A 110,002-nucleotide genomic window follows, 5' to 3' on the forward strand; every position below is an offset into this window, starting at 1 on the left:
GTAAAGTGGTGTCCTAATAATCACACTAAACTTAAGTAAAGTAATGAAAGTCTACTGGGGTAATCTAAGACCTCTTAGGTATTTAATGCCAAGGGTAGACCTAATGCTCGCAAAGAAGTAAAGCTAGTGTGATTAATAGGATACAGTTAAAGTTAAAATGCTATGACTAAGAAAAAGAGGTCCCTTAAGGGAACATTTCCAAAGTTTATACATGATGATGTGAAATATCCATAACATAGATGAGAAAGTAAAGGTTTTTTTAGCATGCTCTTCCTAAGGAAACAATTCAAAGAAAGTTATGTGGTTTATAACAGTTATGTAAAGGTTAAAGAAAGAGCTTAGTTTTGTACAAATGAAGTTTAGTATAGCAATAATGATAATGAAAGACAGAAATAGAAAAAGAAATTTTCTCATAATGCACTTAAGGTTTTAAACTCTTTCTGTTGAGTCTGAGTCTTAGGGAGGAAAGAACCTCCCTTAAACTTTAAGAAAAATTCTAAAGCAGTTATGTGAGTCCTAAAAAGGTCAAAGTTTATAGTTTTAGGCTTACTATGGGTTCCAATAGCCTTAAACTAACCTGTTCCTTAGCGCTGGTAATGACTCTCTAGTCGGGGCATTACAACTCTTCTTAGTCAGATAAGCCAAATATTTTCCTAGATTGGATTTTTTAGATGTTTAAGAGGGGTATAACCCTAGTTATGTTTGGAGGAGTCTATTTCATTCTCAAGATGTGTTAAGAAAAGGGATGAGGTGGAGAGTAGGAGATGGTTCAAATATTAACGTATGGTTGGATCCTTGGATCAATAAAGATAATGATTTTTATATTTCTTCTACCATGGTTTTTGGTTATGAAGATCTAATGGTTAATGACTTGATGGATGTTAATGGTAGATGGTGGAATGTGGATAAGTTATCAAGTTTGTTTAATGTTACAGAAGTGGACGTTATTATTCATATGTTTTTGGTTATGAAGATCTAATGGTTAATGACTTGATGGATGTTAATGGTAGATGGTGGAATGTGGATAAGTTATCAAGTTTGTTTAATGTTACAGAAGCGGACGTTATTATTCATATTCCTATTAGTGTTTTTCATTTGGAGAATGTGAGGCATTTTAAAAAGAATGTTATGTATTCAGTTAAATCCAGCTATAATTTATTGAATAGGGATCATGTATAGGGAAATAATGTAGGTCAAAGGGTTACAGGAAGTGTTTATGGAACCTTAATATAACTCCAAAGGTTAAAAACTTTGTGTGGTGGGCTATTCAAAATATTCTTCCAACAAAGAGTAATCTTATCATTAAAATGGTTAATGTTGATGATAGATGTCTGTTATGTAGTGCTTATGAGGATCTGGATCATATTTTTTTGAAGTGCCCTTGCATTGTGGACTACTGGTTTTCAGAAGGAGTAGTGGCAAGTGCTCATATGGTTTATTTCTCTGATTTTGTGCAATATGCCAATCTAATGATTCTTTAGCTATCAGGTGTCTTATGATTACTTAGCCCATGCAGATTAAACATTGGCAGAATAAGTCCTTTTCTTTTTTAGATGTGCTGGATTTTGCTTATAATTTTCAGAGGGATTGGAACAATGCTTAACAGTGTTGTGTTAATAGGGTAGTGCCTATGAGTCCTACGACTAGTGCTCAAATTAAGTGGAGTTTGCCTCCTATGAACTTCCTTAAGTGTAATGTTGATACGGGAATATTTGTTAGTGCGAATAGAACAAGTATTGGCGTAGCTTTTTGGGACTTTAATGGGATCTTTAAGTTTGGGTTCTTGGGTTTTCAATTGGGTTGTCTTCCTTCCCATTTGGCTGAGGTAGTTGCTCTTAGAGAGACCCTGGGCTGGTTGCTTAAAGAGTTCCCTCATCATATTTTAATTGAGATTGATTATAAGCAGGTCTATGATGCTATGCTGTCTACCAAGGGTAACTAGTCTTAGTTTGGTCAGGTCATTTCTGATTACAAATTTTTTTTTATCTCAGGGAATTCAGATGTCCATTCTTTGGGTCAAGTGACAAGCAAACGACGTTGCTTATTTCTTAGCAAAGGTGGCTTTGTTTCATGCTAGTCTTACGATGTGGTTTGAGCCTTTGAACTCTTTATCTGATTTATGGTATTATGAGGTTTGCCAGGTTTTTTCATTTAATATTAAAGGTCATAAGTTGGGTGTATTATGGGGTCTATTGACGAGATAGTGTGAACCATCTTTGTTAAGTTTTTCTAAATTATTAATAAAAATTATATTTTAAAAAAATTGATTGTTTTATAAATTAAAAAAGGAAAGCAAAAGTAAATGTTCATTGATACATGAATTTCATGTAGTCATTTAGATTAGATTTCATAGTCATTTTATCCATTTGTTAGTTAGTTTTAGTTAATTTCATTAGTTATTTAGTTAATTTTTCATAATTATTAATTTTGGTCTAATTTATAATTTTGTTTTTATGTTGTAAATAAAATAGTATTTTTGAGGAACTAAAAAGTAATTGCGCAAGTAAAGAGTAAATTTCAAATCCAAAAGTGCCAAAAATGAAGTCTAAAAATTGAAAACTTTAAAGGCTACTAAAATCTGCACAACATACTACACAACATGTGCAACTTGTGTACAAAAATTAGAAGAAATTTTGTAAGTTGCTGAAAGTTACATAGGATGCTGAAGAGCCAGTGCAATCCGCATCTAGAAAAACAGAAAAATTGCAGAGTTGTCGAGAGTTGTACAGGTTATCGCATAGCCAATGCACCTTTATGGAAGACAAACTTGAACCTGCCAAAAGATGCACAACTTCATGCCCAGGCTATGCACTCGCCTATGCAGTTGATCGGAAAATTGCAAACACTTATCGAAACTTGTACAACCTCCTGCATAGCCTATGCACCTACCCGTGTAGTATCACAGAAAATCTCTAGAGCTTGCCAAAATGTGTACAGGAACCTGCATGGCTATGCAAACCTATTTTCATTGATCCTCTCCAGACTTGACTCTGCACAAGATGCTGCATAGGCACTGTTCAAGCTATGCACTTTCCTCATTAATTGGTTGAAGTGGCAAATCTTTCCACATATGTAATGACATCCCCTCACACCATTTTTAGACCATTCTAGAATTTTTATCAGGGGATATTTAAGCATCTTTACATCACTTTTTGCTACAAGAAGAATAATAAGAAAGAAAGAATTGAAGAAAATGAAAGAAATAAAAAGAGGAAGAATGATATTTTTCACGCACCGACTAGGATTTGGGCTCTTCTTCATCAGATGCTTCACGCCAAACATCAGGCTTTTCCGTTTTAAGTTTACTTTTCATGTTTTATTTTTTCTTCTACACAACATTTCTTTTAATGAATATGGATTGTGAGTAGTGTTCTTTGATTCTCGAGTTAGGAATATAATATTTGAGTTATTTTATGGATTTGAACTTGGTTAGTCCTAATTTAATGAAATTTGTAAGGTTTTATTCATTTCTTGTGAGCTTATTGACATATTTAAGATAGGGTCCCATTAAGTTATGTTCTTAATTTTTTGTTGAAGGAACGAAAGAAGAAAATCGAGAGATAGATAATCAAGAAATTTGACTTAATTAACTTAGATTTAGAAATAGACTAAAGATTAAGAGGGTTTTATAGATTGATTAAAGATTTTAATAGGTCTTGGTTAATTTTAAATTCCACGAAAGTTAGATCTAATTAACAAAAGTACTATTTGATTCACTCAAAAGAGATTTCAAAAGATTTTAGAATTTGTCTCCTTTAAACCCATAAATTTCATAGATTGGACTAGCTAGGGAAAAATCTCAAATTGACTTGAATATGAATCCTTAACTCTGAAATCGTCTTTTTACAATTGTTACTTGTTATTTTACTTTTGAGTGTTTAATTTAATCTTATTTTTGTAAATTTACATTATTAATATTCTCAATTTCTTTATTTAGTCAATTATTAAACTAGTCATTGTTTGAATTGAGTTTTGCACTTTTATACCTTAAACTTCAAATTCCTTAATTTTTTTTATTTATTCAATTAAAATACAATCTTAACATAGTCATTTTTCATTAAAAATTCAATTAAAAATATAACTTTTCGTGGGAACGATATCTTTTTTTATACTACTTAAACGATCTGTACACTTATTATTTGACTACATCATTCATTGTCGGTTTAAAAAAATGTTCTTATAGTCAGTTTTATAACTTACATATAACAGTAAAAAAAAATAACTGAAATAAAATTTCAGCATCGACATTATTAGGTTTTTTTTTTAATTTCTTTTAATTTCTACATCTCAAAAAAAAATATTAAATGTAAATAAACAATCTTTTTCCTACTTAAAATATCATGCATTTATTAAAATTTTGAATATTTTTATTTAATTATTATAATAGAATCTTAATAATTCTTTTTTTTTCTCTCTCTTATAATATTATATTCAATCACAATCGAAAAAAAAAAAAAGTTAAATTATTCATAGAGTACGTCTATTCATAGAGTACGTCTAAGTAGGCTAAAGTTAAAAAAAAAAAAAAAAAACAACACAAAAGTCATCTCGCATTGCATTACTTCAGAAAAAGACTACCCCAACTCACAATACAATTATTTCTTTATTAAAAAAAATAAGTAAATTATTAGTAACCATATGCAAATTCAACTTCATTGATGAAACCTTCTTGCCAAATCTGATGTGACCCAAATTTTAATCAATAATCCTTCATTTTCAATAGAATTTCGCTTTGATCAGGTTAATTAGTAATAAATAAACTGAAAATTATTTACCCCATTATATCATCGTTAATTGTATTTAAGAAATCATTCTTATCTCAAGATAGATCAAGATATTATTTTAATCAGCTAAACTGTTGACACTTACAGATAAATGTCTCCCTAAATATATAGATCATTCATCTGTACATTTTAGTATAGAAGTGGATGAACACTGTGTTAATGGAAACAAAAACATATAAAATGATACAGAAGACGGGCACAACAAATACCCCCCAGCAAGCCAAGCTCAAGGCTTTTTACAGGAATGAGCAGAGACCAGGTTAATATAGTCAGAACATGAACAATCTTGTTTAATTTTTATGTTATGAGGTGACTTTCGCATTTGGATTTTGTTTTAAATTATAATTTGATTTGAAAAAAAAAAAAGTTCACACTACAGTTTAAATTCGATATTTTATAAAATCTGTAGTGATAGTGAATATATTGAAATTCGCCATTAATTTCATTGATGGAACAATATTAATATTGTAAATAAAGACTAGGATTTGAATGGCGTGAGAGATTGTAATTTGTTCCTCATTGAAACATTAGACATTAAATTATTTAGATTATACCCCTTCAGAAAAACTCCCCTGCTCGATGATTTGAGGATCTCGACATTATTTCCAACATTTGGCAATAAACAATAACAAAATTGTAGTAGGTGTTATGTCAATTGGTTCTCCGAAGATCTATCCCTTAGATAGGAATTAAGTCAATTGATTTTGTTGGAGTCCCACTCCGCCAATCACAAAAAATTGAAAGATTATATGAATAAAGAGAGCTAAACCCAATTGATTTAAGCCATTTTAATTAAAGTAATCTCAAACTTAATAATCGGAGTTTACCAATAGTTTTCAGCGCTCTTCAAATCAAAGAATTTCAGATATATCAGAGTAAGTCGTAATTCGAGACTCAAAAATTATGGTGGGTAGTGCCATAATGAGTCATATCTAGGTGGATTCATATTTTAGTAAAAAAAACTAGACTTGCATAGAGCCAAGCCACAAAAGAAGAGGTAAAACTCTAGATGGGGGGCACCGCATACAGTAGAACTTACAATTAGACCTAAAATATTAAGTACATATTATTTACATTTGAGGAGGAAGTGTTGGAGTGACACATCAACTAATTACAAAAAATTAAAAGAAAATATAAGTAAGAGGAAGTCATACCCAATTAATTGAAGCCATTTTAATAGAAATAATTTATTGTCAGGAAGATCTGACCCGATGACCTTGGTCCAGATGATACAGGTAGGGAAGAACTGAATCCCAATGGGATGTTTGGTGATGAGGCTAGTCTTGAAAACATTCCCATCTGCTACCTTGAAGTATTTTTCATGGGGAACCCAGTATTTTGAAGGTAAGATGGCTGGATTTATCATGCTTTAATCAACTTTATCAACAGTCATCGACACTCTTCAAGTTAAATAATTTCACAGATTTATTGTTTATGATTCAAGTGGGCTAGGAATGGAAAATCAATGTAGTGTAAGATTTAAATATGTGCTATGTGAAAAAAAAAAAAATGTGCACACAACTTATGCCTTTATATATAAAACAATTTCGGCTAGTAATGAAATGATAAAAAATTAAAATTGATTGTTCAAACAACTATGTACATGCATACGTAAGAGAGAGACAGAAATATTATAATGAAAATTATAAAATAAAGCCACGCCAATAAGGAAAAAACAAATACACTCTAGTGAACATAAGATGAAAAACTCTCAAGCTAAAAAAAATGGTAATATATATATAAACTAAATATAACTACATAAGCGCCACATCACACATGATGTTACGTCAATATTATTTAATGTTGATAATAATTTTCCTTATGATAAAAATAGAGTGAAAATTTTTATCCTTAATTGAAATAAAATAAAATTAAAATGTAAAATACTAATTTATATTTTGCTCTTTAAGAACAAAACTTTTTAGAACGCTAACAAAAGTAATATTTCCTAACTTTTAAAAGCAATTTGTTACTTTTTTTTTTCTCTGTATTTTTTTTTATAAGTAACTTTCTCTTCGTCAAGAATTTATGTAAAAAGGGTACATGTCACCTTCAAAAGCTATACATTGCTTATGAGCTCTAACATCAAAATTTGTGAGTTGTGCAAAATGATAAAATAACAACTAACAATTCATCTATTAGTTTTTAAGCCCTCTTTATAATTAAGTCATTATTTTCATTGAATATTTCTAAACAGAATTATGAAAAATATACGCATATAAATATAATTAAAAAGTACACAAAATTTGGAGGAGCTAATGAAAATAAAATAAAGAAACAAACATTCTCTTTCTTATTTATTTATTTATTTATATAAATATTGTTCTATGTGATAAGGAAATTGGCTTTACTTGCCTTGTGTATTTGCGTTTTCATGATTCCTTTTAGGGCTATGCACAATAAATACCAGGTATTGAACTAAATAGAAGAATCGTGTTGAATTGAACCAGAGTCGACGAATCATATCGAAATAAATTTATGTTATTATTTTGATTGGATTATGGTTCTTTATTAAGAATTGAATAAAAAAAGTACCAAAACCGAATCGAACTAAAGAATCAAAATTATACATATATATTTTTTAATTTTTTAAATATATTATATAGTTTCAACAAAATTATATATTTTTATATGCAATAAAGATTTTATATATCTATATATAACCTAATTTGTTCTTAATTATAAATGTATATATGTAACAGAATATTAATTTTATTACTTTTAATCATAATACATTAAATCACTTTATAGTTATTAATTACATGATAAATTTATTTTTAGTCATGTAGTATGCTTTCAAGTTAAAAATTATATAATTAAAATATATATATAAAATGGTAGAATGTAGTTATGAAGTGACATGTTAAGAAATAAATTAAAATTACATTAGGTATTTTATTTTTAATTTTAAAAATGTTAATCATAATATGTTAAATTTTTTATGAAATGATTTGTTGTTATTTTATAATTAGGAATATGAAAATATAATGTGACTTATTATAAATATTTAGTGTTATCTTATATTTTTATGTGAGAATTATTAATTTAATTTTATGCTACTTTATTAGTATTTTATTTTGATATTAATATTATTATTTTAATATTAGTATTTTTTATTTTTATTTTTATTGATATTTTGATGTTAGAAATATATAATAGTTTCTACTTTTTGAAAAAAAGAATATAATGATGTTGTAATTTTGAATGTAGAAACTGAGAATCAAAACTAGAACCAAACTAAAACCAAAATCAAAAATATTTTAAATTAAACAAAAATCAAACCAAAAAAATAGAGAAACCGAAGTACCGTAACCGCATACCCCTAGTTTCTTTTCACGCATTAATAAAGCCACCTATATACTCTTTTCCACCAAATTGTAGTTTTTGGTTCATCTCTATAATTTAGAATATATCCTTCCATGGTGAAAAAAAAAATAGAGATTCAAATATTAAACTACGTTTACTTGTGGGAAATAATTTTAATTTTAATTTTTAACTTTTTTAAAAATTTTAATTTTCATTTTTTTGAAAAATATGAACAAAAATGAAAAATTCATTTACTTGTCAATAATAAGAAATGTTTTTTTTTAATAAAGAATTATTTATATCATTTATAATTAAAAAATAAATCATTATAAATTTGATTCCCTATTCATATCATGTCAATGATAGATTTGATATGGAGTTAGGGATGACAACGAGTAGGGTATCCATGAAAATTATTTTAGTAGACTCGAACTCATCTTAAACTCAATTAAAATTTGTTATTAACTATCTGAATCTGTTTTCAAACCCAATTATTATTACCCGAATAATACTTAAACTCATTTAATTTTATATATTTTAATTAATAATTTATATAAAAGATTTTTTTTATTAATAATTTATATTTAAAAAAAATAATTTCATAAAATATTTACACTCTATTTTATTTAAAATAAACTATAAAATTTATAAATATTTTATAAAAACATATATTATATATTTAATTAAGTATTTAAATAAACGAATTCGGGTAACAGATTCCCAATATGTAAAACTCAAATTCGATCCGAATCCGTTATGGGTATTATTTTTCAAATCTAAATCCGTCCAAAATTCGATTATATACTACTCAAATCCACCATATTAGGGTTTAATCAGGTTGAATACCTGTAAAAACCTGACTCGGTGCCATCCCTAGATTGGGCTTATCAAACTTAAATTTAATCATTAGAGAGATACCTAGAACATGCTAAGCTTTTCCTTATCAAAACTTTCTGACCTTCAAATTCACCATATCAAGGATCATAGATGATTTGTCGACACCTCTTAGTGCACAATATCATTCCCCCACCCTCCCCCCCCACCCCCCCCCCCCCCCCCCCCCTCCTTCTCTTTTCTTCATTTTAAAATACAAGTTACATTTAATGAGCATGTAAGTTCAAATTCATTATCCCAGTGGAAGATGGCTCAATGGTTGAGAATTCAATTCTCGATACAACTCATCTCGAGTTTGAATCTCGTTAATTGCTGTTAGAGTTTCTTGTAGGTGAACATAAGTAAGCTCTATTATAAATCTCAGTGATCAAGCTAGAGATACTCTATTTTAGGCTGTTATAAGCCCTAAGATAGAGTAACTTCCTACCCCTAATTTTTTTTTTTATAGAAAAGATCAAATTCATTATAAAACCTTCTCACTAAAATAATCCTTGATGATGTTGTTTGACGAATCTCTATGGGTATAGATCTGCAAAATAAGAAGAACACTGGATCCTCCTACTTGGATTAGGAGTTTGTATTGAAATAGGACTAGTCTCTGAACATCTCGAGTATTAATTGTTAGAGTCCTTATTAGACTAGAAAGTCTCCTTGAACTAAGATTCCAACTCTTGTCAAGCAAGTATCTCGAAATCCTATCAAAATGAATGAGAAAAGTGGTCATGCTTGCTTGAATCACCAGAACATCCAACCCATGCTACCTGGGTTACCCAAGCGAGCGACGCATGCTTGGTAGTTTTGGGCGAGTAGCATCACTTTATTTTTAATAGAAATTTTGCTTTCATTACTAAGGGTGTAAAGTTCTGGATTTGGTTCAGGTTTTGCATAGAAACCGGAACCGAACTAAAATTTTGGTGCGGTTTTGTTTTGATTTCGGTTTGGTTTGATATAGTTATGGTTTGATTCTTAGTTCTTTAAACAATTTTATACCATTATTTTTATGAAAAGTCATGTTTGAATTAGTATTTAAGTACTAAAGAATGTTATTAATACATAATATATTATATAATATATTTTTTAGCTCTTTTTAAATTATATAACCTATAATTATAAGGTACATATATAATTTAGGATTATGCATATTATATAATATAATAGTAAAAATATATTATATAATATATCTTTTAGCTATTTATCCATTATGGAACATTTAATTATAAGATGAAAATATAATTATGAATTAAGTATATGTATAGTATAATAGTACACTTATAATTAAGAATTATAAAATAATTTAATATATTTATAACTAAAATTATTAAGAAAAAGTAGAGAAATAAAATGTAATATTAGGTTGTATTTAGTCTATAATTACACACACACACACATATAAATATTATTGAAAGTGCATAATACATTTAAAAAAATTATAGAAAAACACATGTATAACTTTAGTTCTCAATTCGGTTTTAGTTCGGTTCTTGATGAAGAATCAGAACTGAACTAAAACATCAGAATAAGTTTGGTTCAATAATGTTCTTATCGGTTCGGTATGGTTCTTCAGTTCAGTTCGGGACTCTCGAGAATCATACATAACCCTATTCATTATTTGATCAAGTTCAAAAATAAATAACTTGAAGTTATTTGCAATAATTAATTAACCCATGATATCATCGCCAGTTATGTTTTTAAAAAATCATTCTTATCTCCTGAAAGGTCAAGTAATTAACTTAATCAGCTAAACTGTTGATATAGATAGGTAAATATTTTCTTATTGTGTATTCCTTTTCAACTCGTTTAAAAACTAAAATTTTATAAAATTTTAATTTAATTGATTTATTTTTTTTTTAATTTTCATGTTTAATTAAAATAAAAAATTTAATTATTTTTAATTTAAAAAAATTATTTAAAAAAATAAAAATAAAAAATAATTATATGAGAATTCAATTGAATTCGTTCTTCATAAGCTTTTTCTTTTTTTTTCAAATAAAATCGTTACAATTTTAGCTCTAGTGAAAGGAATTGATAACAAATGAAAATTATCTTCACATATAATTTGATTTCGGTTCTTGTCCACTTACTCAAATGATTTCGCTTGATCAATCAGAGTAAGACATTTTGCTTCCTATTTATTCACTCTTGTTCTCAAAATTATTACGTTCTCATAGATATTGATCGTTTTATGTTAATCTATTCACCATAAAGTAAATCCATTAGATTATATCATTTGTATATGTTATTTCATCTTATTATCAGAATCCCAGAAGGTTTTGAGACACGCTTCATTTATTCCTAAAAAAAAACCAAAAAAAAAACAACCAAAACTTTTCCTAAATTCCAACTATCTTGTTTTTAGGTGACAATAGACACCAGTTTGAAGAAATTGGGAAATGCTTTAGAGAATCTGCAGCTCGTCAAGGCAGTCTTGCATTTAAATTTTCAAAAAATAGCACTGGAATGGAACCTGAAGTAATTTGGGCCAGAAGCCCACAACTCTTTTAAGCCCTTGGAGCGTGGACTGTGCTGATCAATGATTTAAGATGTTCTGGTATGCTTACTCTAGCTCTATATAAATTGTAGTTTACCTTGTATTTTCACGGTTTCTTTTACAATTAATCTTCTTGGTGACCACATAGGGACAAAATAAGGGTTCAATAGTTTCCAACATTTTAAGCAATTGACTTGGCCTTTGTTTGGAGGAAACAAGAATAGGTAGATAAAAAATTGCTGCATTTTCTTGCAAGCATTTGAGTCCCTATTTTCTTCTTCTAATTGTTGTCTAATAATATGTACATAGGCATATTTTAGGATCATGGGTTTGAGATATTGAAGCATAGATTTGCCCAAATTCACCAAAATAAAACACATGGAAACATCAAATCTTCCCACCAGCCACAACCAAGAAAATGGAGGAATCTCTCATCATATTATCAGAATCCCAGAAGAAGATCAAGAATGGTTAGCTTCAGTGGAAAAGAAGATACAAGAAATGCCAAAGCTGTTGAGCAAATCAGCAGGTGGGAGTTCCTGTTGCATTTTTAGAGTGCCTCAAAGTCTCGTTGAAATTAACAAGAAGGCTTATCAACCCCATATAGTCTCCATCGGACCCTACCACCATGGAAAAGAACACCTCAAGATGATTCAAGAACACAAGTGGCGATTTCTTGGTGCTGTTCTTGCTCGAACACAAAAGCATGGTGTTGGCCTCACTGACATGTTTAAAGCCATAGCATCAATGGAGAAGAGGATAAGAGAATGTTATTCTGAAACTATTGAATATAGCAGCCATGATTTCATTGAAATGATGGTGCTGGATGGATGTTTTGTGATCGAACTTTTCTGCATAGTTGGAAGGTTAGTTCAGACTGATCTTGATGACCCCATATTCAATATGTCTTGGCTGTTGTATTTTCTTATGAGGGATTTTCTCAGGCTGGAGAACCAAATTCCTTTCTTTGTTCTTCAAACATTGTTTGAGCTATCAATTTTAGCTTCCAGAAGGGAAAACATTCCCTCCTTGACAGAACTCACCCTGGGATTCTTTGATTATGTGGTTCAGAGACCAACTGAAGTCCTAGATAGGTATAATAACGTTAATGGGAAACATTTACTAGATTTGTTTCGCTTAACTTTCATCCCTCCATCACAAGAAGTGCCTAGAAAGATTAGTCCATTTCTTCAATTGATTCAATCTGCCAAAAAGCTTCATCTTGCTGGAATCCAGTTCAAGCCAAGGGAGACTGGAACCTTCTTGGACATTAAATTTAGTCATGGAATCCTCGAAATCCCTCCTTTAACAATTGACGATTTCACTAGCTCTTTCTTGCTCAATTGTGTAGCATTTGAGCAATGCTATAGTCATTGCTCAAAGCACATTACTACTTATATTACCTTCATGAGCTGCCTGATCAACGCACCGATTGATGCAGGGTTCTTAAGTGATAATGGAATCATTGAGAATTACTTTGGAACTGATACGGAAGTTGCAAAATTCTTTAACAACATTGGCAAGGACATTGCTTTTGATATCCAGAGAAGTTATCTAGCGAAATTGTTCGAGGATGTGAATGAATATTACAGGAACAATTGGCATGTGAGATGGGCAGGATTCAAGTACACTTATTTCAACACACCATGGTCATTCATGTCAGCCTTAGCTGCACTTATCCTCCTCATCCTCACCATTATTCAGGCGTTCTTTGCTGTCTACGGATATGCCCATCCTCCTAACAATGGGCATTGATCATGTCATCTGATTACAGGATCATCAACTTGCAGATTTCAAGTGTTAGTTCTTTCTTCTGCAAGATATTGCTGTAATATGCTAATATGTGAACTAGTTTGTACAATTATATGTGACAATTACTCTGCTGGAGCGTTTAGCTGGATCCATTAAGGAAAAGAGTTGATAACTTGATATAGATGTTCAATTTTGTAATTAGTATTGTTAATCACTTACTCAAACTCCTAATCATCTGCTGGTAGTCCTGTAATCCTTACTGAAATTTTCCTGTGCAAGGTTCGTGATAAGGAAAGACATTGTAGGATATTACGATGCTTCATCTATTAGTTTTGTAATTGTCTTAGGCTTGAGGCTTGGATGACAACGTTACGGGTAGGCAATATCTGTACTGTTGCTATAATATGACTATATGTCCGTACTTTTCAATGATTTTTATATACTCCTTGGACGATGATATCAAAGGAAATGTGTGCGTAAAATCCAATTTGGCCATGAAACATGAGCTCCCCTGGAATTGCAAGCTATCAGAAGTCAAGATAGTATTTTGTGAAGTGAGGACATCCCAGTTCTTCCTGTAAACAGCACAGTATGGATAGTTCATTGGCTCGTACTAATAACCAGGAAGATATAACAAAAATAGAGAGGCAGATAGAGATGTCAAAGCAACAGATGATGAGCGAAAAGAAATAGAGTTGCCAGAACCCAAACGCCAACGCAAAGAAGATATGCAATGCCCACCATCATCACTGTTGGATTTGGAGGAAGAAAAAACTAAGAAATTTAAGAGAGATTTATGCTAGAACAAGTAGGAGAAAGAAAACCATACATTCATCACTAAAATGGAGGATTAACATATATAAATTCAAAGATTTTTTTTTTCTTCCTTTTCTTCCTCATTTTGCTAGCTCTCTCAAAACACTCTTTCCAGCCCTCTCAAGTTTTCTCTACACACTTTTTCCAGTAGCAACATTTTGCTTTTTATAAGGAAATATTACTTTCTTTTCTCAACTAATGTGATAAATGCATAATTTATTAATTTTACTCCCATCACATTTAGTGTTTCTAGTATGTTTTTATGTTTAATTCAGCTGGTTAAAATATATTTATCATTTAGGCATATTTTTGGATAGTTATGGAATAATTGTGTTAAATGGAGAAATTTTCAGCATTTGACATTTGTTGTATTTTTCAGGTGTTTCTAAAGTTGTGGGTCTTCAAATTGATTGCTATTTAATCCATTGAAAAGCTAAGATAGAGCACTTCAAGTGATAAACAGAGACCAAAACCCAAATTAGTCTACAAGGTTGACAAAATGAGCTATGGATCTATTGCAAAAACCCAGACTCGATGGGTCACGACTAGTTTCAGTATTTATTTTGTATCTGGAGTTTTAAACGTCCAAATGAAGCAAGGCCAAGCCCAATTGAACCTTAAGAGCCACCTCTACAACTTCTATAAAGGGCTGGACGCGAGATGAGGCCATTTTAATTGTCAAAAATGGCAATGAAGTCGTTACAATGGGCTAGACCATCTGACTGAACCAGTCCCGATTTTTGGGCTATAACTTGGGCTGTAGACCTCAGATTTGGGTTCATGAGTACACGTTGGAAAGCTAAGAAATAGGGCTATAACTTTCCTAAAGAAGGCAGAGGCAGATTCGGAAAGCAAGTTGCTGAAAATCTGCCTTGATTCCATAAACGTGAATGCAGGCTGAAAATCTACATCTTGAATTTCAAAACCTTTCCTAGTTTGGTTTGGTTCCTATCTTTGGGATTAGGTTTTTTTAGTATAAATACGTCTTTGGGCAGCAGCTAAGAGCATCCCAATTCAGACCTTCGTTCTCCATTGAAGGCTTTCGTTCTCCATTCTCTTTTTAGATTTCTTTATTTTTCTGTAAGCCATGAACATGAGTGGTTAAGTTCTTAATTCAATTCAAGGGATTCAAGTTCTTTTGTTTGATTTGTAAGACCAGGTTCTTAATTTAATTTATGTCTTTTTGAATATCTATTATTTTCTGATTTAATTATTTTTGATCTGTTGAATGATTTGCTAAAATGGCCTATTAGTTAATTGTTTGATTTGATCAATTGCTAGTTCATCTTCATAATCCGTAATTGTTGTGTAAGATTGAACATGAGTAGCAATTAGGTTTTATTGATTATGATCCAAGTTTTCAATAATAACCTAAGGAAATAATAGAGTGGATTAAATGATTTATGCTTCATAAATTGTTATTCAGCTTAACTACTTCTTTTTCTTAAAGCAGTTATTAATTTGATGAGGATTGCTTAATACTAACTCAGTTAATAATTAGAGTCAATAAGAGTACTGGGCTCGAATTAATGAGTATAGGGAAGTCAGGGGTTTATTTCGCTGTTTGGTAAATCTACGTTAAATATTCAATAAGATATAATTGTATTTCTTTTGTCCATGATCAAATCAATGCATTGGAATGAGAATTACTTTGGACTGAAGTTTGTTTAATTCGAGAGTTTCATATTTAATTTTAGTTCTTAATTTCTGATTTTTTTTTCTTCTTCGGATTGTGAATTAACCCCCCCCCAACCTTTGTTTCTTTTTCATTACACAAGCGCACGAAATTTAATAATTCAGTATCTAGGGTTCAACCTGGATTCACCACTTACTGCAGAAAATATTTTATACTTGGTGATTTTAATTAATTTAATTTCTGGTGGATTCGACACCCATCAAGAATTTTGGCGCCGTTGCCGGGGACTGAAGTTTATTTGATTTCGTGTTTTTGGTGTTAGATATTATGTTATTAATTTTGTTTGAGTTGTTGCTATTTTCAGGTTTTTGGAAAAGAAAAAAGAAAAAAAATATAATAATTACGGTGTTACTGTTCATTGTTACTGTTCATTAAGGATTTTTGTTGAATTTGGAGGGCAGCCCATACCTATTTTGAAGGAAACGACGCTCTAATCAAGATCAATTAATCCGTAGGATTCCATGGCTCCACCCTCTTGAGGCCAAATTCGATTGTTTTCTAGTGTTTTAAGGCATTTTTCTATTTTTACTTTGATTTTTTTTTTATAACAAGAATTTCTCAATCTGGTGAGTTGATCTTTGATCCAGAAGTAGAAAAAATAGCTAAACGTTTGAGAAAATTGGCTAAGCAAGCTAGGCAGATTCTGAGTACATCTGAAGGAGTCCAATCCCCAAAGGAGTTAAGTTTGGATTCGGATTCAGAGTCAAGTTCCGAAAATGAGACCATGGCTGCTAGGACTTTGAAAGAGTTGGCTACTCCTGATCTAAACCAACAACCTTTGTGTATCCAATGCCCTGCTTTAAATGTTGCTTTTGAATTGAAATCTGGACTAATCCATTTGTTGCCTAAGTTTCATAGTCTTGCAGGTGAGGATCCACATAAGCATCTAAAGGAATTTCATGTTGTGTGTTCCAGCATGAAACCTCAAGGAGTTTCAGAGGATTAGATTAAGCTTCGAGCTTTTCCCTTCTCACTGGAGGGCACAGCTAAGGATTGGTTGTATTACCTTCCTTCTGGATCTGTTAACTCATGGAATGGGATGAAGCAGATATTTCTGGAGAAGTATTTTCCTGCTTCCCGTGCTGCCAACATAAGAAAAGAAATTTGTGGCATCCGGCAGTACAATGGAGAGAGCATATATGAGTATTGGGAGAGATTTAAGAAGCTGTGTGCAAGCTGTCCCCATCATCAAATAAGTGAGCAGCTTTTGGTTCAGTATTTCTATGAGGGACTTCTACCAATGGACCGCAGTATGATAGATGTTGCCAGTGGAGGAGCTTTAGTTGATAAGACACCAGATGAAGCAAGGAGGTTGATTGCTAACATGGCAGCAAACTCTCAGTAGTTTAGAATGAGAATGGATCACGCGCCTAAGAAGGTTAATGAGGTAAGTACATATAACCTTGAGAAACAAATTTCTAATTTAACTTCTTTGGTGAGGCAATTGGCTGTAGGGAAAATGCAAACTGTTAAGGTATGTGAGATTTGTTCGGGTTCGGGCCATGCTACTGACATGTGTCCTGCATTACAAGAGGATGAATCAATGCAACATGTTAATGTAGTAGGAAATTATGGACAGCCACAACACAGGTATGATCCCTTTTCCAATACTTATAATCCAGGATGGCGAGATCATCCTAATTTGAGTTATGGGAATCAACCGGTGCAAAACTGATATCAGCAGCAGAGACAAGCAACCACCTCCGCCTCCCTCAAATCAAGGTATGTCACTTGATGAAATTATTAAAGCTTTGGCTAACAATACCCAACAGTTTCAACAGGAGACCAGAAATAGCATTCAAAACATAGAGAGGCAGATTGGTCAGTTAGCTTCATCTGTAAGCAAGCTTGAAGCTCAAGGTTCTGGAAAGCTTCCATTACAAACAGTCATAAATCCCAAAGAAAATGCAAGTGCAATACTGTTGCGAAGTGGGAAAAAAGTTGATAATCAGACTCCACATGAGACAATAAAAAAAAAAAAGAAGCAAGGAGCAAAAGAGTCCGAAGTTCCTGAAGTTGAGATAAATACTGAACTTAAACTGAATAAGGTTAATAATTCTGTTCTTCCTCTATTCCCATGCAGGTTGGCTAAAAATAAGAAAGAAGAACAAGAGAAAGAAATTTTGGAGACTTTCAGAAAGGTGGATGTAAATATACCTTTACTGGATGCGATCAAACAAGTTCCCAAGTATGCTAAATTCCTTAAGGAACTATGCACTACAAAGCACAAGTTGAGGAATAATGAGAAGATCAGTGTGGGGAAAAATGTGTCAGCACTAATTCAGCGAAAATTACCCCCTAAGTGTAAGGATCCAGGTTCGTTTTTTATTCCCTACAGAATAGGTGATTCTAAATTTGAACATGCAATGGCAGATTTTGGAGCATCTATTAATGTTATGTCAAATTCAGTTTTCCAAACTTTGAATTTGGGTCCTTTGAAAGAAACCAGTATCATTATTCAGTTAGCTGATCGTTCTAATGCTTACCCATTGAGAGTAGTTGAGGATGTGTTGGTGCAGGTTGGAGGATTGATTTTTCCTGCAGATTTTTACATTCTGGATATGGAGGATGATAGTGCTCTCCCATCAAATTCAGCTTTGATTTTGTTTGGAAGACCTTTCCTAAAAACTGTCAAGACAAAAATTAATGTAGATGAAGGTACCTTAACTATGGAGTTTGATGGAGAGACTGTCAAATTTAATATCTTTGATGCTATGAAATATCCTGCTGATAATCATTCTGTCTTTTCTATTGATGTTGTTGATACATTTGTGCAGGATAATTTTGAGTTAAGCATGGAGGATGAGTTAGAAAGAAAATCACATTTGCATGAATTAGAGGAAATTCGCCTTAAGGCTTATGAGAATTCTAGGATCTATAAAAAAAAAAAAACAAAAGCATTCCATGATAAAATAAGGAAGCAGTTTGTGATTGGACAAAAAGTTTTATTGTATAATTCCAGATTGAAGCTGATGCCTGGTAAGTTGTGTTCTCATTGGATTGGACCCTTTGTTGTTACTAATGTGTTTCCTTATGGTGCAGTTGAAATTTAAAGTTTAGGAACTAACAAAGTGTTCAAGGTCAAGGGTCATGAACTCAAGCCATTTTATGAGGGGTTTCAGAAGCATTCAGTGGATTAAGGAGTTTTGCCATGTCGAGCTAACGACGTTAAACAAAGATGCTTTTTGAGAGGCAACCCATGGGTGGCTTGTTAGCCACAATCAGATTTGTTTTCTTTCCCTTATTTTATTTTATTTTCTAGCATTTTTTTTTCTTTTCTTTTGCATTTGGGCTTTATATTGGGGATAATGTAAGTTTTAAGTGTGGGGGAGGAGAAATTTGTTGCTGCAATCTTTTTAATTGTTAAGGAAAAAAATAATAATAAAAAAATAAAATAAAATAAAATAAAATTTGTTCTCATAAGCTTGATTCATGATTCTATATTAACTTTTGGAGAGAAGTGCTTTGTCCTTGAAATGACTTTTCTATTTTAGATTGAATTTTTGAGATTTTAGGCAAGGTAATAGTAACTTTAATGATGAATTTTCCTTCTTCTCCATACCATAGAGCAATTTTTTCTGCATAAATCATTTAGGCTTGATTTAATGGTGAAATGATTAGTTATGTGTGCTTTAAACTAGTGTCATGCATATTTCAAAACTTTGTTTAATCTATCAGGGCACTTTATAATATGTAGATGCATAAATTGAGGGAAATAAAAGGTTGAACTTGAAAATTACTCTACCATTTTAGTTAAGCAAACTAACTAGGGGTCTTCATGAACCCCATGTCGATTCTTAGGCCAAAAGCTAGTTAGGATATGAGCAAGGTACTTTTCTGAAGGTGAGGGTTGAAATGAAAAAAAAAAAAAAGTGATAACTGTGACAAGAGAGAAGTACCAATTTCAAATAAGAAAAAATAAAAAAATGGCATTTCTATCTCCCTTAAGATTTATAAAGAGCTATAATTATTGTGCCTTGATAAAATAGCCTTGTGTTTTGGTGTGTATTGACTTAAAATTTTATGAAACTTCAATTGTGTGAGCTTAATTGATTTCAAGCCTTTTGTTTTGTGTTGAAAAATTGTTGATATATTGGTATGGTGTTGATGGAATTTATTATGATGATTATTACCTTACTTGCTTCTTCTTTCAAACTTTTAATTTTTTGTTAGAAAATATTGTGATAGGGTGAAGTTAAGGAACTTCTAAGTGAAGTTGATTGAGAGTTTAAGTCATGCTTTAGGACAAGCATGGAATAAGTGTGGGGGAATTTGATAAGTGCATAATTTATTAATTTTACTTTCATCACATTTAGTGTTTTTAGTATGTTTTTATGTTTAATTCAGCTGGTTAAAATATATTTATCATTTAGGCATATTTTTAGATAGCTATGGAATAATTGTATTAAATGGAGAAATTTTCAGCATTTGACCTTTACTGTATTTTTTAGGTGTTTCTAAAGTTGTGGGTCTCCAAATTGATTGTTGTTTAATCCATTGAGAAGCTAAGATAGATCACTTCAAATGATAAAGGGGGACCAAAGCCCAAATCAATCTCCAAGGTTAACAAAATGAGCTATGGATCTATTGCAAAAACCCAAACTCGATGGGTCACAACCAGTTTTAGTATTTATTTTGTATCTGGAGTTTTAGACGTCCAAATGAAGCAAGGCCAAGCCCAATTGAACCTTAAGAGCCACCTCTACAACTTCTATGAGGGGTTGGACATGAGATGAAGCCATTTTAATTGTAAAAAATGGCAATGAAGTCGTTACAATGGGCTGGACTGTCTGACTGAACCAGTCCCAGTTTTTGAACTATAACTTGGGCTGTAGACCTCGGATTTGGGTCCACAAGTACCCGTTGGAAAGCTAAAAAATAGGGCTACAACTTTCCTGTAGAGGGCAGAGGCAAATTCAGAAAGAAAGTTGCTGAAAATCTGCCTTGATTCCAAAAAAGTGAATGCAGGCTAAAAATCTACATCTTGAATTTCAAAACCTTTCCTACTTTGATTTGGTTCCTATCTTTGGGATTAGGTTTTTTTTAATATAAATACGTCTTTGGGCAGCAGCTAAGAGCATCCCAATTCAGACCTTCGTTCTCCATTGAAGGCTTTCGTTCTCCATTCTCTTTTTAGATTTCTTCTTTATTTTTCTTTATTTTTCTGTAAGCCATGAACATAAGTAGCTAAGTTCTTAATTCAGTTCAAGGGATTCAAGTTCTTTTTTTGATTTGTGAGACCATGTTCTTAATTTAATTTATGTCTTTTTGAATATCTATTATTTTCTGATTTAATTATTTTTGATCTGTTGAATGATTTGCTAAAAAGGCCTATTAGTTAATTGTTTGATTTGATCAATTGCTAGTTCATCTTCATAATCCATAATTGTTGTGTAAGATTGAATATTAGTAGCAATTAAGTTTTATTGATTATGATCCAAGTTTTCGATAATAACATAAGGAAACAATAGGGTGGATTAAATGATTTATGCTTCATAAATTGTTGCTCAGCTTAACTACTTCTTTTTCTTAAAGCAGTTATTAATTTGATGAGGATTGCTTAATACCAACTCAGTTAATAATTAGAGTCAATAAGAGTGCTAGGCTCGAATTGATGAGTATAAGGAAGTCAAGGGTTTACCTTGCTGTTTGGTAAATCTACGTTAAGTATTCAATAAGATATAATTGTATTTCTTTTGTCCATGATCAAATCAATATATTGGAATGAGAATTACCTTGGACTGAAGTTTGTTTAATTCGAGAGTTTCATATTTAATTTTAGTTCTTAATTTCTGATTTTTTATTTCTTCTTTGGATTGTGAATTAACCCCCCCCCCAACCTTTGTTTCTTTTCCATTACACAAGCGCACGAAATTTAATAATTCAGTCTCTAGGGTTCGAACTGGATTCACCACTTACTACAGAAAATATTTCATACTTGGTGATTTCAGTTAATTTAATTTCTGGTGGATTCGACACCCATCATAATGCCATGCTTGCACTATGCTTAGGTATGACTCATTTCTTTACTTGTGCACATAGAGTTTTATCTACTAAATCTCATCAACTCCAACATTCCTCCTTGATGAGATTTTTGTTGGAGTCATGAATTTAGTCAAGTCTTTAAGCATCTTCAAATTTTTTATTTGTTTGGTTGTCTTGGAGCACATCCCTCCAAGTTTGATGATTTTCTTTTACTTTGATGGAGCACTTCTCTCCATGTTTGTTGTTGGTGGAGCACTTCTCTCCAACTCTTTCATGGAGCCCTTCTCTCCAATGCTTTGATTTCTAGTGCACTTTCTCACCATAATACTCATCTTCTTTCTGATGCACTTTCTCACCATTTTTTCTTTTTTTTTTTAGTGCAGTTGCTCACCATTGTTCTTCTTTTTCTGGTGCACTATCTCACCAGCAAAGTTTCTTTCTTCAAAACAAAATTTCTTCTTCTTGGAACAACCTTCCTTCTAAAGGCTATCATGGGATTGCTTAATTGTGTAGTTGCCGCCATCTCATTCTTGACAAGAACAAACTCTAATAGGTCCTCAACAATAAAAAGCTTTGATACCATTTGTTGGATTTGGAAGAAGAAAAAACTAAGAAATTTAAGGGAGATTTATGCTAGAATAAGTAGGAGAAAGAAAACCATAAATTCATCACTAAAATGGAGGATTAACATATACAAATTCAAAGATTTTTTTTTCCCTTCCTTTTCTTCCTCATTTTGCTAGCTCTCTTAAAACACTCTTTCCAGCCCTCTCAAGTTTTCTCTACGCACTTTTTCCAGTAGCAACATTTCCTTTTTATAAGGAAATATTACTTTCTTTTCTCAACTAATGCCATGCTTGCACTATGCTTAGGTATGGCTCATTTCTTTACTTGTGCATATAGAGTTTTACCTACTAAATCTCATCAACTCCAATAATTACTTGCTGAGAAGATGATTCCTGTGATATCATTGTAGGATTTAAGTATCTGCCTCTAAATTCCCAGGACGGGAAAATTGAAGTAGTCTCTGGCTAGGTTCAGGGAACTACATTTAAAAGGAGTTGGAACACAGAGGAGGCAATTACTGAGGGTTTTACATAATAAAATTTCTGTACAAGTCGTCTTACCTGATTGAAATCAGGGTAATCTTTGTTTCTGAGGGGAAATTTACGTACTAGGGTAGTGAAGGTATAAATTTTATCAAGACAGGGTATAAATTACAGAATTTACTGAAACGGGATGAGAAGTGCTGACGTGGATGGCTGGACAGACGGGACGCCATTCAAAATAGCGTCTGGAGATGGGATGCCATTCAAACTAACGTCCTTGGGTGGGACGCTATTCATACAAGCGTTCGAAGTGCAGCAGCTCTGAATCTCTGCAGGTAGTCACGTCAGGCGAAGCGGACGCCATTATAAATGGCGTGCAGAGCTCAAGTCACTCCAGACAGTGAATCTTGCAGAGAGGGACGGGACAGTCCATGGGACGCTGTTGGGACGCCATTATAAATAGCGTGCAGGTGTTGGGATGTCATTATCAATGGCGTGCAGAGCTCAAGTCACTCCACATAGTGAATCCTTGCAGAGAGGGACGGGACGTGGGACACTAATATTATTGGCGTCCAAAGTTCTATATACACACCCTCAGTTTATCCCACACACGAAGCTCTCTTCTTCTTCAGTGTTGATCATCACTCTCTGCTTCTCATTTTCTCTTTTGTTGGTGTAAAATTAGTGGAGCTGAGGGACAGTTTCTACTTGGTAGACCAGCAACAACAAGAGGAGCTGCAGTTGTGGAAGGAAAAAAGATTTAGGTGGTTCTTAGTTTGAACAGCACAAGTGAAGTTTGGAAAAATTGTTTGTGCCAATTTTTTGTTCTTAAAAATTTAAGGTATGTATTTTGTTAGTTGGATCACCTATTTACTTGTAACATATTGAAATATTTGAGTGTTAAATGTTTTTATTATTAGAGAAAGCTAATAAAATTATTTTTGTAAGTATGCATGCATGTGTTATGATATGAAGTAGGTTTTTGTGATATTATTAATGTTTAGGGATATAGTTTTATATGAATTTTTAGTATTATATGTTATTTAATTATTTGAATACTTGAGAAGGTTATAGCTAACCTGAAAATAATATATGGATTATTTTTAGAAATTTAATTTGACATTGTAATTGTAAAGAGTGTAAGAGATAAATAAAGTTAACAGGTACATAACAAAATTAGAAAATAATATTATTAACATAACATGTATTATTAACAAAATATTTTAAAATGTGTATTATTAACATCAAATGTTTAAAAATTAAAAAATTAGAAAAATCATAGATTTTGTCCGAAGATTAAGTGCATAGTTTATTAAATTTTATTTTTTCATATTAAAATATAATATTTTGATATGTTTAATAAAAAGTTTGCATAAAGCTAAAATTTACAAAAAACCTAAATTATTATTTTAAGATCATAAAAAATTTCATAGAAAAATGAGTTAATAATATATTACATTATTTAAATGTAGGAAAATGTAATATAACTTATACAATTAAGAAAATATATAAGAATAAAATAAAAATTTTGAAATATAAGTAATGCACAAAAATAAAAGTATAGTAATTATAGGTAATTTTTATTTTTAAAAACACCAATTGAATATCGTGATTTAAAAAATTTACATAAATTATAAGAAAATATAATATAAATTATACAATTAGGAAAATATTCAATAGACAATAAAAAAATTGAAATATAAAAAATATATAGTAATTATACATAATTTTAATTTTATTAAATAAATTAGTTACATATCGTGATTAAAAAAATTTATATAAACCAAAAATAATAATTTAACTTTCTCAAAAAATTCATAGAAAATTCAAATCAACGTCCTGCCTAAAAATTAAAAATATAGTAATTATATGTCTGATGATTTTTAATTTAAAAAAAAATACAATAGTTTAATATAATGATTAAAAAAATACAATGTTTATTTTTTTTGAATATTTAATTAGAATTGCTCAACCCAACCATCTCTCTATGGAAGCAGTTGTAGCAATTTTTACTGGTTGTAAAAATTCCGGTAAAAATCCTTTGTCATCCTTATAGATGGCAACGGGCTAGGCTTTGGCAGGTTGTGTATAAGACCAAATCGTAATAGGATGGGATTTGGGACGAGTTCGACTTAGTTAAATTAATATTATTAATGGGTTGCATTAGTGTTTGCATTTTACCGGGTTGGTATCTGACACCTGAACCCATTCATATAAATATTTAATTTAATTTAATTCAATTTAATTTAATATAAATAAATGTTTTTTATAATAATGTATGTAAATTTTAATTTATAGCTTTTGTCATGCTTTATTAAAATAATACCTTTTTTTTTAATCAGAAAATGTCAATTCCATCTTTTGCTACTTTATATTGGGATGGAGAAATTATTATGGATAATGAAGGCTATGACTATTGTGGGGTTCATCAACTGTCATTAGTATTGGTAAATGCATTGATTTTGGTACTTTAGGTATAAAAATAGTGCGTGGAATTGGTCTTAAAGCTGGATGTGATTTTATATCAGATATCTTATTTAGACAACCCATTGTGGAAGATGGTTAAGTGAATGGGAGTGTATGGGTTTGTCTAAAGATGATGATGTAAATATTATATTTAATTTCATTGATGAAATTGGAGGTATGTCATCGATTGAATTATATATTAAAATTTTTTGACCGGATGCAACCGCAAATGTTGTTGATGAAGCGAGACCATCAAATGCTGCTAGTACTAATGTAGGTGTTTCTGCACATGCAAGTGATGACACAGTTTTATGCTATCAACCATCTCAAATTCACGGCAGTACGGTTGAGGATTAGGTTTTGGGGGTTATCAATGAATGTGAAGATATTTATCCCTGAATCAAGTAATACAATTTTCAAAATAGAATTAATAATAATTTAATTATTCTAATGTTGCTGTGAAATCATACCACCCCAACATAAGGAATTCAACAAAAGCAATGTTGGACAACAATGATATGAAATTGAGAAAATCATACATATGATATGAAATTTTTAGCAAACTACTCAAATTAAAGTATTGGACGACGATAATATGAGACTTTAATTTAAACCACTAGTCAGCTTTCTATATGCATAGACAGTAATAATGAAAGCAATGGCATAAAACCAGAAGCTCTTGACAAGATCTACAATGGACCTCCAAAATGTTGTTACTGTCTGTTCAAGGCTTGCTGTGGAGTTTTTGGCTACACAAAGCAAGATTCCCATGTCAGGTTTTGCTTTTGCAACTGTGGACACAACGTTTGCCGAACCGTCTGAATTCTGCAATTGAACTGGTTTTGGAAAGTTTCCATTTTTATCAGCTTCCTGGACTCCAGAGGAACGAGATTTCCGATTATTCTCACGGCTGGTCACATCATCAAGTGGAAGAAATCTTTGAGCAAAATTGCTCAGCACTTTTCGCTCAGTATATGTGAATCTTGCAGCTTCTGCTACCATTTGGATAGTAACTACAAGAGGACCAGCAATTTTCTTTGGCTGGGTATCATCATATTTGTCAAGTGTAAAGATTGCATCATCTAATGCCAGAGCTCCCAAATTGGTTGTCGATCTATTAGCTCCTTTTCCCCGCCAAATCGACATAGCTGCCAGCAAATTTGAGTTTTTTCTGGGCTGTGCCTTTATCCTTGAAAAGATAATCAGTTGCTTCGGCAGGAGCATCGCTGAAGAAGAAGGCTGTATTTCCTGCTTTATAAGCCACCACATATACGTTGATGACATTCAATGCTACTGTGACCCGCAATTCCTTTGAATTGGTAAGTTCCACCAGAAGATATTCTTATCTGCAGCCACGTTGGCAGGCAACACTGGAATCTCTTGGCTACTACCCCTTGCCAATTTATCTCGCAGATCTTTCAGAAATTTGGAGTAGGTGTGAGGAGTGGCACCTTTAGTGCTAAAGCTCACCGTAGGAGGGACGGCGGCCCACCCACATACAGTGGTGCAGAAGAACCATATTACAGCCACCACTATCCAGGGCTTCATATTTTCTTTCAGATTATATTATTTGATCACCTGTGAAAATGATAAATATGCTTGGGGTCTCTTTGTTTATTATTTATTTTCTTAAATTCAAGAGGCATCTCATATTCGTGATCCTGAACAATTGCAAGAAAATAACAAAAAAAAGGTCCTGTTCTTGACAAAAAGTATTGATAAACATGCAGTCTTTTTCTATATATGAATGCATTGACCAAGACGTTCCAAGTCTTTATATGTAATTATATACACATGAATCTATTGCTCCAAGTTTTTAATTTTTTTTTAAATGCATTTAATTGACATTTTTAATGAAAATTAATAAAAAATTTATTTATAACCACATTTGTTTTAAGTCAACTGAGACCTAGCTATAAAAAATGGCACTTTAATTTAAATTCTTAAAATAATTTTATTATATTGTAGTATATTTTTAAATATTATTAAAAAAATAATTATTATTTTTTAAAATGTTTGTATAAATAGAAAATTAATGAAATGTCACTATATATTATATTAAATATGATTATAAATTCCATTAAAAAATGATTATAAATTGATGTAAAACTATTTAATTCATTTTTTTAATAAAGGAATTGAATTTGACCTAGTAAATTTTTTAATAAGCAAAAAATTTGATTAATAATAATGGAAAAGAAGGGGAGAAAGAGATAATCAATATAATATCACGTACTAATATACACTTTTATTAGCCCAGGAGATAAATAAAGAACAAGTGGCCTTGTTGATTGAAAATCTCTATGAAGACTTGATATAATTCTTAGTAATTGGCTACAAATATAATAAGGATTATATTTATTAATAAAATTAATTGATTATATTTAAATATATATATATATATAATAAGGATTATGCAGGTGAGTGCACCACATGCAAATTAATTGTCTATTACTGAAAATATTAATGGCTACTGTTGTGTTCCCACCATTACTCTCCTCAAGTAATTACCATTTTTCTTTCAATCACATGCTTTCTGAGTCACCCTTGAAGGTTCACAGCTGGACCCGATTAGGGGTTGGTTTAGTTCGGTTGAGATCAATTGATTCGAGTTAAACTTGGAATCAGTACGAGACTTTACATAGGAACAAATTTCAATTCTCTCCTTCCAACCCTTAGTAGGAATTAGATTAAAATTGACAATTCGACTAGAAGTTTAATTCTGATTTAAATTATATTTAAAAAGAAAAAAAAAATATGATCATTAAAAAAAAAAAAGTGACATGGACTGAATTAATCAAATTGCTCAAAAATCAAAATTAAAGTCGCAATTAAACCGGACTGAAATTAGGTCATTAATTATCTTGAACTATAACCAACTGAAATCACCTATAACTGGTCCAATTCCGATTCACCTCGTTTCTCAACCTTGTTAGGACTGGTGACTAGGCCTCTTAGGCCCTTAGGAATTTTACGTTTCTCAAAGTAGATTATTATTTATTACGATGTGAACTAATTAAGCTAGATTTGATAAACAATACTATGAAGACTGAAAAGTAGAGGGCTAAGCCGAATAGCAAGACTGTAAGGTATTAATGGCAGCATAGTGTGAATTGAAATCTATCTTCTCTAGAGATTTTTCACTTTCTTAGGACACGGCTTCTAGATTAAAAACTATTTATTCATCAATTTCTTCTTGTTCAGATGACAAAGATTCAATATCAGTATCTTCTAAATTCAGATGATTACTTTGGTAGATGAACAAGCTTGGCTGCCTTCTTAGAATTTTATGATAGTTTTTTACAAAATGTTCCTCTTTTTCACAAATATAAGATCTATCAAATTTCTTGTTTTTGCTACGATCTGATTTTTCCTTGAAGAGCTCTCTATTTATTAACTTATGTCAAAAGGTCGATTTCGGACATTTAAATATTGTCTAATGGTTATTTTGGTCTAAAAAAAATTACAATCAAATAAATCTTTTAAATATTAATTTTGATAAATTAATTATATTCTTTATATTTTAATTTAGTTTTGTTGTGAAAAAATTACACCCACACAAAATAAAGAAAACAAAATTTAACGTGGTTAAGTGTAAGTCTACTCCACCAACAAATCTACTATTAAAAAAAATAATTACAATCATTAATTATTTTTTTTACTCTCAAAATCGCTCAAATAAAACTTATGAAATTCAACACTCCTCTCTATTTTATGGGATCTCTGCGATACATTCCATATAATGGCTGAACAACTATTTATATATATAGATCACAAAAATCTAGTCTTTTAGGACTTTAATTATTAAATTTCATAATTTAAATTCTACTAAATTTTTTAAATTAATTATACTTCTGAATTTCAATTGGACTTGAACTCTAACAACTTTAATTAAATCCAATTTCATTAGTTTTTTAGGACTTTAATTATTAAATTTCATAATTTAAGTTCTACTAAATTTTCTAAACTAATTATACTTTCGAATTTCAATTGGACTTGAACTCTAACAAGTTTAATTAAATCCAATTTCATTAGTCTGATAGTCAAATATGCACTTAATTTTTATTTGTAGTCTACTGAACCTAGCACAATTTAATTTTGTCTAAATTGAAAAATTCTTTATTGTTTACGGTGAAGAACAAGATATTTCACCCTTTTTTTTCATCTACCTCTCACTAATCAAGAATTAACCACCTCTTCCTCCTTCCCTCCCCTCTTGATTGTAAATTCACCCACTTCCTTACAATATACTAAAGAAAAATCTAATAATCAAGAACAAAAATAAAATTGCTATTTTAACTCCTCCGTTCTCATACAATAATGATTTTTTTCTGTTTCCTTACAAAATCAAAAACTTTCAACTCCAAATAATGTATTTTTTTATTCTTTTATTTTTCGTTATTCACTTGACCAATCTCTTCTCCATAAAACCCAAACTACTATTTACAAAGGAGTTAGTAAATTTTCTTTAATCACTAGACATTAATGGACATAATCTTAAATCCTGCTTCCCACCAAAACCAACAGAATCCAGAAAGAGTACCTCAACATGTTGTTATCCTCTAGTCAGAGGAGCTCACAGCACCATCACATCTTCTCGGAGACCCTAGTCTCTTTCTTTAATATAAGCAGGGAAGCAAATGCATTTGATAGAGTATTTGGCGAGAGCAGGCTGTTATAGAACGATGGATTTCAGTGTGTTTTTGTAATTTGAATTGCATTGATGGTTTATCTGTTTTATATTTGCTAGTTTTTTAGATCTTGTATTATACTTGGCGAATTGTTCGGCTCGTCTATTTGTCTCTTTACTTAGGTTTTCTCATTTAATATGACACATTTTAGATAGGGTGTAATGGAGGAGTAATTTTACTAGGTTTTCTCATTTAATATGACACATTTTAGATAGAGTGTAATGGAGGAGTAATTTCACTGTGGATCAATTATTTCAAGTCAATATTTGATATGAAATGATAAGTCAATAACAAATAAATAATTTCTCTTAATGGAGTGGTCTGCTGATTAGGGTATAGGAAATGTGTTCATGTTAAGTTTTTGTTGATCCTTCATCCTCTTAATAAAAAAAACTGCTTGTCCTAATTGTAATTAACGCCTAAACTTGTTTTTTTTTTTAATAGGAAAATAAGATATTTCATTATAAGATCAACAATTACAAGGCCCTAAAGCCCACAAGAAATTTTGCTGCAACTCATACCCAGACTCATATACAAAATAGGACCCAAATGGAGCCCTAGAAAAAAAAAGAAAGAAAGAAAGGTTAAAACCCGAAACTACAGCCTCCCTAAACTCCATCTTCCTCAGCACACCAAGGTCGTCTTCCATGGAAGAGCTGCATGAGAAAACAAGAATAATGCACATAGGGACACTCATCAGCAACATGGAGAAGACATGCAACCTAGTCAAAACTGCCACAAGTCCTTTCTCCTTAGAAGGAAAGGGAACGTGCGATCTATGCAGCAAAGCTCAAAATATCCCAAGGCTAGAAACCAGTGTTGGATTGATCCGGTAAAAGGCTTGGTAGATGGCCATCTTATTCTTGTTTACTCCCTGACAAAGATAAAGACAGCCACCACGCAGGACCATTACTGCCCAAGATGCTAGCCGACGAGAGATCCCCCTAAAACAGAAACTGAAATAGCTTTGTCAGTCTGCTTGATACTTGGCACTGTTAGATAACAGCTTTTAAGATAGCCTCCTCTCTCTCTCTCTCTCTCTCTCTCTCTCTCTCTCTCTCTCTCTCTCTTATTTATATTATTTTTGTTAGCATAATATTTTATATTAGTATTTTAAAGTTAATAAAATGATTTACAAAATATTATCCCTCTTAATTTTTAATTTTTAGAGATCGAGAAAGTACTTTAATTAGAATAAAAAAATTAATATTACTATTTTTATATTTAAATTACTATCTAAACAATTAATAATTAGTAAAATAACTAGACTTAATAAATACAATACCGGTAGCAAATAAGATAAATCTAGTTAATATTTTCAATTATTTTTTCACATGTTTACAGGTCTGCGGTGTGACTCACAGGTTAGCTAGAGTGACCCATCCTGTGTCAGATATGGGTGAATGGAGACCATCCACTAGAATTTATTGCTAAAGCTCTGTCTAAGGACTTTTATTAATATTATCCCTTTCATTTAAAAAAAAAAATAAATCTAATTAGTATTTTCAATATTTGAATCGATATCAAATTCCGATTAAAATTTATCTCAAATTTATCCAAATTTATTTCAAATTGATTATTATTATCTAAATAATAATTAAACTCATTTAATTTTATATATTTTAATTAATAATATGCAATATCCATAAAATATATTTACTTAATGTAATAAAATCTTATATATTAATTAATATAAATTTTCAAATACGAGTATATAGAATAAATAATAATTTATCCTAACAACAAACACAATGTTGGACAACAATAATATGAAATTGGGAAAACTATATACATGATATGAAATTTTTAGCAAACTAGTACTCAAATTAAGTGTTGGACGACGATAATATGAGACTTTAATTTAAACCACTGGTTAGCTTTCTATATATATAGACAGTAACAATGAAAGCAATGGCATATATATATAGACAGTAACAATGAAAGCAATGGCATAAAATCAGAAGCTCTGGACAAGAGCTCCAATGGACTGCAAAAATGTTGTTACTGTTTGTTCAAATCTTGGCTAGGAGTTGTTTTTATAAAGCAAGATTCCCATGTCAGGTTCTGCTTGTTGAACCGTGGACACCAAGTTGGGTGAACCATCTGAATTCTGCAATTGAACTTTTCTGTGAAATTCTCCTTTTTTATCAGCATTCTGGATTTCTTTGGAGAGGGATCCCCAATTGTTCTCACGGCTGATTACATCAGGAAGTGGCCTGAACCTTTGGCTAAAAATTCTCAGCACGTTTCGCTCAAAATATGTGAATCTTGCAGCCTCTGATACCATTTGGATAACAACCACAAGAGGACAAGCGATTTTTCTAGGCTTGGAGTTATTAAATTTAGTGACGGTAAATATGGCCTGATCTAATGCTGGGACACCCAAATCGACATTCTCTCTCTCAGCTCCATTCTTCTTTAAATCAATATAGCTACCAGTAAATTTAAGTTTGATCTGGATTGTGTCATTGAAAAGATAATCATTTGCTTTGGCAGGAGCATCGCTGAAGAAGAAGGCTTTATCTCCTGCTTTATAAGCCACAACATATATGTTGATGACATTCAGTGCTACTGTGACCTGCAATTTCTTTGAATTGGTAAGCTCCACCAGAAGATATTGCTTATCTTCATCTACTTTGGCAGGCAACACTGGAATCCCTTGGCTACTACCAACGCTTGCCAATTCTCTTGCAGATCTTTCAGAAATTTGGAGTAGGTGTCAGAAGTGGCACCTCCAGGGCTAAAGCTTACCGTAGGAGGGACGGCGGCCCATACGCATACAATGGTGCAGCGAACCATGTTATAACCACCACTATCCAGTGCTTCATATTTTCTTTCAGATTATATTATTTCACCTGTCAAAATGCTGGAGACGCTTAAATAATTATCTAGTTCATTAATCAATCAACCATAGTGATATACAAAACAATGCGCATGAACAACCACAGATATTATACTATTATGTGCATATATATGCAGAGGACATTAATTACAAAAATGAGTAGGTGATGATCAGTAAGGTAGGAAGAGAGATGGTTTTTAGCATTGCATATCATCTGCTCTTATAGGGGAAGAACTGGTTTCTCTCTCTCTCTCTCTCTCTCTCTCTCTGTTCATCATTAATTTTCTTAATTCAAGAAGGCATCCTACATATGTTCCTGATCCAGAATAGTTACAAGGAAAACAATAAAGAGAAACGTCCGTAACAAAAAGTAATCATAAGCTAATTTTAATTAGGCTAAATGATAAAAAAATGTAAACATTTAATTAGATTTATTATAGTTACATTATTTATTTATGTTTTATGTTTAAAATTTTGATTTTTTTTTATTTATTAGACCTTAAATTTGAGATAAAATGATAAGAAAGATGTGAATTAAAAGTATAATAAAAAAAAGTTAAAATTATAATTACCATATTAAATATATTATTTAATTACTATACATTTTATCAAAAGAAAGTTTATTAAAATTAAGAAAAATATTAAAATTATTAAATAAATTAATAAAATTAAATAGATTAATTAAAAATAACCATAAATAGATAAAAAGATTTGAATAATTTATCAATCAATGAGTTTAATTATTTTTAATTAAATTTATTACAAAAATTCAAAATGATTAAATTGATAATTAATATAAATGGTTTTTTTTTATCATTTAATTTTTTTTAATTAAAATAAATCTAATCGCGTTGTCTTAGCGGACTTTTATTCGCCACATACAGCGGTCCCAACCCAAGGATTATCTACAGCTTATGGAAAATGCATAAGAGCTTTGCATACAGGTGACTCATTTGATATTATTATTGAAATTGTTATTGAGAAAAATATTTTTTTAAATATATTATTTAAAAAATATTAAAAAATAATTAAAAATTTAATTTAATTTTTTTTAATTATAAAAATAATAAAATTATTTTTTAAAATTATTTTTTAATAATAAAAAAGTGATTTCAACTTTTAAAACTGAATGCAAAACATGTTAAAAATATATTTAAATATGCTCATTTTCCAATGAGAAAGATTTTTTTTTTCTTAAAACAATAGGAGTTATCACATCTAAAATTAAATTTTTATTGAGCATCTTAATGGCGCACTTCCCACAATGGTTTGATGCTTAGAGAATAAATAGTTCTGAGGTGCTTCCTGCAGACACGGGTGAAGACAATGGGACTACGAGTGACCTTCAACTCCAAACATTTTTTAAAATATTTTATTTTATTTTATTAATTTTTTTATTAAATAATAATTTAAATTTTATATTAATTTCCATAAATATTTATAAAAAATATTAAATAAGTGTAATAAATTTTTATTTTTCATAATTTGACTCTCTCAAATTTTTTATTGGTCTCTATAATAATTTATAATTTATAATTTATTATGATTTAAATTGAAACATTAAAATAATTTGGTTGCCATTAAATAAGTACAAAAGTTAAATTAAAAATTAATTATTTAAACTTTTGTATTTATAAATTAAATTTAATTGGTAGTTATTATTTGATGAAAATTAAAAATAATTTAATATAATAATTTTCTATCACACATTTTAAAATCATATGAGATCTTTTTTTCTTTTATTTGCTTCCTCTCATTTATTTCATTTTAATTAAAAAATTATTTTATTTACACGTAGACAAGTGGATAAAATTATTAGTAATCTCAACCGTTCTCATGCAAATTTTGAATTGATCAACTTAAATATAGATTTATTTTTATATGATATATTTACTTTATTATTTTACTAATTTCTAATTTTTCATGTCTCTTTAATTTTAATAATTATTATTTTTAATTTTATGCTATTATGTCTTATAATATAGTTATTTGTGATTTATATTTATTTTTTAACTTTTGGTTTATGAATTTTATGTAAAAATTTGATATAATACTTTGATTCTAATTTTTTTTATTTTTTTCAATAATATGTTTTCTATCATGAATTTATATAATAATCATAACTATAATTTTGTAAAACTCAAATTTATTATAGAGATTTTACAATATTTTTTAATTCAATAAAAAATTCTTTTAATATGATATTTTGTGTTATTTTTATTCATTATATATTTTAGATATACTATTTTACATATATGTGTGTGAGAAAAAAATATTTTATTGATGCATTATATGATTGGTCCCCTAGTTAAAATTTTTTCACTCCACAACTCTTGCCTATAGAGTTAAATTCTGATCAATGCATTAAAAAATTATAAAATACGCTAAGGGCAATAAAAGATAGTGCTCCCTATATAACAAAAATTAATTACTTTCTTGATTTAAGAAGGAGAGTCTCATATGCTTTATAAATAAGGAAGTAGAAACAGGAAGTAGAAACACCGGTATACCCAATAATTCCTTTACATAAAGGCTTTCATTCTTATTTGCCGGAGTTGGATTCCAGACAGAAAGAGTTGATAAACATTGTATGTGAAAGTTCTCAGAAGTTTTGAACATTGCATTATCCTAAGAAGCGAAATTTAAAAGTCTCAATCTGAAGCCAATACCTATTATGACCATAATAACAACATAGAAATTTTGGACTCGTCATTGACATATATAAACTATGAAGAGGACGGCATATATTTAGGGTAACTTCTCAATCATATAAACTTTATTAAAATTACTAATTGTTTCATAAAATTTTCATGTCCTAACAAGTGTATTTAACAATAGTGCACAGACCAAGACCAAAAAATTGTGAGAGGGAGAGGGTAAAATGAAAAAATTGTAGCACAAACACAGCAATTCCAATGGTGTTATTGTGAAAAATCAGCCCATTTTTTCAACTAACACTTGCAGCCTCAATGAGACTGAAAGAGATGGCTGCGTATAAGTACATTCAGTATTGTAGATTAGCTAGAATACTGTATGTGCACCAACTCTTATCTCATGCTTCTGTGTGTATATTTGTACCTAACAATCAGTGATTCGATACAAGTTAATACCATCTTTCATGGTATCAGAGCAAAAGAAAGCCTAATAGCATATATATCTTCGTCCACGTCCCAAGCCTTTGTTTCTAACACATTGTCGTCTTCTCAAAATGCCGATATGCAGTCTTCTTTTTCCCTTACTAATGCATCTCAGTTTTTACCCATCAAACTCGCATCCTCTAATTATCTTCTTTGGCAAGCCCAACTCATGCCACTCTTGAATAGCTACAATCTTGCTCATCATGTTGCCACCTTGACAATGGAACCATCAATCCTCAATATTTGGCCTGGTTCCGCAAGGACCAACTAGTTTTAAGTTGGTTCTTTTCTTCAATTTCTAAAAGTCTTTTGCCACAAACCTATGGCCAAGTCTGCATCGGACAAGTTAGCAGCAACTTTCTCTTCAAGTTCAAGTACCCAAATCCAGCAGCTACGTACACAGCTGAAGCACTTATCTAAAGGCAATGAATCCATTGATACTTATATGAAGAAAGCAAAATCCATTCATGACCAACTTTCAGCCTTGCAAAGTCCTGTACCTGAGGATGCTTTGATCAGTGATATAATGAAGGGTCTTGGTCCAGCTTACCGCCCATTCATTAGAGCCATTGAGGGGCGCAATAGTCCGTTCAGTTATGAGGAATTATATGCCTTACTGTTAAGCGAAGAATGTCAATTGAAAATGGACTCCATGTCCATTGATTCCTCTCCCCAACCTTCCGCTCAAGTGACCACAAAATCACAAAATAATTCCATTTGTAGATTCGGCACTCGCGAAGGACGTGGTCATGGTAAAAAGTATTCTTGGTGTTTCCCTTCTTCTGAATCCCCAACCAATTATACCAGTAATGATGAAGAGTCTAATTTGAAGCTCGAGCTCTTCAAAGTCAAAAGCTTTGAGTTGCGCAGCGGCGGCAACGGAGGAGGAGCAGGAGGGATAAGAGGTGCGGAAAATGGGTCGTCGTCGAACACTAGTCGTAACAAGGGCTAGGTTGGGTTCAAAAAAATTTTCGACCAAGCTCATGTTGCTTGCTCCATTTTCATGCACAGAGGGGATCGAGCTTTATCATATTCATATCAAGTTCATGCCAATTCAACAAACTAGCTCTCTAAATATACAATGCCATTGCTAGAAGCTCTCAACTTTAAATCCAAAAAAAATTCAACGTTTCTGACTTAATTTGGTAATAGATGGATATCTCAATTTGTAGATTAAATACGTTGAATTTTGGAAAACTTTAATGTGTGCTTCAAAAAAAATAAGATAGGCATTACCTAAAGTAATAATATTTTGATTTCTTATTAATTTAGTGTATAAATCAAATTATATAGGTGAGTATAACTAAAAATTTTCTATAAATTAATAAAGAAAATTGTGATAGTACTATAACTTAGTGAAGCCAGAAAATTTTTTTCATAAAATAATAAAGAAAATTGTGATAGTACTATAACTTAGTGTAGCTAGAAAGGAGTCAAATTTTAATTTGACCCACTAACTCAGTATGAATATTCTTGATCTGGTTAAAATATTTTGTAATTTATTTTATTTCATATAAATTTAAAATATTTTGAGTTGTATGATATTCAAAATTGAGTGTTTAAATGAATATTAATTTGACTATTCATATAAATTAATTTGAAATTGATCGATTTATATTAATTCGATGAATTTAAATTTTAGTTTAAAAATTAAATGAATAAAATTAATTCTTTTTAAATAAAACAATGCGAATATTTTGATTCAAAATAACATATAATTAATAAATTGATTTGAATTTAACATAAAATTATATTTTATATAGCAGATTTGATTGATAATTTAAATTAATTCACAATTTTGTCTCAAAAAGTAGACCATCTTAAATAAAGAGTCTTACATATATGGCCTAGTCCTCTGTAGTATCAATAGAAAGAGATGATAAACATAACAGCTAGCTATAGCATTTTCAAGGAAAGTTCTCAGAAGTTTTGATCATTACATTAGCCGAAGAGGCAAAATCAAAAAGTTTAAATCTAGAGCCAATTCCTATGGCATGACAACAAGAAAAAGATTTTGGATTCTTACTCTTGGAGTCTTTAGAAATATTTAGTTGTATTTATATAAATTCAATTTTATATAAGAATGAAATTTTATAATTATTAAATTAAATATTTATATTATAATTCATATTGAATCAATTAAAACATATATAATAAAATGTTTAATCTAAAGATTATGAAACTCATTTTCTTATTAATTCGAACCGTGCTCATTCATGTACTAAACAAGTGTATATAATAATAATGCACAGACCTTAAGACCATAGGAATTGTGAGAGGAAGAAGGCAAAATGAAAAAATTACAGCACAAACACAGCGATTCCAAAAGAGTGATTGTCGAAAATCAGCCCATTTTTCCATCTCACAATACTCACAGATTCAATGACTTCAATAAAAGGTATCCTATTCCACCCATCAGGTCACAGATCATGCATACCTCATCCACCTGTTCCAGAAACTCCCCATTGACAAGCAAGAAACACTGAGTGAAGAGTCTAAGTTGAAGCTCGAGCTCTTCAAAGTTAAAACATTTGAGTTGCGCAGCGCAGGAGCAGCAGGAGAAATACAAGGTGACGATGGGTCATCGAACACTAGCGATAGAAAGGGCTAGGTTGGATTCAAATTTTCTTTTTTTAACTCTCAATATGATTCAAACCTTATAATTTTAGAAATAATTTGAGGAGATTGATCAGTTTGAATTGATCCTATCAACTTAAATTTTAAATTAAAAATTAAATTAATAAAAAATATTTTTTTATAATAATTAATATTTCTTGCCTAAATATTAGCAATCCACTTATAGATGAGAGTATCTTAAATAGTTTTATATTACTAATTATAGATTGATTAGTTTTAAATAAATTTAGAATTTTATTTTTTTTAATTATTTTAAAATTAATTATCTTTATAATGAAAAAGAAAAGTAATTATTTTTCATTATATGATCTACTGGTTATTACTTAATTTATTGAGCTTCTATTAAATAAAAAAATAATAGAAAATTCTTCATTAAATAGATTTTACTTTTTATTCATTATTGAATTAATTAATAATGAGTTATATCTAATAATTAAAGTAATAAAAATAGAATAAAGAAAAAAATATATTAATGGGCGTATTAAAAGTTCTATGACAATTTTTTAAAACATAATGTAATAGGTTCAAATTAATTTAAGGGCAATATTCTTAATGATGACTATATATATATATATATATATATATATATATATATATATATATATATATATATATATATATATATTGAATTTAGGAGACTTGGGTTGAACTTCACCTTCCTTGCATATATCTAATAAAAAAATTCAAGGGCAACACATAATATTCAAAACCACGCCAATAATAATATGTTTCATTATGACCAAAAATATCCAAAATTTTATGACATTTATAATAGGCTAAATGAATAATAAGGCACTTCAAAAAAAAACAAAGAATTTGCAATTGAATTCTTAAAAACTTTTATTTTATAAAAAAATAATTTTTTAACCAATTGAATTACTTAGAAAATAAAATACTCTATTCTGTTATTATCATGAAAGTAAATGAATTTTGCGAAGTAATTATGAATTTTTATTTAATCTCTCCATAATTTAAAAAGTTTTATGTATACTAATATGAAAAACATTTTTACCCATCTTAAAGGAAATTCTGGCTTCACCTGATTGAATTGATGTGTACATAGAGGACAACACTAAAAACTATATTATAATTAAATTCCTAATTAATCTTAATAATAGGGTATTATTTTAATTTTTTTTTTATCTAAACTTAGTTTATTATTAATTTAGGATACAAAATTTATGGTGAAATATACCTATTAAATACATAAATCTTATATATTTATATCTTAAATTTATAGCAAATTGAATTTAGATAAAAATATCCTATTATTTTATTTAAGAAACAATATAAACTTCTAGCGGGTGAGCCTCTTGTTTTATATTAGTTTCCTTGTAATAATTCTAACATTCTATAATAATATTTAATTTCCATTTGTTGGCTTATAAAATATACAATAGGTAGACTAGAAAAGGCTTAATTAATAAAATAGTCATCTTTTTTTTTTTTAAAAAAAAAGTCTTCGTTAATGCAACTCTAAGCAATATCTTCATTCGCTATAAAAGACCAACCTAACTAAAACCTCATGATAGAACCTTGGAACAAATAGAGTAAGAGACCATATAACTAAAAAACCTGAATAGAATTGCAAATTGCTATCTCTTCCAGGAGATAAATAAAGAACAAGTGGCCATGTTGTTATGAAGAATTAGAAATACCCATATGCTAAACCCTAAATAATTGGCTACATGATAAGGATTAAGGAAGGCAAGAGGACCACTTGCTAATTGTCTAATAATAAAAAATTAATGGTGCAAGCTGACCATTGCTCAATAGGAGCCGACTCCATATTTACAGGCAGCTAGCTTCCAATTGGTATAGTTAACCCTAAAATGAAATAAATCTATGAACCTACGAAATAAATTGTTATAGTTGATCAGTAGCCCCTGAACAGAATCGTTGCTTTAGCATTGGTTTGTTCCTGGGTGGGTAGTGGGAGTCCTGATACATTAACTAAGGATGCGATGTCCAATCAAACCAACAGCCGAAACCAAGATAATGAAGCAGAGGCTGAACACAAGATTCGGTTAAGATCAATGGAAGAAAGTGTGAAGCAGGCGCCCAAATCGCTGATCATGACAGCTGGTAGGAGCTCTTGTACCGTCTTTCGAATGCCTCAAAGCCTCAAGGATATTCACCCCAAGGCCTTTGAACCTCGAATAATTTCCATTGGCCCATATCACCATCGAAAGGGAGACTTCAAAATGATTCAAGAACACAAAATGCGATTTCTCAGTGCTGTTCTTGCTCGAACAAAAGAATTCCATGTTGGGCTCGATGACTTTTTCAAGGCCTTAGCAATCAAGGAGAAGAAGATAAGAGAGTGCTATTCAGAGGATATTGAATGTAGCAGCCATGATTTAATTGAAATGATGGTACTTGATGGCCGTTTCGTTATCCAGCTTTTCTGCATGGTTGGAAAGTTAGTCCAAATTGATCCCAATGACCCTATATTCAGGTTGCCATGGATAATGCATTCCCTAACGAGAGATCTTCTCTTGCTAGAGAACCAAATTCGTTTCTTTGTTCTTAAAACTTTGTTTGAGCTATCAACTGATCCGGATTCAAAAAATCCTCCGTCCTTGTCGGAACTTGTCCTGGAATTCATTGAGTGTACAATACCGATAGCTGGTGGTCAAGTCCAAGATAAGCATGGGAACCTTGATGGGGAACATTAGCTAGGTTTGTTTCGCTCAACTTTTATCCCTTCATCCCAAGTAGCTGAAATTGAGTCTAACAGTGAGTATCTTCAACTGATCCAACCTGCTGAGAAGCTCCCAGCATCTGGAATTAAGTTCAAGCAAAGGACAGACTGTGAGAGCTTCTTGTACATAAGATTTGGAGCTGGTGGAGTCCTTGAAATCCCAACTTTAACTACAGGTGATATCACTAGCACTTTCTTACTCAACTGTATCGTATTTGAGCAATGGTCATTGCTGTTCTTCCTACTTACACATCATATATTATTTTCATGGGCTGCCTCATTAACACGATTTATGATTCTGGATACTTGTGGGATCACAAAATTATTGGGAATTACTTTGGAACTAATAAAGAGGTCGTGAAGTTCTTCAATGGGGTAGGGAAGGATATTAATTTCTCCATTGGCGAGAGTTCTCTAGCAAACGCATTTGTGGAAGTGAACAAGTACTATAGGAACGATTGGATGGGCAGTGTGCAAGTATACTTATTTTGACACGCCATGGGTGTTCATGTCAGCATTAGCTGCTTTCATCCTCCTCATTGTCACCATTATTCAATCCTTCTTTGCTGTCTATGGATACTTCAACCCTCCTCAATAAAATGAATATATGGATCCTCTGCTTCTTCTAATCGGTGTTCTTTTGAGGATCATGCTGCCATTATTGCTATCCGCGTAGCTGCAGTTGTTAAATTCACTCATATTTGAACATTACGAAGTGACCAAATTAAATTGCTATTTTAGCCTAGGTGTTGCAATCAGGAGACATTTCCTGGATAAAAGAATTTGCCGACCTTTGGACAAGAATACCAAGGTGTATGTCTCTAGGGAAGCGTCCGAAGCTCAAGCTACTCCATTCCAAATCAACAAGTGCTATTTTATGACCGTAGGCTCCTCATTTTTCTCACAAATCCATGTAGCCGGCTACATCTTTTGCCATCAATCTTCTATGCTTTCTTCATTTATCTTTATCTGTTATTAAAAATAGGACAACTAAGAAAACAATTAAATTATTTAAATTATAATAAAATATTTTTAATTTAACTAAATTACTTCCTATTCTCGCTTGATTAAAAGGGAGAGATATGGTAAATTGAGTTTTAGGAAATCATAGAAATTGTTATTATGTTTAATATAGATGAAGATAAAACAAGATAAAAAAAGAAAAAAATTAATTAATATTTCCTAATTTTTTATTTAAAAAATAATTTTAAATAAAATAATTTCTAAAAATTGACGAATAAAAGTGAAAGGGAAGATTTTTTTTTTTTAATTTAACTTTCATTAGAATTTAAATTTAAAAATTTTCTAATTTTAAAGACCACTTTAAAATTTTATTAATTTCTTTATAATCATAATTTTACAAAAAAGTTTAGATTTTAATTTTTGTTAGGCCTTATAAATTTGTTAGAGGAATTCATACTGTAATGCATGCTCTTGGATTGTCTCAAGAAGGGAAAAGACAGACGATTCAATGGAAAAACCAAATCCCAAGAGAGTTGTTGCCAGAAAGCAGAGGAGCCTCAATGGAGCCACTAAAACATCTCGTCTTTCAAACGACAATACGAGAAATGACCAAGAATCACCGGTAATGAAAAACAACAAAGATTTTCTTTAAAGAAAATTGTGGAAGATGTCGAGCTGAAACATCTGAAGAATTCCTTTATAAAGATTCCCTTAGTTGGTCAGAGTTCAAGAAATGAGAAATTATGTGGAATATTACTTGCTTGCTCTCTCCTTGATCTTAGAATTTTCAAAGAAGGCAAAGTTAGTGATTATTGTGCAGCAAGTGATGAAGTCCCGCAGTTGGGTCTTCATCCCCCTTCTGATCACATGAAAGAGGAAGAATTCTCCAAATTGAAGCTCGAGCTCTTCAAGGTGAAAACCCTGGATCTACGAGGAGAAGCAGGGAAACAAGGTGTAAAGAATGGGCCTCCAAGTATCAGTGGTAGAAAAAGATAGCGTCAAATCCTTTAAATAGTTCAGTTCACCAACTTTAAGTACTTTTTTTTTCTTTTCAATTTGGTTTTTCATATATCATAATGCTGGGCATAACTAGAGGCTTGCCCATTATTTAAGGCACATAGTAGTGGGCTAGCTATAGCCTATAAGTGTGCCGCACGAGAGCGCAAGCAATCAAAGCAATGACAGCAGCCACTTCTGGAGTTTGCAGTGGAAGGACAACTAATAATTTCTTGCCTCAGGCTTGATATGGAGTTCTTGGATACAAACAGCTAGAGTGCCAAGTCTGGTTTTATTTGTTCAACACTTGTCACGTTTGTAAAGTGTATAGTTTGATGTTTATAAGAGGGCAAGCAATTTCTCTACGATTGGAGCTATATTTGTTAAGCGAAAAGATAGCATCATTTAGTGAATTGATGTCCAAGGATTTGTTCTCTCTATGAGGTCCTAACTTTTCCAGATCAGGATACCCACCATTGAAGTTGAAGTATCGTTAAAGAAGTAGGAACTAGCTTCCGCTTGATAAGCCAAGACATATGCGTTAACGACGTCTTCTGCTAATGTGGTAGAAGCCTTCGAATTTGAAAGATTCACCAAAACAAACCTCTGGGAATTGGACACTTAGGATTCTTCACGCAACAATGGTATCGAATAGCTCTAAGCTCCACTTTCCAATTCCTTTCGTAGAGCCTGCAAGAATTGAGAGCAGGATAGAAAAAGAAGAAAAACGAACACATAAATTAATTATCCATTGAAAGAATTCATGATCCACAAATCATGGGTATACATATAACTATAAATTAATAACTCGGTTCAAGTAGCACAAACTTGCTGAGTGAAGAACATGAATAATTTAGTGCATACTACAAAATGAAGATAAAGAAAGACTTCGTCACTAATTACAAAGAAGCAAGGAAGAAAGCGAGAGATCAATGTTGTTTAGCATCGTATATCGCATGCTTTTATAGCATTAATGTAATAGAAAGGCAAACACTACTATTCATACTTTGCCCTTTAATGATATTGAACCAAAGTTTCAAAAGCACTTCGGCTTTGGCTCATTAAATTATCCAACTTTTTCATTGATTTTGTATATATATTTTTAAACAGGATTTTATATTTTTTTATTTATACATATTAGTAAAATAATAACATTCTACCCAATTTATAATATTTATTAAGGAAAAAAAAAAAAAACCCATTTTCAACACACTTTATATTAGGAACGGCGAGAGATCGGTTTTAGTTCGTGGTAGGAGAATTTAAACTAACTTTGATAAAAAAAAAAAATTAAACTAACAAAAGAGGATTAATTCTTTACAATCTTAGTCCTATAAAAATTTAATTTAATTTTAAACAAATTCAATGACGTTTCGATATAATTTTAATTTAATTTGAGTTGAAGAGTTATAAAAATTAAAATAATTTTTAAATTTTAATTTACAATAGACTTCATTGTTAAATTAAATTCTATGTTCTAATTCAAATGATGATCGGAGAAAGAGATTTATAATTATCTATTTATAGAGTTTATTTCAAATCAAATTGAGCATCTAAATGATTTATCAATTCTGATTTCGAATTTAATGGGGCTGATTTTAAACCCAATGTCCCAACTCAATTCAAATCTATCTGAAAGAAAAATGAAATGAAAAGGACTTTAAGAGGTGATTTTTTCTTTTTATAAATAGAACACATGTGTACACAATCTAATAACAGAAATAAATCATAATTTTAATAGAATTTTTATTTTATATAATTTATATATCCACACTCTATATTAAATTTCAAAGGAAATGCTTTTGAGTACACCCAACGGTAAATTTACTTTAGTCAATGATGTAAGAGTTGGAATTTGAATAAAAAAGAAAGTGAATTTCACAAAAAACAGTATAGAGGAATTTTGACAGAGGAAGGCGAACGTGGGGTTGCAGGGGGAAAGGCAGTACTGTGAATGAGAAAAGAGAAAGTGATCATTAATGGGTGTAAGGAGTCTATTTATTGTTTAATGTTTAGGGCACACTGCCACTGCCAGAGAAGACGTGTACTCAACCATTTATTCCTTGCACGAGGGGTTTCCCTGTCGGCAAGGTAAAATGGCCAAACTGTTTTATGTCTCTTCACTAGTAAATTATATTCATTTACCCACCACACAATGGTACTTTACTGGAAGAGAAGTATATTTTTCAGAAAATATGCTTTCAATAAATTTTTTTTTAAAAGATATGATATAAATATGTTTAATATATAATTAATTTTTAAAAACATAATTTATTTTTAAAGTATAAAAAATAGTAATATTTAAAAAATAATTTAAAGTGTAATAAATTAAAAGATAAATTAATAAATTATATTATAATTAATTAAAAAAATATAATTTATTAAATTTTATTTAGGTGAGTTACTTCCCTTACATGAGGGAAATAGAATACCCTACTTCTTAGGAAGTTAGTTTAATAATAGGAATCAAACAATCGCTCAAAATATTTTTTATTATTTTATTGTAATATTAAATTAATAATATATATTTATATCACATATATATATATATTTTTATATTTTAATAAGATTAATAGGAAATCATTTTTTTTAAAAATTGCTTACTTTTTCCACTAGATTTTTTGTTGAACCATTTTTCTAAATGCTCAAAAATATATCCTTAATATTAGAGTTTAGCTTGACTTGGTCCGAGACTTGGTCCAATAGTTAAAGGCAAATCTACTTAACAAACTCAGTTTGAATTTTCACTTTCTAAATTTCTTATTAAAAAAAAATTTAAGCCGTTTTTAAAATTATTAAATTTTTAATAAAATAGAAGGAAAAAAATTCTAACTCCTTCTTTGAAGGTAAAAAAAAATAGTATGCTTCTAATTGCTAATTTAAAATATTTAATAAATGTGATTGAATTGTTAATGAGGACAAATTTTACATTCCTATTAACTTAACTAATCAGTGTGGTAGATAATTAGAAATTAAGAAAAAGAGAAAATAAAATGAAAGGCTCTGTCATGTTATGATGACACCTATGGAAAATAAAAAATAAAATTTGAAGAAAATATATACATAGCATATGCACTAATCCATTAAGGACCCCATTTCATGTGTGCAAAAGCAAAGATTACAAGACAATGGTGATGAGGACAAATTTTACTGTAAGGTGGAGCAAAGAAGTTGCTGACTAGTGGGTCTATAGACCATGCAATATTGTGCATTGTACCATTCCCATATATTTAGCTGCAGACTCTGTTTTTTTTTTAAAAAAAAATTTTGCCAACATAAAGGGAGTGAAATGAGTCATGGGGCGTGACAGTGGAAAGATAGGACTGTGGAAGTTGACAAATGAGCAATAAGTGTCTCTCTTTGTGTATATATATCAAGTGTTTGGTAGCTCATTTTAGGGTTCACTTGTGTAAAAGTTAGCGGCCATGGGAGGGTTCAAGCACTTGGTGATTGTTAGGTTTAAGGAAGGTACTGTGGTAGAGGAGATTATGAAAGGGTTGGAGAAGCTGGTTTCTGAGATTGATCTTGTCAAGTCTTTTTCATGGTAAGTCTTTAATTAACAGCTCTTACGCTTCTATATATATATATATCACCAAGAAATCAAGTTTCCTTGTTTAATGGAATCCAAGAGTTCCCATATCATTATAATTAAGCTGGAAACTGAGTAATGAATTAAGCCTGCGATACCCAGTATGTTTTTCATTAACAATATATACCAATATATAATCTAGTTAATATATTGTTTGTATTTTTAACAGGGGACAAGATTTGGAAAGCCCAGAGATGCTTGCACAAGGCTTTACTCATGCCATTTCAATGACTTTTGACAAAAAGCAAGATTACACTGCATTTCAAACCCATCCTAATCATGTTGAATTTTCTGCTACATTTTCTGCTGCTATTGAGAAAATTGTGGTGCTTTGTTTCTCATCTGTTCAGGTTAAACCAGCTGTTGCATGATCTATGAGATCTAGAAATAATATGAAAAGTGGTATTTGTGGTCTTATATATGTGAGTGTGTATCAACTTATTTGTGTTAGTTTTGAATGTATAATTAACTCTTGTTGGCTATTATTTCCTGCAACTAGATCTCTCCTTGAAATTTCAACATCAACTCTTGTATCAAGGAAATGTTCTATTGTTACATGTTCATCATTTTGCTTTTTTAATGGATAGACCCAACTGTGAGATTTGATGTGTCCATGATTATTAATTTCCTCTATGAGGACACCAAGAATAGTTTTATATTCTAATATATCTCCACACATTGATGGGATAGTCAGAATTTGAATTCTAGATTTTTTAATGTGAGAGAGACTCTAATATCATATCAATAAATCACTCAATTTAAAAGTTGAAGCTTGTAGGTGAATAGTTTTATACTTTTAGAATTTGTTGCTAAACTTTATCTAGTTGTCATCAATGATGCGTAAACCATTGGTTTATCATTAATCATGAAGGTCACATGGTATAGTAACCTTGTCTCCCTCAGTCATTCTTACTTGACTTCTCAATTGACACCAAGAGTTTCAAGAAATTATGCAAATAAAGAAATTAATATAGATAATTTGCAAAATAAAATTGTTGCATGATACAGCAGTATGTGAATATTCATGAGCAGACACACAATGAGAGGTGACCAAACCTGTGGTCAAGTGAGCCATCAGTCAGTGAGATATCATGTGTTACTAAGAATAGTGAGAGAAAAGGATGAAGCATGGAGAATCTAAATAAAGGAAATATGGCAAAAGTACTGGCAAATAAGGAGAATTGCAGCAGAAAATAAAGGTCACTGTGACTTCCTAAATTCCATACACACCCCAAGGAAAAATATATGAATAGAAAAGGTTGGAAAAGGAAGGAAGAAAAAAAAAGAAAGATAAGATGGAATTTTATGGTGATTTTGATTCTCAAAGATGCTATTGCCACCAGAGTATTAAAAAAACCAAGCAGAAAGGGATATATTATTTCAAGATTAAAGTGGATTCTCTGTTATCTCATCTGATCTCCACCATTTGAAAGACCAAACCAGCAAAGAAAAAGGAAAGAAAATGCATAGATTCAAGAAACTGAAGTTTTTATATCCTCTTCTCATCTTCATTATCTTCATCACTCGTGTATCCCAACACAGTTCTACAACCTTATGTGGCAAAATCGCAATTCAGAGGCCCTTTCTGAGCTCAAATTCAACTTCGGTTTCCCCATTAAATCACATGATTCCATGCAGATCTAATAAGCTGTTCTTCAGAACCTCTCTTGGTCTTTTGCCAGTTTCTTGGATTGATTACACAACTAAAACACTAACCATTTCTCACCCTTCTTGCTCTTCTTCACAGCAATTTGTCTCTCCTGCTCTTCTGTCTTCTGGTTTTCCTACTCCTCCAAGGCCTAACTCACTTCTTCTCTTTAACTGCTCAAGCAAAATTTATCCCATGACATCATTTATCAGTAACTGCATCACTTCAAGGCTTCTGCAGCTTCGTCTAGAGCTCAAGAACATGAAATCCCATACTCGTGTCTTCCTGTTAATGATATCGAAAAACTTGACAATTAATTAGAAATAAATTAATATAATTAATTAATAATATAAATAATAATATAAATTAATAAATTATATTATAATTAATTAGAAAAATATAACTTATTAAGTTTTATCTAGATGAGTTACTTCCCTTACATGAGGGAAATAGAATACCCTACTTCTTAGGAAGTTAGTTTAATAATACGAATCAAACAATCACTGCTCAAAAAGTTATATTTCCTTGGTCTATTTCTTCCAACCAAACAAGGCTTAAGAGTCAAACCACCAGAGAGAAGTGTTAACTCCCTCCTCTAAACTCTCTCTCTCTTTCTCTCTCTCTCTCTCTCTCTCTCTCTCTCTTTGTAAACTTTGAAGCAGTTTTATATATATTTCAATTAATCCATCTTTTAAGGCAAACATAGACATGGAAACTAATTTCTTTTATCTGAAGAAGGGAGTTACAACTTTTCTCTTGAGCCACATTTTGTAATGCACTGAAGAGGAGAAACCTCTACCAATTTTATTTTTTAATAAATCAAATAGATCCAAATAAAAACCTCACATATATACAAGTAGAAAAATGAAAATATAGTTAACAATCTTAGGCTCTGTTTGTTTTTACAGAAAATAACTTGTATATATAAAATATTTTACATGAAAAATATATTCTAAGAAAATATTTTTTATGAAAATATTTTTTATTATTTAATTATAATATTAAACTAATAATATACATTTATATCATATATGTATAAATATTTCCATATTTTAATAAGATTAATAGGAAACCATTTTCCTTAAAAATTGCTTACTTTTTCCTTTAACTAGATTTTTTGTTGAACCATTTTCCTAAATGCTCCAAAATATGGAAAATGTTTTTCCATGAAACAAATATAGCCTTAATATTAGAGTTTAGCCTGACTTGGTCCAATAGTTAAAGGCAAATCTACTTAACAGACTCAGTTTGAATTTTCACTCTCTTAATTTTTTATTAAAAAAAATTTAAGCCGTTTTTAAAATGTTTAAATTTTTAATAAAATAAAAGGAAAAAAATTCTAACTCCTTCTTTGAAGGTATAAAAAAAATAGTATGCTTCTAATTGTTAATTTAAAATATTTAATAAATGTGATTGAATTGTTAATGTTTAATTAATCTCTAACCATTAACATTTAATTGGCAATTGCTGATTAATCATCCTCATAATGCATATTGTTTCAAATAGGGGGATAATATGCTAAATCTCTTGCTTTCAATTTCTACATTGACAAAGAGGTATGCTAAAGATTTAGACAAAGACTTTGAAGATGTAGAAGGTAGACATGGTGCTAAATTATTAAAGAAGATTACAAGTTTGGAATAATGTCCATTGTCTCAAGATGAGCCAGCAACTCTTTAACTCAAACAAAAGTTAGGAAAATTACCCATCAATGTGCAGCATAAAAATGACATCATTTTTGTTTATTAGGCTATTAATGGCCCTATTTTAAGCACACATGCTGGTCCCCAATGCTTGAGTAGTTTCAGAAAGCATTTTAATTTTCTTAATTTGCCCCTTGCAGGTTTACCCTAAATGTGGAATAAAGTAAACTTAAAAAAAAATTCTGAATTGCTCATGAATGTAAAAAATGGCTACTACCAATACTACATAATGGATATAAAGCGGCGGTTATAAACTGCTATCGTATGTACTTAAACCGTAACAATGAGTTAATAACAACGATTTAAAAATTGTTATATCTGTCTCCATTTTTATAGTATAAAATAGCGATTTATTGATAACATTTTTATAATAAATAATAGCAGTTGCTTTAAATAAATGTAAGGTAGCAATTTTAACCCATAATTAGTTAACCAAATTTCAGATATGGGAATTGAAAATTGGACTAAGTTCTAACTAATTGGTACAAAAGTTTGAATATAAAAGCTTGCTTTAGCTGAGAAATTGAAAATATTTTTTGCATTGACTGCATCAAATATTAGCCAATAGCTAATGGACAATAATAGTTCAAATGCAATTAGTTGGAGATTTGATAAGCATATGTAGGCATTAAAATGTGAAAGAAAGTGAAAAATGTCCCAAGATGTATATATTTGATGATAATAACCTCACAACTTCTCTCCTTCTCTTTGTGAAAAATTGAAGACTTTAGAATAAAGATTCCTTAAAGATAAAGCAGAGTTAGGACATCTATATATTAAAGTGCAATAATATAACCTTGAAGCACAAGGAAAGGACATGGAGAAAAGGCCAACAATAAGCATTCTACAGACTAGAATTCAGAAAGAGAACAAAAGGCACTGTTGGGCATTTCATTCCCTACACATGGATAGAAACTTTTTTTCTTTCAAATTTATACTCTGTACAATTGAAATTAAATTTTTTTAAAGTGAATTTAAAGTATATTTCCTCATATCAATTTAATGTATTATATCTTTATTAATAAGAAGAATTTACATTCATATTAACTTAACTAATCAGTGTGGTAGATAGTTAGAAATTAAGAAAAAGAGAAAATAAAATGAAAGGCTCTGTCATGTTATGATGACACCTATGGAAAATAAAAAAATAAAATTTAAAGAAAATATATACATAGCATATGCACTAATCCATTAAGGACCCCATTTCATGTGTGCAAAAGCAAAGATTACAAGACAATGGTGATGAGGACAAATTTTACTGTAAGGTGGAGCAAAGAAGTTGCTGACTAGTGGGTCTATAGACCATGCAATATTGTGCATTGTACCATTCCCATTTTTTTAAAAAAAAAAATTTGCCAACATAAAGGGAGTGAAATGAGTCATGGGGTGTGACAGTGGAAAGATAGGACTGTGGAAGTTGACAAATGAGCAATAAGTGTCTCTCTCTGTGTATATATATCAAGTGTTTGGTAGCTCATTTTAGGGTTCACTTGTGTAAAAGTTAGCTGCCATGGGAGGGTTCAAGCACTTGGTGATTGTTAGGTTTAAGGAAGGTACTGTGGTGGAGGAGATTATGAAAGGGTTGGAGAAGCTGGTTTCTGAGATTGATCTTGTCAAGTCTTTTTCATGGTAAGTCTTTAATTAACAGCTCTTACGCTTCTATATATATATATCACCAAGAAATCAAGTTTTCTTTGTTTAATGGAATCCAAGAGTTCCCATATCATTATAATTAAGCTGGAAACTGAGTAATGAATTAACCCTGCAATACCCAGTATGTTTTTCATTAACAATATATACCAATATATAATCTAGTTAATATATTGTTTGTATTTTTAACAGGGGACAAGATTTGGAAAGCCCAGAGATGCTTGCACAAGGCTTTACTCATGCCATTTCAATGACTTTTGACAAAAAGCAAGATTACACTGCATTTCAAACCCATCCTAATCATGTTGAATTTTCTGCTACATTTTCTGCTGCTATTGAGAAAATTGTGGTGCTTTGTTTCTCATCTGTTCAGGTTAAACCAGCTGTTGCATGATCTATGAGATCTATAAATAATATGAAAAGTGGTATTTGTGGTCTTATATAAGTGAGTGTGTAACAACTTATTTGTGTTAGCTTTGAATGTATAATTAACTCTTGTTGGCTATTATTTCCTGCAACTAGATCTCTCCTTGTAATTTCAACATCAACTCTTGTATCAAGGAAATGTTCTATTGTTACATGTTCATCATTTTGCTTTTTTAATGGATAGACCCAACTGTGAGATTTGATGTGTCCATGATTATTAATTTCCTCTATGAGGACACCAAGAATAGTTTTATATTCTAATATATCTCCACACATTGATGGGATAGTCAGAATTTGAATTCTAGATTTTTTAATTTGAGAGAAACTCTAATATCATATCAATAAATCACTCAATTTAAAAGTTGAAGCTTGTAGGTGAATAGTTTTATACTTTAGCAGGAAAGTTATAAGAAGCTAATACTATTACCAGTCAAAAAGGTGATAAATTTACTTTTAGAATTTGTTGCTAAACTTTATCTAGTTGTCATCAATGATGCTTAAACCATTGGTTTATCATTAATCATGAAGGTCACATGGTATAGTAACCTTGTCTCCCTCAGTCATTCTTACTTGACTTCTCAATTGACACCAAGAGTTTCAAGAAAATATGCAAATAAAGAAATTAATATAGATAATTTGCAAAATAAAATTGTTGCATGATACAGCAGTATGTGAATATTCATGAGCAGACACACAATGAGAGGTGACCAAACCTGTGGTCAAGTGAGCCATCAGTCAGTGAGATATCATGTGTTACTAAGAATAGTGAGAGAAAAGGATGAAGCATGGAGAATCTAAATAAAGGAAATATGGCAAAAGTACAGTAAAATAAGGAGAATTGCAGCAGAAAATAAAGGTCACTGTGACTTCCTAAATTCCATACACACCCCAAGGAAAAATATATGAATAGAAAAGGTTGGAAAAGGAAGGAAGAAAAAAAAAGAAAGATAAGATGGAATTTTATGGTGATTTTGATTCTCAAAGATGCTATTGCCACCAGAGTATTAAAAAAACCAAGCAGAAAGGGATATATTATTTCAAGATTAAAGTGGATTCTCTGTTATCTCATCTGATCTCCACCATTTGAAAGACCAAACCAGCAAAGAAAAAGGAAAGAAAATGCATACATTCAAGAAACTGAAGTTTTTATATCCTCTTCTCATCTTCAATATCTTCATCACTCGTGTATCCCAACACAGTTCTACAACCTTATGTGGCAAAATCCCAATTCAGAGGCCCTTTCTGAGCTCAAATTCAACTTCGGTTTCCCCATTAAATCACATGATACTATGCAGATCTAATAAGCTGTTCTTCAGAACCTCTCTTGGTCTTTTGCCAGTTTCTTGGATTGATTACACAACTAAAACACTAACCATTTCTCACCCTTCTTGCTCTTCTTCACAGCAATTTGTCTCTCCTGCTCTTCTGTCTGCTGGTTTTCCTACTCCAAGGCCTAACTCACTTCTTCTCTTTAACTGCTCAAGCAAAATTTATCCCATGACATCATTCATCAGTAACTGCACTCACTTCAAGGCTTGTGCAGCTTCATCTAGAGCTCAAGAACATGAAATCCCATATTCGTGTCTTCTTGTTAATGATATTGAAAAACTTGACAAGGGTTTTCATCCAAAAGATTTGAATTGCTCACAATATAGCCAGGTGTATAGTAGTTCTTCGAGCAATGATTCCTACCAGGAACATAAGTTGGGAACAAGGATATCTTTTGACATTCCTAATCATGCCCCAGTTATCTGCAACGAATGCGAAAAACCTAATGGAAATTGTGGAGTTGGATTGAGATGCATATGCCACCCTAAAGAGTGTAGTAGGTCCTTTAATCTCTTAAAAATTTGATATTTAGATCTGATTTGTTCTTTCTGCAATTTTTATAAGTTTTTGCTGGTTTTGATTGATGGTTCTTTTTGCAGGAGATAAGGTCATTTCTATGGCTGGATCAGTAAAGCCCTTTGGTAATAAAGTGCTATTATCTATACTTTCTTTCAATGTAGTCTTGTTCTCCTTCATGAATTTTTGATATAAGAAACTTAAATGCTTTGCATGTAGTAGATGTTCCTCACCCTCTTTTCTCATTACTGTGTATCAGAAATCTAATTCAACTTCTAGATAGGTGTAGCCTTACGATTCTCCTCACTTATCTAATTGTACCTATTCAGGCATTTCCTAATAACACCACCTAATTCAAAGAGTTAATGGCTGGCAACATGGTTAATCTTCTGAAATATGAGATCTGAAATGCTTGCATCCTCTAAATTCTTACCATTAAAAGAATAGTTCTCCTAGCTAACGATGTATTGATTTATCGTCACATTACAGATGATTACAAACTCTAGATAATTATTATAAATGGGTGCATCCAGTTAAAGGAAAAACTCTAGAACATAAAAGCTGTCAAAAAGACATAAAAACAAAAATAGTCATGACAAAGCTGATAACTAGAATGGGACAGGACACATAGGTTTGCAGAATTATCAAGAGAGCTAGAATCCATTATGGGAGTAACATTAACATCCAATAAAAAGAATCCAAATTTGATATGTGCATAGAAAACCACTTCTGAGGTATGCAATGCGCAGATCTTGAAACTCGTGCATTCAAACTTATGCAGCAAATGGTCTAGTGCATTCATCTGGGTACCCACTAAATAATGCAGGGCAACTCTGCTGCATAATTGATAATTTTGTCAGAATGCCAACCTAAATAGCAAAATTGTGCCAACCCAAAAAGCAAAATTGTTTTAAGGGTAGAATTGAAATTACTTGGAAATATACTGTGGGCTAATAGTTGCATAGATACTAAAAGCATTAGAGGCAAATGTGACTATTTAGTGTTTGAGCAGATTGGTTCTTAATAGTAAATCCTTCTCCAGCACCTGCATTTCAGCCCTTCTGCAGTGTGATTTCACTGTCATTGACTGTTATTTGAAGGCACTTTAAGGTTAAAACATGCAATCGATAACCTTATTCTAAGAAGCCAAAACCTATAACAAGCAAACCACAAGAGAAAGGACTTAAGGTTAATAATGAATCTACATATAGTCCTCACTAGGAATATAAATCATTGCCTGAGGCATCAGAAAACCATATATCCTCAGCCTGAATCACTATTCATTTACACAACTAGGCAACTTGAATAATACGAGCCAAACAATGAAACAAATGAATATCATTTGAAGATTGTATTGAAATCAATAGGAACATATTCAAAATTGAAGAAAAATAGAGAACCACTATTCTTGAGTGGTAAAAGTAAATCTATTATCAAGGAAAAAAATCCCAAACCATCTCTTTATATATCCCTCCTTACAGATTAGAATAGAACTGGAAAGGATTTAGTGCTTAATACTTGTAATCCTTCACATGAAGACTCTCTGCAGCACCCTCTCCCATGGTAGCATCACCCTTGTAGGCACCTAAAGTAGCTTCTGAATTAGCTTTGCATCTTACGTGGAAAGCAGCCTGTGCTTTCTTTACATTTTCCTCTTTTCCTGCCCATGCCTTGAGAGTACTCTGCTGAAGAGCACGGCCAAAAGAGAATGTAAGAGACCAGGGTTTTTTGCCCTTGAGTTTGTTCATTGCATTCAAATTGATAGTGGCTTCCTCCTCACTCTGTCCACCAGAAAGGAACACAATAGCAGGAACAGCAGGAGGAACTGTTCGCTGCAAAGCCCTGACTGTATACTCAGCCACCACCTCAGGTTTAACCTTTGGGCTATCTGAGCCAGGGGTAACCATGTTTGGCTTCAAAAGAGTTCCCTCAAGAAGCACATGATGATCATTTAGTGCTTTATAGCAAGCTGCAAGAACCCGCTCAGTCACATCAGCACAGCGATTAATATCATGGGATCCATCCACCAAAATCTCCGGCTCAACAATAGGTACCAATCCATTCTCCTGACAGATAATAGCATAACGTGCCAAGCCATTGGCATTCTCATTGATAGCAAGCTGAGATGGTTCAGTTGGACCAATTTTTAGCACAGCTCTCCATTTAGCAAATCGAGCCCCAGCTTCATAATACTTCTGACAGCGCTCAGCTAGGCCATCAAGACCAAGAGTTGAGGTTTCACTGTTAGTTCCAGCAAGCTCAACAATGCCCTTGTCAACTTTGATTCCTGGAAGAACCCCACCTTCCTTGAGAATGTCAACGAAGGGCTTACCATCAGCCCTTTTCTGGTAAAGTGTTTCCTCAAAAAGGATTACACCACTGAGGAATTGAAGGACTCCTGGAGCACAGAAGAGGAGCTCACGAAAAGCTCGCCTATTGGACTCAACATTCTCAACATTGATGCTAGCTAGACGCTTGCCTATTGTGCCAGTTGATTCATCTGCTGCAAGGATTCCCTTTCCAGGGGTGCCAATGTAAGCAGCATTGGCAATCAGTTCATCTGCACAGCATTTTGAAAGGGAAAAAAAAAAGGAATAAATCAGTGATTTAGAAAAACATGAAATCTGGCATATAAAGATGAAGTTAACAAAAAAGGCAAGTAATTAATACACTAAAATTGAAGCAAAAATGAAAAACTAAATAATCAAAATAACAACTCTTCTTCAGGATAAGAAATCCAATGAACTATGGTTTTTGTGTGGAATAAAAGATAAATAAATAACATTTAAACAAGAATCAAGTGAATAAGATAAGAGGCACCTGTCAAACATAATGTATTTTGTTAATAGCCTTAGGTTCACATTAGAGAAAGAGAGAACACAAAACAGCAAGAGAATCAGTCATCCACAAACAAACTCAAGCGAAAGATGCAATTAGAACAAGCCAGATATGTGTAAGACAATTTTCAGTGCTAATTTTCACTGAGAAGTGGGAAGTATCAAAGTTGATCCAACAAGTTCCACAGAAAGAATGTTTAAGACATAAATTTAACACCCTTTAGAGTTAAAACTTGCAGGTAAATGATCATGAAAAACTACAAGTCATCTCATAACCTTCCATCAAGCTGAACCTAAAGAGAAGTATGGTGAAAATATTATGATGAAAAAATGACTCGTGGAAACTTGTTTTCTAAATTACGATTATGCAGATAACATCAACTGCAAATAGTAAGAACAACTGACTAGTTAAAACCAAGTAGCTATTGCTCCAAATTAACAAAGTCTCCCTATCATTACATTAAGAATTACAGTCCACAAACCAAGAAATAGGATCATTAATTCCCAACATGCTTATTGATAGATATCAGCTTGCCACCACCAATTTTTCCTTAATTTGTCTAAAATTAGAATTAAAAATTACACATTCAGAGATGAACCAAATCATTACGAAAAAAAGGAGACAGAGATGAAAAAAGTGCATGAAATAATTATCTTACTAATACTATTATCTGATATTAACCAATCTGGCACAAAACAGCTGTACATCAACCTTTTTAACACATGATGAGCTCCAGTATCCCCATGGGTAGCAATCATTACTCGTACAGATTTCCAGTAACATCAATACAGCTTTCATTCAGAGTTAAATATTTAGTCTTAAGAAAAATATTATAGGTACCATATACAGTAGGCAAAGTAGCTAGCAAGACCCTGTAAAGATTGGCAAATGCAATCTCCATCTCCCAAAGAAAAAGAAAAATAAACCCGGTGAAAAATAAAACTGCAATTTCAGATTAATACTTCCAACAGCTATATTGAAATTGTTGAACGCATCAAGCACACATTATTCCTCAAAGATTTAGCTTTTTTTTTTCTTGTTTAGCTGATATTTACATAAAAACTGAAAATAACTGTATAATTGCTGTTTGTATCAATATTTGCAATCACAAAGATTGATGAAATTGGAAAATTCACACCCAAAAATCCTCGCGATGCAACCAAACAAATAAACAACAATACAATTACATCAAACTCAGTGAAGTCAAAAGCCATGTAGCATATTCTACAAAGCAAAATTAAAGAAACTTAAAGATAACACAAAAGAGGACCACACATTATATATAAAAAATTAAATAAAATGGATCAACAACATACAAAAACTAAAAATTTTCAAAACAAAAGGAATATTTGTCATTGAATTGACATTTCTTCTCGCAAAAGAACTCTTTTTCCCAATGCCTTTGCTAAGCTACTGATCAAAATTTAAGAAAATAACCAACTGGGATTAGTCTTTTTAATAAACCCACAGATTCTACATCTAGACCATTATTCCAAATAATAATAATAATAATAATAACAACAACAGCTAATAACAACAACAACAACAATAAGCACTTGTGTTGGTGTTTAACTAAAAGATATTCTATATTCTAAAGTAATGCATCTGCATTTGCCAAAATCAGCAGCAAATAAATTCAAACTGACCCATATCAATTTTAAATCATTTAAGACAAAAACAAAACAAAACCCATGAAAGGAATGACTAGGAAAGACAAAAGGTAACAAAAAAAATTACCATGGTACTTTCCCTTAAAGCAAGACATAATTGTTCTTTGTTTTGAGAAAGAGGGAAGAAAGAAATGAAAAGATTACTGAATATAAAAGGGAAGAGAAAGCTGAGTACATGAGAAAGAGGGTACGGTCACTAGGAAACCTCTGCAACGTTTATGGAGGATTTGCCAATTCTTGGTCGTGTACGTGCCATTTGTGCTATAGGACTTTTTCTTCGGAGAATAGTGTTGGTTCCCTGTAGAACAGGTAAGTATTACGTCCTTATAGCTTTGGGTTTCACGAGCCCATGGGCCAAGTCCAACTTTCCGACAAGTTAGGAAATTCGGGCCCATTCAAGATGATGTGGACCATACAAAAATTCAAATTGAAAATATAATTAAATAAAATAAATAAAAGATATATATGCGCAATATTTATATTTTTATTTTTTATTTATAAAATAATAATTATTTATTAATTATATTATTTAAATTTAATATTTTAATACTTAATTGTCTAATCTTAGAATAATTGAGAAATTACTTTTTTTAAACAATTTGACAAGTGACTTAATTAGTGGATTAAAGAAAATTTCAATTGAAATAGTCATTTTATTATACACTAGGGTTTCTTTCAATCTTAATAATAATAATTGCATGGATTTTTTTTACCTATGTGAATTTAAGATATAAAATATATAAAATAACTCACTTATTAAATATATAAATTATATATATTTATATTTTTAGTGCATAATAACCTCAATTTAAGTAAGAATTTTCATATTTATACTCACAACGTTAATTATACACCTCCGTTAACATTTTGGGTTGCAAGATTCACAAAGAAAATATCAAATTTGCCTTATTTGATTCAACCGAAAAGAAGCAATATGGTTAAAATTATTTCAATGGCCATTGTTTCCAACATGTCATCTTCAACTGAAAGAAGCTTTCCCATGCTTTCATTTTTTCTTGAATAGGAAATGGGCAACCATCCATTCTTCCCCATTGTTGTATCCAAAAAGTTCTGCAACAGAAACGAAGAAAGTTCTCCAGTAGACTGTCCACTTGAGAGCTTGATCCTTCCCATAAGTTGATTCCATTATTGGCTTTATCAAAGCTGAGTTCTTGTCCATTCTTTTTAGCCATTCCTCACTGCAAATTTTCAGAAAGAGTCGCTGCCTCAAGATAGTATAATAAATCTGAAAATTAAAGTTTGATGTTGCTGCTATGATAAATTGCAGGGTTATTATCCATGCTTACCTTGTCTGTGCATAATGTTTTCCATTCACAAGCCATTGGTTGACAACAGAAACATCATCCTGCACAAAAGTTTTAATAAAGAAATAGTCTTCATTAGATAGCTAAACTCATAATACAGCATTTCTGTTGGTTCTAATATGGTTATACCATACGTTCATTTATGCATTCTTCAGCTTTAGCATTCTTCTCCACTGTCACTTAACTGTTCATTGCTATTTGAACATAGTATCTGTTATGCTTTAGAAGGAAAAAGCCATGTTTGCTGATGAAAGATGCAGAGCTGACCCAGAAATAAAGCAACAGATTTGCAGCAGGCATTGTTCCTCCGGTGAAGAAATACCTAGTAATCCAGTCATCATCATTTTTATCCTGAAGAGAATGAGAGGAAAGAATTATCTCATTAGATATGCAAGAGCCTGTCAGATGAACTAAGTTGATCAAATATGCATCTGCTGGTGCTCAACAAATGTCTACACCTCAAAGTGGTAAGCAAATGCCTTATGGCAGAAAAGATGAACAAAAAGCAGAGCATCATCTTTCATCCACTTGGATATCTTGTGAAGAAGATCCTTGTAGCTTTTCATATGCTATCGAAGAACAAAACTTATAATTATCTAATCATATCAACTTTAATCTGAGCATCCATAGCGTGACAAGAAAAGCACTGACCTCAAACATTTCAACGGAGAATATACGGTCATAGGACCCTTCCATTTCAAATGTGCTAATATCTGCAACAATGATTTCTACATTCTGCAGCTGACGTTCCCTGCAGAAAAGGATGATTAAATGGTTTGAATCATCTACCCTTTGGAGTGAATTATATATTGCTAATGTATAAAAAGCATTATACCGACACTGCTCCTCGATGAATGCTTTCTGGGTTTTTGAGTTGCAAATCCCATTAATCCTGTAGTTGCAGTACTTTTGGGCAATGTATAAGGAAAGTGACCCCCAGCCACATCCAATATCAAGAACAGTGTGGCCATCTTTTGGTTGTGCCCTCTCGCAGTAGAGCTCCAACATTGCTTTCTCAGCATCCTCTAAGGTGTTTGATTCATCAGAGAAATAACAACAACTGCATTTGTTCACACATATATTAAAAAAAATAATAATAATAAAATAAAATAAAATAAAATTCAGATCATAGAATAACAATGTAGCTTTTGGTAAGAAAAATGGAAATGTAATGCAGTTCTTGTAATAAGATTCATTTACTCTAGAATTTTTTATAATATTTTTATATTGGAATAACTTGAATTTTGGTGATAATATGACCTTTACTTGAGATTTTTGCCCAGAACCAACTTGAAGAAAGAAGTAGACAGTTCATAATGTTGAGCTTTGGGCTCCTCAGTCTTGATAGCTATAGGCATCTCTTTGAGAGCTAGAAAAACAATTCATATATACATTAGACTGAAAAAACGAAGAAAAAGAGACAAGGGTGTGTGTGTATATATATAAATTGCATATGAAAAGCATTACAATGCACAAAGTTTAGGAGATCAGAGAGCTGGAGCTCAGAGGAAGGCTTGTAAGCAGAACGAAGACGGGCTGCCAAGAGCAATCGAGTGAGGCTCCTTATGATAGCATCAGGCAGCACATTCCGTTCCAGTGAAGCTAACATAACCCGCACTGAAGCATTGTAAGGCTGCTGAATTAACCCCTCGATCTTATGCTTATTAGCAATTGACATTTTCTTTTCTTTGCAGAGCAGTAGAGATGTGTAGATGAGATTATAAAATAAAATGAATGGATTACTGTTTTATAAGGGGATGTCAGTTGTGAGTTGTTTCAGTAAAAAAGGTTTTCCATTAGCACCATTACTAAGTTTCTTATAAGGTGAAGAAAATGTCAAAAACCTTTTCCATTACTAACTCATGCTTTTCCATTATGTATCTGCTTGCATCAATCAAACATGAACAATGTTCTGCTCAACTCATGCTTTTCCATTATGTATCTGCTTGCATGAATCAAACATGAACAATGTTTTGTTCCTTTGTGTGAAATCGTCTCGAGGACTGCAGGGTGTCAAGTCAAAGTCCTAGACGGAGCTAATTATAAAAAAAGAAAATGTCTCATTAGACTATTTGCTAAAATTAGATATAGCACAAGTATTCAACTCCAAGACAAAGTAACAGTAGTTGAACAAAAGAAGTGCATTAAGAATATCATGTTGTAGCTTAGAAACAAAGAAAATTGTTCAAGTTTTAACTGATACTAACATTCAGTAATTATTAAGGATGTGCAGAGTGAAGGAAGAAACTATTCATACAGATGAGCCTGATTCACAAGCTGCAATTGTACTCAGGTTGAATCTGGATTTTGAGTGACAATTTAAATTGTGTAAATAAAGATCTGGACTCGTATAAGGATTAGTTATATTGATCCTTCATAAAGGATCAGTTACATTATTTGTAACGGATTTTGAGTATTATATTGATACTTTATTTTTAATTAGTTCATATTTTTAATTTTTTGTATAAGCAAGATATTTTATTAATAAAAGTCAGGAAAAATTGAACATAAATAATTCAACTAAACCCCAGTCAATAAGCCTTTCTTGAAGAACCAATCTAGAGTAATTTATGGTCAGTGAAACCACCCATAGTTGGAGCCGAGACAATCCATCCCACAACCAGTCAACATGGGAACAAAGCATATGCAAAATTCAATCAATTTCAACTTCTAAAAGCATAACCACCCACAGTTGGAGCCGAGACTAATCCATCGCAAAGGTGTAGCTCAAAATCCACCAGCAATAGCAAAAACGTAATACAGATCAATACTATAACCAAGAAACAAATTCAGCATTTCTAATTACACCTTGCTTAGTAAGACTATCTGATTTCGCTCTATAGGCACATTGTAGAACAAAAAGTTGTGGGACCTAGATTTTATATTGTCGATATCGTTGAAGGCTTGTTTAAGCCCTATTGCCTGTCATCACAAGTTGAGTTTATCCAAGTTCATCTTTTTATTTAACATGTGATTTTTAATACTTTTAGAAATCGGGACAAGGATTCCCGTGAAGGTAGTGATGGGCATGGGAAATACATGTTGAACCAAGGCAACAATTTTTTTTTAAATAATAGCAACTGTAATTATCTACATATTTATTTTTTTATTAATTTATCATTTCATATATATTATTTATATAAAATTAGATTATTAGGTGTATTCAGTACACATACATTATCTTTTATAATTACGTGAAACCGACTCATTACAAAAAGATGTCAATTTTCTTGAGAGATGGAGCACTACTCTTGTGTGCACCAAAAATATTTGATATAATTTCTTGAAATGGAGACAAGAATTTCCGCAAAGATAAGATAGGCATGGCCGCATGGGGAATACATCCCAGCTTTCACCTTATCCCATTGCCTCTCCTAGGATTGCTCTTTGCCAACTTCAGCACCCCAAATCATTTGAATTGGTCAAATTCTTCTAGCAGAGGGAATTGAACCTGAATATATCAGAATTGTAATGGAGTTGAGGCAAGAAAGAGAAGTGAAGAAAGCAAGTAGGCAAAGATCAACTTGGGTGGTCCAAAATAAAATTGAGAAAACGGCAAGTTAACCTTCAAGCATTATTTAAATTGGATATTGATATTGATGTGAGTAGAACCTGCAAACAAAAGTGGATGGTCAATTTGGACAACTAATCTAAAATTGACAAGAATTGTGTAAAGTAACGCACATGGTATTGGAGACGTCAATCTTTATGTAAGCCATTTCAGAGGGTCGTTAGGGTTATTAAAAGTGCATGTGTGATCCAACAGAAATCGAGATTAGTAGTAGGACGTTTGAATCCCTAGATTTCAAGTGCTCCCCTTTGTAATGGGGCATGTCCGACTCACTCGTTAGTCTCAATTAGAACCACATTGGGACACTCAGCTCTCTCTTATTTTCATTTAGACGTTCTTTTTTTTTTGTCAATAGACAGAATATATGTACACATAAGTTAGTAAGGAGAATTGATCGCTGTTAAAATTATGACAATTTTAACAAAATTTTTCTTTTTATATAATTCATACACATACATACTTCACATTCAACGTAAGATTTCAAATGACTGAAATGGGTATTTGAAGATGTAATTTACCAAATCAAGTACTTGGCAAATTAAGTAGTATAATTTGACATATACAGCTGCAACAATTAGACTTGTAAATAGTTGCAAGAGAAGTATTTTCAATGATATTTGGTAATATAATAATGTTTCTATGGAGTATTCTAATGCGTGTAATGTAATTTTTTTTTAAATAATAATAATAATAATAAGCAAGTGAAATCACAGCAGCCTTTGAAAGTAGGAGAGATGGTGGTGGTTCAAATTTCAAAAGAGAAAAGCCTGTCAATTTGTGGAGGAGAGTTGTGGTGGCAACAAATATAATGCCATGGATTGGCCGGCACCAGTTCTGGTTTTCTAAACCTAAAAGCAAAACCCAACAACCTTTAAATCTTCCTAAAGAGGGAAACTAAAATTTTATAAATATTTAATTTAATTAATTTTTTTTATTAATTTTCATATTTAAAAATTTAATAAGTGAAAATTTTAATTTTTTTATTTTTTTAAAAATAAAAATTATGTTAAAAATAAAATAATTATGATTGTATGAAAATGGAATTGAATTAATTCTTTTTCTATAAATGATATTTTCCAAACGAAGCCTTTAAAGCTTGTTCACTTGTAGAAGACTATATTAAATTTCTAGAAAAGTTTTTAGGATAATAGGAAAAATAGAGTTTTTATTTTTACATGTGACATTTTTCAAATAGAGAACTATTTTCTAATTTTTTTTAAATTTAATTAGAATTTGAAAAAAAAAATTTATAACCAAAATTTTATTTTTCAGTTATTTTTTAAAATGAAAAATAATGACTTTTTATAATCAAAATTATATTATGACTTTTTATAATTAAAATTCAACTATTGTTTAGAAGAATATATATTTATTTACAATAATTAAAAACTATTCATATTACTATAAAATAAATGGATAACACTTATCAAAAAATTTTAAAAATAAAATAAACTTTTAAATATATTTTATAATATTTTTTTAATTATGAAATATATAGATAATTTTTTATTTTTTAATTAGAAAATCATTTTTTATTATTTGTAGTGACTAAATTTTCTATGTTTTTAAATATTTCTCATAAAAAATGAAAAATAAAATTTTCTTTAAAAATTAAAAATTAAAAATCAAAAACTATTTTCCATAAGTAAACGGCCTTTAATAATTCCAATTGAATGACTTGTAGAATGAAGGTTAAATTTGATAGTCTGAGCTGATCTTATTAATTTAAATTCTAATTCAGAATTAAATTAATTTTTCTGATAAACTTAAAATAATCAACACTTCATATTAATCTGAAATATTTTATAGATAATGATTCAATAAATAACTCAAATTAATCCATTTTGAAATGATCTTGCTCAAATTTACCCAAAAAAATATAAAATAACGTCAATACCTGCCTAACTTATACTGACTTCAAAGTTTTCCAAGTTGATTCCACATTGTGGGTTCCATTTTCTTCCCTTTACCCATGATTAATTTTATTTTCTTGTCAAGAAGTTGGAAAAAGAAAATGAGAGAAAATTTTGTTCAATTTCTTTGAATTTCTTCACCACTTTTGTGTTTGTGCTACAGCACCTAACAATGAATTTCTTGACTTTCTTGAGAACCATGATTTTGATACATTTCATTCACCTCATTCCTACAACAATAACGTGTAAGAAAATTTTCAAGTATCAAATATTTTGAACAAACTAAAAAAAGAAAAAAAAAGGTAAAGGTGGCGAATTTGATTTATATTATTTTATATTATGAATTACTATACAGAAATGACAATGTTGGGCAGAGCATACTCTGCTTCTTCAATGTTAGGCCACTCACAAATATGTTTATCCACAAATTTACGCTCTGAATATTTATATTTAGATATGAGAGATGTGTTGTTCTACATTAATTAATTTTATTATTACTTGTGTCCTTATAAATTTGTAACCTAGTACAACTAGATTTCACCTTCTTAGCAACACTGAACTTCTGGTTGTTAGGAGTAGCTAGTCTCAATGTCCCTCCATGAATTGAAACCCAATACTTTTTTCCTTCTTGGTAGAGATCTTTGGTATGCCAACTAAATGAAACATCTTCCATGGACATTCAACTACATATGCTTAAACAGCACCACATGCTTTGATGTCCTTACAATAAGACATTTTCAAGGGGCTGAATATGACTAAAATCAGTCTGGAATTGACAATTTCAATTCAAAATTATAAAATTATTAAAATTTAAATTCTTAATTTTCAGTAGTAATAATATATATATATATATATAATTATTACAATTTCAACTCATAATTATGAGCTACATAATTAGAGATAACTCTTTTCTTATACATATATTCCAATGAGGGACTTTAAAGAAAACCTATGCAATTACAAAATGTTACCTCTGGGACCTCTGCCAAATTCTTGCAAGTTATGCCAGTTATTAAAATTTTGTTTACAGTTCTTAGGTTCAATAACTACGGTGCCAGAAGATGTCCTACAGCTTAGTGGCAAGAAAACGACATTCGTGTCAGCAAACCAAAGAAAGGCACACAAAAACAATGTCTAGAAAGCAACTCCAAATGTAGCCCCGACACCGATATTCTGTAATTTATCTGATAATAATATGTTGTTGTGTTTTATTAAATAATATTTTATTTTTATATATCTTCATATTTACATATTATATTTTTAATAAAAAAATATATGTATGTTATTAAAATTATATTTAAATTTTATATTTTTTTAAATTATATTTAAAATTTATATTTTTAATTTATAATTTATTTTTTAATAAATAAATTTATATTATATAATAATATATTTAAAAAAATTCACATTGGACAAACGGCTCTGCTTCCCAGTGGGAATTCCCTGTCCCAATTCCAATCTCTTACGAGGGGGTAAATTTTGATAATTATCTCTGAATTTATCTAGTTATAATATTATAGTCCCTTAACTTAAAAATGTAATATAAAATCCTATCAATTTTCAAATTTACACAATAAAATCCTTCCAACCTCCAATTGTCAGTTTTTCAGTTATACAGTTAAACGCTGATCTGAACAGTTTTAGCATGGACTTAGTTAGTATTTCTCTTTTCTCTCTCAAGTCATGTATAAATTGAATCATTCTTCTCTCTATAGATAAAATAATTTTTCATGTGTAAAGAGAATTATTTTACCCTTTGCGTAAGAGAGGAGAGACAAATGTTAATGAAGAACGATGCGAGAGCTATTCACATCAGTTTCTATCTAAAAAATCAGTAATTGAATGTTAGAAGGATTTTACTATATAAAATTTGAAAGTTTAGGGAGTTTTATGTTATATTTTAAAGTTGAAAGATTTTAGTATTATAACTATATAAGTTCAGGGACAGTTCAGGGACAGTTGTTCAAATTTATCCCCAGGAGATGGTGGGTTGGGGACAGGGAGACTAATCCCTGCCATGATCCACCTGTTGCGGTTTCTCTCCGAATGCAAATTGTAGTCAGCTTACATTGTAAGTAAATTCTGATTGTGCAATGAAGGGACTGAGTGAGAGTACAAAATGTCTACAAGTTTTAAGTGAAAAACTACAGTTTGAGGGACTGAAAATATGGTCACTGTCCTTCAACAAAGGTATCGGTTTATGGGTTGTGGTCCAAAACTAACTTGAAGAGTGAGGGGACCATTGAGGCGCTAGAAGACCCAAGTAGTGCACTAATTTGCCTCTAAATGAAGATCAATACAAACTCTGAAGAGATGTGAAGACTCTTTCAATTGAATTGAACTCATGTGATCATGTCCAAGTTCACAAGCTTGCTCAACCTTGATTTAATTGGGAGTGCAGTTGCTTTGATTGTTCATATTCTCAATTGCTTCAAAGCTCGATGCAATTAAGAACCATACAAAACCTATCCATATTCACAAGGTTTCTCAAACTTGGTTTAATTGGGAGGGCACCTGCTTTGATTGCCGTACTATCAATTATTTCAAGCCTGAAGACAACTAAGAACCCTAAAAAAATATTAATTAATTACCCTCATAATTAAAATATGGTGAGAATTCACATGTTTTTTTCTAAAGAAAATAAAAATAAAATAAAATTTTATGAGATTGCAAAACACATTAAATGGTCAAAATGAATTGATCATCATCATGTGATTCAACTTTATTTTAACCTTTTGAGGCCAAATGCAAACCCCATTGATTTGTTTCAACATCTTGATCCCTATTGCTCTTCTAGCAAAATCTTCATTGATATCCTTCAAAATCCTCAAAAGCTCATTTGGGTGTCTTTCTTTTCACCATTTTATATTATTTTGAACCTCTCAAATCATTTCCACTAAAATAGTTATTAGAATAAAATTTTAGGCATAATATAATTTGATGAATTTCAATGCTATCTTTGATCTTAAAAAATCAGGGAAATGGTCTAAAGGAAGCAGAGAAAGTGAGACAGAAAGATCAAAAAATGAAAACCAACTGATTTGTTGCATCAATTCACATATCTTTATCTAAAGTAAACAACTAAATTATTAACTACTCAGGTAATCAAAAGAATTCTAACTATATATACCTTTCAAGAAGAAAGGTAAACAAAAATGAAAAATGAAGAAAACTAAAAATCAAACCAGAAAGGGTGGAGAAGATAAACAAGAACCAGAAGATGAACAAAGTCAGTTATTTTCTTCTTCTTGTTCTTCAAGGGCTCTTACAGGCATAAATCAACAAAGAGAATTCAAATCTTTCTTGATCTTTCTGCACCAATTTCTCTTCCAACCACAGCCTGCTTTCCATTCCACTTCTTGTCCTGAACATGAACACAGCAGAGCCAGAAGCAGGATTATAGAACCAATCATGCACATCCCACATCAGATCAACAACTAACCCATCAACAAAAATTGTCTGGTTGCCTCTAAAATTCCATTGCAACCTCTTTACACGAATCACCATCTTCTTATCAATACATACCGATAAAACTGGATACTTTAGGCCTTCATTTTCTCCACTACATTTAATTAAAATGTCATGTTGAATGCCTGTGTCACAGAACTGTGCCTTAGTAGCATATAAAGTATTGCCTGAACAATGTTCTTGCCTTGAAATGAGACTTGCTTTGGCTACTGGGGTGCTAGATTTGAGCTTCTTGGAGATGGTTTCTTCTCCTATATCACCCAGAACAAGGCCTATTTCTGAATCAACCATGACCAGCACATAGAATCCATCAACAGGTACAGGTCCTGAATCATATTTAGCAGAAGAAAGATCCCAGAAGACTTCAATCTTGGAACTATCGGAATCGATCAATTTGCTGCCTTTCTTCTTCCTGAAGAGCCTTCCACTGGTGTTAAGTTTGAAAGACGTTGAAGAGTCATTGCCAAAGTTTATGCTAAGGCCTTGAGATGCATGTTTTTTGCACCAAGTGACAGTGACCAAGAGTTGCTTTTGAGAGGAAAGGATGATTTTATAGAAGCAAGAAACTGCATTTTGAATTGATGGGATTAGACCTGGAGAGATACAAGCATTGTTTGAAATTGAATAACTAGAACATGAAGAAGAATGAGACACATTTATGGCATTTTCACTAAAACAAGAAACTATATCTCTCATTGTAAGAGGAATGAAACAATTCTTGATGATGATATACGGAAAACTGCAAATTGGGCTCTTGAAAATATGGACAGAGAAAGAAAGACAGAAAGAAATGGAGAGATCTGAGGAGGATTTGGGGAGAGTACTTTTTTCTCTCTCTTTCTCTTTTGTGCTAGTACTCAAAAAGAAAAATTAGCAAGTTAAAGGCTAGGCCAAGTTAGGTGCTTTTTGAGCCTAGCCTAGCATATCACTCACTTTCTAAAATGAGTTCCTACTCCTCCAAATTCTCCTATTAAAAAAAATATATATTAAGTGCTTGGTGAGCTGCCTCTCTTAAATTTTCCAGAGAGGAAATTCACTATTAATTATGCAGTAGAGATAAATAGAAAGGGAAAACCATTAGGGAAATAGAGATTCAAAGTTGACACCCATAAGTGAGTCATATATCTTCAAACACTGAATTAAGATAGGCTAAATAAATCCATTTATATTTCTTATGAAAACTACTCAAATTTAAGATATTGTAAAACCTATTATGGATAAAATATGAATAAAATTTTATTATAATAATAAAATAAATTATAATTGCTCAAAATTGTTATTTTGATTCTTATTATTATCACGAATCTCACAAAATATTTTACTCAAATTACATTATAAATTTTTCAGATTAAATTATAACCTAAACTCGATTTTATATATATATATATATATATATATATATATATATATATATATATATATATATATAATGTAAGATACATCATAAAAGGAAGGGAAAATAGTAAGAACCACTCTCACTTTAAAATCAGCATCTCATTCTTACATATAAAATATAACTAATGTATAAAGTTCATAAGAAAGGGAAAAAAGAATAGAAGATTGAGGCAGAAACCTTCAGGAATTCTTTATTTTAGCAGTTCATTTCAAATATAATATTAAAATTCCAAAAAGAAAAGCAAAGAAAAGATGTTGGACCTAGTCTGAAGACCAGCAAAACTTTGTGACATGTTCATGATTTGCCTTTAATTCCATGCCTTGGCTTCAGTTTAAAGAAGAAGAACTATTCAAGACTTTTTAATAGTTTTTTTTATTAATTATAAAAAAATTAGTTTAACCTAATTTGATTCGATAGACTGGCTTGGCTCGACTCTTTAATGCCTTAGCTTGATCATGATTTAACTATATAAAATTTTAAAAATTTTTGGAATATGAAAAATAGCCACAGTAAAGAATTAGGCAAGTGATTTTAGGAGAAGTGGGATGTGTATGATACTGAGTGCTTATTTGGCATTGCGTTTGAAGGGTCGAAACTGTTTTTTTGAATAAAAATACTATTAAATACTGTTGAAAAAGCTGTTTTGTTATTTTAGTGTTCTTATAACTAAAATTTATCAAATTTAATTTTAAATTATTTTTTAATACTCTCTAACTGATGTATTTAAAAAGGTAATTTTTTTCGATAACAATTTCAATAATAATGACAAATAAGCTCTGAATGTTGCTCCCCACAAAATAAATTTAGCCTGTAAACCTACCAACTCTTTCTCCCAACAAACCCTATGATTAAAAAGGAACATAATGTGAGGCCTTGCCCTTTGCTTCCCTTACATTTATCACTTTTATTATCATTATCTCTTATAATGAAAATTAAAAATTAAAAGATCATATAATAATGAAGCTACAAGTGTGATCAAAAGTGATGGCATGTATATCATATCATCATGTGGTTGCAGTTGGGAAGATGTTCATTGAGGCACATAATGAACTTTAACTCAGTATTATTAAAGTTGTCTTTAAAATAATAAAATTGAGAAGATAGATAGAATATAAATTGATTATTTTAATTTTTATATTGTCAGATGGATATTTAATTATTAAATTATTAATTTAATTAAAAGTTAAACAGGAGTATTACTGTGAAAGGTTTAGTAATTTTGATTAAAGTTGCATCAAGAAAAGGAAAAAGAAAGAAAAGTGGGTGGGCAATGCATGATTTAAGCTTTAATAGGATAAATTAAAAGAAAAGCAGAAAGACAAGACTTGTGATACCAAGATAATGTCAGGTAACTGTTAATATTATCATTAGTTGTTAACCAAACATAATTATTGATAGAATGGGAAATGGATAGTAATAATAAGATATTGAATTTTTAATTTGCAACATAAAATTTTTTAATTTTTAATTTAAATAATATAATGCTATGTTGTTTTTAATAGTGGATTTTAAGTTATTTATATTAATCTGGCATTTATTAAAATAAGAAATTACATTCTATCTCCCTAATTTCATTATTATCAAAAAAATTTATTAAAAAAAAATTCTAAATTATTATATATATATATTAAGGCCCAAAACTGTGAAACACTAGGAAATAAAACAATCATTAAGAATACAGAATCCCACTCCACTAAAATGAAATTCTTCTCTTTTGGCTTTACATGATTCCAAGAAATTCCCTCCACCCCAAGAGTCCCATATATATGGCATCTTTCCTTCACCACCCCCACTTCTTCAAATAATATGTGAAGAAAAAGAAAATCTACCACTTTCTTCAAACTTGAAAGAAATTCAATGGAGGAAATTTCAGAAGAACACTTGCAGCTACAGAAGCAGCCAACTCACATATATAGATTAGCTTTCACTTATTAGTAAGGCCATTATGGATTAAGACTCTTTATCTATGTATTTGAATTTTTTAAATTAAATAAGTTTATAATTTAATTTTTGAAATTTAATTATAAAATTCAAAGGTAACTATTAATTAATTAATTAATTAGATCATAGAGTTGGTAATTAATAAATTTAAGAAACTTAAAAATATTTCTTCAATCATTGAAGGAAGGAAGAGAAGTAATGAAAAAATAGTTAATTAGAATAAAAAAACATTTAAGTCATTTTTAATAAAACAACTAACAATTAGTTGTTGTTTTATATCTAACAGTACTCAACTAACCATTAGTTTTACTCAACTGTAGATATATTTAATCATAAGCAGACTTTAAAGAGCTGACTTAGACTCATTAGCTTCTCAATTATCATTAAATTCCACTATAATTTCTTGCATTAGTCCCTATTGCCATATTCATCACTCAACACCTAACCTCTTAGATATATATATATATATATAGAGAGAGAGAGAGAGAGAGAGAGAGAAGTTCCTTTAGGAAGGAGAAGATACAATATATAACTTGGAATTATAAAATTAAGATATCATCATACTGGCTTACATGCACAAAGTCCTTCTCAAGCGATTTTAATAGTATGTTATTCATATATATTTAATACATTTAAAATTATAATAATTAGACATCATTTGTTTGGTAAAAAATATTTTTCAAGTTAAAAAAAAATTATTTATAAGAAAAATGATTTATTCATTTCAAAAAAAATTATTTTCTAAATTTTGACAATTTTATTTAAATGAAAAAGCACTTATATAAGCATTATATAAACATATTTTTATAAAAAATATTTTTTATATGTAAGCTATTTTCCGTGAAACAAATAAAGTCTTAAAAGTGCTTTTCTATAAAATTAAATCCTAATTGATAATAGAAGAATTTTTCTTTTTTATCAAATAGATTAACCCTCATTTGAAAATTAAAATTTTATGAGAATTTAATTTAATTAATTTTAATTAAAAAAACATTTTAAAAAATAAAAATCAAATATATAATTGTGTGAAATTTTAATTAAAACCTTCTTTTATAAATGATTTATTTCAAAAAGCTTCCATAAAATAATATAAGAAATATTTAGTATATTTAACAAATGAACTCTCTGAAGTTAGATGTAGCAAATGGGTCAAGAATTGAAATTCAAATTATTTCAATTTTCAAATTACATTTAATTAGCTATATAAAAAAAGTTAAATTCAAATTAATTTGGTAAATTATATCAAATTAATCATAAGCTTATGCAAATTGTCAAGTTGATCCTTGACTTCGCAAGTGATTGGAATAAAATCACTAATTAAATTTAAACAAATTACAGATTAGATATAGTTGAATCCAACTAGCAAGTCATGTCAAAATAAATTGTCACCTCTATCTAAAACCCACACGCATACTGTGTCTGCTGTCATCAAAATTATATAGTTAGAAAGTTTAAAGCCAAGATTGCAAAATATTTTCTACATTATTTTTATTTTTTATAAAAAATATTTTCTAGACGAAAGTCATTTTTCTGGAAACAAACATAGCCTTAATTATGAAATTTTCAACTTCACTGTTTTTGCTTATGAGAAGGAAAATGCAATATAAAAAAACTCAGGAAACAGAAATTTTAGCTCAACCTGAGAAATATTCAAAGTTAAATTATAAATTTTTTAACACAACCCTGGAACTGGATTCCCATATCTTTTCACCATCTTCCTCAAATCTACTCTTCACACAAGAAATCTATTGCTATTGATCCAAATATATAGCCTAACTTCTACTTGGTGACAGAAAGTTGCTGAATTGAAATCTAGCACATGAAGAAGTCAGATAATCTGTGCAGAAAATCAAATAATTTTATATTTTTCCTGGGGAAGGAAAAGAAAATATGGGCAAATGGACCACAAATTCTAAAACATACCAGCATGATTGATTCCATTAATATCAAAATTCCCTGGTCCCACTAGGTAAAAAAGAAAGAATATGGACAGAAGTATGTCTATAATTCAAGAACATTGACAAGGAAACACACTCTGTCCTGGTATCAAGTAGATTCAGAAAGTGGACAGTCTCCCTTGCTTTTCTGTCACAAAAGCTTTAGCCATCACTACTGTTAAATCATATTGAGCAAAATAAATATATTGCAAGAATATTAGCATTTACTACTCTTCCTCAAACTATCCAGACAAATGAACTGAAAGTGAGACTAAATAAATCAAAATTCTGCTACATATTGAATATATATTAATAGAACATAAAAAATTAATCAGTCAAACTTGTAAACCTTAGGTATGTTTCTTTCCATTAAAATAAGAGAGTTCCAGTTGCATAGAAACTACTTCCCCAGTATCAAGAGAAAGTAGAACAATTCAGCTTCATAGGTAGATTTATAATTTGATAAAATGTGTTTTCATATTTCTATAACAAATTAAATGTCAACACTCAAAACAAGTACTTCAATCCATTGCCATGCATAGAGGGAAGGAATGGGAACGGGGAGCCCTAGAAGTTAAAGCCTTCAATTTCCAACAACAAAACAGATTTTCATATCATAGCAAGATTTGCTGGGAAAAGGATATTTTGCCTCAGGATCTTGAATAAAAATTAAGTTTACAAGAAATTCACACAATTTATCCATTGTGCAATATTTGGATACAATAATTTCAAATAAGAGATTTGGATTTAATTTTAATCTCGAATTGTTTGAATGAAAGTTAATTTATTATAAAATTAGTTAGGTTCATGAATAGCTCATTTGAAATAGATTTCAAATTTCAGATGATATATCCTCCAAAAAAATCATGACATGTTAACTGCATATTAAAATAAATTTTTTCTACATTCATCAACCTAACAAAGATTTTCAAATCAAATCAATCAAAAAAAGAAGAAAAATCTATGTACTATTAAAATCAAACCATATCCCATAATACAAAAAGTCAAGAGTTTAAGACCCAACACTTCCCTAGCCTTTTAAAAATATACTGTTTCCCTTTAAAACTTTCCTATGCATATAAAATAAAGATAAAAATATATATATCTATGTTCCACTAAGTCAAATCTAATATTTTCAAATTTTAAATCTCTCCATCAAAATGCCAGACTAGTGAAATTTCTAACCTTGAAAACACAGTACCAACAGATATTATTTCATTTCATTAATACGTTAATTAGATACAATGATTAGCATCACAATCATACCCCTGCATTGTTAACAGCTTCTCATCCCAATTTAACTTTTAAGATATTCAAAAGGTACAAAAACAAAAATCATCCTTCCGCCATCTGAAACCAAATTCACAAAAAGATAAGAGTAGGAGAATTTCCAGAGATTACTCCGGAATCGCTACTAACTAATAACTTAAAGACAGGTAAACAAAATGTTCAGCAATTGACCTCAGCGAGGCCTGAATTTCAGTTTCCGCAGAGAACTGTTAGTCATTCAACTCTGATAAAGAAAACTCTCCACCATTGCAAGCATTCACTTTTAGATGGGACTCAGATAATTAGCAAATCTACCTGTCATCAACAGAAAGAAGGCATAGACAAATACTATGTAAATACAAAAATGCAATAGAACAACTCATCAAGTAAAGAAGATAATCTCAATGCTTTTCATATTTTCTGCTCTTTGCAAACATTGCTTTATATGAATACAAATTTATTTTCTGCTACTTAAATTGAAAGTGAACTGCATCCTATCCAGTTCAGTAAGCTGACAACTTCATATCAGAACCATTGGAAGTTGAAATGCATATCACTTGTTTTAATGGAGTAAATCCACTGGTTAAATATTTTACTAGATGGTATGTTAAGAGCAATATCAAAACCTAAGCAAACACATTCCTACTTATGCAAACAGAATCTCACCAATTTCAAATGTTTAAAATTCTTAATGATAAAATTGGTAAATGACTTGATCCTTTAGTAACAGAAAGTCACTATCCTTCTCTTTAAGTATATGGAACTTGCGCCGAGGGAGGGACGGTCAAAGCCTCCATTAATTCATGAACTAAGCAAATTATTCTGCAAATAGTAATTTCCTTAATGCACATGGTTGGTACCCATATTTCAAAGATAGGACGATCCATTGACTAGCTGTCCCTAGGGATTTGTTTTATCCACTTAAGTAGTAATTTACAATAGGGAAAGACCTTCTTTTTCGTATTAAAATTTGATAATCTGCATTTTAAATAATTTGTTAGAAATTAGGTGTTATTTCTTTCTACGTTATAGACTATAATCATCTTGTTCTAGATCCCTGATGCATAACAGCATTGTATTCACAATTCCGCTCCCTAACTACTCAACTTTTGTCAACTATACTTTCTTCATTTACAATTCTTTCTAAGGCAATCATTATGAGTGGAAGAAAAGGAGAAGACTTCTTATGGTTCCTTTCTTAAGCAAGTTGTGTCATGGATTCATTCTTTGATTAAAAAAAATCCCCTAATTCTGAAAAGATCTCAGCTTTTCTCCTATTCATTGTTCTTCTTCTGCTTCACCCAAAACATTTACAAATTCCACAACTATTTCTTTATGAATCATATTTATCATTCTAAGCAATTCATTCATGCAACCTATACAGTCGGTTCATGTACCCTAGTACTCCCTTTTCCCAAAATGATTCAAATTCGAGTCTATATTCTAAAAGACCATCAATTTCATCAGCTTTTATTCAGCAGTCTTACTAAATTACTGCAATGTGAACCTAAGCCAGGAAAAATTATAGATACAATCATTAATATTCACTTCTTTTTAAAACAAAAAATAAAAAATCCATTTCTACATTTGTATTAAAGCACCTTCCCTAGTGCCTTGTGAAATCTCAGTGCCATCACTTCATTACGAAGGCATCCATAAGCTACATTTGAAAGCCTAATACTTACTTAACTCTCTACTATAACCATATTTTTTTTCTTCTTGTACAAGACCACTTACAATATCATATCCTATTGAGCATCCCCAATTAGCTCTCCTTTGTATCAACTATCAACAAACAATGAAATGTATGGACGAATTTATATTGGAACATGACAATTCCTCCCTCATATTCAACAGATAGTCTCATATATTAAATTGGCTCATAAATTAAAATGGCCATTCACTTACTAATTTTTTCAATCTCAAAAATTTATAAATTATATCAACATGCACTTGCACATGTATTAAGAGTAAAAAACCATCAGAGTTGCTCAAGTGAGTGACAGGTAAAGAGGGAATAAAAAAAAAAAAAAAAAAAAAAACCTTCTGCGGCGGTGCTGAGTTCACTGGGAAGCTTGGAGACAAGGCAAGCAGAAGCAATCACATTATGGAGGGGCAAAAGTGAGCTCAATTCTCGCCGAACAAATCTTCCACTTTCCAATCAAATGCCACAACGTTAGATCATAAAGAACGAAAACACACGTAGGGCATAACAGAAGTCAGAAATATTGAAAATGCGAAGAAAAAGAAGAAGGAGGAGGTTGTTACCTTGGAGAAGAAGGGGAAATTCGCGACTGGCGGAGAGTCAAATTGGGACGAGTCCATGAGCGAATCGAAGCTGATAAAGGGATTCTTCCGGTTGCTGATTCGGTTGCAGTGGTGGCTCTCCATGTTGCCCGCATCAAGGTAGATGTGGATCTCCCCGCAATTGCCCAAGGTGCCATTTTCCTTGGTTTGCTTTCTCTGCCCTGTGAACCCTAAAACCTCTATAAAACCCCATTTCCAGTTACTCATTTATGAGCTTTCGGACCCATTATCTGAGCCCAACCCAATTTAAGCCTTAGATCGGAAATGAGTCTGTTTAGCATTGAAAACAAATATTTTTTTTAAATATATTAATTAAAAAAATAAAATTAATTTAAAATTAAATTTAACATATCTTAATCATAAAAACGTTATAATAATAAAATAATATTTAATTCATTAAATAATTTGATTCAATTTAAAATTATAAAAGTTTGATTTATTCAATTGAATTCGTTTTAAAGAAAAAATTTAGAAAAACCAAATCAAATTGAAATTATCTCAAAACCCTACGGTTTGATGGTTAGGATTACTACTTGATAAATAAATTCAATTCAATTTGAAGAGAATTTTGAATCTTAACATCCTATTTTAAAATTTTGATTCAGTTTATTAAATAATCAGTTTTTATTCAATTTGAAACTTTACAAAAATTTAATTCAGCTTAATTTTTATTTTGCTCATGAGTAATTAAAAAAAAAGTTAAAAAAATTCTCACACAACCGTACATAATTTTTATTTTTTTAAAATAAAAAACTTTTAAATTATAAAAATTAAATTCTTTTAAATTATAAAAAATTAAATCCTCTCATTTCAAATATGAGAATTAACAAAATCAAATCAATTGCTTAAATTCTTACCCGAGAGAATAAGGAAATATATTGCAAAAAGCAACAAACGACTAAACTATGTTGCTATGTTATTACTTACTAGAACAAATATTTATGGCAACAAGAAGGCATTCATTCAATACAAAGGTACAAGCATTGTTTCTATTCTCTAACATATGACACTACAGAAAGAGATTGAAATCCAACTTCACATTTAGGACATGTAACAGCAATGTTGACAAAAGTAACATCATCCCCACCAAGGAAAGAAAAAAAAAAAAAGCATTGCCCCTGCCATTACATGATTGATGAACTGAGACCTCTTTATCCTCCATGTCTTCTCACATAGGAATGAAAAGAAAAGGATAAAAGAAGGAAAGAGTGAATCAAAAGAAAAAGAACTGAGGTGAAAAGTATGGATAAATCAGTTAAAAAATCACTCCTCCATTGCATGGTTTTCCTCGGTTTGTTGTCGTGAGACCTTGACCTTGATCTTGGGCAACGTAAGAGATGGATCTTGAGCAAGAATTGAAGGAGGTTTGACCATGTGGATACTCTGCTCCAATTCCTTTGCTGCCTCTCTCCTTTCCTTGCTTTTCTTGCCCTTCATTCTGCACAGATTTTCAATTTATTAAGAGATTTTAATAAAAATAAAATATAACATTAGCTCTACTATTACAATAATAATACTAATGGAAAGAAACTAGAACCTCTTTTCAATGTGTTTAGCTTCCCTGTTAGATCTAACTTTATCAATCTTCTTAATAGCCTTCAGAGTATTCTCAGCAAGATTCCTATCATATCTCTCAGGTCTATTCCTCTTTCTCTCAAACTCAAAGGTTGAATCCTGGCCAACGAAGAAAGAAATGAGCAATGGGAGAAAAGGCATTAAAAAAAAAGATGGGTAAAACATTGAAAGCAAAGAAAGTTTCTTAACCTGTGTCATGTCCTTTCCATGCAAACGCCTGTAGGCCTTGGTCCATTTTACCTTTCGTGGGTTTCTCTTCATTTTGAAGTTCTTGTGGCATTTGGATCTACAAAATCGAAAAATCTGAAGAAAGATGGGCACTCAGAATATCCTCAAAGATGAAATAAACTGAGGTTTTCCTGGATTGAATTGACAACATAGATAAAAAAAATTCTCAACTAGATAAAACACAATTAGAAGATGACAATAACTCTTCTGAAGCCACAATCTAATCCACTAGTGGCTAACAGTATAGACAACTAAAACTAAACTAACAATCAATTTCTCATTCAAACTTAAAACAGACAAAAGACAGTTGGTACTCGGTAATCAAATATAAGATCCCAAAAAAAAAAAAAACTCAAATCAGGTTTATAAATTTTAAGTCCGCAATCATTTTATAGATAGCATTCTAAGTGGACATAACAATAATCAACTTGACCTCACATACAGTTAAGGTTCCAAACAATCAAAGTTAAACCGAATCCCAAACCAACAAATGAATAATATCAGCCAGGTAAAGTGAGACTGAATCTTTCCAAATCACCACTTCAACTACAAAAACTCAAACTGCCCTATATTGTGATCTCAGCCAACAAACAATATGGTTGATCATTGCAGCTAGACCAAGAAACAGTTTCATGCTTATGCAGGTACAGTGATCAATTACCTCTATGAACCATCAGTACAATGTTAATTCGATCTCAAATAGATCCAAACAGGATCATGTGTCCCGGGTTAAGAAAGATTACTTTTTGCAACATTTAGGTAACAGAAAACAAGTACATTGCAACCAAATGCCAGCAATCAGACATAGCATAATAATGGATGTGAGACATTTACCTTGGCATCATTACGGACAAACTGTATACCATGCCCAGGGTACACAGTAGAGGAGCAGAACCAACACTTCTCCAATCTCATTGTGCCTCGGGCTTAGAAAACCCTGATTTCTAAAGAGAGGAAAAACAACATGCAGGATAAGCACAAAATAAAATAAACATATATACAAATTGCTACTTTCAATTACAACATTATAAAAGAGAATGCACTGCGAGAGATTCAATTCAAGTTCTACAGGTCAAATCATTGATGCAAGAATAGTTGCAATATAGTGCCATCAATAACAAGAAGATGACAACTTAACCAAAGAAACAATAACCAGCACACGGAAACAAAAGAGAGGGAAGATGGAAAGGAAGAAAGAAACATGAAAATATCCTTAGACTAACCAAATTGATCCTATAAAGTGTTCCTTCTTCTAATAATTATTTAATCAATTACTTGAGCATTTTGCTCTATTGGTCACTATGAAGTTCAGCCAGAAACGACATATTGCCAGAATAAGCTCAAATGAGAACGTCAATGTGGGGTTTAACCACATATACAAAAACAAAAAAGGGTATACCCCAACAACAAGCACAGTTAAACCTAAACATCTGCTTAACCCTCCTAATTTTATAGTGCCAGAATCAAGGAAACATGAATAAAAATCTAAAATTCATAAACAAACTTCTTCTATCGCCATACAGATAAGTTTTTCTACTCTCCAAGTCACGCTTTCCCAAAACTGAATCATTTACAACACTATATTCATCTAATCACACATACCAAAACCGATACAGGAACCAAAAGAAAATCTTTTCTTTCCCTTATAAAATTAAGCATGATAATTTAAAGTTGTGAGCATTCTCTCAGAAACCCATTTATCAGAAGCATCAAATGCTAGTGACAACGACAGCATTCAAGCTAAGCACAGAGAAGAAACTCTCTGTAAACCAAAACTAAACTAATAAGGAAAAGAAAAAAGAAATTTACATTACCAAACGACGAATTTCAATAGCGTGATCAGAAGATGTAAAAGAAAAAAGAGGGAAGAACGGGTAATCTTACAAGTTAGGATTCGGCTCCTTATGCCGTCACAGGGCTGTGAACGGTGATTTTAGGGTTTAAGGAACTCGCAGGTTGGGTATTGTGCTAGACCGAAAAATAAAGCTTCATTTCTGCCACGTCGATCTTTTTTTTTTTAATACGTACGGTATTAATTTAATTTTATCAATTTCTGCTTTTTTTATTGAAATTTTTATCTATTCGCGTTTAATTGCTACAAGAAATCATATTTTAAAAATTACTTTTTTAAAATGTAAAATTTTCAAAAGTGATTATAGAAATTTAATATTATCATATTATATTTGATTAAATTATTAAAATTTAAAAGAAAAATGAAGTATGATCATAATATTTAAAATATAAATGTATATTTTATTAAATAATCTATAATAATATTATAAATATCTAATTATATATTAATGTAATAAAATTTATCATTATAGTTACATAAAGATGCATTGGTAGAGTTAGAAAATTTTTATTAAGAGGCCGAGCTAGTAATAATATATTAATATAATTATCGCACACTTATATAATATAGAGTGTATAAAATATATAAAAATTAAAATAATATAAAATATTAAATTATAAAAATATTTTATCAATTTAAAAAAATTATAACAAAATCCCTATAATAAATAAAAGCATTATAAAATTATAATATAACTTCACAATACAAATTATATTTTTTAAAAAATAAAAATCAATCCGCATCAAAATACTATATTAAATCTTTTTATAAAATTCATTAATTCAAAGTAAGAAAATAAATATAAACCTCAAATATTTAGATTATAGGAATAAGTTTCAATTTAGACTCTGTACTTATTGGGGAGGTTCAATTTAGTATATTTTTAATTTTTAGTTTAATTTAACTCATAACTTTTTATTTATGCTCAAATTAGTTCAATTAATAAAAATATTATTTTTAATATTAAAATATAATATAAAAATAATTTATTTAATATTTTAATGATACAAACTATACAATATAAAAATAATATTTCAATATAATTTTTAAAATATTTAATTATTTTGTTTAAATAATATTAAAAAATGACTTTTGTTAATATTAAAATATTATCTTTATATTGGATAATTAATTAATTAATTTGTTTATATATCAAATAATTTATTTAAATAAATTATTTAATATTTAATTATTTTTTAATATTAAAATATTATTTTTTATTTTGTATGATTAATTAAATAAAAATATTATTTTTATTATTCAATATTATTAATTAAACTGAAAATATAAAAAAATATTCTAATTAATAATATTGAATAATAAAAATAATATTTTTATTTTTATTAATTAATTATATAATATAAAAATAATATTTTAATATTTAAAAATTAATTAAATAATTAAATAATTGCACATTTTTTGTTAATTGGACTAATTTGAGCATAAATCAAAATTTATGTATTAAATTAGACCAAAAATTAAAAATAGACTAAATTGAACCTCCTCAACAAGTACATGGAGCAAATTGAACCTTATTCCCTAGATTATATGGCATAATAGTAGAAGATAAAAAAAAATAATAGTCATTAAATTTAAACAGATGTGAAAAATTAGATATTAATAAAATAATAAAGTAAATATATTATATAAAAATATATATATTTAAGTTGATTCATCCAAATTTTATATGAGATTTGAGATCACTAATTTTTTTTATTTGTATGTATGTAAATAAAATAAATTTTTAATTTAAATAAAATAAAAGAGAGAAAGCATTTAAATGAAATAGAAGAGAGAAAGCAAATCGAGGCAGAGAAAATAAAAGAAAAAAAATTATATTTACTCGGAGAGGAAGATCAAAAATAAAATAGAAAAATAATATAAATTTGTAAATATTAAAGTCTGAATAATTAATTTTTAATTAAAATTTTGTAATTATTTAACGATAATAAAATAATTTAATATTTAAATTTATGTTATAATATATAAATTAAAAATTATTAATGTAAAGACCAATAGGAAATTTGAGGGGTCAATAATATTTTTTATAAATAATTAGAGAAATTAATATAAAATTTTAAAAAATAATGAATAAAAATATTAAAATTTATATCTATTAAAATATTTTTAAAAAAAAATTTGGGGCAAGATGACCCCTAGTCCTTGGCTCCGCCACTGTAAACATGAAATATGAAATATATATGATAATATTGGAGAACGACAAAGGCAATGGAGAGAGGGAATCAATTGGGAGCAAAGAGTAAGATCTAGGAAAAGAACGAGAGGAACGACAATGGAATGAAAGGCAGAGTATATATGGGCTAGGTCCAGGCTTGGATTGGAATCAGAATTGTTAAAATCAGATAATCAAATACAGATTTGAACAAAATTTTTCTAAATCGAATCAAAATCGAATTGAATTAATATAGTCTAATTTTAAATCAAACTGAAAATTCACTTTTAAAAAGTACGGTCAGATTTGATCAAACCAAATGAATCGAAATTAGAACAAAAATTGAGAAGAACCATTCAAACCGGATCACTTATCTGGTTTTAATTGCAGCTCAGGATCGAACCGTACCCATGTCTAAGGTTTAGAATATGGTAGGGTCAATTTAACCAGTTGGTACTCATCATTTTCAAAACCCAAACGGCTACTTGGGTCTACTTGGCCATTTGAAGCCAAAATTAGCCGTTGCTTTCAATCCCTTGAGGCGGTTGTCTTCTTCCTCCATCAAACCCAGCTTGCAATGGTCCTTTTCTTTAGGTTTTGATTTGATCAATTTTCAATTGTTTTGTGGGGTTAACCCATAATGGATTTTTTATTTTTATTTTTTAAAATATATTTTCTACAATATATCCATGCATTGGTGCTTATCCTTACAACTTGGATTTTTAACATTCCTTAAAAAAAATTTGAGAAAATCATTCATTAAAAATCATTTTAATTTTGGTATAAATACTTTATTCTTTTCCAAATCAAAGATTTTTCTTTACAATAATTTAATGACAAATGATTTTATGAATTCTTTGTGATCCTTTTAATTAAAAAATTTTCTATTAAAATTTTATTTATTTTACGGAAAATAACTTATTTATGAAAATATTTTCTATATAAGTTGTTTTCCAAAATCAGGTTTTACATTGAAATATCTATTATTTTGATATAATATTAAATTAATGATATATATTCATATTATGTATTTATAAATTTTTTATACTTAAATAGAATTATCAAAGTTCATAAAATGACATATTTAAAAAAAATTATTTTCTTTAAAAATAATTTAATTTTTCATTTATTTATTTTTAAATGTATTTTAAATATAAAAAAATAATTTTTAAAAAAACATTTTTCACAAAACAAATGAGTTTAGCAATATTTAACATTTGATATTATCCAAAATACTCTGTGGTGGGCTTTTGTTTCATCTTTGAAAACAACTTTCTGTATGTATATGAAAGCATATGCCCTTTGAGTATTATCAGATGAAAAGGAAAATGGAAAATTCCCTCCACTTAAGCACAAGCTGGAATTATTTGGATGCATCTGACATTAAAAAATATATAAATATATGACAATATGCATGTCAATTTTTATGATAAGTTAGCATCAACATTTAATCCTCTCAAAACCCCTTTTGCTAGGCATGTTTTTGTCCTTACTTTAGAACCTGCTCACTTGCTTGGCCATGCTTGTGAGAATAGTATCCTCTTATTTTATCAAAAAATATATTTTTATATTTTTTAATATTTAAAGTATTTAAGAAAATAAATTAAAAGAAAATATTTTTAATCAATAAAAGATAAATTAAATCATTTTTAAAAAAATGATTTTATCTTTTGAAAATATAAAATTATTTTATATTTTATAAACTTTAATAATTTCATTAAAATGTAAAAATATTTACACATACATTATATAAATATATACTATTAATTTAATATCGCAGCTAAACAATTGAAAAATATTTTCATGAAAAATATTTAAAAAAAAATATTTTTCATGTATGAATTATTTTTTGTAAAATAAACGGAGTCTTATATACAAAATAAATTCACGGTTACAAAATGATTTCTATGTCAAAAGTAATGATAGTTTAGAATTTGAATTTTATTGAATAACATAAAAATTTAAATAAATGATATTTTTTAATAAATTATCACTTGGAATAAATTTAAATAAACCTATAGCTAATGCTTATGGTGTTAATGCTCTACATTATCATGTAAACAACTTTAATGTAATGCTTTTGATGTAAAGGGATTTATGAGCATAATGAGGACAAGTTGAAATTAAAGTAACTATGTTCATAATAATGTGAAATTATTATGATTAAAAAAAGAAAATTTGCATGTATTACAAATGCAATTTGCTTATCAATTAATCAACAACCCAAATTAGAATTGGATGATTTTTGGTTATCAATGAATTTAATCTTGACCTTGATGTGAGGATCAATCATTCATTTGTCTAATTAAGTTGGTGCAAGCAAGAAGAAGTGATTTTAATTCATAACTTCATAGCATGTGCATTTTCATTTATGTGAAGTTTTGGTATTAAAAGGCATGACTTTATAGGTAAGACTCAAGAATAACAAATTCTTAAAATGAAATAACTTATCAAAATTTAAATTTAAATTTTTTTATTATAAAATAGACTTTTAATTATTGAATTAAATTCAAATATTATATTCCTCATTTTGTCTTGCAAAGATAAATTAAAATTAAGTTTTTTTTTTTTGCTAAATAGTAATTTATTTATTAATTTATTATTATGTTTTTATTTAATATGCATTGCAAAGTAAAATTATTAGTTTCAAGAATTATTTACTAATATAAATTATTTAATTTTTAATAGAATAATATGAATAGAAGATACATTACAAAAATACTAATGTCCTGTTTGATAATATTAATTGTCAACTGTTAAATATTAATTATTAGTAGTTAGCTATTTATAAAATGATTTAAAATATAAACATCGAGAAAAATAGCCGTTTGTTGTACTTATCGAATATTATAAATAAATGAGGTAGTATTTTAATTATAATTAAAATATTTAATGCAACTTTAAAAATTATCGCTAAATATAGTTTAGATAAAATTTATTACTTTAATTATATATATTTGTAAATAGGGGTAATATTAATTTTTATAATTTAAAAAAATAAAGTAAAAAAAAAATAAAACTTGATTAATTAATGTCAATTTCATGTACATTCAAAGTCACCCTTTCACATCTAATATTTAATGCCAAAATTAAAAAGCTAGAAATCCCATTGTCTTCATTAGGGTTAGCAATTGCATGTCAATTTCTGTGATCCCTTTTAACTTTTGTCATCAGAAAGCTATGATAGAACTTTAAAAGACCCACAAGATTTTTATTTTTTTCTTCTTGCTTGATATTTTGTACAATAAAAGTTACTTACATTTTTAACTCTGAATTACCTTTTGGTAAAAAGGTTCCTAATTTCTATTTTTTGTTATATAAATAGTTTTTATCAAATTAAATAAATAAATTTAATATATTGCATGAGCACTATTATAAAAATATTATTTAATTGTAACAAAAAATAATGAGACATTTTGTTCAATTTTGTTTAAATTTATCTAAATTTCCTAAAAAAAGACTAAAAAAAATTATGAATTTAGTTAATATTATTATTATATATAATGTTAAGAAAATATAATTTTTAAAGTATGTTAATTATTTTACATTATAAATTAAATTTATTATATTTTTATTGTAAAAAATTTAAAACAATTAAACAACTTTTTTCAATATTTTTTTAAGAAAGAAACTTTTTTTCCATTTAACAATAATCTCAAACATACATAAATCTACAATCAAATATAATTAATTATTTTAATATTATACAAATTATTTATTATTTTGTTTTAAATAATATAATTTAATATTATCTTAGCTTTGTCAAATTAATCACCCATTAAGTCATAAGAATAATCTAGAAGTCCATCTAATTAATATCAATTATACGTCACAATCAAACATTATACTTATAATTACCGAGACTTTACAATTAAGGGTCTGTTTGGTTTAACTGTTGAATTCAACTGATAGCTGTTACTGTTAGCTGATGATAGCTGTTTTATGTTAAGTGTTTGATAAAATTATATTTAACTGTTGCTGTTAATATGTGAAATGACTAATAAGGTATATATCATATAATTTATTTTATTATTTAAATAAATATATAATTATTAATCTTTTATATTATATCATTTATTTTATTGTTGAATAATAAAATAATTATTTTTTAAGATAATAAATTCGAGGACTTGATAAAACAAAGTTTTGAAATGTCAATCGCCGGAGGAAGAGAGGGGTAATGCTCACTAGCGAAAACCGGGGAATATGCAACAAAATGGGCTGGAATATCTGCTGATCCCATCCATCTTGACAATCACTTATTCCGTACTTCGCATGCCTATCACCATTATATCTCAAAAATTATCTATCTAATCTAACTAACTACACGTCAATAAAGCTAGCTATTTTTATTACACAAACCCCATTATCTCGCAATTTATTATTTTTTTAATTAAAAATAAATACTAAAAAAAGACAAAATATACACACAAATTAGATATAAAAATAAATTATTATTAAAATTATAATAATTTTAACATAAATTTTATTTTACATAGCTCAAATATATTTTTTATTACATGATGTAAAATTCTAAAAGATTAACTTCTAAATACATTCAATCTATTTACGAATTTCAATCAAAATCAAACCGTAAACTCTCACCTCCCCTTATTATTTTCACTTAAACGATTACTTTTTTTACTTAAAGGCAAAACACAATGTTAAAGACAGAATTAAATAACTGTTAAAATTATAATAATTTTAATAAAATTATTCATAATATATAATGTTATATACTCTTACTACATAATATGAGATCCTAACGTTATATTTAGATGGAGTAAGGAAAATATAATTAATAGGTAAGAGAGGGTAAAGAGGGGAGGAGAAGGGATTACAATAAAAAAATCTCATATTTGAAAAGGGGTGAATTAATAAAAAGTTAAAGAGAAGTAATATATATTTTTTATATTTTGAAAGAGGTAAAAAAATGATAAATAATTATTAGAAATATAAAAATATTATTTTTTATTAAATAAAAATTTATTATTTAAAATAAATTATTTAAAAAAAAATTAATAATTAAAATATAATAATTACAATAAATTATTAAAAAAATAAATAATTTAACAATTAAAATTAAATATAAAGACATCTTGTTTCTATAAAAATTTGAAATCTACAAGTAAGAGAGAGAGAGAGAGAGAGAGAGAGAGTGTGAGTGAGTGAGTGTGAAGATATTAGATACAATTCCTTAAAAAATAAGACATTTATTTATATTAATAAAATATATTTTTTTAATAAATATAATTAAATTTTTAATAAAAAAATTAAAATATAATAAAAAAATAAAATAATTTTTAATGCTCATCTCCTCTTACTTATATTTAAATTTAAATTATAAAAAAATTAAAATTTATAAAATAAAAAAAAGCCTTATTCTTACTCATCATTATCATTCGTTAACTCATTTCTATTAAAATAAAAATCTAAATACATATTTTTTTTTTACCTTTATTTAGCTTTATCTCACCCCGTTCAAGAGGGCATAAATGCCTAAATAATAATAAATAAAATGAATAGCAAACGCGGTTTTGGTCTCTTCCGCCACACTGCACTCTTTTATCTCTTCATAGCTGTCTCTCTGTTGTCATCACTCTCTCGCTCTCTCTCTCTCTCTAAATCTCTCACTCTCACACTCTTTCACTCCTCTTCTTAGGTGAACTAGCTTCACTCTTTCTCTCTCTAAGAAAGGCTGCTCTTTTATCTCTTCAAAAACCCTATGGAGCTCTTAAAACCCTAGCTTTTCACCTTAGATCTGCTCTGCATTACCCCTATTATGCACTTCCAGGAGACTCTCTGGAATTCATTAGTATAAAAATGTCTAACTCCGACCCCAAAACCCGTTCCAAGCCTGGTCCATGGCTACCTGCGCCTGAATCCTCCCCATTACCGCCTTCCTCTTGGGCTAAGCGAACTGGGTTCCGACCTAAGTTCTCCGGAGAGACTAATGCTAGTGATTCCGGTCAGATTTCCCTTCCTCCAAAGCCCAGAGAGCAGTCCGATAATCAGCCGGATCTTGAAGCTGGTCGAGCGAGACCAGCTCCCACGACGACGACTACGAATACGAAACCATCTCCGGCTGCTGTGAATGGTACTGAAACAGCAGTACCAACTGAGAATAAAGATCAGACGGTGAAGAGGAGGAGAGACTCTGATGGTGGTGGGCCTCCTAAGAAAGAGTCGGGTCATGGAGCTAATGGACAGGGTCCGGCGGCCCCCACGGAGGGTACGAGGAGAGCCGCGAGGAATGAGGAAGTGGTTGATGTGTTACCACAAACTGTGGAGGATAATGGGTTTGTGGGAAGGCATTCCCATATGAAATATGAGCTAAGAGATACACCAGGACTTGGTAAGTTGTGACTTTTTCATTAGTTGCTGTGTTTGATTTTGCTGTCTGAGGGAATCGGAATTTTTTTTTATAACCGTTTTAACTGTTAATCTGAATTGATGTTGTTTGATTGTTATGAGTTTCTTGAGCTTTAAAGTGATTATCAGGTTGTGCTACAGTAAAGCAAGGAGTTCTATTGATTTTTAGTAATATTTTAAAACGGTCCATTTTTGTTTTGTGTGAAGTTTGGAGTTTGACTTGTTCTTAAGGGATTGTGGGAGTTAACAAATTTTAATTTGAAAGAAATGACGATGCTTTAATTTTATGATGTATGCGGATTTTTTCAGTTTATTGATGATGATAAGATGTTGTGCGATACTCTTTATTCTTTTGTTGGTTTTAGTTGTCATTTGAATGAGCTAGCTCTTTTTTCCCTTGTTTGTATTGTGATGATGGATGCTGACATATGAAAATAATGCATTTTTCTTGTTGGATATGTTGGCAATTTGGAAGGTTTTTGTGTTTGTTGTTAGAATTGTTGTTTATTGGCGTAAGTAGTGTCTCTCTTTTTTTTTTTTTTGTGAGAAAGCACAAGTAGAGATTTTCAGGTTAAAGAAATTTGTGTTTTTCATTGATTTTGTGGATATATTTAAATTGGCTTATGTTTGCTGCGTAATGTTGCAGTTCCCATTGGTCTATATGGGTTCCAGCATTACCTTTCAATATTAGGTTCATTGATTCTCATTCCTCTCGTCATTGTTCCTGCAATGGGGGGCTCTTATGTGAGTAGCTGTGAAATATTTAAATCTTTTGTGAATTTTGATATTCATTGTCCAGTTGAGAGTATAGTGTGGATTGCTTGATCTGATTGGACTTAGTTGGTGTAGGAGGACACTTCAATGGTGGTGTCAACGGTGCTTTTCATTTCAGGAGTGACAACACTTTTGCATACATCGTTTGGGTCAAGGTTGCCTTTGATACAAGGCCCATCATTTGTTTATCTTGCTCCAGCATTAGCAATAATAAATTCTTCAGAGTTCCAAGGATTAAGTGGAAATGTATGTTATTTTTCCTCAGGTTCTTGTTTGTTAAATAGTAAATATACAAGTTAGTGTTTGTCTTTTTGGGTTTGTCACCATGCTAGCAAATGAAAAGGTAACCTTGTATTGTTGTGCCTGTTATAGTTTTTTGCCAACATACACACCTGGACATCCAAATTGGGCTGATGTATGTATAATACAAAAGAACAAAATTACAATTGATTTAATTTGGAACTTCTCAAATACGGTATGCTTCAGTTGTTTATCCCATCTACAAACTATTCTCCTTGTGCTCCTGGAGTAAGCTCATCGATGGTAAAATGTGGTTGGTTGATATTTTGTCTTGTCTGTTCTTTAAATTTTAATAAAATTGGTTGCTAAATTTCTCCTAGTTGGCTGTTTTGAATTTTTAGTACTTGTAGAAGATATTGAGTTGGTGTCTAGAGGAATTATTGCTGGTATTTGTTGATAGAGATTAAGTTTCTGATGCGGAACAATGAGAAAAGGAACAAAGAAAGATGGTAGGTACAGAAATGATAAATGTAGGAGAATTGACCTGTTTGGATGTATCCTTGATTAGAGATTGAACTTTCATCAACATATAAATCAATCATTATTGAACTATTTACTGGTTAATTTTTCAAATCACAAAGCACATTCAAGCAATTTCATGGTTTTACAATAATTATAATTCTAAATGAAAATTCATTTTCATGTCTAGTTGTACAAAGCATCCCACACTAGTGGGTTTTGGGGAGGGTTGATGTATTTACTATTACACCAAAGGCACCCTTTAGTTTTGACAAGATTTTTTTTTGATAAAGTTTTAACAAGATTTCTAACAATAATTTATTATAGCAGAATTTCAAACATATTATGAAGAGACTACAAGGGGCTATAATTATTGCTTCAGCTTTCCAAGCATTTCTTGGATATAGCGGATTGATGTCTGTATTTTTGAGGTATGATATCAACAGCTATCCTTGTTACATGTTTACCTCACTCTTATATTAAAAAAAAAAAGAAGCTACCTTGCTCTCTCATTTTTGTATTCCATTTATACATTGCAAATGTGTGAACAACAGATTGCAGAAAGTGATTAAATCGTTTTTTGTAAAGTTAATAGCTTAAACAGAGTGGGACTTGTTTTTTGGAATTGTAGGACATGTTATTTATTGAGTAGTATCAAACATAATTCATTATTAATTAAGTGTATCCCATCTTTAACATGCTTTACCTGAGATTATTATTGTTACTTTATTATTACAACATGAGACTCAACAATGATGGGTGACACTAATCTAATGATAATTTATCGCCTATGAATATGATCACTTCCTATTCTTATGCTCATAGCTATAATTCCCCTCTATGAACATGAGACCTTTCTATAGGTTGTCTGGATTCGAGACACTTTTTTTTTAATCATTAAGCCTTTCTGAGTGAGGGGATGTAATCAGTTGCTTGTGGTTTTTGTAGCCAGGGGATGAATTTCCACCTATTTCATGTTATGGTATTTGGTCTTTAGCTTGTTGCTACTTTGGTGAAATGTCCACTATGAGTGTTTGTCATGAGAGGGGGAAAGAAAGGGTTGTTGAAATCTTAATGGAGTAACATTCATCTCTTTTACCCTTTGTTTGGTAGAAAGAGTTAAATTTAACCTCCTTTTGGGGTTAGGTGAACCAAATCCCTGTGGTTAAAGGAAAGGGAAAAAGTTTTTTTTTTTTTTCACCATTTATCATTATACTACCGTCTTACTGTTAAATTAACAGTCATGGATGGGTTTTAACTATTATCAATGCTGTTATAATATATTACTTTATTGTTATTTTCTCTTGCACCAAGCATACTTGATTCTTTTTTTTTTTTTTTGGGTCAATTTTCTTCAATACCTCCCCCAAAAACCCCGCGCCCCCCCCCCCCCCCAACAACCCACTAAAAAAAAAAAAACTCCTTACACCCTCAATTTTTAATCCTATAACTTCTTACCCTCACCCTCGTTCCTTTAATCCTGTGTCAAATGCACACTAAAATATAACTAGCTTTTACGGTTGCCTACATGCATGGATTGGTCGGTTGGTTAGGCCTGAGGTTGGCTCCCTTGAGGTTACTGGCTCATCTATGCTGCTCTTAACGTGCAGTCTTATTCCTATTAGGTACAAGAATCGATGATAAGTTATTTTGTAATCAACCTAAAGCTTATATTTCATCCTACATTATGGCTGGTTGTTGAGTATAGAGGGGGACCCTATTAGTCATCCAATGTAAGCCATACAGTAAACCATTCTTTTGGTTTCAAAATTCCCTCAATATTGCACAGTTGTTGGAGAATGAAAGATGATATTGTCCAATAAAATGTGATTGAGACATTTGATTGCATCCACTGGTAAGTAGTAACCTCTTGTCTTGCATTCTCTCAGTATAGCTTCTTCATGTTCCAGTAATGAAACTTTGTGTTGCAAAGAATTTGATGTGCCAGATGTCGGGCCTTTTGTGGGACATGCCAAATAACTCAACTTGGTTTATCTCTTGCCTTCCAGGTTGATCAATCCAGTGGTTGTTGCCCCAACCATTGCTGCTGTTGGACTTTCATTTTATAGTTATGGTTTTCCACTGGTTGGAAACTGTCTTGAGATTGGTGTGGTTCAGATACTACTGGTTATTTTTTTTTCTCTTGTAAGTTTTCTCCTTTTTTTTTTTTTGGAAGATCTTTTTATTTTAATTTGGTATTGCTGAAAATATTATAATCTATCCTCTCTCCCTGTTCAAGAATTAAAAAAAAAAAAAAATCAGTTATTTGCCAATTGATCTTTTTTTTTCTTTCTTACTCTTTGCAGTATCTTCGTAAGATATCTGTTTTTGGTCATCGTGTTTTTCTCATTTATGCGGTAAGTTTACTTTGACAAATTTATGTTTCAATCATCCTTTTTTCATTGTTGATTTTTTTTTTCTATTCCTTCTACCCTTAATGCACGTATCCGATACTCTTTCTGATTGATTTTCCATAATATATTCTGCAATTGCTATTTGTACTTCACATTTATAAGCCTAAGCAATTGATTGGAGAGATCCATGCAACTTTGAGACTTGTGTCAGATCCTATTTCACAATAAAATTGGGACTTCCTATTTAACACCCACTTTCACTTGTAGGACCAACAAAACAAGCAAAAAATGTAAATGGCCCATTAGGCAACCCAAGTGGGACAAACTACATGGACTTGCTGGTGGAATGTAAGTGCAAAGCGATACAGACTTTAGCATTCTTAATAGAGTAGCAAAAGTGAAGAAGTCCCTGGTCCAAATTACACCTTTAGAATGTTGCATCTCTGACAACTCAAGTTTTTGTAATTGTTAGGTTTGCGTATGTTGTGTCATACTCTTGAATGTAATATTGCTATCTTTTCATGACCAGGTTCCACTGGGTCTAGCGATCACATGGGCAGCTGCTTTCCTTCTGACTGAAGCAGGAGCCTACAGTTACAAAGGTTGTGATCCAAATATTCCTGCTTCAAATATTATATCTGACCACTGCAGAAAGCATGTTTCCAGGATGAAGCACTGTCGAGTTGATACTTCTCATGCATTGAAATCTTCCCCATGGTTTAGGTTTCCTTATCCCTTACAATGGGGTACTCCTGTCTTCGAGTGGAAAATGGCTCTTGTTATGTGTGCGGTGTCCATTATCGCATCTGTGGATTCGGTTAGTTCCTTGTTAATGGTTATGTTGAATCTTCTTACAGGCACATATGCATACATTGGCCTAAGAGCTGTTATTTTTAAAATTCACATTTTCCATGATATTTATGAACTTGTGAACATGATTTTATCACAAACTTGGGTTTGTTGTCTTTAAAATTGACCTTAACTTGATTCATTATCGTAATGCTTTTTGTTAAAAATATAAATCTTCACTTTTAAGAATTTCAAAATATTACAAGATTCACTTTCATCTGGAGAACTTGTGAATTTCTGAATTGACTTGTTCAATACTTTCCACTTCTTGCATTTCTCTAGTAGTGATGTCTTTCCAAAGTAAATAATGTTCCGATGTAGAAACATAAACAAATTTGTATATGGTGTCAAAATTATGAATTCAACTATTGTTTTCAGCATTGGATTTGGCAACTGTCTATTGAGAAAGTAATACGCTAATACATAAAGCCATAAACATCAAATTTCTAGCATTTATTGTTGAATTTGTTATGCGTTAAACTAAAAAGTCAAAAGACATGGTTGCTTTTTTTTTTTTTTTTTATAAATCTGCTATATGATGTACTGGATAAAGTTAGATGATACTTCCTGATTTATCTTTTGGTTTGAAACTAGGTTGGCTCATATCATGCATCATCATTGTTGGTGGCATCTAGACCTCCAACCCAAGGTGTTCTCAGTCGGGGGATTGGCCTTGAAGGACTTTCTAGTGTATTGGCTGGTCTTTGGGGTACTGGAACTGGCTCTACAACCCTAACTGAGAATGTGCACACTATTGCTGTGACTAAAATGGGAAGTCGCAGAGCAGTTGAATTAGGTGCATGCATTCTGATTCTTTTGTCCCTTGTAGGTACGTGTTATCATATCATGTTTTTATTCTATAAGTTTCCTCATCAGAGCATAAAAACCTGATATCTTTTTCCATTGTCTGTCAAAAGCATACATCACAATTTGAATGCTAAAGGATATTTGATTTGCAAAAAGATAAGACAATGTAATACATCTGCATTGTACTACAGATGTCCTGCAAAAAACATTCTCAGCATTTGAAATTGGTTATTTGTATTTGATAAATGTTTTTGGTCCACAGTACTCTCAATAACATCACTAACAATATCTGCCTTGTTAATGAGTTTGGATTTATTGATTTAGCTATTTTCGGATAGCAAGGTGGGAGGGGATTGGATGGTAGTTGGGGTGGGAGCAGTTTGCTTGCGCCTCATTCTCATTAATCTCATAAGTTCTCATTAGAGCTCCTGTTTTTAAATCTGAGTATGACACAGCTTGTTGAATAAAGAATTTTACTAATAGAAATAAAACATAACAACGTAGTGAGAAGACTGTTTAGAATGTTTCTTTTCTCACCCTGTTACTGTCGTTCTTTAACTTCTTCCTAACAATCTGTTATATACCAGGTAAAGTTGGAGGGTTTATTGCTTCAATTCCTGAAGTAATGGTTGCTGCTCTCCTTTGCTTCATGTGGGCAATGCTTACAGCACTAGGATTGTCAAATCTACGCTATAGTGAGGCTGGAAGCTCTCGGAATATCATCATAGTTGGGCTATCTTTATTCTTCTCACTTTCAGTGCCAGCATATTTTCAGCAATATGGCATCTCCCCAAATGGTAACTTGTCTGTTCCCAGTTATTTTCAGCCTTACATTGTTGCCTCTCATGGACCATTCCGCAGCAAATATGGAGGGGTATGTCTCTTGTTTTCTACTTGTCCTTAAATATTTATAAAAGTTGTGCTTTTTTTACATGAATCTCAATTTATATTTATTTGTTGGTAGTAAAGTGAGATATCTAAAACTTACAAGCAATGAACTAACCTTGTCTGGGATTGGCTCACTCATTTTTTCCCTTGTGGCCAGTCAAAACCTGCTTTATCACAATTGCATCGTCCATCCTCCTTATCTATCTTAAGCAGGATCTAGGATGGGCTTAAGAAATAGGATGGCTACATATAACTTCTCAAATCAAGATTGTCTTAAATTTAATGGATGCTTTTACAATTCTTTTTAGCTGTTATCTTGAATATTATTTAACTATGTTCTTTTGAGTTTACCTTTTGAATATAGAAACCAGATGTATTTTTGTGTGATTTTTCATTCAGCATTTCTTCTTCTTCTTCTTCTTCTTTGTGTAAGGCTCCAACTCCAATGTTTTTAACTCTCACTTCTATCAGAAGTCTCAAAAGAGACCTACGGTGCAACATAATCTCTAAATACACCGTGGTCTAATTTTCAGATCAAAATCTGCTCTTTGGGGATTTGACATTACAGAACTTTGTAACAAATTTTGGTAAATGTGTTGGCTTTGCAGTTGAACTACCTTTTAAACACGTTATTATCCTTACATATGGTGATTGCATTCCTGGTGGCTGTTATCCTGGACAACACTGTACCTGGCAGTCAACAAGAGCGTGGAGTGTACGAATGGTACGACACAGAGGCAGCAAGGAGGGAGCCTGCCGTTACCAAAGACTATGAGTTGCCCTTCAGAGTGGGCCGGGTTTTCAGATGGGTGAAATGGGTTGGGCTTTGAGAGACCAAGGATGCCTTAGTTAGTGTGATGCCCATCATTGCAGTGTAGAGCTCCTATTCAAAGGGGATGATTTCTGCTTCCTTCTGATTCCAGATACAAGTTCCTTGAGCTGAAATGGTAAAATAGCAGGGGGAAACAAAATGATTTTTCTCACACTGCATGGCCTTCTTGGGACTATTGGTTGAGTTAGTTGTGTACATTTGAGGGTCCATAGGGATCTCATTGTGTTGTAATTTTAAATTATCAACAATGTATCTAGTTTTGAGTCATTAAAAATTGTCTAGAGGGACTTTCTACTCTTAGAACACTGAGAATTCATCCTCATCATGTATATTTTTTTCTCAATTATATTCTTAACGAGTTTCGTCAACAATTGCAGGATTCTACAACAATTTTCTTTTCTTTAACCTTTCTAAGGTTCCTGTAAATTTGTAGTTCTAGTTCTTCTTATTCTAATGTGATGGAGCACATCATTTCATTTAACAGCATTTTTCTAAACTTCTTGTTCTTGGCATATATCATCACCACTAACGTCATTATCTAAGTTTCTCTTTTTTCAATATATATATATATATATATATATATATATATATATATATATATATATATATATATATATATATATTTTAATCTTTGTCCATTTAAGTCACTTGAAACAACACTGCTAGAAGGTTATGGGTTTAGAGATTTGACTTTTTGGTATTGGACTATTGGTGTTATCTTCAGAGTTAGAACTGCGAAGTTCTAATTAGTATATTAAAGTGTGTTAAATTGGGCTTTACATATGTCTTGATCATATGATATCTCTGTATACCAAGCATTCTCTGTTAATTATGTCTGCAAATTGCCATTACACTTTAATTAATAAGGTCATTATATATCTAACAGTACCCTAAAAGTTGCTTATACTTCTCAACTATCAAATTTAGCCTTTAGAAGCCCCAAGATTTTGTCAATATGAATTTATTATTAGTTTTATTTTAGCCACAATTAAATGGCACAAGGAAAGATTTTAGATCTTAATGATAGAAAATCATATATTTTTTTTAATTAATTAATTAATACATATGGGTTGTCCCACTAATATATATATGATACAAAACTTATAATCTAAGCTTAATATTTAACAAAGATTTAGAAGATTTGTTAGTTTGCTTTATAATTCATTTGTATGCAATTGGATTTCTCAATTAATTGAGATTATTAATTAATTTGGATGATACATATGAAGATACTTTAAATGGAAGTTAATTGTTAAGTGGAATTCAAAATCTAAGTTTGCTGATAGATGGTAAATTTTTGTTCTAACAAGAATGTTTTTTTCCCTATTTCTAACTTAAAAGGGTGCTTGTATTATCTTATAATTAAAAATAGATTGACATGTTTTGAATTCATAAATTGAGCCTATAAATTAAAAAAAAAAATTTAGGATCTAACTTTCATTATGATACTTATAAATGAGTTTGAGAAAGTATTTTATTATATTATTCTCATTTAATTTTTAAAATTTCATTATAAATTTTATTTAATATCTTTTTAGTTATTTAAATAATAAATATATTTATAATTTATTTTTTATTAAACACATTAACTATTTATCAGTCACTTATAAGCATTTTAATTAAATACATAAATGTTTAAAATTTTAAATACTTATCAGTTCAAATTAATTTATAAAAATTAAATACTTATAAATCAATTTTTATAAATTGAGATCATCCATCATCCATCTATTCCATTGCATTGAAATTAGATAAATATTTTATATTTTTTTAAAATCTTATCAAAATTTTGTGTATGGAGATTTTTAGGAAAAATCATTAGAATTAATCATATATATCTGTTTTCTTTTGTAAAAAATACCATTTCTCTAGTGAACCCTATTATCAATTAATATAGTTCTCTTCTCTATCAAATATCAAATCAACAATCTAGACTAAACTTTCCTTTGAAATTGATTGCAAGTAAAATATTTTTTAAAAAAACTATTTTATCTTTATTGGGTTCATGCTTCACTTTATTAATCAAATTAAGTTCTAATTTTAAGGCTCTCTCTCTCTCTCCCTCTCTCTCTCTCTCTATATATATATATTAGCATTTCCCCTAATTGCAATGTGGATTATTGAGACATGATTTAATTAATCAATTAAATGCTCAAATATCTACTTGTTATGCTAAATAATTCAATGTTTGACACCTCCATTTTCTTTAAGAAAATCTTAAGAATTCAATGAATGGCAAATCAATGTATTTTTCTATTATAAAAATGATAAATTTTAAATTAAATAAATATATACTAAAAAAAATACTAATAAATTATCTCAAATTGACGTCCAATATTGATAATTTAAGTTCTGATTATTTTATGGTTCACATTTTTATTATTTAAAGAATTTAAAAAATTAAACAATAGAAAATATTTTTTAATTAAAGAAAATATCACACTATTTTTAATAAAAGTAATTTTTTTTTAATAAAGAAAGTCATTCTAAAAAGCCTGATAATCTTATTAAAATATAAAAATAGATATATATTATTAAATTAATATTATAATTAAATAATAAAAATAAAAAAATATTTTAAAAAAAAAAATTTACATAAAAAAAAATTTATACATATAATTATTTTTCATAAAATAAAATAAAAACTTAAATAATATATGTAAAAAAGACAAAATTTGATGATGAAAATGATGAATTTGATAGATAGCAGGTAAACAGCAGTCAAAGCGGTCGCTATACGCAAAGGAAAAAATCAAGCTGTAGACCACTTTTTCTAAGAGCCTTGTGCATTCATATGGAAAATTTTCTACAGCGTATACCAATTGTGCACGTGTAATGCTTGAGCTTTTCTGTATATGAGAAAGAAAAATTGAATTTGTGAACATGATAAATGTGGCCATTATAATTTCCACACCATAAATTAAGATTTATTTTTATTTATTTATTGATAAATAAATAAATTGAAAAGAAATTGGTAGTTAGAATGCAAAATTGATCTCTCAATTTATTTCTTACCTACCACAATTTCTTTTCCTTTCCCTTCCCTTGCAATCTTGTGAACAAGTCAAAGCTTAAAATAATTTAGTATCCATTTTATGTTGTTGTTAAAAATTTTATAAAAATTAAATTAAATTTTTAAATATATTAATTAAATATTATTAAAATAATAAAAAAATTATTTTTAAATTAATTAGATCGGCTATATAAAATTTTTTTTCTCACTAGACTTGGTTAATTATCATGTCTATATTAATAGTGAGAATAATTAAATTTAAATTTATATATTTTAATTGTGAAAACTTTAAACTAATTATATAATTTTTTATTAAATTATTTTTCCAAAAATATTTTAAAATATATTTTTTAAATCTCTTGACAATTGTAAACGAAGCTTACATATATTATAGTTGAATTAAGAGATTGAAAATTTTTTAAAAGTTTTGAGTTTGGCAAAGGAAATAGTTAAAGCAAGAAAAAAATCAAACCTTTTTTTTATTTTTTTTTATAAATATAAAAAAATGTATATAGTTGTTGGAGTTCAAAAGTTTATAGTTTTTTTTTTCTAATAATTGAGAAAATAGGGACTCAAACTTGAATCTGTCAGATAAATTATATACCTTTAACTACGGGTCAAAACTAAATAAGCTTCTTCTAATCTAGTTAAATTAATACTATCTAGAAGTTGCAACTTTGTGATATGATGCTAACACTTTATACATATATAATTTATTTTAATTGTTTTGTGGGATTTAAATAAAAATAATAAATCACACCCTCTCATCATCTTTGCCTTGAATAATTCTTCACTTCAATTTGCTTCTTAAGCTTAGCTTTATTATCTACTTCCTTCCTTCATCTATAATTATGGGATGGTTTTTTTTTTTTAATTTCATTTGATTTTGAATATAATTTAAATTTAAAATATTATAGTTCTAAAAATAATTTCAGATTTATTGCATACCAATTATTAGAGTCCAAAATGCCTCATGACTACCCAACATATATATATATATGTATTTTGGCATAAACAACAAAGTTTTGATAGATTCACTTCAAAAAAATAGAGGTCAATTGACCTCTCTTTTTATTAAAATATTTTCTTGTATATATATTTAAATTGACCTCTCACAAATTTAATTATTAAATTCTCTATATAATATTAACCTATAATTTTTTTTTTCTACATTTCCCACTGGATGTAGGTGGATAATTAGGTAGAGGCTTGTTGGGTGTGAAATTATATCCATTATGCTTTTTCCATGACTAAATATGGAAGAAGGAAAAAGAAAAAGCTTTCAACTTCCTATGTGAAAAGAAAAAAAAAAGGGTAATTATCAACTCAACAAGCTTAATTAGCAAAAATTGAAGTTTGATTCTCTTGAAAACACATAAAAATTATTTTAAAAATTATGAAATTATTAAATTAATGCGAGAAATAATGTCGAATATGAAGGAATACATCATTAAAATTATTTTAAAAAATTATCACAATACGCATAAATTGACTCAAGCTAATTCAAAAAATTAAGTATTAAATTGATAAAATTAAAAATTTTAATTAAATTTGAAAATATTGATAAAAAAGTAAAGCTCTTATTATTGTTAATTAAATTAATATTATTGGGTATTCACACAATATATAATCTAGTGCAAATAAAAGGTTAAATAAATTAATTTTAGTAAAAAAAAAATTATTTTTGACAATTTTATGACAATCATCAAAATGGATACAATATATAATCTATTACAAATAAATTATTTGTTTGTTTTTTAGTTAATCCTAATTAAGTAATTTTATAATGACTTATATTTAGCTTGGGAATGAATCCTTAATCTAGTTATAAAATTAATTAAGATTAAAATCTTAAAATCAAGAGTTATCAAATTAAATCTAATTTGGTTTAAAATATTTTTAACTTGGTCTAATAATAATTTAATATATTTATAACATACCTTATATTATATAATTAAAAAAATAACATCACATGCTTAATCCGCAGTCGTTTTAAACATGAAAAATTCAACTATTTCATTAATCCTATGATTAATAATTTAGTATAGAGGAGGAACACGCCATACAAAAACGACAAAGAACTTAAGAGATTCTTACATTGTAAATGACATTCAAAGTCACCATTGGTGTCTTGACCACGCAAAACCTTCACCTACTATTTTGATGTTTATGGCATTAGTTAATGGCTTTTAGAAAGTAATTAAAATAATTAAACGGTTTTATGTTTTATATAAAATTTAGGTAAACGTCTTCATTTTAAGTTAATTTTTAAAATAAAATTAAATTTAATTTAATTTTTTTATATTATATTAAAGTCTATTCTATTTTAATATTATATCACTCAACGTTTCAAATATATGTTCATACTTAGATATATTATCCTATAATAATAATGATTAACCCCACACATACACCTTCCTCTGAATCTTCTTTAATATTTCAAGGCAAGTTCTCTGGTCTAGATCAAGTTGAATTTGAGTCTGAGACTGTTGAATCCACATGTAAATATGAATAAACAGAGAATAAAAAAATATATATATTCATATGGTGGAGAGAGAGCGCACCAATGCTGGGGGTGGGTGTGAGATTGACCGAACGGGGCCCTTAAACGCTTCGTAGTTCACATATAAAAACGACTTGCCACTCCTCTCTTTCTTCTCAGCTTGACGTTCCCTTCTGCAGAGAACACCAAGCTTTCAGAAAACCTCTATTCTTTTTGTTATTGGATTCAGCGTAACAAAAACATACCAATTTAACGATGCAGGCGATCTCCCCTTCGTCTCCCCTCGTGTCTTTTATACCGATTCGGCGTCGCATCACCCGATTCGCTCCCAACAAACTCTTTGTTCATTGTATCTATCGATCGGATTCTGTCTATTTTCCCAATGGTGTTGGCTCCAGTCGAGCCGACTGGCAGAGCTCTTGCGCTATATTAGCTAGCAAAGTTGCTGCTCAAGAGCAGCCTACTGATAAATCTGGTGAAGATTATGTCAACGATGGCAGTACTGACCATGTCGCTGCCATCAATGGTCATAAGACCTCTATGGATCTTGATTTAGTCCCTCTCAACAAAGACTCTAGTGATGATGGCAACTCCAATAACAATAAGCTGATGAAGCCGTTGACTATTACGGATCTCTCACCAGCTCCTATGCACGGCTCTCATCTCCGTGTGGCTTATCAAGGAGTTCCCGGGGCATATTCGGAGGCTGCAGCGGAGAGAGCTTATCCAAATTGTGAAGCTATCCCCTGTGATCAATTTGAGGTGGCTTTCCAGGCAGTGGAGCTTTGGATTGCAGATCGTGCGGTTTTACCAATTGAGAATTCTCTGGGGGGATCTATTCATAGAAATTACGATTTGCTTCTCCGCCATCGCCTCCACATTGTTGGTGAAGTACAATTACCAGTCCACCATTGTCTCTTAGCCCTTCCCGGCGTCCGCAAAGAGTACATTACTCGAGTGATCTCTCATCCTCAAGCACTTGCACAATGCGAGCTGACACTCACTAAACTCGGACTAAATGCCGCTCGAGAGGCAGTAGACGACACGGCTGGAGCTGCAGAGTACATAGCTACCAACAACCTTCGTGACACAGCAGCCATAGCTAGCGCACGAGCAGCAGAGCTCTATGGACTACAGATACTGGCCGATGGAATCCACGACGACTCAAACAATGTGACACGGTTCGTGATGTTGGCCCGTGAGCCGATAATCCCGCGCACGGACCGACCATTCAAGACGAGCATCGTATTCGCACACGAGCAAGGGACGAGCGTGCTTTTTAAAGTGCTATCAGCTTTCGCGTTTCGTAACATCAGCTTAACAAAGATCGAATCACGGCCACGCCGAAGCTGCCCTATTAGGCTAGTAGACAATGCAAATATCGGCACAGCAAAGCACTTCGAGTACATGTTTTATGTAGATTTCGAAGCGTCAATGGCAGATGTTAGGGCACAAAACGCATTGGCGGAGGTGCAAGAGTTCACGTCTTTCTTGAGGTTGTTGGGCAGCTATCCACTGGACATGACCCTTGGTGCCCATCAAGCGGAGATTAGCAAAACCCACCAATAGAAAATTCGATTAAAAAAAAAACCTGAAAGTATTATTATGTCTACAACAAAGGGTAATACTCATAAATTTAAAATTTTTGGGGTGTTACAAGATTTATTGCATACCAATTATTAGAGTCCAAAATGCCTCATGACTACCCAACATATATATATGTATTTTGGCATAAACAACAAAGTTTTGATAGATTCACTTCAAAAAAATAGAGGTCAATTGACCTCTCTTTTTATTAAAATATTTTCTTGTATATATATTTAAATTGACCTCTCACAAATTTAATTATTAAATTCTCTTTATAATATTAACCTAGAAATTTTTTTTTTCTACATTTCCCACTGGATGTAGGTGGATAATTAGGTAGAGGCTTGTTGGGTGTGAAATTATATCCATTATGCTTTTTCCATGACTAAATATTGAAGAAGGAAAAAGCAAAAGCTTTCAACTTCCTATGTAAAAAGAAAAAAAAAAAGGGTAATTATCAACTCAACAAGCTTAGTTAGTAAAAATTGAGGTTTGATTCTCTTGAAAACACATAAAAATTATTTAAAAAATTATGAAATTATTAAATTAATTCGAGAAATAATGTCGAATATGAAGGAATACATCATTAAAATTATTTTAAAAAATTATCACAATACGCATAAATTGACTCAAGCTAATTCAAAAAATTAAGTATTAAATTGATAAAATTAAAAATTTTAATTAAATTTGAAAATATTGATAAAAAAGTAAAGCTCTTATTATTGTTAATTAAATTAATATTATTGGGTATTCACACAATATATAATCTAGTGCAAATAAAAGGTTAAATAAATTAATTTTATTAAAAAAAATATTATTTTTGACAATCTTATGACAATCATCAAAATCGATACAATATATAATCTAGTACAAACAAATTATTTGTTTGTTTTTTAGTTAATCCTAATTAAGTAATTTTATAATGACTTGTATTTAACTTGGGAATGAATCCTTAATCTAGTTATAAAATTAATTAAGATTAAAATCTTAAAATCAAGAGTTATCAAATTAAATCTAATTTGGTTTAAAATATTTTTAACTTGGTCTAATAATAATTTAATATATTTATAACATACCTTATATTATATAATTAAAAAAATAACATCACATGCTTAATCCGCAGTCGTTTTAAACATGAAAAATTCAACTATTTCATTAATCCTATGATTAATAATTTAGTATAGAGGAGGAACACGCCATACAAAACGATAAAGAACTTAAGAGATTCTTACATTGTAAATGACATTCAAAGTCACCATTGGTGTCTTGACCTCGCAAAACCTTCACCTACTATTTTGATGTTTATGGCATTAGTTAATGGCTTTTAGAAAGTAATTAAAATAATTAAACGGTTTTATGTTTTATATAAAATTTAGGTAAACGTCTTCATTTTAAGTTAATTTTTAAAATAAAATTAAATTTAATTTAATTTTTTTATATTATATTAAAGTCTATTCTATTTTAATATTATATCACTCAACGTTTCAAATATATGTTCATACTTAGATATATTATCCTATAATAATAATGATTAACCCCACACATACACCTTCCTCTGAATCTTCTTTAATATTTCAAGGCAAGTTCTCTGGTCTAGATCAAGTTGAATTTGAGTCTGAGACTGTTGAATCCACATGTAAATATGAATAAACAGAGAATAAAAAAATATATATATTCATATGGTGGAGAGAGAGCGCACCAATGCTGGGGGTGGGTGTGAGATTGACCGAACGGGGCCCTTAAACGCTTCGTAGTTCACATATAAAAACGACTTGCCACTCCTCTCTTTCTTCTCAGCTTGACGTTCCCTTCTGCAGAGAACACCAAGCTTTCAGAAAACCTCTATTCTTTTTGTTATTGGATTCAGCGTAACAAAAACATACCAATTTAACGATGCAGGCGATCTCCCCTTCGTCTCCCCTCGTGTCTTTTATACCGATTCGGCGTCGCATCACCCGATTCGCTCCCAACAAACTCTTTGTTCATTGTATCTATCGATCGGATTCTGTCTATTTTCCCAATGGTGTTGGCTCCAGTCGAGCCGACTGGCAGAGCTCTTGCGCTATATTAGCTAGCAAAGTTGCTGCTCAAGAGCAGCCTACTGATAAATCTGGTGAAGATTATGTCAACGATGGCAGTACTGACCATGTCGCTGCCATCAATGGTCATAAGACCTCTATGGATCTTGATTTAGTCCCTCTCAACAAAGACTCTAGTGATGATGGCAACTCCAATAACAATAAGCTGATGAAGCCGTTGACTATTACGGATCTCTCACCAGCTCCTATGCACGGCTCTCATCTCCGTGTGGCTTATCAAGGAGTTCCCGGGGCATATTCGGAGGCTGCAGCGGAGAGAGCTTATCCAAATTGTGAAGCTATCCCCTGTGATCAATTTGAGGTGGCTTTCCAGGCAGTGGAGCTTTGGATTGCAGATCGTGCGGTTTTACCAATTGAGAATTCTCTGGGGGGATCTATTCATAGAAATTACGATTTGCTTCTCCGCCATCGCCTCCACATTGTTGGTGAAGTACAATTACCAGTCCACCATTGTCTCTTAGCCCTTCCCGGCGTCCGCAAAGAGTACATTACTCGAGTGATCTCTCATCCTCAAGCACTTGCACAATGCGAGCTGACACTCACTAAACTCGGACTAAATGCCGCTCGAGAGGCAGTAGACGACACGGCTGGAGCTGCAGAGTACATAGCTACCAACAACCTTCGTGACACAGCAGCCATAGCTAGCGCACGAGCAGCAGAGCTCTATGGACTACAGATACTGGCCGATGGAATCCACGACGACTCAAACAATGTGACACGGTTCGTGATGTTGGCCCGTGAGCCGATAATCCCGCGCACGGACCGACCATTCAAGACGAGCATCGTATTCGCACACGAGCAAGGGACGAGCGTGCTTTTTAAAGTGCTATCAGCTTTCGCGTTTCGTAACATCAGCTTAACAAAGATCGAATCACGGCCACGCCGAAGCTGCCCTATTAGGCTAGTAGACAATGCAAATATCGGCACAGCAAAGCACTTCGAGTACATGTTTTATGTAGATTTCGAAGCGTCAATGGCAGATGTTAGGGCACAAAACGCATTGGCGGAGGTGCAAGAGTTCACGTCTTTCTTGAGGGTGTTGGGCAGCTATCCAATGGACATGACCCCTTGGTGCCCATCAAGCGGAGATTAGCAAAACCCACCAATAGAAAATTCGATTAAAAAAAAAAAAAACCTGAAAGTATTATTATGTCTACAACAAAGGGTAATTGATATTTTTTTTTAAATTATTTTTCAATTGGGAATTTTTAACTCAACAATGGAAGTCTATGTTGGGGTAAATATTAAAATTAAAAACAGTTGTGACTGTAACGGGTAAGAATGTGAATACCATTTGGCACTCAATCCTTTCCTTGTACCTTTGTATGCTATGTAATTTGAAGAGACCCTTGTAAGTAAAAGGGACATGAAAAAATGAATATATCATAAAACTTTTCCCATGTGTTTTTTCTTTTTTTGTTCACTTGTCAATTTACTTCTTATATACATATGAATGTCAATTTCAGCAAGCCAATTATTTATTACGTATGAACTATAAGCATTTGTTTGAGTTAGTATTTGAAGATTCTATTCACACCCTTGTTGTTGCGGGCATGCAAACATTGATGAGCAATGTCGAGGGTTGCGAGCTACGAGAACAAAACTGCCAAATTTTGGGTTGGTGGTGGATTTTCGAACTGGTGGTGGAAAAGAAGGCAGCCAGCTAATGTAGGTAGTTGTCACGCTCATCCTTTCACCGGTAATCTACTGGTCCATATTTATACTTGTCCTTTCTTTTTTTTTAATTCACACACTTGTCCGTTCTTTTTTTTTCTTTTTATAATTATTATATATCTTTAAAAAATTTTTTTTTGAAAGTCTACCTCAGCGTGGTCAAAGGATTAAACTGAATTAAAATCGGTGAGTTTTATTGAAGGTTCAGAAACATTTGAATCGGTCCAAGTTTTGACCAAATTTCAGGTTGATTTCAATTTAATTTCTATTTAATCAAATTTATTTTTTTTTAAAATTTCATAATTTAAAAAAAAAATCCAATTCTAACAAAATCTGAACCTATCAATTCTAAGTCCAATTTTAAAAAATTTGATTTTAATCAATTTTTATCTAATTTCTAATTAAACCAGTTTAATTTCTATTCTAGGCCAACCTTGGCCGAGTCTACCCTTAATAATTTTCCAAGTCCCATGAATACGTAACATTGATTTCTATATGAATTCTTCAAATGTTTTTTTTTAATTCCACCAATTGTTTATGATGAACAACCTTGCTTCTTATGTCATATATCCGAATATGTCATCTTCCTATTTTACTTCTACAATTATATATATATATATATATATTTTTTTTTTTTGTTCTTGATATATGTTATTAAATCAATTGAAATTAAGTCGGTTCAATTAGGAAAACTCATTCAATTAAGAGTTTAAATCTTATTACCATCCTCGTAGTAGTAGGCAATATGTAAACTACATTATAATCCTCAAAAATTAGTGGTTCATCTTGACTTTGAACGATAAGTCTCTCATCTCTTAAAACTTTTATCTTAAAAAAAAATTCAAAATCAAAGGATTCACAAATACTTTTATGATTTTAAAGTTTTAATTAATTAATAAGGTGAGAAAGTAAAATCTGCATCTAATCTGAATTGAATTTAAATTAAAATTGGAAGATTTTGCAATACAATCTCAAATCCCATGAACCATCAAAATAGAAACCACTAATTCCAGTTAGAAATCAACCTAAGAAAGAAAGAAAGAGTGATGTATTAATGACACTAATGGTGATAAAAAGAAAAATTAATAACAAATTAAAAGTGTTGATGATGACATTAAAGTTAGGAGGAGGAGGAGAAAATAAAGGGTTTGGTAAGGCAAAGGCTAAGAGAAGAGGAGAGTGAATGATGAGGAGAGTTAGAGGTAAGCGTTGTGGTAGGTGAAGATCTTTTTAGTGGTTGAAAGCTACACACCGACGCAAAACGCCGGCAATCCCTAACCAATTCCTTTTGTTTTTTAATTTAATTTTATCTTTCACTTTTCCACCAAAATATGTTGCTTTCATTATTTCTTTTTATTATAGCATGTTGGAGTGTATATTTAATTTATTAAATTAAATTAATATAAAATATTTAATTTCAATACACATAAATTAACTAAAAATTAACTCTCCTTTTTAACTCTAATCCCATCAATGGTTGGTGGAAGTAGGAAGAAACGGGGGTGGAAAGAAAATAATAACAATAATAATAATAATTTCTTAAAATTATTATCTTATCCTTGTATTTTTCCTATATGAATGCAAATTCATAAAATTATAGAACAAAACTTGCCTTATAGTAGCATTCACTCAAACCATCATAAAAAAAATATATATCTAACATTATCAAACATGGTAACAAAGTAATACAGTAACCATTCTTTCCTAAACAAGATATAGCATAATAAGTGTTCATATGACTATAATTATCTTATAACACAAGAAGGTTTATCCTTCCAATTAGGCGTAATTGGCATTGCTAATCACTTTTAAGTTTTTCTGCCATTACTTCAAACAAATTCTACTAACACTATTAGCAAAATCCTAACAATCATTGAAGTTTTTGCATTTTAAGTTCAAATACTAACCATCATTCTATAAACAAAAAGAATATTATGCTATAAAAGATTTATGACTGCACA

The 110,002-nt window shown here is 30.5% G+C and overlaps 11 protein-coding genes, 1 non-coding gene and 5 pseudogenes across 22 annotated transcripts; 8 read left to right on the forward strand and 9 right to left on the reverse strand.

The window, feature by feature from the left end:
- Positions 1 to 11,850: 11,850 nt before the first annotated feature.
- LOC110635001 (UPF0481 protein At3g47200-like) lies at positions 11,851 to 13,315 on the forward strand. The gene has a single exon (XM_021784177.2). The coding sequence runs from the start codon at positions 11,851 to 11,853 to the stop codon at positions 13,225 to 13,227; it is 1,377 nt and encodes a 458-aa protein (XP_021639869.2). The 3' UTR covers positions 13,228 to 13,315.
- Positions 13,316 to 16,823: 3,508 nt separating this feature from the next.
- LOC131169584 (small nucleolar RNA R71) lies at positions 16,824 to 16,930 on the reverse strand. The gene has a single exon (XR_009140496.1). It is a non-coding gene; the product is annotated as a small nucleolar RNA R71 (small nucleolar RNA).
- An 8,770-nt stretch (positions 16,931 to 25,700) lies between these two features.
- Positions 25,701 to 26,811, reverse strand: LOC110635002 (ribosome-inactivating protein cucurmosin-like; annotated as a pseudogene).
- Positions 26,812 to 31,950: 5,139 nt separating this feature from the next.
- On the reverse strand, positions 31,951 to 32,726 carry LOC110635003 (ribosome-inactivating protein gelonin-like; annotated as a pseudogene).
- A 7,781-nt stretch (positions 32,727 to 40,507) lies between these two features.
- On the forward strand, positions 40,508 to 41,845 carry LOC110650938 (UPF0481 protein At3g47200-like; annotated as a pseudogene).
- A 1,504-nt stretch (positions 41,846 to 43,349) lies between these two features.
- Positions 43,350 to 43,905, reverse strand: LOC131182893 (beta-galactoside-specific lectin 4-like; annotated as a pseudogene).
- Positions 43,906 to 46,511: 2,606 nt separating this feature from the next.
- Positions 46,512 to 47,407, forward strand: LOC110650935 (stress-response A/B barrel domain-containing protein At5g22580). The gene is made up of 2 exons (XM_021806096.2): positions 46,512 to 46,750; positions 46,965 to 47,407. The coding sequence occupies exons 1-2, from the start codon at positions 46,632 to 46,634 to the stop codon at positions 47,164 to 47,166; spliced, it is 321 nt and encodes a 106-aa protein (XP_021661788.1). The 5' UTR covers positions 46,512 to 46,631; the 3' UTR covers positions 47,167 to 47,407.
- Positions 47,408 to 51,561: 4,154 nt separating this feature from the next.
- Positions 51,562 to 52,431, forward strand: LOC131178767 (stress-response A/B barrel domain-containing protein At5g22580-like). The gene is made up of 2 exons (XM_058144758.1): positions 51,562 to 51,775; positions 51,989 to 52,431. The coding sequence occupies exons 1-2, from the start codon at positions 51,657 to 51,659 to the stop codon at positions 52,188 to 52,190; spliced, it is 321 nt and encodes a 106-aa protein (XP_058000741.1). The 5' UTR covers positions 51,562 to 51,656; the 3' UTR covers positions 52,191 to 52,431.
- A 616-nt stretch (positions 52,432 to 53,047) lies between these two features.
- Positions 53,048 to 54,312, forward strand: LOC110650936 (uncharacterized). Of its 2 annotated transcripts, none has more exons than XM_021806098.2 (2): positions 53,048 to 54,051; positions 54,151 to 54,312. In XM_021806098.2, the coding sequence occupies exons 1-2, from the start codon at positions 53,342 to 53,344 to the stop codon at positions 54,155 to 54,157; spliced, it is 717 nt and encodes a 238-aa protein (XP_021661790.2). In that variant the 5' UTR covers positions 53,048 to 53,341; the 3' UTR covers positions 54,158 to 54,312. The 2 variants fall into 2 exon arrangements, with proteins under 2 accessions (XP_021661790.2, XP_021661789.2); XM_021806097.2 differs by having other exon boundaries at positions 53,048 to 54,047.
- A 1,078-nt stretch (positions 54,313 to 55,390) lies between these two features.
- On the reverse strand, positions 55,391 to 58,985 carry LOC110650933 (fructose-bisphosphate aldolase 6, cytosolic). 3 transcript variants are annotated; one of them, XM_021806092.2, is made up of 2 exons: positions 58,751 to 58,985; positions 55,391 to 56,627 (listed from the first exon to the last, which is right to left on the reverse strand). In XM_021806092.2, exons 1-2 carry the CDS (start codon positions 58,968 to 58,970, stop codon positions 55,579 to 55,581), a joined length of 1,269 nt encoding a protein of 422 aa, XP_021661784.2. In that variant the 5' UTR covers positions 58,971 to 58,985; the 3' UTR covers positions 55,391 to 55,578. The 3 variants fall into 3 exon arrangements, with proteins under 3 accessions (XP_021661784.2, XP_057988942.1, XP_057988898.1); XM_058132959.1 differs by having other exon boundaries at positions 58,643 to 58,864; XM_058132915.1 differs by lacking the exon at positions 58,751 to 58,985 and adding an exon at positions 57,564 to 58,459.
- A 397-nt stretch (positions 58,986 to 59,382) lies between these two features.
- On the reverse strand, positions 59,383 to 61,675 carry LOC110650939 ((S)-coclaurine N-methyltransferase-like). Of its 7 annotated transcripts, none has more exons than XM_058133100.1 (8): positions 61,368 to 61,665; positions 61,167 to 61,269; positions 60,736 to 60,960; positions 60,552 to 60,651; positions 60,359 to 60,469; positions 60,168 to 60,251; positions 59,883 to 59,941; positions 59,383 to 59,774 (listed from the first exon to the last, which is right to left on the reverse strand). In XM_058133100.1, exons 1-8 carry the CDS (start codon positions 61,576 to 61,578, stop codon positions 59,582 to 59,584), a joined length of 1,086 nt encoding a protein of 361 aa, XP_057989083.1. In that variant the 5' UTR covers positions 61,579 to 61,665; the 3' UTR covers positions 59,383 to 59,581. The 7 variants fall into 7 exon arrangements, 3 of the variants coding, with proteins under 3 accessions (XP_057989083.1, XP_057989114.1, XP_057989190.1); XM_058133207.1 differs by having other exon boundaries at positions 59,669 to 59,797; positions 61,368 to 61,674; XR_009142726.1 differs by having other exon boundaries at positions 59,694 to 59,774; positions 60,086 to 60,251; positions 61,368 to 61,675.
- Positions 61,676 to 68,410: 6,735 nt separating this feature from the next.
- On the reverse strand, positions 68,411 to 69,806 carry LOC110650934 (uncharacterized). Its single transcript, XM_021806095.2, has one exon. The coding sequence runs from the start codon at positions 69,546 to 69,548 to the stop codon at positions 68,640 to 68,642; it is 909 nt and encodes a 302-aa protein (XP_021661787.2). The 5' UTR covers positions 69,549 to 69,806; the 3' UTR covers positions 68,411 to 68,639.
- A 5,497-nt stretch (positions 69,807 to 75,303) lies between these two features.
- On the reverse strand, positions 75,304 to 77,882 carry LOC110651956 (uncharacterized). Its single transcript, XM_021807439.2, has 3 exons — positions 77,664 to 77,882; positions 77,439 to 77,548; positions 75,304 to 75,710 (listed from the first exon to the last, which is right to left on the reverse strand). Exons 1-3 carry the CDS (start codon positions 77,837 to 77,839, stop codon positions 75,679 to 75,681), a joined length of 318 nt encoding a protein of 105 aa, XP_021663131.2. The 5' UTR covers positions 77,840 to 77,882; the 3' UTR covers positions 75,304 to 75,678.
- Positions 77,883 to 78,595: 713 nt separating this feature from the next.
- On the reverse strand, positions 78,596 to 81,495 carry LOC110651958 (probable ribosome biogenesis protein RLP24). Of its 2 annotated transcripts, none has more exons than XM_021807441.2 (5): positions 81,320 to 81,495; positions 80,340 to 80,449; positions 79,467 to 79,580; positions 79,240 to 79,376; positions 78,596 to 79,140 (listed from the first exon to the last, which is right to left on the reverse strand). In XM_021807441.2, the coding sequence occupies exons 2-5, from the start codon at positions 80,418 to 80,420 to the stop codon at positions 78,966 to 78,968; spliced, it is 507 nt and encodes a 168-aa protein (XP_021663133.2). In that variant the 5' UTR covers positions 80,421 to 80,449; positions 81,320 to 81,495; the 3' UTR covers positions 78,596 to 78,965. The 2 variants fall into 2 exon arrangements, with proteins under 2 accessions (XP_021663133.2, XP_021663134.2); XM_021807442.2 differs by having other exon boundaries at positions 81,390 to 81,461.
- A 7,594-nt stretch (positions 81,496 to 89,089) lies between these two features.
- LOC110652606 (nucleobase-ascorbate transporter 12) lies at positions 89,090 to 97,536 on the forward strand. Its single transcript, XM_058133391.1, has 10 exons — positions 89,090 to 89,885; positions 90,549 to 90,646; positions 90,752 to 90,922; positions 91,766 to 91,866; positions 93,445 to 93,580; positions 93,742 to 93,792; positions 94,319 to 94,606; positions 95,233 to 95,467; positions 96,033 to 96,319; positions 96,942 to 97,536. The coding sequence occupies exons 1-10, from the start codon at positions 89,354 to 89,356 to the stop codon at positions 97,161 to 97,163; spliced, it is 2,121 nt and encodes a 706-aa protein (XP_057989374.1). The 5' UTR covers positions 89,090 to 89,353; the 3' UTR covers positions 97,164 to 97,536.
- Positions 97,537 to 102,821: 5,285 nt separating this feature from the next.
- LOC131172514 (arogenate dehydratase 3-like) lies at positions 102,822 to 104,262 on the forward strand (annotated as a pseudogene).
- A 1,788-nt stretch (positions 104,263 to 106,050) lies between these two features.
- Positions 106,051 to 107,767, forward strand: LOC110652686 (arogenate dehydratase 3). The gene has a single exon (XM_021808302.2). It carries the CDS (start codon positions 106,162 to 106,164, stop codon positions 107,458 to 107,460), a length of 1,299 nt encoding a protein of 432 aa, XP_021663994.2. The 5' UTR covers positions 106,051 to 106,161; the 3' UTR covers positions 107,461 to 107,767.
- The last annotated feature ends 2,235 nt before the right edge of the window (positions 107,768 to 110,002 follow it).

This window comes from Hevea brasiliensis, chromosome 1, assembly GCF_030052815.1.
Source record: "Hevea brasiliensis isolate MT/VB/25A 57/8 chromosome 1, ASM3005281v1, whole genome shotgun sequence".
NCBI lineage: Eukaryota > Viridiplantae > Streptophyta > Magnoliopsida > Malpighiales > Euphorbiaceae > Hevea > Hevea brasiliensis.

Bases quoted from the DNA above. Each gene is read 5' to 3' on its own strand.
- LOC110635001 (XM_021784177.2), top strand. From the start codon at position 11,851: ATGGAAACATCAAATCTTCCCACCAGCCACAACCAAGAAAATGGAGGA.
- LOC110650935 (XM_021806096.2), top strand. From the start codon at position 46,632: ATGGGAGGGTTCAAGCACTTGGTGATTGTTAGGTTTAAGGAAGGTACT. The intron at 46,751-46,964 runs GTAAGTCTTTAA...TATTTTTAACAG, and splicing joins CTTGTCAAGTCTTTTTCATG to GGGACAAGATTTGGAAAGCC.
- LOC131178767 (XM_058144758.1), top strand. From the start codon at position 51,657: ATGGGAGGGTTCAAGCACTTGGTGATTGTTAGGTTTAAGGAAGGTACT. The intron at 51,776-51,988 runs GTAAGTCTTTAA...TATTTTTAACAG, and splicing joins CTTGTCAAGTCTTTTTCATG to GGGACAAGATTTGGAAAGCC.
- LOC110650936 (XM_021806097.2), top strand. From the start codon at position 53,342: ATGCATACATTCAAGAAACTGAAGTTTTTATATCCTCTTCTCATCTTC. The intron at 54,048-54,150 runs GTAGGTCCTTTA...TTCTTTTTGCAG, and splicing joins ATGCCACCCTAAAGAGTGTA to GAGATAAGGTCATTTCTATG.
- LOC110650933 (XM_021806092.2), bottom strand. From the start codon at position 58,970: ATGGGCCCGAATTTCCTAACTTGTCGGAAAGTTGGACTTGGCCCATGG. The intron at 56,628-58,750 runs GTACTCAGCTTT...AATGCTGTGCAG, and splicing joins GACCGTACCCTCTTTCTCAT to ATGAACTGATTGCCAATGCT.
- LOC110650939 (XM_058133100.1), bottom strand. From the start codon at position 61,578: ATGTCAATTGCTAATAAGCATAAGATCGAGGGGTTAATTCAGCAGCCT. The intron at 60,652-60,735 runs GTATAATGCTTT...CCTTTTCTGCAG, and splicing joins TTCATCGAGGAGCAGTGTCG to GGAACGTCAGCTGCAGAATG. The intron at 60,252-60,358 runs GTGTAGACATTT...CATTCTCTTCAG, and splicing joins CATTTGCTTACCACTTTGAG to GATAAAAATGATGATGACTG.
- LOC110650934 (XM_021806095.2), bottom strand. From the start codon at position 69,548: ATGAGAGATATAGTTTCTTGTTTTAGTGAAAATGCCATAAATGTGTCT.
- LOC110651956 (XM_021807439.2), bottom strand. From the start codon at position 77,839: ATGGCACCTTGGGCAATTGCGGGGAGATCCACATCTACCTTGATGCGG. The intron at 77,549-77,663 runs GTAACAACCTCC...TTGATTGGAAAG, and splicing joins ATTTCCCCTTCTTCTCCAAG to TGGAAGATTTGTTCGGCGAG. The intron at 75,711-77,438 runs GTTTTTTTTTTT...TGTTGATGACAG, and splicing joins ACTCAGCACCGCCGCAGAAG to GTAGATTTGCTAATTATCTG.
- LOC110651958 (XM_021807441.2), bottom strand. From the start codon at position 80,420: ATGAGATTGGAGAAGTGTTGGTTCTGCTCCTCTACTGTGTACCCTGGG. The intron at 79,581-80,339 runs GTAAATGTCTCA...ATCTTTCTTCAG, and splicing joins TTGTCCGTAATGATGCCAAG to ATTTTTCGATTTTGTAGATC. The intron at 79,377-79,466 runs GTTAAGAAACTT...TTCGTTGGCCAG, and splicing joins ATGGAAAGGACATGACACAG to GATTCAACCTTTGAGTTTGA.
- LOC110652606 (XM_058133391.1), top strand. From the start codon at position 89,354: ATGTCTAACTCCGACCCCAAAACCCGTTCCAAGCCTGGTCCATGGCTA. The intron at 90,923-91,765 runs GTATGTTATTTT...TTATTATAGCAG, and splicing joins TCCAAGGATTAAGTGGAAAT to AATTTCAAACATATTATGAA. The intron at 96,320-96,941 runs GTATGTCTCTTG...TTGGCTTTGCAG, and splicing joins TCCGCAGCAAATATGGAGGG to TTGAACTACCTTTTAAACAC.
- LOC110652686 (XM_021808302.2), top strand. From the start codon at position 106,162: ATGCAGGCGATCTCCCCTTCGTCTCCCCTCGTGTCTTTTATACCGATT.